Below are 144,179 nucleotides of genomic sequence, written 5' to 3'. Positions count from 1 at the left end.
AGAACGCTTCGTAAAGTTTGAGGTAATCGTTTTTGGTCACGTCGAGGTTGTAATTCTCGCGCGGGAACACTTCGTTCCTACCGTTCTTCAGATAAACGTTCTTGATCTTGCAGTCGTCGAACTTGCTGGAATCTTTTTCCTGATTCTTGTCCCTCCCGGTCTGAAAAAGCACTACGACGAAATCTGGCATGTCGAACTGTATGTTGTTGAACTGCGTCGTCACGTCGAATTCCATGTGACTTCCCGACGCCATTTTCTGCACGCACTGGTAACCGTGAAAGTGAATCGGCACCTGCGGACTTTTCAAGATCTCCGCTTTGTACTTGAGGGCGTATTTCGTTTCGTATTCCACCACCGGCATTCTCAATTCCATGCTTCGGATGACGCATTTCGCCGCTTCGGGTAAAGTGTTGGCTATCGGCGTGGTGCCGTCCGGACCCAAAGTAGCGTATCGCATCAGTGCGTCGTTGTCGTTGGCCGCTCTTCGAAACGTGATCCTCAGTCCTCCCTTCCACATGATCTCCTTGTAGTCCGAGAAGAAACCAGGCAGCAGACGCATGGGAAAGAGCACCGTGTGACTTCTCGTCGATATTTTGGTCCCGGCTTCGAATCCCCCGGCCTGGTAGTACGCTGCGTCCGTTTTGGATAATTTCAACGTTCCCACTGCCGTCGACGTGATGCCTGGATAATCTATTCTGTCGATGACGGTGTTGTGTTTCCTCACCTCCACCTGCGAGAACAGGTGAGGCACGAAGTTGTCCACGAGTATCAAGTTTGCTGCTGCGGGAAACGCGTCTCCGCTTTCCTTCTTCACCACGTCGAATTGAAGGTAGAGGTCCGCTCTGTGAGGATGAACGAACCCATCGCCTACGTCCACGTCGTATTCGATCTCCCTGTTCGCTTCGTTCAGATTGGCGAACGTGCGACGGTTGGGAGGGAAAGATTGCAATTCGTAACTTTCGATTTGCTCCATTTTACATGTATGGTTATTTATTATACGTTGATCTCCACGATGGCCGTCGTAGTGGCACCTGCGAAATCCACCACGTCTCCTTTCTCGTTCGTCACCACCAACTCTATGTCGTCTATGCGGTTGCGACATACTGGAAAATAGATCGGCGAAGAGGGCGTGTAGATGATCGGTTCCATGAACTCGGAACTTGGTTTGAAAGTGGCTATGATTCCCGTCTGCTTGTGACTTCCTAATAATTTGTCCGAAGATTTCGTGATCATGCCTTCCGCCACGTTGCAGTGTATGTTCAGAGTCTCTATGGCCAAGAATTTAGGAATGTTGGTTGCTACGTGCTTGATGCCAGCTTCGAGTTTGGTGTCATTCTCGAAACCTAAAAGTTCTCCCATGGTGCCCAGGTCCACGGTCTCCGTCGCGGATAGGATTTCCACTCTGTGCGTGACCGAATTTTGAGAAAGGTACGTGCCTTTGGGTAACTGAGCTTGCAAAGTGGAAAGATTGTATTGGCCTGGCGTGACGACGATGTGTTCGTTTCCGACGCTAATTTTGTTGTTGTGATGCGTAACATTAGGTATGAGGTACATGCTGTAGAATGCACGCAGAGCCACGGATTTAGGATAGACGATGTCGTCGTGCAGCGTGAGTTTCAAGATCGAAGATTCGCTCGTGAGATGAAACACGCCCATTGTCGTGATGCTGTTTCAGGTTCCACAATGCTTTCTGGAAATCTTCGACCGTAGGGTTATTTATTTTAGAGAGAAACGCGAGCACGGAGAGGCAGAGATGACCGCAGTTCACGTCTCCGAAATCTTGAATGCGTTCGTCGTTGTAGTATATAGAGGTTTTGTTCGTTTTCAGGTAATAGACTAAATTTGTAGGTGGAACACCTCCGAAAGAATCGAAAACGAATGCTTTGTTATTGTCATCGAGTAGGTGGAACCCAACGTTCTGGACACGTCCTTTGACCTACTTTTTATTTTACGACGTTTTACGCACTAAACTAACCTACAATGAGAGAAAAAAGGACAGAAAAAGCTCTGGCATCACTTTTTAAGCTATTTTTTTATCTTTTTAAAAAAAAGAGAGAGAGGAGAGAGAGAGAGAGAGGGAAGAGTTAAAGCCTTACGACATTTTACTATATGGCTGTCTCCCCTTACGATATTTTTCTGTAAGGCGTAGTAGGTGGAATGGGCGATTCTGGCGACGTCTTTTGACCTACTTTTCGCGCGCAGTGTTGCCAGCTCCTCACTCGAAAAAATCACCAAGGTTTTTGTTTTTGGGTCTAACCTAACCTAAAGCAAGGAGCTGGCAACCTTGCTTGAGGTATTTTCTCGCAGTGTTGCCAACTCCTCACTCGAAAAAATCACCAAGGTTTTTTTTTGGGTCTAACCTAACCTAAAGCAAGGAGCTGGCAACCTTGCTTGAGGCTTGCCTTACAGTGCATAAAGCAAGGTTGCCAACCCACTGGTACTTTTGCCATAGCCTTTTACAAGAAAAAAAAGAGAAAGGGAAGAGTTAAACAACCGACAGCTTACCCACAGCCTTTTTTGCTCTAACCTAACCTAAAGCAAGGAGCTGGCAACTTTGCTTGTGCAATCAACCCGGTTGACCGCCCTCAAGTGGAGATCAGCGTTGCCAACTCCTCACTCGAAAAAAAATCACCAAGATTTTTTTTGGTCTAACCTAACCTAAAGCAAGGAGCTGGCAATTTTGCTTGTGCAATCAACCCGGTTGACCGCCCTCAAGTGGAGATCAGCGTTGCCAACTCCTCACTCGAAAAAAAATCACCAAGGTTTTTTTTTTGGTCTAACCTAACCTAAAGCAAGGAGCTGGCAACTTTGCTTGAGGCTTGCCTTACAGCGCATAAAGCAATTTTTGCCAACCTGCACACACTGGGCAAGGAGAGCCGCCACTGCTGTAAAAGAGAGAGAGATGGGTGGATGGCAACGCAGTATGTGTGTGCGTGTGTGTGTATAATATGTAGCATTATTAACTAGAGTGTGTTGGCAATTTACTTACAACTAAAAAAAAATAGAGATGCCAACGTTGGTGTAAGATAAAGAGAGAGAGAGACCCGTGGCTGGCAACAGTGGTGAGCGAATGCGCCATATCGTAATTTTCCAACTCCGTATATCGTGATCTTTGTAAACCTCTCTCGGGGGAACGATGTGCCACACACACGCGCGCGCGCGCCTGTATTGTGACGCAAACAAACAAATAATAATTGTTGTTTTTTTAGGATACCTGGCCCCTATAACCTCGCGAGGGTGCGTGGTGCCTAACACAGTTCTAATGGCCACGGCTAACAAAGTCATGCCTCTGTAGAGTTTCACGTGTTTTTTTTTTTCTCAAACTTCTATGAAACTCTACAGAGGACCTCCGTAATGCATGCAACGTGTACTAACAACTCTAGTGTTATTTGATGTTGTGATATTTTTGGATATAGAGTTTTATTGTGAGATATAGATAAAAATAATTATGTTTATTATAATATTTTCTTGATGAAGATGGAGAATATGTGTGTGTTACAAATAAAGTTGCATGCTTTTTTTTTTCTAGTGTGTGTATGTGTTTTTGATGTTTCGACAGCATCTGAAACGATAAAAAAAGAAATTTTATTGTTAATTTTCACGTGTAAAAACAACAACAAATTTTTTTGTGCAAATTCTGATTGTCTCGTGCTATAGTGCAAAAAAAGATATTGTAACTGATAACTAATGAAATTGACATTTGTAACTGATCTGAACTAGTGAAATTTGTATTGTGCTATTGTAACTGATTGTGCTAGTCCAAAAAATTTCTTATTTGTGCAAGAAAAGATGTAAAAAACTTGTTAAAACTGCTCTGTGACCCTCTCGTTCTTCACGTCGTAGGCGAAGGACTTCTCTGAAATCAGGATGACACTGCATAGGGTATCCTCGGGCAAGGCATCGTGGAACTCGCAGACGACCTTGATGTTGGTTCGATCGTTGACCACAACCTTCTTCCTCTTAGATGTGTTGATGACGGTCATGGGTCTCCGTGCTTTGAACTCGCTGGGCGTGTAGTACATGTCCACGCTTCCCTCGGTCACGCGTTTGTAAGCCGAAAACGCTTCGTAAAGTTTGAGGTAATCGTTTTTGGTCACGTCGAGGTTGTAATTCTCGCGCGGGAACACTTCGTTCCTACCGTTCTTTAGATAAACGTTCTTGATCTTGCAGTCGTCGAACTTGCTGGAATCTTTTTCCTGATTCTTGTCCCTCCCGGTCTGAAAAAGCACCACGACGAAATCTGGCATGTCGAACTGTATGTTGTTGAACTGCGTCGTCACGTCGAATTCCATGTGACTTCCCGACGCCATCTTCTGCACGCACTGGTAACCGTGAAAGTGAATCGGCACCTGCGGACTTTTCAAGATCTCTGCTTTGTACTTGAGGGCGTAGTTCGTTTCGTATTCCACCACCGGCATTCTCAATTCCATGCTCCGGATGACGCACTTGGCTGCTTCGGGTAAAGTGTTGGCTATCGGCGTGGTGCCGTCCGGACCCAAAGTAGCGTATCGCATCAGTGCGTCGTTGTCGTTGGCCGCTCTTCGAAATGTGATCCTCAGTCCTCCCTTCCACATGATCTCCTTGTAGTCCGAGAAGAAACCAGGCAGCAGACGCATGGGAAAGAGCACCGTGTGACTTCTCGTCGATATTTTGGTCCCGGCTTCGAATCCCCCGGCCTGGTAGTACGCTGCGTCCGTTTTGGATAATTTCAACGTTCCCACCGCCGTCGACGTGATGCCTGGATAATCTATTCTGTCGATGACGGTGTTGTGTTTCCTCACCTCCACCTGCGAGAACAGGTGAGGCACGAAGTTGTCCACGAGTATCAAGTTTGCTGCTGCGGGAAACGCGTCTCCGCTTTCTTTCTTCACCACGTCGAATTGAAGGTAGAGGTCCGCTCTGTGAGGATGAACGAACCCGTCGCCTACGTCCACGTCGTATTCGATCTCCCTGTTTGCCTCGTTGAGATTGGCGAACGTGCGACGGTTGGGAGGGAAAGATTGCAATTCGTAACTTTCGATTTGCTCCATTTTACATGTATGGTTATTTATTATACGCTGATCTCCACGATGGCAGTGGTCGTTGCACCTGCGAAATCCACCACCTCTCCTTTCTCATTCGTCACCACCAACTCTATGTCGTCTATGCGGTTGCGACATACTGGAAAATAGATCGGCGAAGAGGGCGTGTAGATGATCGGTTCCATGAACTCGGAACTTGGTTTGAAAGTGGCTATGATTCCCGTCTGCTTGTGACTTCCCAGTAATCCGTCCGAGGATTTCGTGATCATGCCTTCCGCCACGTTGCAGTGTACGTTCAGAGTTTCGATGGCTAGAAATTTAGGAATATTGACTGCCGTGTGCTTGATGCCGGCTTCGAGTTTGGTGTCATTCTCGAAACCTAAAAGTTCTCCCATGGTGCCCAGGTCCACGGTCTCCGTCGCGGATAGGATTTCCACTCTGTGCGTGACCGAATTTTGAGAAAGGTATGTGCCTTTGGGTAATTGAGCTTGCAAAGTGGAAAGATTGTATTGGCCTGGCGTGACGACGATGTGTTCGCTTCCGACGCTAATTTTGTTGTTGTGCTGCGTAACGTTAGGTATGAGGTACATGCTGTAGAATGCACGCAGAGCCACGGATTTAGGATAGACGATGTCGTCGTGCAACGTGAGTTTCAAGATCAAAGATTCGCTCGTAAGATGGAACACGCCCATCCTAGTGATGCTGTTTGAGGTTCCACAATGCTTTCTGGAAATCCTCGATCGTAGGGTTATTTATTTTAGAGAGAAACGCGAGCATGGAGAGGCAGAGATGACCGCAGTTCACGTCTCCGAAATTTTGAATGCGTTCGTCGTTGTAGTATATAGAGGTTTTGTTCGTTTTCAGATAATGAATTAAATTTGTAGGTGGAACACCTCCGAAAGAATCGAAAACGAATGCTTTATCATCATTTTTGTGGTAACATATCCAATGCGTGCCTGGATTTTCTTGACCGTCCAAGTTGACTACTCCGCATTCTCTTCTTTTGACGCTTGAAGGTAACGAGTCGGACATGAAAACTCCTCTGAAGTGTTTGATTCGTAACGGTTCGATCAGAGATTCAATGTCTCGGTTGGTGAGTGCTGCTGTTTCTTTTTTTTAAACTTTTTCATCACGCCCTTCCCCCCTTTCTTCTCCATGGCCAGATTGTGACGTTTCTGTTCTTCCAATTCCGCCTTGTTCTTCTTCGAGTCGATGACGGATTTTGCGATGGCGGCGCTTCCACCGGCCAAACTTCCAACGGCCCCCAATGCTGCCAGGATGGCCGGGATGCTGAATATGAAACCTCCGATCTTTTGCTGTTTCCGCGAACGCTGCAAGCGTCTCAATTGAGGTGTGCTGAGAAGTAATTTCATTCCGTGTCCTTTCGTCAAGCAAGAACGTTTCTTCTCACGTTGTTTCTTGGTGAGTAACCCATCGAGGGCACCTAGATTTTTAAGATTGGAGTATGGTATCTGGTACACGACACCCTTGGGCTTCATGTTGATGCTCTATGTGTTATTTTCACGGTATGTTATTTATATATATATTCTGAGATTTTTTCTTGTGTAGTTTTTTTTACGGTATTTTTTTTATATATTTTCAAGGCCTCGCAGTCGTTACACAAATTCTATTACGTGCTTCGTTTTCTTGCCAAGAAGTTCCTTTGTCCCCTTGTACACGATTCGAGTTTTGTTCTCGATTAAAATAGATAGCTTCTCGTCGGATAACATGTTAGCGTATCGATCTGGTAAAAATAGACTGTATTGTGCGTTGAGCAACAGGCGTACCTTGGGGCCATACTGGGTAGAAACGATTGAACCGGAAGTTATCGTGTAAGGTTTGTCGACTTCCAATTCCTGAATTTTTACATACTCGACTGACAAATTTAGCATTTGTTTTAATGCTTGGAGATCACTCATTTTTTCAGTCGTCATATCAAAAAAAAATTTCAGAGTGTTAGAGAGAAATTTAATTGTTTTTTCACGATGTGTGTTATTTATATATACCGAAGATTATTTTTTTTCACGATGTGTGTTATTTATATATCAAGTTTTTTTTTGACACGTATATATATTATTATTTTTTTAACAGAGGAAGAAAGTCCGTGCTTCGGAAAACGCGATGATGTGCGTGATGAGATCTTCCGTCTCCTGCTTAGACTTGCGCCAATCTACTGTGTACCGTCTTCTTCCCTGCCTTGCCTCGTGCAATTCATCTAACCTCTCGTTTAATTTTTCCCCTGCAGCTGAAAGCAGAATTTTGAGATCACCATACCTCAGGCCGCTGATCTCCCGAAGATGGTCCTTGAGAACCATTTCACAAGGGATGCGAAATTCCGGCGTTGTTTTTGCCATGATTACAAGTTTCCCTACATCTCTGTTTACTACTTTTTTGAATATTTTAGATAGTAGCTCGGGTGGCAAATCAGTTATACGAGACATGTTGTTATTATTATTATTTTTTACTCTATGTTATTTATATACCCCACCCCAATTTTTGTTTCGTGTTCATGGCGATGGTGGTACCCAGTGCGGCGACCCGTTCACCCAGCGATGCGTCTCTGCTCACGAACCTTTTGAAAGCTGCGTGCTCTAACTTTCTGTCTGCTTCGTGACGTGCATCCAGATCCGTCTGCGTGGTGTTGTAAGCGATGTCGTGATCTTTGCATGCGGCGTCCAACGGATTCACACCCTTGTCTCCTCTCTCCAATCTTTTCTCGAGTTTGGTACCCGGTCCGCAGTACTGGTAGCCAGGTAGATGCATCTCGAAAGGTAACTTGTTGATGATGTCGTTCACGAGTCCCTTTCCTTCGGCCACGTTCCAAAATTTCGGAGGCAGCGTGTTGATGATTTTGATCAGGTAACCTATGCCCTTGTCGTCGTTCACGATGAAGTTGGAAAGTTTCGTGCTGATCATGTCCACGATGCCAACCTTCTCGTTGTAGAAATTACGGTTGCCTGCATTCTCTTCGCCGGCTATCACCAACAATCGGTCCACGAGCTTCCTAACGTCGTCCACCCAAACGAATTCTTTGGGTAACGTGTTGTAGCGTTTGACGCCGCTGCCTGTTTTGACCTGGTTCCAAATCGGTTTGATGAGATTCCTGTACTTCTCACCACTGCTCGATTTCACCCTATTCTGCGAGGCGTCGTTGTTCTGGTACAAGGCATCCGTCATGATCAGAATTTCCTTGTAACTTTGGTAATCTTCGTCGGTGTAATCTTTCGGCTGCTTTTTGGCGACGAGTTCCCACAGTCCCACCGTACCCGGATACCTGGTCCAACTATCCTTGTCGCCTAAATTGACTTTAATGGCGTTGCCTTCGAAGGTCACCTTCGATTTCCCAATCTTCCACACCACACCACCACCTTCGCTGGTTTCCATGCTGGGATACAATCCGAACACTTCATCCTTGCCGAATTTCCCCGTGCTCAGGTAGTCTCGTGCCAAAGGTCCCAACTCGATTTTATCCGAAGACGACGTGCTACCAATGGCTCGACGTCGTGCCGGTGCATCCTTCAGTTCGAACGGTGTCGAAGGAATGCTCGAAATGGGCGTGGGTACAGCATAACTTTTAGGTGCGAGCGGCACGAGTTCGTTGATCAAATTTTTATTTTGTTCCGTGACACTTTTAATTTCTTTACCTAGACCGCTGATGGCATCGATCACAGGTTGATCCTGACGTTTCTTCTCTTCGTAGAATCCGCGATTCTCGGATTTCCAACCTTTGAAGCGTTTCGCGAGGTAATCGCGAAGCTTGAGATTTTCGTCTTCGATTTTTCGTTTCGTCATAACGTTTATTTATATACGTCGTTTCTCACAACGTTGCAACGTTTAGAAAGTCGTTGATTTTGTTTCTGTATTTTCCGTCGTTGGGTTTCCTCGTCATGTCGATCGTCGCGAATCCGAAATCGTCACCGTTCCAGCAAGTAGAGCAGCAGCCTTCCGAAAATTGATTGTAGTTCATGTCTCCGCCTACGTAGTCATCGTACGCGTGCTTGAGGTTGGTGTGATCTTGACGAAACAAACATATAAAATTAGCGTTGTCGCGTACTAACTGTTTTGGAATTTTGGAAAACGTTTGAGCTAGGTAAAAGCAATCCATTCCTTTGTGACGACCTTGCGTGAAAAAGTTGCGAATTTCATTTTGATTTTCCAGGATGGCGTCGTCGAACACGACGACTGAATTTTCACGACAATCGTCGAGTGGTTTTATTTCCGAGGCGAACGTTGCAATGTCCAGACCATTGTACACTTTCATCAGTTGCTGGTATTTGGATTGCTCCAAACTTTTCGAGAACACGTACAGGTGCCTGTTCTTCCAATCTAACCAATTCGGTGCGAGGAGAAAATTGTCCACGAGCAGTGTCGTTTTCCCACACCCCGAAGGACCTACGATCAGACAGCGGATGCTGTCGGGAAGCAACTCGCCGTTCTTTTTCTTCGTTTGACTTTCCGGATCCGGTAGACGCTTCACCACGTTCCACGTACTCACAAGATCACTTCGTCCGCGTCGATCCAACTCTTTTCCGGAAGTCCCAGCCATTTGACAAACAGTTTGTCACCTTTCCTACGCAATACTTTCTCGATGAGGTACGTGTCGGGGTGTTTCGTTTTAGAGAGTTCCTCTTCGTAAAATCTTCCTTTCAAAATCTCGCCGCTACTATCTTTTATTATATACGTGTGTTGGTTTCCGGGTAAAACTCGAACCACCGTAAAGAGTTCCGTGCTCCAGTTTCGTGTGAAACCCCTGTCGAACGTTCGCTTCAATTTACTGACCCTCACCTGGTCTCCAATTTTGTATTTAGCTTTCTTTGTCGTGGGTGTGTACTTTGGACAGTAAACGGTAGAAATTAAACGCTGCTCGTCAGATTTCGTAACGTCGGCTGGCTTCATGCCTATCGTTCTGTGTACCGTATCATTATAGGTGTCGACGAGTTCCGGCAGGATGTCGACCCATTTGTAATTTCCCCGAAGCGTGAATCGCTTCCACATGTGTGTTTTCAAGGTTCGATTGAATCTTTCCACGATGCTGGCTTTGATGTGACTGAAGGTCGAATAATGTCGAATGCCATGTTTTTGAATAAACTTTTGGAATACGGAGTTCTAAAATTCTTTACCGTTGTCCGTTTGCAGAAACCGAGGTCGTCTGCCGCCGCTTTCGCGAAAAATTAATTTGAATGCTTCCGTGACGCACGTTCCCGTTTTCGCCTTCAAAGGTAGAGCCCATGCGAATTTCGAAAATGTGTCTATGACGGTGAGGAGGTACTTGTTGCCCTTGTTCAATTTATGTACGTTTTTCAAATTACCGCTGCTCATCTCCACGAGTTCACTTTGCCAGAGGTCGTCGATGCCCTTGGTTACCACAGCCAAACGTTCGTAGTTACGGCGTGCAGGTTTATGCAATTCTTCGACGATGGCTTGCCTAGACATTTTTTAGAGATTACGTTTCAAGAGAAGCACAAGCGTGATGGGATTCAAAGAGGGTGGCACCTCGCTCGTGTTTTGAATGATCAGCTTATCGCCGGCACTCACGTCGAAAACGGTGAGATCTTCGTCTTCGTGTATTTCATATATGTTGCGCGTTTCGTTCCAACGTGCCAGAGGAATGTTTCCTGCTTTCTGGACACCACGATTCGATATCAAAGTCATGGTGGGAACGCTAGCTTTTCTACCGTGAGACCAGTACGAAAATTCGTTTATCTGAATCGTGCCATCGAGGAGAAACTTGTAGTACGGATGATAAGGATGTAACATGTACAGTTTGTTACCTTCGACGAACGTGGAGATTCTCTGTTGATTGGGTACGCTGTTGATTTCGATGGCTTGCAAGGTGAACAATTTAGCGAATTTAGTGTCGACGCTAACGAGGTTGCTGTGAAGCTGTCCCAGTGTATTTTGTACGGGCAACAAATATTCGACTATGGTATCCGTTACTGTAGAAAATGACGGTTTGATTTTCACTTCCACGTTCAACTGCTTGTAGTTTTCGTTGAGTTCTTGCAGCTTGGCACCGAAAGAGGCCAGCGTCGATTCCTGCGTGGATTCCAGCACTCCAACTTGATTTTTGATGTTGACGACAATACTCTGAAGGTTCTCGACTTGATTCAATTTCGAACTTTTCTCGGTAAGATCGTTCACGATGCTTCGCATCTCGGTAAACTGCATGTGAAGATCGGCGACGCTCTGCGAAGTGGGCAGCGTCGACACCAGCGAAGCAAGTTCGTCTCGAATCTGTTCCACGTTCGCCGTTTCCGTTTCCAATCGTTTCAGCATACGTGATATGTTCCTTTTCAAAGCATGTAATTCTTTGGAGGTGGGGAGATTGGCCACCCTACTCTCGAGATCGCTCAACGAACTTTTGATGTCGCTCGATTCGGATAGTGCCGTCACGGCCGTTTTCAATTTTTCCAAATCTTCGCTCGAAGGTACGCTCGTCCGTAACGATTCCAAATCACCCTGTATGTTGTCGAGTACGTGATGAAAATGAGCAAGATTGGATTCAACGTTCAAATTTTCTAAATATTCGATCTTCTGCTGAACCGTGATTAACGTGTCCTGAATGCTCGTCAACGCGCTCGCTTCAGCGTGAATATTTTTAATTTCTTCGTTGATCAACTCCAGAGACGCCTGAAGCGTAGCGATGGTGGTTTGAATGTGTTCGAAATCTTGATAAGCCTCCAATTGAATTTTTATGTTCGCAACGCTCTTGCCGATGACCTGCAGTTCGTCTGACGATGGTAGGTTCGTCATGGTATCTTCCAAAGTCTGTAACTTGGATTTAATTTCTTCCAACGTGCTGGCGAATTCTTCTTGTAATTTGGAAACGACGACGTGCAAGCGTTCTACATCAATATCCTTCACGAGGGTTTGAAGTTCAGAGAAATTTTTTTCGATTGCGGAAGTTCGTTCTTCGATTTCGAGTTTCAATTTTTCCAAATCTTCATTTTTCGATTGAAATTGCTGTAATTTGGCCAAATCATTTTGAAGCGAATCCACGCTCAACTGTATATTTTGAACGCTGTCGTAAGAAGGTACGTCGACATAATTTTTTATGAGCGTTTTCAGTTCGGAATCGATTTTCAGAATGGGGTCGAGACATTGCGTTTGGAGCGTAGCGATTTCCGACTCTAAACTTTTGTTTAAGGTCTCCTGCAAAGCGATCAAATCGCTCCTCAACTTTTTAATTCGGACGTCCAACATGAGAATCTCTTCTGCGTGGTCTACACGCTTGGTGTTGCCGAAAATGTCGTTAGGCATTTTTGGTTAACGGTTATTTATAATAGGATAGACGATACGTAATTCTACGAAGAGAGGAATGAGTTTATCGTAATCTCCGAGGAGTTCCATGTAAAGGTAATCTCCTGCAGAAACATCGTATGCCATGTTAGAAAACATTTTGTCGTGCTTGATTCGAAAAATGTTCTTGCCGCTAGATATTTTGATTTCGCCTACGTTCTCCGGATTCACGGTGATTTGAAGTTTCCCACCGATCGGAATTTCGTAGAAATGTAAATTGTTATTAAAAACATAAAATATCTTGCCCACGTCCTCATCCAATTTCGTCCAAATGCTGTTGAGGTGAATGATCAACAGACCGTTGAGTTTAGTTAATACGGAAGGTAGAAATTCATGATCTGTCGTCGTGCGGTGTACAGTCTCCATTGTTTGCTTTCGGAAACCAAAGAGATTCATGTTGGTTATTTAAGAAAAAATTGAGAACGTATCTAATATAAATAACACCACAAAAAAATGTGTGCAATTTAGTAACTTCATCTTTTTTTTTCTTAGCAAAAGAATGGAGAAGAAGGAAGCGAAACGTGCATGCGACCAATGTGGGATATATATATCTATTTCTAACTTGAGTAGACATCGGAAGAATGTGCATGGCGAAGGATCAAGTAAGAGAGAGCTCGATGTCGACGATCAAGCGCCACGAAAAAAGCAGAAAAGTGCCGGCGAAAATATTAGAAATATTTTAACCAAGGAGATATTCCAATCTGAAGAAACATCTGATCTAAACAACTTTTTTCATTCGGTCAAAACCAAGTTAATTTCGTCTATCACCGAAGCTTTGTTGCAATGCTCGTTGAAAATCCACCTCATCGTTTCCGTCATTTACGAAAACGTAAAAAAAGAGCGAGAAACTTTCCATCATTACACTGGTGTAAAGAGTCTCCACGCCGCCGACGTCGATGAGGTGGATGCCATTTGCAACCAGATGTTTGACGCTTTGTTGAACAAGCACGAGACTTTCCAAGAACGCGGATCGGGTTGGACACTTTGCGGTTCGTCTCACACTTTAACTTTGAAGGTGGCACGATACAACCCGATGGGAGCATCCAGCTACATCAATTTGCCCCCGGAAATAGCCAGTAGGAAAGCCATCATCAACATTCAAAATGAAGATAACAGATGCTTTTTGTGGTGCATCATTGCCGATCATCACCCAGCCGATAATAAGAAACATCGTTTATACCACTACAACAAGCCAGAATATCTCTCAGAATTTGAAAAACCTATGGCTGGCATTAATTACCCTGTAAATCTACGAGACATTAGTAAATTTGAGGCACAGTACAAGACAGATAAAAACGAAAATATAGCAGTACACATCTTCGGATTAGACAAAAACAACACCATCTACGTTCTCAGACACAGCAACATTAAAAGTAATCGCGTCATCAGATTACTCCTGATCGAAGATGATGATAATTATCATTACTGTCTAATCCAGAATCTTCCAAAATTAACAAGAAGTCAAATTACCACAGATCACCATAAAATTGGAGTATGCGACAGATGCCTGAGTATATTCTACGGTCAAGGAAAAAAAAATGCTGATGAAGAACTCCGAGATCATCATGAAATGTGCAGTAAACATTCGGCTACGACTATCAAAATGCACTCTCGAGACATGACATTTTCCAACTACAAGGCGTTACTCTGGCATCCCGTGGTGATATGCGCCGACTTTGAAAGTTTCCAACTTCCACTCGCCACATGCGAACCGAATCCCAGCGTATCGAGCACCACCGAAATTCTACATCACGAAGCCTGCGCTTTTGGATTGATGGTCAACAACACAGGCAATGTTATTTTATATCACGGCAATGATGCTCCACAAAAATTTGTTCAAACCTTGAAACGGATGGCCATACAATTCGCTCCTCTACTAAGAGAAAACAAAGCAATGGAGCCTCTTACCCAGGAAGAGAAGGAAGCATACGACCTTGCCTCTCAGTGTGATGTGTGCGAAAGTAACTTCACCCTCGAAAATGTCAAAGTTCGCCACCACAATCATCACACGGGAAAATATGTGGCCCCCCTGTGTAACAACTGTAATCTTCAAGTCAAGAAAGCGAATTTTATTCCAGTATTCATTCACAATTTGGAGGGCTACGACGCCAAAATCTTCATAAAGGAGATGGGATGCGACGCTCAACCCATTAGCGTCATAGCTCGCACCAACGAGAAATTCATTTCATTCAGCAAGAAGGTGGACGTTGGAAATAGCAATCACATAGAAATTCGCTTCTTGGACTCCTACAATTTTCTGTATTCGAGTTTGGCGACACTGGCATCTCAACTCACCGACGATGATTTGGTCGCCACCAGGAAATGTTTTGGCGACCAACATTTAGCACTGTTGAGACGCAAGGGTGTTTACCCCTACGAATATATGACGGATGCTTCCAAATTCTCAGAAACATCGTTACCACCGAGAGAAGCATTCTACAGTCGTCTTAGCGACACCTGTTGCAGCGAAGAGGACTACCATCATGCTCAGCTCGTCTGGTCTACATTATCTTGTCAAACCATGGCCGACTATCACGATCTGTATCTGAAACTGGATGTTACGCTATTGAGCGACCGTTTTCATCTCCATCGCTCGAGAGGAATGGCAGCATATGGTTTGGACCCCGCTTTCAGCTACACCACACCGGGTTATTCTTGGCAGGCGATGTTAAAATCCACGAAGGTGAAGATAGAACTCATCAAAAACATCAATCAATTTTTGTTTGTCGAAGAGGCAAAATGCGGTGGAATCGTCCAGTGTCCCCTTCGATACGTCAAGGCCAACAATCTATATGTTGGCGATTTCGATGCAGGGAAACCGACAAACTTCTTGGCATACTGGGACATGAACAACCTGTATGGTTATGCCATGTCCGAGACTCTGCCCATCGGAGAATACGAATGGATGAGCGAGCAGGAACTTCAAGATTGTTTGGAATGGAGCGAAGATCATGAAAATGGATGTTTCCTGAAAGTAGATTTGGAATATCCTGCATCGCTTCATCGAGAACACCATGGATTTGCGATGGCACCTGTAATGGAAACGGCTCCGGAGAAAAAGCTGATGCTCACCTTCAAGAGCAAAAAGAATTACGTGGTGCATTATCGTCTCCCACAATTCTACCTCCAGCATGGATTGGTTTTGAAGCGCGTGCACTCGGGATTGAAGTTTAGACAGACCAGGTGGCTAGCACCCTATATCGACGGCAACACTCAACGTCGAGCATCAGCTTCTTCTTCCGCAGACAAAGACCTATACAAATTAATGAACAACAGCATCTACGGCAAGAGCATGGAAGATGCGAGGAAAAGAAGAAATATCAACTTGGTCTCCGACCCGAAGAAAATAAACAAGCTCGTCGCTCAGCCCACGTACAAGAACTTCACGATACTGAGCGACACGTTGGTATTGATCGAACGTGCTCTCCGCCACATAACATTCGACAAACCAATCGCCGTGGGAGTCGCGATCCTCGAGTTGTCGAAGCTGGCCATGTACAAGTTTCACTACGACATCATGAAACCACGCTATGGAGAGGCGATCGAGGTGGCGTACACCGACACGGACAGCTTCGTGTACAACATCCACACCGATGATCTATACGAAGATCTAAAAAGCATGAGCCACCATTTCGACTTCTCTAATTATCCAAAAGATCACGCTCTCTTCGACAACAGCCAGAAAATGACGATCGGGAAGATGAAGGATGAAGTCAACGGCCGCATCATCACAGAGTTTGCGGGTCTTCGAGCGAAAATGTATGCCGTGAAAATCCAGGACGAGACCGAAATAAAAAAAGCAAAAGGGGTGGGGCGTTCGAGCACAAACAAACTGACCGTAGAACATTACAAGTCGTGCTTGTTCGACAAAAAAATCAAACGCATGACCGAACATCGGATCACGAGCACCATCGACCAGTTGCGTACATCCACGATCAACAAAGTGGCGCTTGATCCCCACGACACCAAATTGAGGCTACTCGACTGCAACATCCACACCCGAGAATGGGGATGTCATGACGAGGAAGAAACCTGCTCGCACCATTAGACTTCTTCATCAAAAAAAGTATGTATTATTTCTTGCACCACTTTTTTTTAAAAAAAAAAACAATTATTCAGACTAATTTTTGCATTCACATTTTTTTATATTTTTCTATCATTTTTTTTAAAGAAAAACAATCATTCACACTTTTTTTATATTTTTCTATCGTTTTTTTTAAAAAAAACAATCATTCACACTAATTTTTGCATTCACATATTTTTTTTTATATTTTTCTATCATATTATGTACACTATTTTGAGGATATTTTTTTTCTTTCAGATGCAGCACCCTACGGAAACTTTTTTACTTCTTACACTTTCTATTCTTAACCAAAATTTTTTCTTCTCTTCATTCATAAAACACACACATTACACACGGAGGTCCTCTGTAGGGAGTTATGGGGGGGTTAAAAAAAAAACACGTGAAACTCTACAGAGGCATGACTTTGTTAGCCGTGGCCATTAGAACTGTGTTGGGCACCACGCACCCTCGCGAGGTTATAGGGGCCAGGTATCCTAAAAAAACAACAATTATTATTTGTTTGTTTGCGTCACAATACAGGCGCGCGCGCGCGTGTGTGTGGCACATCGTTCCCCCGAGAGAGGTTTACAAAGGTCACGATATACGGAGTTGGAAAATTACGATATGGCGCATTCGCTCACCACTGTTGCCAGCCACGGGTCTCCCTCTCTCTCTCTCTTCATCTTACACCAACGTTGGCATCTCTATTTTTTTTTAGTTGTAAGTGGGTTTCCAACACACTCTAGTTAATAATGCTACATATTATACACACACACGCACACACATACTGCGTTGCCATCCACCCATCTCTCTCTCTTTTACAGCAGTGGCGGCTCTCCTTGCCCAGTGTGTGCAGGTTGGCAAAAATTGCTTTATGCGCTGTAAGGCAAGCCTCAAGCAAAGTTGCCAGCTCCTTGCTTTAGGTTAGGTTAGACCAAAAAAAAAACCTTGGTGATTTTTTTTCGAGTGAGGAGTTGGCAACGCTGATCTCCACTTGAGGGCGGTCAACCGGGTTGATTGCACAAGCAAAATTGCCAGCTCCTTGCTTTAGGTTAGGTTAGACCAAAAAAAATCTTGGTGATTTTTTTTCGAGTGAGGAGTTGGCAACGCTGATCTCCACTTGAGGGCGGTCAACCGGGTTGATTGCACAAGCAAAGTTGCCAGCTCCTTGCTTTAGGTTAGGTTAGAGCAAAAAAGGCTGTGGGTAAGCTGTCGGTTGTTTAACTCTTCCCTTTCTCTTTTTTTTTTCTTGTAAAAGGCTATGGCAAAAGTACCAGTGGGTTGGCAACCTTGCTTTATGCACTGTAAGGCAAGCCTCAAGCAAGGTTGCCAGCTCCTTGCTTTAGGTTAGGTTAGACCCAAAAAAAAACCTTGGTGATTTTTCGAGTGAGGAGTTGGCAACACTGCGAGAAAATACCTCAAGCAAGGTTGCCAGCTCCTTGCTTTAGGTTAGGTTAGACCAAAAAACAAAAACCTTGGTGATTTTTTCGAGTGAGGAGCTGGCAACACTGCGCGCGAAAAGTAGGTCAAAAGACGTCGCCAGAATCGCCCCTTCCACCTACTACGCCTTACAGAAAAATATCGTAAGGGGAGACAGCCTTATAGTAAAATGTCGTAAGGCTTTAACTCTTCCCTCTCTCTCTCTCTCTCCTCTCTCTCTTTTTTTTAAAAAGATAAAAAAATAGCTTAAAAAGTGATGCCAGAGCTTTTTCTGTCCTTTTTTCTCTCATTGTAGGTTAGTTTAGTGCGTAAAACGTCGTAAAATAAAAAGTAGGTCAAAGGACGTGTCCAGAACGTTGGGTTCCACCTACTTCATCGTTTTTGTGGTAACATATCCAATGCGTGCCTGGATTTTTTTGATTGTCCAAGTTGACTACTCCACATTCTCTTCTTTTGACGGTTGAAGGTAACGAGTCGGACATGAAAACTCCTCTGAAGTGTTTGATTCGTAATGGTTCGATCAGAGATTCAATGTCTCGGTTGGTGAGTGCTGCTGTTTCTTTTTTTTAAACTTTCTCATCACGCCCTTTCCTCCTTTCTTCTCCATGGCCAGGTTGTGACGTTTCTGTTCTTCCAACTCGGCCTTGTTCTTCTTCGAGTCGATGACGGTTTTCGCGATGGCGGCACTTCCGCCGGCCAAACTTCCAACGGCCCCCAATGCTGCCAGGATGGCCGGGATGCTGAATATGAAACCTCCGATCTTTTGCTGTTTCCGCGAACGCTGCAAGCGTCTCAATTGAGGTGTGCTGAGCAGCAATTTCATTCCGTGTCCTTTCGACAAGCAAGAACGTTTCTTCTCACGTTGTTTCTTGGTAAGTAACCCATCGAGGGCACCTAGATTTTTTAGATTCGAATATGGTATCTGGTATACGACACCCTTGGGCTTCATGTTGATGCTCTATGTGTTATTTTTTCACGGTATGTTATTTATATATAAATGTTCTGAGATATTTTTTCAATAGATGTTATTTTATATATACTCCGCGTAGCCCCGTTACACAAATTCTATTACATGCTTTGTTTTCTTACCAAGAAGTTCCTTTGTCCTCTTGTACACGATTCGAGTTTTGTTCTCGATTAAGATAGCTAGCTTCTCGTCGGATAACATGATAGCGTATCGATCTGGTAAAAATAGACTGTATTGTCCGTTGAGCAACAGACACACCTTGGGACCATACTGGGTAGAAACGATTGAACCGGAAGTTATCGTGTAAGGTTTGTCGACTTCCAATTCCTGAATTTTTACATACTCGACTGACAAATTTAGCATTTGTTTTAATGCTTGGAGGTCACTCATTTTTTCAGTTGTCATATCGAAGAAGAGAAATTTTCAGTGTGCGTGTTAGAGAAATTTAATTTTTTTTTCACGATGTGTGTTATTTATATATACCGAAGATTATTTTTTTTTCACGATGTGTGTTATTTATATATATATTTTTTTTTCACGATTTGTATCGAAGATTTTTTTAACAGAGGAAGAAAGTTCGTGCTTCGGAGAACGCGATGATGTGCGTGATGATTTCTTCAGTTTCCTGTTTGGACTTACGCCAATCATCAGTATACCGTCTTCTCCCCCGCCTCGCCTCGTGCAGTTCGTCCAACCTCTCGTTCAATTTCTTCCCCGCGGCCGACAGAAGAGTGTCGAGATCACCGCACCTCATTCCACTGATCTCCCGAAGACGGTCCTTGAGAACTATTTCGCATCCCATGTGAAATGCCGGCGTCGTTTTAGCTATGATCACAAGTTTATTAACATCTCCGTTAACTACCTTTTTGAATATTTTAGATAGTAGTTCGTGCGGCAAATCAGTTATGCAAGCCATGTTGTTTTTTTTTACTGTATGTTATTTATATACCCCACCCCAATTTTTGTTTTGTGTTCATGGCGATGGTGGTACCCAGTGCGGCGACCCGTTCACCCAACGATGCGTCTCTGCTCACGAACCTTTCGAAAGCTGCGTGCTCTAACTTTCTGTCTGCTTCGTGACGTGCATCCAGATCCGTCTGCGTGGTGTTGTAGGCGATGTCGTGATCTTTGCATGCCGCGTCCAACGGATTCACACCCTTGTCTCCTCTCTCCAATCTTTTCTCGAGTTTGGTACCCGGTCCGCAGTACTGGTAGCCAGGTAAATGCATCTCGAAAGGTAACTTGTTGATGATGTCGTTCACGAGTCCCTTTCCTTCGGCCACGTTCCAGAATCTCGGAGGCAGCGTGTTGATGATTTTGATCAGGTAACCTATGCCCTTGTCGTCGTTCACGATGAAGTTGGAAAGTTTCGTGCTGATCATGTCCACGATGCCAACCTTCTCGTTGTAGAAATTACGATTGCCTGCATTCTCTTCGCCGGCTATCACCAACAATCGGTCCACGAGTTTCCTAACGTCGTCCACCCAAACGAATTCTTTGGGTAACGTGTTGTAGCGTTTGACGCCGCTGCCTGTTTTGACCTGGTTCCAAATCGGTTTGATGAGATTCCTGTACTTCTCGCCGCTGCTCGATTTCACCCTATTCTGCGAGGCGTCGTTGTTCTGGTACAAGGCATCCGTCATGATCAGAATTTCCTTGTAACTTTGGTAATCTTCGTCGGTGTAATCTTTCGGCTGCTTTTTGGCGACGAGTTCCCACAGTCCCACCGTACCCGGATACCTGTTCCAACTATCCTTGTCGCCTAAATTGACTTTAATGTCGTTGCCTTCGAAGGTCACCTTCGATTTCCCAATCTTCCACACCACACCGCCGCCTTCGCTGGTTTCCATGCTGGGATACAATCCGAACACTTCATCCCTGTCGAATTTCCCCGTGCTCAGGTAGTCTCGTGCCAAAGGTCCCAACTCGATTTTATCCGAAGACGACGACGTGCTACCTATAGCTCGACGTCGTGCCGGTGCATCCTTCAGTTCGAACGGTGTCGAAGGAATGCTCGAAATGGGCGTGGGTACGGCGTAACTTTTTGCTGCGAGCGGTACGAGTTCGTTGATCAAATTTTTATTTTGTTCCGTGACACTTTTAATTTCTTTACCTAGACCGCTGATGGCATCGATCACAGGTTGATCCTGACGTTTCTTCTCTTCGTAGAATCCGCGATTCTCGGATTTCCAACCTTTGAAGCGTTTCGCGAGGTAATCGCGAAGCTTGAGATATTCGTCTTCGATTTTTCGTTTCGTCATGACGTTATTTATACACGTCGTTTCTCACAACGTTGCAACGTTTAGAAAGTCGTTGATTTTGTTTCTGTATTTTCCGTCGTTGGGTTTCCTCGTCATGTCGATCGTCGCGAATCCGAAATCGTCACCGTTCCAGCAAGTAGAGCAGCAGCGTTCCGAAAATTGATTGTAGTTCATGTCTCCGCCTACGTAGTCATCGTACGCGTGCTTGAGGTTGGTGTGATCTTGACGAAACAAACATATGAAATTAGCGTTGTCGCGTACTAACTGTTTTGGAATTTTGGAAAACGTTTGAGCTAGGTAGAAGCAATCCATTCCTTTGTGACGACCTTGCGTGAAAAAGTTGCGAATTTCATTTTGATTTTCCAGGATGGCGTCGTCGAACACAACGACTGAATTTTCACGACAATCGTCGAGTGGTTTTATTTCCGAGGCGAACGTTGCAATGTCCAGACCATCGTACAGTTTCATCAGTTGCTGGTATTTGGATTGCTCCAAACTTTTCGAGAACACGTACAGGTGCCTGTTCTTCCAATCTAACCAATTCGGTGCGAGGAGAAAATTGTCCACGAGCAGTGTCGTTTTCCCACACCCCGAAGGACCTACGATCAGACAGCGGATGCTGTCGGGAAGCAACTCGCCGTTCTTTTTTATTCTCGTTTGACTTTCCGGATCCGGTAGACGCTTCACCACGTTCCACGTACTCACAAGATCACTTCGTTCGCGTCGATCCAACTCTTTTCCGGAAGTCCCAGCCATTTGACAAACAGTTTGTCACCTTTCCTACGCAATACTTTCTCGATGAGGTACGTGTCGGGGTGTTTCGTTTTAGAGAGTTCCTCTTCGTAAAATCTTCCTTTCAAAATCTCGCCGCTACTATCTTTTATTATATACGTGTGTCGGTTTCCAGGTAAAACTCGAACCACCGTAAAGAGTTCCGTGCTCCAATTTTTTGTGAATCCCTTCTCGAAGGTGCGTTTGAATTTGCTGATCCTCACCCGGTCTCCAATTTTGTATTTAGCTTTTTTTGTCGTGGGTGTGTACTTTGGACAGTAAACTGTAGAAATTAAACGCTGCTCGTCGGACTTGGTAACGTCGGCTGGCTTCATGCCTATCGTTCTGTGTACCGTATCATTATAGGTGTCGACGAGTTCCGGCAGGATGTCGACCCATTTGTAATTTCCCCGAAGCGTGAATCGTTTCCACATGTGTGTTTTCAAGGTTCGATTGAATCTTTCCACGATGCTGGCTTTGATGTGACTGAAGGTCGAATAATGTTGAATCTTGTGTTTTTGAATAAACTTTTGGAATACGGCGTTGTAAAATTCTTTACCGTTGTCCGTTTGCAGAAACCGTGGTTGTCTGCCACCGCTTTCGCGAAAAATTAATTTGAATGCTTCCGTGACGCATGTTCCCGTTTTCGCCTTCAAAGGTAGAGCCCATGCGAATTTCGAAAATGTGTCTATGACGGTGAGGAGGTACTTGTTGCCCTTGTTCAATTTTTGTACGTTTTTCAAATTGCCGCTACTCATCTCCACGAGTTCACTTTGCCAGAGGTCGTCGATGCCCTTGGTTACCACAGCCAAACGTTCGTAGTTACGGCGTGCAGGTTTATGCAATTCTTCGACGATGGCTTGCCTAGACATTTTTTTAGAGATTACGTTTCAAGAGAAGCACAAGCGTGATGGGATTCAAAGAGGGTGCCACCTCGCTCGTGTTTTGAATGATCAGCTTATCGCCGGCACTCACGTCGAAAACGGTAAGATCTTCGTCTTCGTGTATTTCATATATGTTGCGCGTTTCGTTCCAACGTGCCAGAGGAATGTTTCCTGCTTTCTGGACACCACGATTCGATATCAAAGTCATGGTGGGAACGCTAGCTTTTCTACCGTGAGACCAGTACGAAAATTCGTTTATCTGAATCGTGCCATCGAGGAGAAACTTGTAGTACGGATGATAAGGATGTAACATGTACAGTTTGTTACCTTCGACGAACATGGAGATTCTCTGTTGATTGGGTACGCTGTTGATTTCGATGGCTTGCAAGGTGAACAATTTGGCGAATTTAGTGTCGACGCCGAGCAGATTACTGTGAACGTGTCCGAGTTTATTTTCGATGGGCAGCAAATGCTCGATTATGGTATCCGTTACGGCAGAAAACGACGGTTTGATTTTCACTTCCACGTTCAACTGCTTGTAGTTTTCGTTGAGTTCTTGCAACTTGGCACCGAAAGAGGCCAGCGTCGATTCCTGCGTGGATTCCAGCACTCCAACTTGATCTCTGATGTTGACGACAATGTTCTGAAGGTTCTCGACTTGATTCAATTTCGAGCTCTTCTCGGTAAGATCGTTCACGATCCTTCGCATCTCTGTAAACTGCGTGTGAAGGTCGGCGACGCTCTGCGAAGTGGGCAGCGTCGACACCAGCGAACTAATTTCGTCTCGAATCTGTTCCACGTTCGCCGTTTCCGTTTCTAGTCGTTTCAGCATTCGAGATATGTTTCTTTTCAAAGCGTGCAATTCTTTGGAGGTGGGGAGATTGGCCGCCCTACTCTCGAGATCGCTCAAAGAACTTTTGATGTCGCTCGAATCGGATAGTGCCGTCACCGCCGTTTTCAATTTTTCCAAATCTTCGCTCGAAGGCACGCTCGTCCGTAACGATTCCAAGTCACCCTGTATGTTGTCGAGTACGTGATGAAAATGAGCGAGATTCGTTTCGACGTTCAAATTTTCTAAATATTCGATCTTTTGCTGAACCGTGCTTAACGTTTCTTGAATGCTCGTCAACGCTCTTGCTTCAGCGTGAATATTTTTAATTTCTTCGTTGATCAATTCCAAGGACGCCTGAAGCGTAGCGATGGTGGTTTGAATGTGTTCGAAATCTCGATACGCCTCCAATTGAATTTTTATGTTCGCGACGCTTTTACCGATGACCTGCAGTTCGTCCGACGATGGTAGGTTCGTCATTGTATCTTCCAAAGTCTGTAACTTGGATTTAATTTCTTCCAACGTGCCGGTGAATTCTTCTTGTAATTTGGAAACGACGACGTGCAAGCGTTCTACATCAATATCGTTCACCACGGTTTGAAGTTCGGAGAAATTCTTTTCTATTGCGGGAGTTCGTTCTTCGATTTCGAGTTTCAATTTTTCCAAATCTTCATTTTTCGATTGAAATTGCTGTAATTTGGCCAAATCATTTTGAAGCGAATCCACGCTCAACTGTATATTTTGAACGTTGAGGTAAGAAGGTACGTCGACATAATTTTTTATCAGCGTCTTCAGTTCGGAATCGATTTTCAGAATGGGGTCGAGACATTGCGTTTGGAGCGTAGCGATTTCCGACTCTAAACTTTTGTTTAAGGTCTCCTGCAAAGCAATCAAATCGGTCCTCAACTTCTTAACACGAACGTCCAACATGAGAATCTCTTCTGCGTGGTCTACACGCTTGGTGTTGCCGAAAATGTCGTTAGGCATTTTTGGTTAACGGTTATTTATAATAGGATAGACGATTCGTAATTCTACGAAGAGAGGAATGAGTTTGTCGTAATCTCCGAGGAGTTCCATGTAAAGGTAATCTCCTGCAGAAACATCGTACGTAATGTTAGAAAGCATTTTGTCGTGCTTGATTCGAAAAATGTTCTTGCCGGTAGATATTTTGATTTCGCCTACGTTCTCCGGATTCACGGTGATCCGAAGTTTCCCGTCGATCGGAATTTCGTAGAAATGTAAATTGTTGTTGAAGACGTAAAACATCTTGCCCACGTCCTCATCCAATTTCGTCCAAATGCTGTTGAGGTGAATGATCAACAGACCGTTGAGTTTAGGTAACACGTAAGGTAAGACTTCATGATCTGGTATGGACGGTGCAGTTTCCATGATGATCTGTTTTTTGAAACCGAACAAGTTCATAGGCATGCTGGTTATTTATTTTTTGTACGTGCAAGATTTTTTGTTATTTTCAAATTTTTTGGTTCGATGTTAGGTATACTTTTTTTTTTCAAATTTTTGGTTTGATGTTAGGTTCACTTTTTTTTGTTATTTTCAATTTTTTTTTAGTTTGATGTTAGGTTCACTTTTTTTTATGGACATTTGTAACATTTTTTTCCATCTCTCAAACGGTTGTGTCCCCATGGGAGTGTGTGGATTCCACATTGGAGAACGCACCTCTTGTCGTCGTTGGGATCCAGGGCAATCTTCCTCACCTCGTTGGTGGTCAACACATGGTCGACGCTCTGGATGCGCTGTTCTGCTCTTAGAACCGACGACCTGGTCTTGAGGCAATCGACGAAGTCCTCGAATGTGAGATGCTCCCGAACCACCTGTCTGCCGACACCCTTGGCCTTCTTGGTAACGCTGCCCTCGGCTTTGATGGCATAGGCCTTGGCGCGAAGACCTGCAAACTCGAGAATTACATCACCGTCCTTCTCGTCTTTGAGTTTGCCAGGCACCTTTTTGTTGCGGGCCAGGATACCATACTTGTTTTGCTGGGGATAGCCCGAGGTGTCGAAGAGGTTAACCAAAGATGGAACTGTGGCTATATCCCCGTACGCGTCGTCCGTGCGAACGTGGTACACCAAGCTGTCCGTGTCCGTGTAGAGTAGGCTAATATTGTTGTTATAGTGCTGGCGTAGTTTCCCATAATATATTTGAAACATGTGCAGCTTGCTCAGGTCTAATACTGAGGCGCCAACATAAATTGGCTTGTTGAGCTTCACCTCGCTCTTCCTCATATGCACCAGAGCAAGCTGTTTATTATAAATGGTCCTCGATTTGAATAACGGGTTTGCTACGAGCCTGCGACATTGTGCTTTGTTTGATATTAGCCTCACATCTACACGATTCCGTACATTCTCCATGGTTTTCCCGAACACCGCATTGTTCATAAGCTTGAAGAAATCCTTATCAAGCTCGGACGTGGCTGCGGTTCGGTGTTTGGTGTTGACTTCAATATATGGACGCAACCACGGAGAATGCTCGAACTTGAGGATGCGGTGAACTGCGTGGACCGCGACCCCTCGCTGCATCAACCACCGGAGATTCTGGTAGTGCAGGACGTAATTCTTCTTGTTTTCGAAATCCATGACGAGCTTCTTCTGGTTGGAATCGGGTGGACACTTGAACTCGGGTGCAGGGGGAAGATCGCTGAACAAATCCTGCAGCTTCTCGGAGAATTGCAGATCAACCTCGGCGAAGAACCCATGTTCTGAATCGTCGAAGTTGGAGGGGTCAGCCCACTCGAAGCCTCTAAAGGGGAGTGGCTGCATCATGGAGTATCCGTAGAGGTTATTGACGTCCGTGTACATGATGTAGCTGGACGGTTGTGAGGGGTCGTAGCCGGTGGCCATGTGGTGATTGTTGGCGTGCGAGTGTCGCTGCGACACCTGGACCATTCCACCCCGCACGGCGCGTTCCACAAACAGCACCATGTCCACGTCCGAAAGAAGCTCCAGCTCGATCTTCGTCACCAGAAACATGGCTGACCACGCCAGTCCGGGGAGACTATAGAAGTAGGCAGGGTCCAGCTGGTAGATCTTCATTGCGGTCGCACGGAACGTCTGGAACACGTCGGCGAGGAGCGTCACATCAAGTCTGAGGTAGGCGTCGTGGTAGTCCCCGAGAGTTCGACAGCCCAGCTCGCGCCACATGGACTGGGCATGGTGATATTCTTCGTCGGTGATGTTCGAGCCGCGTAGCTGACTGTAGAACTTCGCCTGGGGAGGTAGCGACGTCTCTGCGAACTTGGAAGGGTCTGTGATGTATTCGTAGGGATAGACCCCCTTACGCTTGAAGAGGCCGGCGTCCAAGTTCGGAAAGTTTCCGGAGGTAATGAGCATTTGCTCGTCGCTAAGCTTCCCTGCGAGAGCATCGAGGCTTGCTGGGAGGAACCTCAGGGAGTCGAGGAAGCGAAGCTCGACGGTAGAGTGTGATCCTGGGATTCGCACCCACTTGCTCAAGCTAATGTAACGCTCCTCGTTCTGCGCCAGGACGTTGATTCGCATGTCGTCGTACCCAAAGTGAGGCACCAGATGGTGGAAGTCGTATCCCGAGCCATTGTGAAAAAACACAGGGATAAATCGCGGGTCCCGGGCCATGAGGTTGCATCCGTTGCACCAAGGACCAACGTACCTACCGTTAAAGTGATCGTGGTGTTGGACTTTACGGTTGTTGGTGCTAAACTCACAGGTGCACACAGGACAGGTAGTAGCTTCCTCGTGTTTGATTTTGTCGTCAGAAGACAGCGATTCCATAGGCTTGGGGGCCAACAGTACCTTCCCTATCTCAATGGCCTCGACAACCATCCTCTCGAGGAAGTGTTTGGCTGCGTCGGGACCGCGGTACACGTAGGGCTTGGGGGCGATGTGCCGGTCACGTCGCACCACAACGTATGCGAAACTGGATGCCTCGTGGAGTTGGTAAGGGGTGGTAGAGGAAACTTCGGGATCGGGATCGCAAGTGGACAGGGGTTTGAGGAAGGCCTCGAAATCCGCGATGATGATAGCGGGATGCTCCACCATAGCACCGTGCATGCGGAAACGCTCCACGACGCCAGATTCGGGTAAGACTGCCACCCCAGGCTCGTTGGCATTGCAGTAGCGCTTGTGGTGAGCGAGCTTCTCTGCAGCGATGTTGGAGCCTCGAACATGTTGGTAATTGTGTTGATCCTGTCCGTCGAACATTGACAAGCACCTGCGACACACCTCGACGTGGTGACTATCACTGCTCCGTTGGCTCGAAACAAGCCGAGAGAGCGAGCGAATGAGGGTGTAATGGTGATGGGTCTCGTTCTTGATGAGCAGAAGGTGAATTTCCTGCGCACCATCGTCGTCTACGTCGCTCACCCGGATGGGGTACACCACATTTTTGTCAGTGAGGCCATAAACGTTGATGGCCAACCGAGGGTTGTGTGTACGGGCCTCAAACTTGCGAATATCCGGGACCTCCACCGGGTAGTCGATCCCAGCCATGGCATCTTCCAGTTCTGGCTCGTGGGTTAGGTAGTGGTTAACCCGGCGTGGTTGGTTTTTCCAGTCGACAGGGTGCAACGCTGCAAGCACCGACCAGAGAAAGCACTTGGCGTCACTGTTCTGAATGTTCAGGACAGCCTTCTTTGCCACAATGGTAGGTGGTAAGGGGACGTAGCTGGAGGCGGAGAGAGGCACGAACTTACAAAGTTTGACGCACAGTTCGTGAGGCTCGCCACACAGCGAACCCCCCGAGCCTTTAGCTTGATGTTCTTCTTGTTTTGCCACCAGCTCATCGGCAAACTGGTTGTAGATGACCTCGAGGTTGTCGACATCCGCCAGATGCAGCGTCTTCGCCTTGGTGTTGTGGCAGAAGCTGTAAATTTCATCAGACGGCTTCTTGTACTGGCAACGTAGCGATGCGTAGAATTTGGTGGAGTGCGTTGCAAGCGCATCACCGAGGATGGAAATAATTTTGGCTTGCATGTTCTCCAAAAAGCTACGCACGTCGCATGAGCCCTCCGAAGTGAGGACAAAGTCCTCTAACAAACGCTCGAAAGCAGACCGGTCTGTTTTCATCGCAGGCTTGACGCGTTTCGTGGGTGGTGCATTGATGGAGGCTGCTTCTGCCTTCCTCTTGGTGGAGGTCGAAGGCTGGGCCCCAGATGTATTTTTGCTTAGACAATTAAGCTTATGCTTCTTGGCATACGCAATTGTGATCTGTTTATTGCATCCGGAACATAGTTCAGTGGCAGCCAAATGCTTGCCTGGCACGCAGGTACGACAATGTCTTGCAAAATGTTTGCTTGATATGGTTCTCTTGCACACAGGACAACTTTTCATGGAGCGCATTTTTTTGGGGGGGGTATGTTTATTTATATGTGATCTGTTGGTGGTAGAGTGTTTACAAAAAAAATGCCTTATGAGAAAAAATTTTGTAGGCTAATTCTAATTAGTGTTAGTTTGAGGGGTTTATTTATATATGGGTGGCGTTGTTTTCCTCAAATATGTGCTTTAATAAACCCTGTAAAAAAATTTAAAAAATATATAAGAAAAATATGATTGTAGATAGAAAAAAGCACAATAAATATTGTATGCATGTGTAATTCTATTTAGCTTATTTTTGCTAGACACGAATCTTCTTCAGATTTTATTGCCCATTAGTATATTTTTCTACCAATCTAGTAGAGGTATGAAACTATGAAAATGTACTTGTTTATATATATTCTATTGTTTTGGCTGATATAATAGCAAATATATATATATATAGCTATTTTGAAATTCTAAAACTTTCAGGTATACTTATTTTTACATGCAAACATACATCATAAAAAATTACACAATCGTATTTTTTTTCCATACACACATTTTTTATTTTCAGAAAACAAAGTTATTTTCGATCTTTTTTTTAAATTAAACAATAAACATTATTTGTGTTTATAGTATTTGTCGGGCAATAGCAGATAAAACAAGAATGGGTTTTCTACGACCCATAGTTTACGAGTTACAAAACAACTTAGAAATTACATCTTGAAATTTAAATTTAAAATAACTCGAAAACAGTAAACACTAATCATTATGTTTCCAATAGGTTGTAGAGTACATTCAAATTTTTTATCAAATGTCATTAAAATTTTCGAAATAGGGTAAAAACTAAGCCAGCAAATCAAGTTTCTCAAAAAATAAAAAAATTGTCTATATTTTCGAAACTTGAGGGGGTGGAATCGATTTTATTTGCTAGTCGTATAGTTTTCGTCAAATCCTATCCAACAAACCTAAAATCATCATCCTAGGTCAATTAGGAACCAAGAAAATCAATGTCTTGGAAAACATCTTAAGACAAATATCTTAAGAAAATTTTCTTGACAGACCGGAAGTAACATCTTGACAGACCGGAAGTCGACTTTCTTAAAGATTAAGACAAATATCTTAAGATGTTTTTCCAAGACATTGATTTTCTTGGTTCCTATGGGGCCTAGAACCACGTAACTTTGGATTATGTATATACCGCTGTTTTTTCTACATATTCACTAGGGCTCGAAAGTGCGGTGGTTGTGTTGTTGCCTTGTAATCAAGAGGTCCTAGGTTCGAACCCGATAAAAGTACATAGTGGTTCGGATCCTACTTTAAAAAAACTGTAGGCCTAGTCCCGATTAGTCTTACTGTGCATATGTGAATATAGGAAAATACAATGCAAAGTCAGCAATGTGTGATGTGGTCAGCACCAAATATTTTAATTTTATATGTATATTTAAGTTTCATGCATAAACATGGCAGTTTTCCTATATGCTTTTATGGTATGGTGCTGTGCACAGAGGAGCACTTTATTTAAGCATATTTAACTTCTTTTTCCATCTCTCAATCTATTCATATTTGACACAGTCATTGCAAGTCGGCCATTTTGTTTACGTAGCAATTAGGCTTAAAAAAAACTTTGACACACTCATTGCAAGTCGGCCATTTTGTTTACGTAGCAATTACGTTAAAAAACTTTAAACCACATTATTGCTATTTTTTGTGAATGCTTGTTGTGATAAAAAAAACATAATTAGATATATTTTATTTAATTTTATGTTTAATATCTTTTCTGTGTATAAAACTATATAATAATAAAATTCGAAACACTATATACCTCCACTAAATATCAAACGCACAAGAAAAAAAAACAGGCTAACACACGCAAAATTATACTGGTCTGCCAGACGCCAGAGCCTCGTTACTCTACAGTCCAGGGTGTACTACGTGGAAGTGAGGTTAACTGTTGGGTGCCTTACCAGAAGATCGCCCTCTTACACCCCGCATATTGCTATTTTGCATATGCCTGATGTATATAGTAATATGTAATAAATATATATATATGAAAAAAAAGCAAGAAAAAAAGGAGAGAGATACATGCAACACACTCAAAACTTGTATACTTTCTCTCTCTCTTTTTGCGTGCTTTGCGAGTATATATTCCTTCCACAATATGCTTAAGGATTGTTTGGCTTTTGTAGAGAGTTTTACCTTTTATCTACAATTCCTTTACATTTGTTTGGCTATTACAGAATCAACTCACAGAAGCAACACTACCTATTTATATAACACAAAGCCAACTCATGCAAGCTAACAAACAAATTTACTCACGCTAGTTAATTTCAATCACAATCACAATGTTCTTCTTGCAGCTCACAATATTCTCCTTGCAGCTCACAGAGTAGAATGATGCTTTATTAGTCAGAATAGAGGAAGCTCGCTTGTGTGATCTTCCGTTACATGTCCGCCTCCCGCCCCACTTCCCCTAGTTGTCATAAAATGGCGACGGAAGCGTGTGCATGTCTCTCTTCTCCCCGTCTTTTTTTTTTTTTTGGTTTATGAATAGAAGCAGGAAACTTGGTTCTGGCGGCATCAGTGATGGGTAATGTGAAAGTCTGTGACGGTCTGATGTTGATGCCCTCGAGCTTCTAGTTTTATTAGTCGAGGAGTAATATGTAGGTTAACAACGTGGACTAGTAGAAATCCGCTCTGTCAGCATGAAATTCCATCATTATTGTTAGCTTTTGAAAAAAACAGGAAGTACATCCGCCACTGTGAATAGCCAGAAATGCTGCCCCCCAGTCATCCATCTCTCTTACAACAGCGTGTGTGTGCTGGCAACTCTCTCTAGTTGCAGGTTTTTTTAGTTAACTCGTAATCCTCGTCAAAAACTACAGTAACATCATAATGTCATATTGCACAGAAGAGGGAGGACATCGCTCACCACTGTTGCCAGCCATAAATCTCTCTCTCTCTCTCTCTCTCTCTCTTCATCTTACAGCAAAGTTGGCATCTCTATTTTTTTTTTTTTAGTTGTAAGTGGGTTGCCAACACACTCTAGTTAATAATGCTACATATTATACGCACACACGCACACACATACTATATTACCATCCACCCATCTCTCTCTCTTTTACGGCAGTGCGTGTTTGTTGCCGGCTCTCCTTGTTTAGTGTGTGTAGGTTGGCAACTTTGTTTTATGCACTGTAAGGCAAGCCTCAAGCAAGGTTGCCAGCTCCTTGCTTTAGGTTAGGTTAGACCAAGAAAAAAAAAAGCTGTAGGTAGGTATTGGTAGTTGTCGGTTGTTTAACTCTTCCCTCTCTCTCTCCTCTCTCTTTTTTGTAAAAGGCTATGGCAAAAGTACCAGTAGGTTGGCAACTTTGCTTTATGCACTGTAAGGCAAGCCTCAAGCAAGGTTGCCAGCTCCTTGCTTTAGGTTAGGTTAGACCAAGAAAAAAAAAGGCTGTAGGTGGGTGTTGGCAGCTGTCAGTTGTTTAACTCTTCCCCCTCTCTCTCTCTCCTCTCTCTTTTTTGTAAAAGGCTATGGCAAAAATACCAGTAGGTTGGCAACCTTGCTTTATGCACTGTAAGGCAAGCCTCAAGCAAGGTTGCCAGCTCCTTGCTTTATGCACTGTAAGGCAAGCCTCAAGCAAAGTTGCCAGCTCCTTGCTTGAGGCTAGGTTAGACCCAAAAAAAAACCTTGGTGATTTTTTCGAGTAAGGTGTTGGCAACACTGCAAGAAAATAGGGCTTATGCCTTACAAGAGCAAACCATTAAGACGAGCCTCAAGCAAGATTGCCAGCTCCTTGCTTTAGGCTAGGTTAGACCCAAAAAAAAACCTTGGTGATTTTTTCGAGTAAGAAGCTGGCAACACTGCCAGAAAATGGGGCTCATGCCTTACAAGAGCAAACCATTAAGGCGAGCCCCACCGAGCCCCATTTTCGGTTTGTGAACCGGGTTGATTGCACTACTGAAGGGGATGATATGAAATATCAAATCAGGCTAGAATTTCACGAGAAATGCAAGGAACAATTGACGATGGTAGGTCATACTAGGGACGTTCAATATATAAGTTTCCTTGTGCTATAAAATATTGTATAAAGCAATGCTATTATAAAGAAGCACATGGTTGACAAGCGCCAACCTTCGTCTACAAGGAATATCAATCAATTCGTTATCAGACGTGAAGGCGCATGCGCTCAAGAGCGAAAAGTAAAGGCTTGTTCGGAAAAAGCGGGCTCCCGTCATAAGGAGTTCAGAAGCATGGATGATGCTAAGGGCGTTCTGCTTATGGACTTTTTGGAGCGAGGAAGAACAATTAATGCTGACCGTTATTGTCAAACATTGGATAAACTGAAAAACGCAATTCGACATAAGCGACCAGGTCTCCTGTCAGCTGGTGTCATTCTTCTTGACGATAACGTTCGCCCCCACTCAGCACTGCAAACACAACACAAAATTGAAGAATTGGGTTGGGAACGGTTGCCCCACCCTCTATACAGCCTCGATTTAGCGCCGAGTGATTTCCATATTTTTCCGGTGTTGAAGTTTGAATTGCAAGGTTACCGTTTCGAAACAGGTGAAGAAGTGAAGCGGAATGTGAGAATAGTGCTCAATAGCCAGAGCCTTGATTTTCTTGCAAAGGGTATGGACAAATTGATGCAACGCTGGAACAAATGCCTGAATTTCTATGGGGATTATGTGGAGAAGTGAGGAAGGAACCTCCTACACATGTATGTATAGTTTTCTAATGTATCTTAAAAATACTTTTTTTTTACAGCATACGGAAACTTATATACGTACATATAGATGGCTGGCGGAATTTGATGCAAGACAACCATGGTTCCACAGATGTCCTCTTCCAAGACAGGTTATAGTTATTAATAGATTGCGAACTGGTCACGTACACATGCACATTTAGCGAAAATAGGTATTATACATCAACAAAATTGTACATGTGGTAAAGATAATCCAGATACCCAACATTTATTTTTCGAATGCGATCAATGGACATTTCCACTCATTTTTTTTTACAACAATTTTGAAAAGTACACCCTGGAAAAATGACCCCTGCAAGTTCTCGCGTTTCTCTGCGTTCAGTTTAAGGCAAAAACGAGACTTCCAAAGTTGCGAGGCTAGCGTTGCGCTGAAAACACGCCGCCGCCATGTTAATACGTCACTACTTAGAGAGAGATCGTTTGTCGTCTGCTTCGAGCATCCAGTTCCGGATGGGTAGCCCATGGTGAGCGAACACGTGCAGCAGTTTTACAAATCTGTACCGATTTAAATAATGGAAGAAGGAGCGATAGGAGAAAAGAAAGCTATGCTTTGTAATGATCATTCTTCTATGAAATATCCGTGCTGCTCACGTCCAAGATGAATGAAAGGGTTCAGCTTCGTGTGTGTTCTCAGGTCATGCGAAAAATATTGCTTATAAAATTGGTTGCTGACCAGACATTCAAAAATATTTTTTAAACTTATATTTATTGATATTTACCGTAACCTATGTAGTGAAAAATAAGAATTTTCACATTCTTCACTTTATTTATAAAGCCTATTTAACTTTATTTTCCATAATGCAATTTCAGTTTGTGTTCCATTTCTGTTGCGCAAATTATGATCAAATATTTTTGTGCAGATAAGAGAAAATACACTGAGAAAATTACATTAGTTGCACAGTACATATATATATTCTTAGTTTATGTATAATTATTACAAGGAAATAATGTGTATAACCATGGGCGTATTTAAGAGGGATTTAACGGGTCGAACCCCCTCTTTTTTTGGTTCAGTAAAATTACCAGTTTACCTGTTCTATCCGCTTGTTCATAAAAATTTCTTCGGACTTATTTCATTCTCTTAAGTATAGGACGGGATACGGATGGGAAGGAAATTTCGTAATTCCACACACCAGATGGGACTGCAGACCAATGTCTGCAATTTCCTGATAGTTTCGGAATTTCTGCGATAAGAAACTGCATTGAGACTGTCAAATCAGTAATTTTTTCCCCCTCGAGTCATATTAAAGAAATTTGGTTCTTAAAAACGTAGTGACACAAGACGAACAGATAAGTATCAATACTAAGTAGCGTGACTTCGTGACTACATACACACAACTTTGTCGGGTCCAGCACCCTCTGCTCCGCAACAAGCTTCCGGCCAGCAGTGTCCTGGATTTTCACTTACGAAATAACTAATCATACCAAAAGTTGAACCCCCCCCCCCCTACGTGAACTATATATGCGTCCATGTGTATAACATTATATCCCATACTGAAATGGTACAATATATTTTGAATTTTGTATTGCGAAAAAAACCGCCTCATCTCTTTACCCCGAACGCATTAATTGAATGGTTCACAACCTCACCAGTAAGGATCGTATCGAGACGAGACATGGCAGCCTTGGTCTTGTTCTCATTGAGAGTTCTAAATGTCTGTCTCGTGTTTATTTATAAATGTCTCATTGACAGTCTCGTCTCGATTTATAACATCCGTCTCGGTTTCGGAGGGCAATTCTTGTTCTCGTCTCAAGTCTCGAAAAATATAAAATTAACAACGTATGCAAAGGCTTATCGTACAAACTTTCACAGTGCATAGAGATTATAAATACAAAAAAAAAACACTTTTCTTAATGATTTTTTTTGTTTGTTTGTTTGACTCCTCGTTTCGACGCTACGAGCCCTCGAAAATTGGATATTATCCTGCTTATATATGCAAATCAAACCGGAGATTCAGAATTACCACGAATGAACTGACGTTGTAATTATTATACACAAAATTCATGATTTCTCTGAGGAAGTCGCATATTCCAGGTTTGACTCTCGACCTGGGAATGACTGTTTCCTTGTGAGTGACTGGAAATTGTTTCATTGAACTGGAAATTGTTAGATGAGGGGATGTTTGCTCGAGACTTTGGGGACAGCTAGGGGTTGCTTCTATTGTTAACGTTAGTGTTGCTCACGAGACGAGACATTTCCCGTCTCATCTCATAAAAGGAGACGGGACAAGCGAATGTTTTCGAAATGAGACGGGACAGACCAAAAGTTTCATCTCGTATCGTGGACAGGTTGGGTGATACTTAGATTGTGCTGGTTGTTGTTGGTGGTAGTGTGTGTGTGTGGGGGGGGGGGGGTGTCTCCTGAACACCTACTTCGAATACTGCTTGTAGTCATTCATCTTCATTGTCGCGATTAGCCAAAAGTGGGAATAAATATTTTATTAGAGAAGACACATACTAAATTAACCATGAGTTCTCAACGTTGCGGTTAAACAAGGTGACGGAAAAGCGACGTAAAAGTAGGATAAATACAAAATTTGCAATATATATATTAATAATTGAAGAAAACTGTCGTTTACTACAGGAAATATAAAAACTTCACGTATATTTTCATACCGTATCACCTCTTATATCACACTTATATTGCAGAAATTGGCGTGTTCTAAACATATTGTTATTTTAAAATTTGCGAAGAAAATATTATGACAAAAATAATTGTAATTCCAGAAAAGGGATTCCTATAACAATATGTTCTTGCTAGTCAGAACCAACCTATATATTCGCAATGAACAAGGCTGTTCACGTGTTCAGCCATTGACTGTTACAAGTTTTGCTTTGTCAGCCTAATAAGAAAACCCTGTACTGAGTTGGTGAATTATAGTAAATACTGCTATACTTTTAGGACATAATTAATCTCCAAGAACGGAGCACACATTTTTGCACTGGATGTTATAAGATACTTGTTTTACACAGTAACAACTGACTTTGCTTTCGCTTTCACGGCTCATGCTAAGTTGACGGGACGAGCAGAAGCCCTGCCTGCACGCATATCTAAATGATGACGTCAGAGAACCCCTAGTCTGCGCAGAGGACGTTTTCAAATCAGTGACGTAGGAGGTGAATTTCAGCGGTGTTTGAAGGCGTCTTTCTCGAGAACCGAAACAAATATCGCCGAGATATTTAGCACACCTCATGTTTGTGTCACTATCCGTAAAATGAATGGATTTAAAACGTTTTTCATGTCAAAGTGGAAATGTCCATTCTCACACCAACGAAATATATTATATAAAAATCTGATACGATTAAAAATTCCATTTCCTATATCTTTACTTTCTCTTTTATCTGATTTATCAATACCAATTATTTGGATTTTATATGGATACGGATGAAAATGTCAAATCGAAATATAAACAGAACATAGAATGTAAAAGTGTAAAAATGAAGATTTATTAGTGTCATCTGTCGTGTATCGTATTCGTATTACACGGGAACTGGAAAAGTTGTGTAACTGAAATCACATACTACAGATTACTACTGTCCCATACTACAAATACAGGAACGTTGGCCAAAGTCGACAGTGTTTTGTCTGACATGGTCAGAAAAAGAAGAAGAGAAGAAGCAGTATATTCCTTTCCCGGATTCTCTGCAGTAAGAGAACGCGAACGCGTTCTGGGCAGGCCTCCCCCTTGGCGCAGTGGTAGCGTCATTGCCTTGTAATCAAGGGGTCCCGGGTTCGATACCCAGTGGAGGCACAAGTGGTTCGGATCCCACTTTAAACTGTAGGTCCAGTCTCGATTAGCCTTACTGCGCATAAAGTGGACTTAAAACACCAAATCAAACCAAACCAAAGCGTTCTGGGCGCATGTTGAAGGGTGTGCGCCTCGTCCAATGAACGCGCAGAGGGGAGGGGCATCCACGGGAGGGGGCTCATTCGCGGTCCAGTAGTTCCATAGTAAACATGTCAGCTCGCAAGTCTAGGGGAACTCTGCATTCAGGAGAGCGCAGCATAGTGTTGAATGTGTTCGAGAACAACTTGTTTGAAAAGTTTAAAACACATGGCTTTGTTTTTTACAAATGTTTAAAACGTTTAAAACAAAGTGTTTCAAACATGTTTTTCAGACTTGTTTAAAACACATTTTGATACATGATGTTTCATAGTTTGTGGTTATTTGCATGTTTTTTGAAAATGTATGTTTAAATTTGTTTTATTTTTTCTTTTCTTCGTAGCATCAAAAGACAAATAAACGTGCAATATTATTTGTTATTTGTTTAAAACAATACACTGGCCATTGTTAAGAATAAAATAAAAACATGGCAGCAGAAAGTGTTTTGCTTTACGGCCGTTATACCGCGCAGCACTTCGTTGCTTTCATCCCGCACCCTTCCCCACCTAGTCTGGCCCCGCCCACAAGCTATCCCCTCTGCGCGTCGCTACTCCAGATAATCCGGAAAAGTAGTATAGTAGTACGTATACCGCGTTTGGTAGAACCTGTCCCGCTTCCCGCGCTAGGGAGCGCTCAACAGTTTCGGTGCCAATGAGAAACGAGGAAAAAATCGTCTGCTGGGCAGCGAGGAGCGAATGAAAGCCAGAAGAGAGGCGCTTACGTAGACGCTGTTGCGACGTTGCGTATTTTAATTGGCGGCCTGGCTTTGACTTTCCCCAGCACCGAGATAAGACAGGGAGCAACTAGCGCGGGAACCGGGACAGGTTGTAACAAACGCGGTATAAGTATTCCGTTGAATTCGTTATTCGTTTGAATAAAAAATATTTATAAGAAATTTCACATTTCAGTTTCATCACTTCCTGACCAGATGTCCCAGGTTTGAATCCTATCAGGAATCCATTTCATCGTTAATCCTCATCGTTACTATTTATCCAAAGATGCAGGCACGTATCCAGAGGGGGGGCTTAGGGGGCTCGAGCCCCCCCCGAAAGTTTTAGGTTTACACTAGATAAAATGAGGTTCGTTTGTTTCTTGTGGTGTGAAATAAAATAATGTGACAATAATTTAAGGAAAGAAATAATTATCGAGGCAAGACGGAGAATGTTCCGTAACCCTGTTATTGATAATAGCACGTATCCAAGGTGGGGCACAGGGGGCTCGACCCTCTCCCCAGGAAATGTTTCACTTTACGTTAGATAAAATTAGGTTTTTGGCTTCTTAAATAATGTGAAAATAATGTAAGGAGAGAGATAATTATCGAGGCAAGACGGAGCATGTTTTATACCCCTGTTATTATTAATAGCACATAGCCAAGGTGGGGATGAGGTGGCTCGAGCCCCCCCTCCTCAGGAAATTTTTAAATTTACACTAGATAAAATTAGATTTTTGGCATCTTGAATAATGTGAAAATAATAAATTTATAAATCTGAGAGAAATAATTATCGAGACAAGACGGATAGTGTTCTATAACCCTATTATTGTCAATAGCACGTATCCAAGGTGGGAATCAGGAGGCTTGAGCCCCCCTTCAGGATTTTTTTTCTGTTTACACTAGATAAAATTAGGATTTTGGCTTCTTGAATAATGTCATGATAATTTGGGAGAAATAATTATCGAGACAAGATGGAGAATGTTCTATAACCCTGTTATTGTTAATAGCACGTATCCAAGGTGGGGTTGATGTGGCTCGAGCCCCCCCCCCCCCAGGATTTGTTTTACTTTACACTAGATAAAATTAGGTTTTTGGCTTTTTGAATAATGTGACGATGATTTAAGGAGATAGACAAGTATCGAGGCAAGACAGAGAATGTTCTATAACCCTGTTGTTGGTAATATTGCACGTACACTTTTCTTGCACTTTCGGTGATGTCTCAGCGCACTTGAGGACTATGTAGAGACTTGTCAGCATTTGGAAGCTGCACAAGAAAGGTAGAGCCACACGCAGGGCGATTCGTTGTAATTTCTAATCTCTGGAAGGCGGGAGAGGGTACGTTCTTGAATGAGAGAAGGAGTCAATTACTGGCGATATTAACGAATCGTTTTATCTGCGGAACGTTCTACAATATAATAAGGATATAAATACGCCGATTCAATTTTTCGATTGATTTGTACAAAGAATCGGTTAATGAGATTTCAGAGGAAAGTGTGACAATTCATGCAGTCGATTGGTGATCATATCAGTCAGCGTCCTCTGGTTGCTTTATAAGATATAGTGATTCGAAAATGAAAACATTGACGACAACAGAACTTCCGGGGCCTCAGAGTAGTGCTAGCTCGGTTCGAGGACCGAAGAGATCAAGGCCTCTCTCTCTCTCTTTCTCTCTCTCTCTCTCTCTCTCTCTCTCTCTCTCTCTAAAGTGAATATTTCATCAGTACCGGATATTAAACTGCATAGATCAACTGAAAATCAAAGTTTTGAGTGATGATTTAGTTTTGCCAGAACTAAATTTCGTATATGCAGTCTGAGAATTTCATGATATAAAAAAAATACTTTTGTTTAAGCCTACTGGGTTAGAAACACATTCAAACACTTAACTACCATAAAGAGACAGTCGAAAATTTTATGAATGTCGAGAAGAGAAAGCAAGAAGATGTTGCATATGTAGACATTTTAGGCTCTACCAGGACCCAAATCAGGGCTCTACCAACTGAGCCGCCTAGTCATCCTTGACTTCAACCGATTTTTCGTTAAAATGTCTACATAGTACATGTCCTGTGTATATCAAATCGTAAGGTGTTGCCTGTACGAGTATAGTGAACAAGCACAGAAAATATGGGAGAGAGAAGAAAACTGAGGAGCATTATCACCGGTTGAGGATAATTTTTTTCTGTGGTCAACAAGAGCTACTACTTCAAGGTGACAATGACAGTGGCCTAATAGGGTAGATTTCACACCGTGTCGCCTGAAGATTAGGTTTGTGCGGCCTTTTGTGTCGCTACGGTGTGAAACGTTGCTGTTGATTGGCCCATTCCAATCGACATGTATCGCGTGTCCCTTCGGTCTGAAACCTTCCTAAGTCTTGAAAATCCAAGTCACAAGGATGGAAAATAAGGGCCTTGTTAAGGTTAGGTGTGAAGGCAGGCAGACGACAGCACCCTAAAGGATCATATTCAAACCTGCAGGAAGAACGCATCTTACTTCAATCTCCAATACGATGAAAAAAAAAAACTTCTGGTGAGTTCATTTTAAAAAATGTGTCCGAGATAAAGAGAGGCGTGCCCAGGATTTTCAGAAGGGAGAGGGGTTACGCATACTACTTTTGGTAGTCAGTCCTGATTTTTCCATTTTTTCCCTGTCTTTGACGTTCCTCTTTTTTCTTTTTTTCTTTTTAAAAAAAGGAATACTGGGTGAAATGGGGTTATTACCTCACCAACCCTCCCTTGGGCACGTCACTGGAGATAAATGAGTAAGCATTTCATCATACTGGGAGACGAAACATTAGATGTGTTGGGAACGGAAAGGGTTTTCATTATGCATTAATTGTTTCGTGATCCACCTGTATTCGAGAAGACTTCCTTTGTTTCATGCCGATATATAACAAGACAGCGGAAGCTGTGACAGGCATTTTTGAACACTTGTGAGTGCTAAGGCCTGAATCTGAACAATTTGGTGGGTTTCGGCTTTTATAAGAGCTGAAAAAATGGGAGGACAAGACACGTTAGTGGTGTTCAGGCTCGAATCAGAGAGAAATATTCGAGAGCTGTCTGCGTCCAGTTCGCAACCCACAATTTGAATCTCGCGTTGTCGAGTGGATTGTCCATCCCGTGCATGTGTAACAGCTTCGTAAAAACACTCAAAGATACCATAGATGTTTTTATACCTGATGAGAAGAAATGGACAAACACACATACTGAGATGGTTCCGGCACACATTATTAATGCATGGAAACAGAGGAGTCGAGTGGTAAAAAATGTTCCGATTTCACGTTCTGATTAAAATGATAGCCTTACAGTGGCAACGATTTAAGGGATAGTTGCTCCCCATTTTTTATTTTTCTGCTTCAAAATTATGGCCTCTTAATGTTAAACCTTGGCTACCAAGAGAAAGTAAACTTTCCTTGTAACGCCCTCCGTACCCCCCCTCCCCGTTTTGGAACCCAATTGCCACCACTGGTCTTAAACATACAATTGTGAGGTTCTTACTATACCCCTTAAAAAATGGTGTTGAGCCCCCCCCGAAAGGAATTCCTGGATACGTGCCTGCAAAGATGCATAAAAGCAACGTACAATAAACTTAAAGGAGCAGAAGCTAGTAGGAAGAGCAAAATAAGTAAATAACATATGGATATGAAATTCGAAATTAACATAAAATTTAATAATGTAGTCAGATGACCTTAAAATTTCCCTGCAATTGTGGTATTTTTCATCCAAATTCCCTTTTGGCTAAAATTTCGGTCCGAATTTCCCTACAAAAGGGAAATTTCTCTTCATGTGGCAACACTGCTGGGCTGGGTCTGGGTCTCCCTTATCGCACAACGCTAGAGCAACCTTGCGTTCTGACGTCACCGTAGAAAGTTTTCATTGTTACGCTATGTGCTTAAGTTGTTGCGTTAGGCTTGTTACATTTAGTTATCTTAGCATAAATAATATATTTGCTGGGTATTTATGCTAAGGGAACACAACCTAACAGACCTAACCTAACAACGTACGAATTCTTTGCATGATGTCCGAGCACGAAGTTGGTCTAGCGTAGTGCAATAAAGGAGACCCAATCCCGCGCGAGCAGTCAGCTTCACCAGATCCTATCGTAAATAGTCACCACTTCTGTCATCATGAGTTTACTTTTGTATTTTTCTTATTTTGAATGCGAGAATCGGTGAGATAATTTCCCATCGTGATGCCGAATTCGGAAAAATGATTTCCCGGCTTTTCGGGATCCTGACCAGTCGAGAAATTCACATATTTAGAAATTTGTAATTAAAAAAAAAACATCTCCGTCGTCCTGACTAAAATATATCTGCCCGCACACCCATATTATCTTTTATTTTGTGTTGCTTTTCTGCCACTTTTGGCTAATCGCGACACTGAGAACGAGAAGAGAATGAACAAATTATTAAATGGATTTCATGTCGGGACAAGCAGAAAAGACACTCAGACCGGAACTGGAAAAGAACGGAAGTTTGTAGTACCAGAGATTTGCCGTACTGACGTTACGTTGGTTTATTTTACTCCGCATTTCTGTAACTTTTGGCTAATCGCGAAGATTGATGAAGGGATATTCGGTTACGCTGACACGTCAATACGACAATACGAAGTGAAGTGTCAAAGTGTAGATTCATTTACAAGGAGACAGTGTGTCAGAGCTGTGTAGTCTACGGTACGGACGTAGGCCCGTAGTTAGAATTGATCCAGGGGGAGCTTTGAAAATCAAGTCCATTTTTCAAAAGTTTAACAGTGTTAAATGAACGTAAATTATGTGTGTGTGTGTGGAGCCGGGGGGGTTATTAAGTCACATACAGGGGGCTCCCCGATGGTGCAGTGGTAGTGTCCTCTCCTTGTAATCAAGGGGTCCCGGGTTCGATATCTGCTGGAGGCACATAGTGGTTCGGATCCCATTTTAAACTTAGGTCCAGTCCCGATTAGCCATTCTGTGCATAAAGTGGACTTAAAACAACAATCAATCAAGTTACATACAATTTAGAAATATACAAAAACTACATTCTTCTATATCTTTTAAAACATCGCTTGGAGTGTTAATTGACTGCTACTGAATCATCCCTTACTACACACTCCATACTACTTTTGATGATACAGATTTTTACATCACACAAGAAATTTCTCAATGTTTTTGCGATCTTAAAAGGGGGTTTCCGAAAAGATCCCCAAAACAATGAGAAAATACGGCGTAAAATGCGGGATGAAGGCCCCTAGAAATATTGAAAAGACTTTTACCGGGTACAAAAAGGGGGAACAAGGATAACCCGGAAGAACAAAAAGGGATGTACCGGATCGAATGTGAATGCGGGAATGAATATGTTAGGCAGACGGGAAGAAACATGCGCACTAGATGGGACGAACATGATAAAGATATTAAGGAAGGGGTACCCAAAACAGGCCTATCCGAACATATCATAATGAGCGGACATACTGAAAAAGGGAAGTAATCAGGGAAGAGGAGAATACATTAAACAGGAACGTTTATGAAGCTGCATTTATATGCACAGGAAAAAGGAACAAGCTTAACAGAGATGATGGTAATCTGGAGGAAGGGTGGATCGCTTTTCTTAAAAAGTGGGATAAAGCGGTAATTACGAGGGTCACTATTTATATTTTGAGCCTTGGCAACACTGATTGAAGTTAGGCGCGATTTGACGTTTGCACGGAATCGTCTGGCATTACTAACCATAACGTACTTCAAATGTTTTGTCAATAGCTTCATTTGTGTTGTTTATGTTGCCTTGGAGATTGCGCGACAACAATAAAATGGAATTAACTCGTGAACATTTTCGTGCGATGATTTTTTTTACGATTTTCGACGTGGATTATCAAGACAAGAGTGCATCGATCAACTTACTTCCACATTTGGCGATGAAGCCCCATCCTTTGCCACTGTGAAACGCTGGTATAACGAATTTAATCGTGGCCGCCATTCGCTCACCGACGAGATTCGCGAAGGTCGTCCAAAATCAGTTGTTGTTCAAGAAAACATTGATGCTGTGCAAAACCTAATACTGCAAGATCGTCATGTGACATACTGTGAGATTGAGGCAACCATAGGCATTAGTTCCACCAGCACATATAAAATATTACATGATCATTTAGCTGTGAGAAAGGTATGTTCTCGTTGGATCCCACACAATTTGACATAAACTCAAAAAGACGCTAACGTCAATTGGTGCAAACAAATGCTCAATAAATACAACCGTGGTGCTTCAAAAGACGTATATAAGATTGTAACAGGTGACGAATCATGGATATATGCATATGAGCAGGAACGTAAACAGCAGTCGACTGTATGGGTGTTTCAAGATGAACACTATCCAACAAAAGTTGTTCGCGCTCGAAGCACATCGAAACAAATGGTCGCCTGTTTTTTCGGGAAAACTGGTCATGTGGCAACTGTGCCTTTAGAGGAACGTAGAACGGTCAACTCTGAATGGTACACAACAATTTGTTTGCCAGAGGGCTTCGGTCAAATACGGAAAACAAACAAACGCCGTCGGATCATTCTTCATCACGACAATGCCAGCTGTCACACATCTCGTCTAACAAGCGACTTTATGAACAGTCAAAAAATCGAATTGATGGGTCATCCGCCGTACAGTCCTGATTTGGCACCCAATGACTTCTTCTTGTTCCCGAATGTCAAGAATAAATTGCGTGGACAACGATTTTCGTCGGCGGAAGACGCCGTTGATGCGTTCAAAAACCATATTATGGAGGTGTCTCAAGAAGATTGGAAAAACTGCTTTGACAAATGGTTCGAACGAATGGAAAAGTGTATTGACCATAATGGAGAATACTTCGAAAAACAATAAAGCAGTTTTCAATGCCAAATTCCTGTTTTTTTCATAGTTAGGCTCAAAATATAAATAGTGACCCTCGTACCGACACTAAAATGGATTTTCATGTCACTCCCGAGGTTGTGAAGGCCGTCCAAGAGAGGGAGTTCACCTTGGCATGGTGATGTATACGATCTTAGAGGGTAACGCCGGAGGGGAAATTTCACCTTCAACGCAGGATAGGAGCGCTCCCAGTCCACGTGTTCTACCCAACACTGACGGAAGTCACTAGGGGACTGTAATAGGTCTTCGATTTTTATTTGTTTTAGTTGTGGTTTTTGTTTTTAACATAGGGATTTTTAACCAGCGAAGATTTCCATCGGAGTATTTATGCCGTCACCGTAAGTTTTTTTTACCTTTTTTATCCTCAACTTACGATTTGACAACGCGGTACCATGTTTGGCACCTAAAGTTTTTTATTACCTGATGAAGGAAGTAGTACAGACTTCCGAAACGTCGTTCTGAAACATTCCTACTTACTCACTTAAGTTATTTATATATTTCTATTTGAATTGATAGCGAGTAAAACGCACCATTGTAAAATATATGGTTACACAGATCGTGGATTGTTTTCAGCAACTTCAACAGCGAAGGACAAAAAAGGAAGAGATACGTCGATGTGTCTCCAAATAGAGCTCTTCAAAGTACATATGTTAAAAAACTGAACAGTGCATTTTTGTAGTTACGTTCCTCTGGTTCTCATATGTCTTGAAATGTGCATGTTGCATCATCCATTTTGGATAACTATGTACAGGGTGGGCACAAAGTTGCCTTCCCCAAAACAAGTAAGGAAAGAAAAAAGCGACGTTATCAGTGGTATTTTTGTACTAGGACTGGCACTACTGTCTCTAGGACTGGTAACCATGTTTTCGTATGTGTTTTGTTTACTGTTTGTTGAAGAGAGTTGTTTACTGAGTCAAGTTGTTATCTTGCATTGCAGGTCTTGAGATGAATCGCAAATTAACAAAGGAACAACGTGTTTTCGTGCTACAAGGGTGGTGGAAACAACAAAAACACAAATGTGGTGACAGCAGAATTCAGAAGAAGATTTCAGGTGTGGAACCACCATCACGCCAAGCCATTAGAAACCTGAACCAACGATTCGAGGATACAGGTTCTGTGCATGATCTACAGCGAAGCAGACGACCCCGAAGTGTACGAAATGAAGAAAACACTGCACATGTTGCTCAGAGTTGTGTATCCAGACCGAAGAAGTTTACCAGAATGTGTGCAGGGGACCTGGGAATGTCACGTACCTCTGTAAGGAACATGTTAAAGGAATTGAAGATAAAACCTTACCAGCCAAAGCTTCTGCATCCGTTACACGAATGTGATCCGGACCGACGTGTTGAGTTATGTGAGTGGTGTCTCATTCGGAACGAAGCTGACGGCGACTTCTGGAAACAAATTTTGTGGACAGATGAGGCCTCATTCAAGATGAACGGTCACGTAAACAGACACAATTGTGTTTATTGGAGTGATACCAATCCACACGAAATTATGACGGAAGAGTAAAACGTCCCTGGTGTCACTGTTTTGGGTGGTATTTGGAGTGGTGGTGTCATAGAACCATTCTTTTTTGAAGGAACTGTTACCGGTAACACATACCTTCAGATGTTGCAGGACGCGATTCCAGAACTTGCCAATAACCCTTGTTAAGAAAACATTCCATTCACGTGGCAACACGATGGAGCACCGCCTCATTTTAGTGTTCTTGTGAGGAAGTTCTTGGATTAACATTTCGATGAATGGATTGGTCGTCGTGGTACGACAGATTGGTCACCACGTTCGTGTGACCTCACATCATGCGACTTCTCCATGTGGGGTATTGTCAAATACGAAGTGTTTTCCGAGAAATAGCAGGATTTGGTTCACTTGCAACAGCTAATCGAACAATCATTCAAGAGATTGGATGACAATCCTCAATTGTGTCATGATATTTGCAAATCAGTGCTGAAGAGATGTGCCTTGTGCACTGAACATGGTGGGGGACAGTTTGAACAGTATTTGAAGTACAAACGACACTTTGAAGTACAAAAAAGATTGTCAAGTCACCAAGCTTCTAGGTTCTTTTATTTGATTTCTTCATTTATTGGGGAAAGCGACTTTGTGCCCACCCTGTATGTTACAACAAATGCCATCAAGCAAGATATAAGTTTTTCATTATTAATTTGTTAGAGAGCCAGTTTTTAAATAACAAATAAGTAAATTATTAATAAACTGAAATGAACTGTTACAATGTACCTTATCTTGATTCCAAGTAACCTTATCTGTGCATGATTTCACTTCGTTAGGGCATCTGACTACCATGCGAGACACCCGGGTTCGATCCCTGGCGGGGGAGAATGGAGATCTTTTCCACCTGTTGAAGCGGTTCCGGCACCCACCCAGTGTCGTATAAAGTGGGTACTTGGAGGAAACTCTAGGGGGTAAGGGCAGCTGATCACATCATCTTCACCTTCGGCCATGATCAAGAAAGTGTGGGGCCCTGACCCCACACCCCCGATACACATTCATGGCATGATGCATAGCACAGGGGAGAACTTTACATTTCTTTTTACCTCAAATATAGAAGGGGTCCTGTAAGCACGATAGGACTGTCATGTAGAAGACCCAGCGTAGGTGATCTTATGTCCCCAGTGGTGGCAATTAGGGGGTGTGGGGGGACAGTTTCCCCCCACTACAGCCTCTTAATGCTAAGCCTTGTCTACTACGAGGAAGGAAACTGTCCTTGGCCCTCTCTTAGGGCACTCAATCGCCACCACTGCATGTCCCTACTTAAGGAGGTTCTGGGATTCACTCAGCATCTAATAAAATAGCTATATGGGTGCAACCTTGGCAGTTAAAGCTATGGTGCTGATCACATCACATCCACAAATAATATAGATTATGAGCCCCTATGTCTACACCCATATGTGCCTAATTTTTGTACATTAATTAGGGTCTTCTAACAACTTATAATTATCTGTATAAATTTGTTTTCTAAAAGTAATGTTAAAAATTCCTATACTGTTATTCATATGAATCTCATTCCCTTAATGGTATTTAATTGCAATATAAGTTAACAGATGACAAGAATTACTGTGAATGTAAAATTCTTAAGGGCTTTATAATGTATATTCTTATTGACACTAATATATGTACAATGAAACTAAAAATAAAGAGATTTGTGAACAGCAATACAAATTAATTACTTTAAATGCACTGATTCATACATAAGGAAGATCCATATATGGCAAAAGTCACCTACATTTAATACCAAAAATTAGGAGTTTCAGCATAGCCACTAGACATCTATTCATTCATTTGGCTTCCAACATTCACTTCACTATATCATGGTTTCAGTTTTTGGATGTAAATAAGAAAAACATCCTCTCATGGGTCGTGCCTGTCTGTATACAAATAGCCTAATCAGGGCTGACCCTAGAGTTTAAAGTGGGATCCGAAAAACTGTGCAATGTGTCTCCACTGGGTATCAAATCCAAGACCCCTTCATTACAAGGCAACAATGTTACCACTATGCCATCAGGGAACATAGCACTGATAGTGGTCTTACACTCTCAAGATTACCTGGCGGAAGCCACTCGCCAGTTGGCTGACTCCTCCACCTACAAACCCACCACAGTTGACCTATCCTCCGTCCACCTTAACAAAATCCAGGAATTGATCCACACCCGAGGATTCCCCTGAAAGCCTGACAGCTCCTACCACAGCCATGTTAATTTCTGACGACCTCCGCACCCCCACCTTCTATAAACCTGGCAACCCTGGTAGACCCATTGTGTCCAGCTATAACTCGCCTACTGAAAGAATCTCAGCCTTTGTTGACTTCCATCTCCAGCCTCTTGTGAAAGCTCTGCCCTCCTACCTTTGTGACACAAACTACTTCCTCCAGAAAATCAGCACCCTTCCACCATTGCCCCCAAACACCATCCTTGCCACCATCGACGTCACTTCCCTCTACACCAACATACACCACTGCCATGGCCTCCATTCCATAGAATTCTACCTCAATAGCAGACACAAACCTCGCAACCCCAGCACCAACATTTCCTACAGATCCACGGTACAGCCATGGGTACCAGAATGGCCCCATCCTACACAAACCTTTCCATGGGCAAACTTGAGCAAGAATTCCTGTAACCCAACCCCTCAAACCCCTCCTCTGGCTCTGCTTCATCGACGACATCTTCATACTCTGGACACAAGAACAACCATCCTTATCAGCTTTCCTTAACTAACTTAATCACTTCCCTTCCATAAGGTTCACCTGGACTCAATCCCCCAACCAGATCTCCTTCTTGGATGGGGACGTACACATTGAGGGAGGACATCTGAAAACCTCTATCCACATAAAACCCACCAAACACATGCAATACTTTCACTTCTCCAGCTCCCACCCGTTCCACACCAAAAAAGCCATTCCATTCTCTCTGGCCCTAAGGGGACAGCGCCTGAACACTTCACCCACCTCCTGCCAGAATTATAACCTCCGCCTACACCAAGCCCTGGTCAACTGTGGATATCCCTCCACCCTGATAAGATACCTGCCGCCACCAACCCACCTACTCTAATCACCCAATATAATCCCCACCTCAACAAAATCAGACCCACACTACACTCTCTTCTTCCCATTCTCCACAGTGATCCTGAAACCAAAAACATCTTTCCTGACAAACGCAGAGTGGTTTTCAAATGCCCACCCTAACCTCCAAAACATCCTGGTCCACAACACTAAAACCTGCCCCATTCTTATAACCTCTCACACCCTCCAGATGCACACGGCCACTGGCAAATTCACCCTCCACCTCAAAGGGACCTGCCACACCTCAATTTTGATCTACACCCTCACCTGCAACATCTATGGTGATTTTTACCTGGGGGAAACATCAACGCCCCTCCGCATCAATAACCACCCTGCATCCACCCACAACCTGGACTTCACTGTCGCCATCCATACCAACCACCACAATATCCCTTTCAACGACTGCTTCCAGGTAGCGATCATCCATCTCTTACCGCAACCAGCCAACACCTCAGTTTGCAAAAGATGGGAGTGCAACCACTCCCCCTGGCCTGAACAAGGCCACCCAGTAACTTCCCCACCCACCCCTCTGCAACCCATCCCTCCTATTCTACCCTGCCCACCCACTCACAGTTTCGATGAGCCTGGTGACGGAACAGTGTTTTTTCCGTTTTTTGCACTACTTCTACGATCGAGACCTGGCAACTCTGCCAGATCTCCAACTTCCGGTTCAGTCTTTTTTCTTACACCAAAGATGCACGGATAGTCTGCAAAAATTTTATTTTTTTCACTGTCTGGTGAGTGTTTCCTTTCGCCTTCTTTGCTTTATACAGGGTGTCATTTTAATGGCGCCCACGGACCACGGAAACGTGTAGAGGACATCAAAACAAACAACTTTTCTCAGTAACATTTTTCTCGTTGGTGGGTTGTTTCGGCGCTACAGTCATTCAAAAAAGCCCTGTTTTGCCACCTAAATGCTGGCAACCACACACAAACATTTGATTGCATTGGTGACGTCATATCCTGTCGTGAAGCGATGCATTCCAGGGTTGCCAGTAACACACATATTCTGTGAAAAATGACACAGCTACAATCAGCCACATTATGTACCGTAAAACAAAACGAGAAAACACGTTCTGTAACCTAACAGGAAGTAAACAAACAATACAAAAAATGGTAGAATGAAAATCGAATTCAAGTGGAAGTGGTCATATCGAATTTTGTCTCAGCTTACATGTCAAATATTTCCAAATTTAGTTACAAAGTTGGCATCTACAATTTAGTCTTATCCACTTTGTCCTTCTGATACTAGTTGTCTGTGACACACTGAATACATGACAAAATAGAAATGAAAGAACTCAAAATTCCAAAGGTAAGCAATACATAGGTTAATATAATGTATATTCAGGGCATTATGAGGCAAGTGGCAAAAATGGTTGAAAATATAGGGATATAAGTAGTAGTAATACAAGCTCTCCGACGGCTGTGTTTATCTATGCACCGGATACACATGTAATAGTTTGCAACTGTGAACAGGACAGTATATTTGCTACTGTGTCATAATTAGATTGTTACTGTGGCTGTACATGTTTTAGCCGTAACGTAACGTGAAACTCGGATACTTCCATTATACGCACAAAAATACCAAAAGGCATATGGACACAAACCTGTAGATATCAACCTTGCAACGTGATTTGCAAATATTTGACATGTAACTGGGAGTAAACAGGCACATGTAAGCTGTAAATCCAATAAAATTTATTGTTGTTGATATTTGATATGTAGGCAGAGACAAAATCCGATATTGACACTTCATTTTGAATACGTATTTTTACCATTCTCATATCGTTAGTTCAGATCCCTCTTCACTGGAGATGACTGCTGACCTTCTGGCTGGTAGGTTATGATGTTCGGTCTTGTGGATGCGTTTCTCGCTTTGTTTTACAGCTAATAATGTGGTTGGTAGTTTGTCATCCTTCACAAAATTTGCGTGTTACTTGCAACCCTGCCGTGTGCTGTTTCGCCGCAGAAAATGACGTCACAGATACGATCAAATGTTGTGTTGGGTTGCCAGCATCCAGGCGGCAAAATGGTCTTTTTTGAATGGCTGTAGCGTCGAATCGACACACCAACGAGAAAAATGTTACTGAGAAAAGTTGTTTGTTTTGATGTCCTCTATACGAATCTGTGGTCCGTGGGCGTCATTAAAATGACACCCTGTATATATACAGGGGATGGACAAAAATATGGAAACACCTGCAGATATGCACATTACCTTTATTAATATCGAGTATAACCACCTTTGGTATGCAGAACGGCCTGCAGTCGACGTGGAATGGACAAATACAGGTCACGCATGGTTGTCAAAGGGATGTTTTACCATTCTTCCTCCAAAGCAGCTGCAAGTTGTTGTAGAGATGATGGTGGTGGGTAGCGGGCTCGCACCTTGGTTTCCAAAACTGACCACAGGGGCTCAATAATATTGAGGTCTGGCGATTGTGGAGGCCATGGCAGATGTGACACTTCATCTTCGTGCTCATCAAACCAGTCCTGGACGATGTGAGCTGTATGAACAGGGGCTGTCATCTTGAAACACGGCATCACCATCTGGGAACAAAGTTTGCACCATGGGATGCAGCAGCTGGTCACTCAAAATGGTTACGTAGTCTCTGGCAGTGACATGTCTGTCGTATGTGTGATGCTTATTGCGTAAATAGTCTGTATGGTTTATAAAACCTTTGAAGTTGTCAAAATGTAGATAAAAACAGATTGTGTTTTGTCTTGTATAAATGGAGTTCATTATAGTTTGTTGAATGGAATTTTGTGATCAATTAAATATTGTTGAATTATGCGTGCATATCATTTACAATATATTCGACACCTTGTGTGAGATCTGCGTGTGTTCCAAATACACAACAGATGTATTAAATGGCGACGAGAAAAATATTTAACGGCGTAGTACAGATTTAGGTGAGTTTTGTCTATGATTAATTGGATTTAATCGTTGCTGTAGGCATCATGTCGTACGTGCCAGGATTTGACAAATATGATCCAGATGAAGGAACCATTAACTCTTATTTGGAAAGATATGATAATTATTGCCGAGTTTTCAACATATCTGAGGAAAGCAAAGTTCCTAGATTCATATCTGTAATTGGCCCCAAACCTTATGAAGTGTTACGCGAGTTGTTCTCTCTAATACTACCAGAGAAGAAATCGTTCAAAGAAATTTCTGATAGGCTCATTTCTTATTACAATCCAAGTAGTAATTTTATAGTGCAACGCCTAAAGTTAAGAAAATGTACACAATTGGATGTGGAGAAGGTTGAAGATTTTACAAGAAGGCTCCGAAAGATAGGTGAAGCATGTGGATATGGTGAGTTTTTACCTATTGCATTGTTTGACACGTTCGTGAGCGGTTTAAGGTCTGACGTTATTAGGAAGAAAATAATAGCAGAAAATATCATGGAATTCCAGAAAGCTTTTGAGTTAGCTAGACAAATGGAAAAACTCGAGTGTGATATGAAGGATTATTACCGTGAAGTGAACTTAAAAGGCACAATGAATAATATTAAGTGCAAGGGCAATGACAGAAGATTTCATGAAGCGAATAACGTTTCACGTAAAAATGAGATTAATTCCAAATTTAGCAATCAGCAAAGTAATCTTCATGGTCAAGGTAATAATTCAAAATCATATAAATCAAAGTCCAAAGTGCAAGGGCATTATGAAGGAAGTTTTTGTTCGTTTTGTGGGAAGCAAGGCCATAATTATGTGAAATGTTATAAAAGGATTAACATTGAACGTAGAAAATCCACAAATTATGAACTCAATAACAAATTTGTTGCTCATACAACTGAGTTAGAATCCGCACCTAACTCTGAAGCTAGTCCAACAAACACAGCTGCAAATCACGATTTATTTATTGCCACTATTTTTACGCATTCTAATGATGCACAAATCAACTTTAATTAATAGAAAAGTTGATAAAGAAGAAATCGTGGATCATGCATCCAAACTTCAATCATCACAACATGTGGTCAATGATTCGGAAAATGATATAAAAGTGTGTACAAGGGAACTAGATTCCAACATTAACCAGCGTACATATTTAATAGATATTAATGTACATGGTCATGAAGCCAAGTTTGAGATTGACACTGGATCCTATGCATCTGTAGCTAGTAAAGATTTTTATCAAAAGTTTCTGCATAATGTACAAATGTCTGAACCTAACTGTACATTGAAAGGTGCTGATAATAATGTGATACCTTTACTGGGAAAAGTTAATGTGAATGTTGCGTGGAGAAATCAGTTCTATCGTCTAGATTTGTACATAATTAATTGTCATTTAGAATATCCGCTTTTAGGAAGAAGTTGGATTCAAATTATGATACCCAAGTTACATTGTGAGTTGATTGAAATTTGTGCAAGGGGAACTTGTTCTCCGCAGTCTGATATTATTGCACACAATGTCACAGGAAATAATGCAATGAACTCTGATGTTCGTAATGTCAAGCATATATTAAATAAATGTGACAATTGTATAAAAACTAATAATGTACAAGGGATCATTGATATTATAAAGGAAGAATTTCATTCTACATTTGATGGCGATTTAAGCTTGCCTATAAAAGATTTTAGAGCTGATATTCCATTAAAACCTGACGCAACTCCAATTTTTAAGAGATTTTACAATGTACCTTATGGAATTAAAGATAAAGTAAAATCAGAATTGGAAAAATTGGTAGAAAATGGCATTTATGAAAAAGTCAATACTAGTGAATGGGCCAGTCCGATGGTTGTCATTAAAAAGAAAAATGGAGATTTACGCATTTGTTGCGATCTAAAAAGTACATTGAACAAATATGTAGAAAATGCTTCTTATCCCCTACCACTGTTAGAGGATATTTTCCAGAAAGTTAGAGGAAATGCCGTATTTGTTAGTTTGGATTTGCAAAAAGCTTATTGGCAAATAGCTTTGAGTGAAAAAGCAAAAAGGTTGCTTGTAATAAACACGCCATGGGGATTATTACAACACACAAGATTACCGTTTGGAGTTAAAATTTCGTCTCAAATATTTCAGAGAGTAATTGAACAGATATTGAAAGGTCTGCATTATGTAATTCCATATCAAGACGATATTCTAATTTGTGGATCTGGACTGAATGAAACGGTTAGCAGATGTATTGAGGTCATGCACAGGTTAGCACAATATAACGTGAAGGTTAATTTGGAAAAGTGCAAGTTCTTTAAATCATCCATTCAATACTTAGGATATGAACTCTCTGCGGAAGGAATTAAACCATGCCAGTGCAAGATTGAAGCATTGCTTAATTGTCCACGTCCGCATGACGTGAAGGAATTGAAGTCGTTTTTGGGAGGCATTAATTTATTTCGAAGGTGCATTCCAAATATGACTATACTGATTCCAGCCTTGTACAATTTATTAAAGAAGAATGTGCATTGGAATTGGAGTGATGACTGTGAAAGTCAGTTCAAAAAGGTTAAAGAAGCACTGCAGTCATCCGAAACTCCGTTTGATCCTAGCAAGGATACAGTAATCATATGCGACGCTTCGAGCTATGGTCTAGGAGCTCAGATATGCCATAGAATTAATGGTGAATTGAAAATAATAGAGTGTGCATCTACTACTCTTTCGCAACATGAAATGGCTTATCCTCATCATGAAAAGGAAGCTCTTTCAATTATATTTGCCGTGAAGAGATTTAGAAAATATATTTATGGAAAGCAATTTCAAATATGGACTGATTCACTACCCGCCAAACAACTACTTCAATATGGAAAGGCTATACCCATTATGGCTTCATCCAGGATTCAACGTTGGTGTTTGTTCTTGGCTAATTATGAATATGAAATTGTGTACAAGAAGAATGTTGAAGTAGCGGATCTGTTGTCGAGGTTGCCATTGCAAGGGGAAACAGTTGATATCGACGGGATTTAGTTTGTAAATGCAATCAAGCTCACGGATCGTCTGAAAGATGTCTTCCGAACTTTGCAAGAACAAGATGTGATGTTGAAACAGGTCAAAAGGTACGTTATGGAAGGTTGGCCAGAATCTAAGATTAAGGATCCAAATATAGATGCAAGTGAATTCGAAGCGCTGAGAAGAAGAAGAAATGAACTACAATGTGAAGAAGATATATTGCTGTGGAGTTCTAGAGTTATTGTACCTAATTCAATGAGGCAACAAGTTTTGGAGAAAGCTCATGAGAATCACGATGGTGTAGTTAAAATGAAGTTACTATTGCGTGAAAGATATTGGTGGCCTGGTATAGACAAATGCGTTGAAGATCACGTAAAATCGTGCAACGTTTGTAATGCTGTAAAACCTGACACCAAAAAGAAAGAATACAATGATTGGAAGGAGGTAACTAAGCCGTGGGAGAGAGCACACATGGATTTTTTCTATTTTCAAGGAAAAGTGTTGCTTCTCGTTGTTGATGCATTTACAAAATGGCCAGAATGTGAAGTTGTATCTTCTACATCATTCAGGGATGTAAAAGGATTTATGTCAAGACTAAGTTCAAGGTATAATCAGCCATACACCTTAGTTACGGATAATGGTCCTCCCTTCCAATCTGCAGAATTCAAGAAATATTGTGAAGATCAAGGGATTGCTTTGATGCATTCACCAGCTTATCATCCGGCTAGTAATGGACAAGCTGAGAGACACGTACAAATTATAAAAAGTGCTCCGAGATGTAAATTGTACGAAACTAGAAGAGATGACAAGCATTTTGATTTAAATAATGCTTTGCTGGATGTGCTACATTGTGTCCGAATGGCTCCAAACACCGTTAATTTGAAATCTCCTGCTGAAATGATGTATGCATTTGAACCGAGACCGAAAGATGATATAAGTCGGTTGCAGGATATTCCTGATAAAAGCAAACGCGAGGATAGCAGAGGAGGTGTCAAAGTTTGGGTGAAACTTGCCATCCGAGATTCCAGTGGTGCATCCTATGTTCAAGGTGAAGTTGTCCGGAGAGCAGGGACATATACTTGGTATATTAAAGTTGGTAAAGATGTTAAGTTAGTGCATGGGAACCAGATAAAATGGAGAAATGTGAGAGAAAATGATAGAGGATATCATCATGATAGTGATGAAACAGGCGATAAGAATAATGACGCATCTTCAGAAGTCCACGAAGAAAGATATTTAGATGCGAATGATACGTTTAAGGATTACGAGAGAGGAGACAATCATGAAGTGGTGGAAGAAGCTGCAAGAGGTAACATAGATTTAGATAGACGTGAAGCAGCAGAGTCAAGAGTGTTAAGGAGAAGTCAGAGGCAAAGAAAACCACCTGACAGATTGGATTTGAGTGATTATGGTTAAAAGAAGTAAAGACATAAAACCAAAATTTTGCTAATGCAAAATTTCATCGACGCGGGGGAATGTCGTATGTGTGATGCTTATTGCGTAAATAGTCTGTATGGTTTATAAAACCTTTGAAGTTGTCAAAATGTAGATAAAAACAGATTGTGTTTTGTCTTGTATAAATGGAGTTCATTATAGTTTGTTGAATGGAATTTTGTGATCAATTAAATATTGTTGAATTATGCGTGCATATCATTTACAATATATTCGACACCTTGTGTGAGATCTGCGTGTGTTCCAAATACACAACAATGTCCATGCAGGGTGATGATGGGTCCGGCAGAATACCAAGAGATGGATGCCCAAATCATCACTGAACCACCGCCATGCTTCATTCTCGGTAACAGACAGTCTGTATCATACGCTTGTCCTGGCGTTCTCCACACGTACACTCGGCCAGCAGTTGGAAACAATGTAAAGGATGACTCATCTGACCAGATTAGTCTTCCTCTTCTCCATTGTCCAGTTTTTATGGGCGTTGCACCACTGTCTCCGTCTAGCAGCATGGTCAACAGTCACGAGTGGTTTGGGAATTGCAGATCTGCCATGAATACTCTGCTTGTGGAGTTCTCTTCTGACTGTTTTGACGCTAACAGGGTTTGTAAGCACTGTATTCAGCTCAGCAGTTACTTTTGGAGCCGTGGTGATCTTCTGTTTGGTCACAATCCTACCCCCAATTTGCCCTCTTTGAAACTCTGTCAGCTCAGACATGATTCACGATAACCTGCACAGACCGGTCGCTGAACTGTAACTGGCCCATCTGACAGGTTGGCCAGGGTGTATACATAGCAGGAAGTGCCAGTGACCACAGCACAAGTGTCAAGCAATGGTCTGAGTATAGTTTATTTGTATAGACAGAACACAAAAACAATTTTATGCACAAATAATTCAAGTTTGCCTTAGTTTTAGTGCAAATTCAGATGTAGTACTTGAAATGAGCATGTATGAAGACAGTAACTTAAAGATCACTGTATTTTGAAAATAATCTAATTCCACACACATACATGCAAGTGCCTGCATATATAAATATTTGAATATACAAACATACAACGAATAGACAACTTGTATTCTATACATGAAACCTTTTGAAGAGAATAATACACATCAAAGTACTTCAAGGAACAAAAGTTTTATATATATAAAAAAATTGTTACAATGCAGACACATTATGCCGTCTTGCTAGAAAAGAATATATATGCTACAAACTAGAAGTTATTTGCAAACAGAGGAACTAGACAGATTTTGTATTAATTGATTATGCAACCAAAAAGTTATGTTAACAGTGGTTTAATCTTTATTTTTTGACATTTTGTGGCGGTTACCAAACTGAGCCTAAACCAGTTCACATTTTTACGTTAGTCAAGTCCAGAGGAGTATATGCATTAATTATCACATTACCGAAAAAGATCAGATGAAAATGAATGACCTTTTCATAGTGCAGAATGGAAATTTTACTTGACTGTGGGAATAATATTAGTGAAACCTCGATTTTACGTTTTTCAGTGGACCAAGCTGAAAAAAAAACGTAAAATGCGGGAAAATGTAAAATTAGGGTAAATTTTATAACATTTCGCTATGTTGGAACCATCAAACTTGAATGTATAATGTGGGAAAATGTAAAAGCCGGGAACTTAAAATCGGGGGTTCCACTGTATTGACATGTTTTTGATATACAAAGTGCACATACTGTCAAATATTATTGTTTCTATTATTTAATGCATATAGACTGTTCATATGTTGCTTTCCTGTATGTATTTTCTATTGAGGTGTGACAAAAACATAAATCACAGTTTTACCACCTACACATAACCTGATAAGCATTTCATAGATTTGAAATAGGAGTGAATTCAGGAATAAAACGTGACAGGTGCAATTAATTGACATTAAATGAACTAGCAAAATGTGAAATACACTAAAATACTACACAAAAATAATTAAGAGTATAAAAAAATGGGTATGGAAATCACATATGCGTGTGTTTATGTCAAGTATTAGCACTTATTTTCTTCTTTCAATAATATATACTGTAATTATTAGAATCATAAATTTAAAAACACTTAACTTGACCACTAGATGTATGTATAAAAAATATTAAAAGAATATCCAAATATTTTTCACACCGTCAGTGGATCTTCAGCAGGAAGCATTAAGTTTTCAGGCAAATCACACCCCAGGTAGCACTCATGTTCAACACAATATTTCAAAACAGTTCGCCAATACACATCTTGAACCAGGAGATGAGGGTTGCCTAATATAACAAGTAATGCTTTTGCACGTGTAAGGGAAACATTAAGTCGACGAGGGGAGGCTACAAATCCTAAAGTATGTTGAATATCAGTTTCCAACAACTGAGAACTACTTCTTACAGTTGACAGAATAATAACTGGACGTTCCTGACCTTGAAATTCTTCCACAGAGCCTATTTTTGGAACCTCTAGTTCCATCTTTACCATAAGTGCTCGTAGTTTCATAACCTAGAAAAGTGTAAAAATTAAATACACTGTCATTAGTAGAAGCATGGATATTTCGTTTTTGACAAAAACACGAAATGTGAGATAACACATTGTAATGTTAATTTTTCATGTTTCTGAAAGGTGCGAGATGCGTTTTCCTACCCTGTTTTGTCATGAAATGAACTGCAAAATATGAAATAGACTTAAACACGAAATTTAGAGTTTATATGCTGACCCAACACTTTCTGAAGTTTGAATTATCCTGCGAGTTATGCAATTCTTGGAAAATTGATTAATTCTGCTGTAAATATGTGAGTTTTTGTTGAGTTGGTGTTTTAAGTCTACTTTATACACAGTAAGGCTAATTGGGACTGGACCTACAGTTTAAAGTGGGATCCGAACCACAATGTGCGTCCACCAGGTATTGAACCCAGGACCCCTTGATTACAAGGCAACAATGCTATCACTGCACCATCAGGGAGGCCCCTGTAAATATTTTAGAAGCAAAAATGAACCCCTTTATACAGGAATAAACCTAATACTCTGGTAACTACATAAATGTGCTATTAGAAGGGATATGTTTATTTTGTGAAATAAGTGCAGTTTTTAAATCAAATTTAGGATTATATTCACAATTTTAAAACCAAACTGTCATTTTATATATAAACAGATCCCATGAGGAGGATATGCATGTTGTTCAATATAGTCTCTAATAATGCCCCTGACATTGATCTATTTAGACTTAAAAGCAAACATATTATGTGAACCCTGTATAATAGCATTGTAACAAAGTAGGTTGTATACTTTATGATATTCCACCCTTGTATTATATATTGTTATTATGTAACGATTATTCTGTTCCTTTTTATAGTTTCTTTTCTCATTGTCTTTGTATTATCTTTCCAATTCTTTATTACTTTTGTTTTGTCAACATGTATGTGAACTTAACCTCAAAGCACTGTAACTGGGCATTTGACTGTAGTGTTTAATAAATAAATAAATATACCACATTTGATTCAATTTTTCACCGCTATAACAGCGAAATTTTATTTTATTTACCGCTTTTGAACCCAAAATTGACTTTTTGCACCAAAATTTTCCTTCTTTATTTACCACAAATGTGTGCCTCTAGTCATTTGTAAGGAATTTGGGCCAATGTAAAATCAACTTTTTACATGCAATGTTCTAAACACATTTTCATCGTGAATTGATGAAGTGTTCTTACCTTGTATTAGGGCTGAGCCAATACCACTTTCAACCGATACCCGTACCAATAATCTTATTGACTCCTACCGATACCGATGCTTGAAAATTGCAATTAAAAGTTGTTCAAAATACCGATTAATATTAGTGTGTGAGTATTAAACTCCTATCATAAGCATCAATTCACAAGAATTACATCAGAATATAAAACTACGTGGTATGTAGTCACAAAATACAGCATGTTCTGTTCAAACCTCCCACATTTCAATTCATCATTGCTAAAAGGTTATGAAACATAATGGAATACGAGTGGTACTAGATGAAAGATAAACTCAACGAATTTTATTGCATGACCTCGAAGTTCACCGTTCTCTCACTATGCAGTGCTACAATTGCGACTCTGCAGCAGCGTGCACAATCTGTATTCTGGTATGCAGAGACAAAATCAGTCATTACAGAGAGAATATGGAGGTGAAGCACCTGATGAGAAAACCATTAAGGCATGGTGTGCGAAGTTTGAACTTTGAACTGCTTGGACACTTGGCAAAGTGATTTACGCAGGCTTCTCTAAAATCCCGCTCAAATTTCTTCCACCTTTTCCTCTGAAACACCCGCTCAAATTTCTTCCACCTTCTCCTCTGAAACACATAGGCGACAACCTCCGGATTGTTTATTAACACTTAAAGTCGCCAAAAACTTCACACCATGCCTTAATGGTTTTCCCATCAGGTACTTCTCCTCCATATTCTCTCCGGTAATTTCTTTGCACTGTAATGATTGTTTTGGTCTCTTCATACCAGAATACAGATTGTGCACGCTGCTGCGGAGTTGCCATTGTGCTTTATGCGATTGTGGCGATGCACAGTGAACTTCAAGGTCATGCAAAAAACAATTTTTGAGTTTCTCTTTCATCTAGTACCTCTCACATTTCATTACGTTTCATAACCTTCTAGCAATGATGAATTGAAATGTGGGAGGTTTGAACGGAACACGCTGTACAGTTTTTTACACAATATTGGTGAGTAATTAATGCAAACTTCAAATTTTGCATACTTTCCAGGGCAATTAAGACTCCGTGAAAATGCTAATTTTTCCTGATTATGCAAAAAGACCAACATGTCGAGAAAGAATCGACTGGTACTGGTACATAAAACCAAACCAATACTTTCTGATACTGATACCACTAATATCGATATTTCAGCATCGGGTTCAGCTCAGCTCTAATTTATATCTATTCAATTAAATAAGTGTAATGCAACTGTTATCTTGTGGCTCCGGGACTCCTTGGCCTATTTGTATTGAGCACTAATGAGTTATGTAGACAATGTGGTTGTTTCGGAGCCAGAGGGAGCTTGTTTCAATATGTCATCAGACTTGAAATTCAGACAGTACACGGTATGAAGGATTGCCTACTATGAACTCAGCATAAAATAATATGGATAACAATTTTTGTAGATTAGAAGTTCCACTACAAGCCAATCGACCTGATCTAGCCTTAAATAGTGAGACTAAAATAAGATAATTACTTACAATTCTGTATAGGAGTTATGATTAGACCTCTGATTTTAGGTATTTAAACAATTTTTTCCTTTACAGGTATGTTAAGAAATAATAAGTTATGTCAGCATTTCGTTAAAAAAGGCAACAACTGATGAAGTTTTATAGTGCCTAAAAAAACCTATTTTAAAATTACGTGCCTAAATCAAGCCTTTTTTAAGGTTTTTATATATTTTTAAAGGTTTTAGAGGATTTTTATGTCACACAGAGACATTTGCTTTGTTTGATCACGAAAAAATTCAATAACGAAAGTGTTTGAAACGTGCTCTCCGTCGATTTCCCTTCCTCGAAGTCCATGGTAAGTTTTCAAAGCTCTAAACAAAGCAAAATGTCTGGTGCCACTGTTACCTGTACAACCCAAAGTGGTCTGATCTGTGTTGTCTTGCTCACTTTCGCATCACTTGCACACAAGTCTTACAAACTAACATTTCAGCACTGAAGTTTGCACCACTAACTATGTTTTTGTTGAAACATTATTATTTTTAGCATATGATGATCCCCACAGACAAAATTGCGGAGTTTGACTGTGGATAATATGAAAAAAGATTCTTGCCTAACTATACAGCAAAGACTGGATTTTAATAGCAAATTTCCAACGGTATTGCCATATGGTTAGGCAACACACATAACGTTATGCAATATAGTGCGTATTTCAGGATATAGGTGGCCCATTTTCATTGCTGGTGACTATACTTTTCAGGAATTTTGAACTACTTCAGGATTTTTGAAGCCTAATTTATGATTTTTAGGACCTATTTTAGAATTTTTAGAACCTATTTTAGGGTTTTTTGAACCTATTTTAGGATTTTTAGAGCCTATTTTAGGAACCTACAAGCACACTTTTTATAACCTAAAAATCCAAGGTCTAGTTATCATATATCATATCAATGTGTAGCATAGATCATTCATGTTATGTGAGAGCAGACAGGAAGCCTGCAAAGCTGACTACTACAAGTCCAGCTGTAGTGGTGACACTAGTTGTTTTAATAACACATTATCGGTAATAACTATATTGAAATCTCAACAATTATTGTAGAAAGCCCTTTATATATATTGCATCAACATCGTTGTGTGTTGCCGAGCATTGTTATTTTAAGAATTTCATGAGTAGCTTTTCCAACATTGGTATGTACTCTGTTGAGATTTTTCTTTCTAAATAGCAGAAAAGGATATTTGCTTATTTAAAATTCACATAGAATGTCCATCTTGGTGTTGAAATATGTTTCTGAGGTCTGCTGCAAAGATAACAAGATTTTGATGCAGACACACTTTATTTTTTTTATATAGTATGGTGATATTTTGTAAGAATGTTTTAAATTCATGAAGAATGCTCATCTTGGTTTTCAAAAATATATGTATTTGAGGCCGATAAATTGAAATATGTTATTGTCTGTTGTAGAAGTCATGAATTTACCAACGATGCCATTATTTTAAGATTGTGTATTATAGCTTTCGACTGTTTTGAGAGCAATGAAAAACAAAATAAATTACTAATTTATTACTTGTGGAAAATGTTTTTCATTGATATTAGATTTCTTATAACAGAAACTTGAACCTTTAGCAGATGAAGCCTCGCACACCTGAAAAGCCTCTGCGGACAAGACCTTTTAGAGCATGTAATTTTCAAATTTGAAAAAAAAAAAAAAAACAGCGGCAGCTGCTCGAAAACAAATTGTCGTAGAGAGGTGGGGTCAGTTTTGTTTTTCTTAAAACCAGGGATTTTAGTGGATATCAAGTTGATCCAAGATATGGGTAAAACTGCAAAAAGTCATAATGTAAATAAATAAAATAAAAATGGCATACAACATGCCCCTATAACTCCCACAATAGACTGAAGTGAATGAAAAATGTAGTACAAGGTAATCCAGAAAATAAAGACAGTTTGGTTATACAAAATGAAAAACAAAAAAACAATTCTGTTACATACCTGAAGCTTCCTTCACTTGTCTACATAATCACCTCCTACATTTAAACATTTGTCGTATCTGGGCACGAGCTTCAGAATTCCCATGTTATACTCTTCTGCCGCCAGTTCATTAAGCCAGGTGGTCACTGCATTCAAACAAAAGACCGCTCACACATTTCCGCCACGCAGCTCACTCATCTTTCTCTTTTCAGGGTTAACTGGCTTCCGTAACAGCTGTGCTCATAACGCTGTGAGTGGAGGTTGTAAGAAGTCGTCCTTGTGCAGTTGGGGTGGTCAAATTGAACTGCGTGATGGAAAATCCCGCCGACTGTGAGGTAAGGAGTGTTATTATATTTTTGATCATCCACTCTATAGTCCAGACCTTGCTCCTAGCTTTCCCCATTTCCCTAAGCTGAAAGAGTTTCTGTGCGGTAAACGTTTTGGAAGTGATGAAGAGTTGGAGAATGCAGTGACCACCTGGCTTAATGAACTGGCGGCAGAAGAGTATAACACGGGAATTCTGAAGCTCGTGCCCAGATATGACAAATGTTTAAATGTAGGAGGTAATTATGTAGACAAGTGAAGGAAGGTTCAGGTATGTAACAGAATTGTTTTTTTCCAATAAATATTGTGTTTTTCATTTTGTATAACCAAACAGTCTTTATTTTCTGGATGACCCTCATATGTAGCAATAGTACATCCATTCTATATGGAGATACCTGCAATATCAATATATCTATCAACCATCCCTCCTCTAAAGGCTTAAGGTCATTGTAACCCAAATCTAGAGAGTTGCCATTCTATAAAGTGTTATGTAAATTTAAGTGCATTCAGGTACCTCCTGCAGTATGCAGATGCAGCCAAGCGAGAGCTTACGAGCTACCGCTAACCCCCAATAGAATAATATCTTTAATCTAAAAGGCTCCAGGTCTGATCCCCGAACCTTTCGAGGTTCACACACTCAGTAAAAGTGTGTCACAAGACGTGGTAGAGGTGCGATTTGGGCCTCTCATCCATTTCCTTTCCGGAAATGCGATGAGAATAGACCGTTAATTTTCCACGTATTGGTGGTATCAGCCTTCATTTATATCATCTTGCACTAAATGCAACTGGCATTTCTTTGCCAACCCAAGAGAGTGATGATATTGTGGAAAACTAGTCGCACACTTTAACAGCAACCCATTTTACTAACTGGAACTTAATTTTTTCTCACATCTCACTTCTTAGTGCTTTGCACTCTTAACGCCACTTAATGTTCTCACAAATTGCATTCATTGTTCTAAATTTATATTGGTGACCACGGCAAATTATTTCATTTTTGACAGCGACGTCGTGATAGTTAATGATGTGGAATGTTCAGTTTAGATTATTGTGACGAATTAGATGCCACACTAGATAGAATCCAAGCTTTGGCAGAGAATGTGGTTGGCGGAGAATCCAGTTTTGTAAATACTCAACCATCTGCGTCCTCCACTCCAATAAGGCGTAGCCCTGTATTTACCCGTAGCCGGGCTAGACTTTTGCCTGTTAGCACCCCAGTTCGAGTCCCGCCCAGAACTATGGCATGCACAGGTTTTATTAACCCGTTCTTGTTGGACGGCTTACAGTTCCAAGGCACGGCCGGAGAAGATGCAAATAAATTTTTTGATAGAGTGGAGAGTTTAGCTCTACTTAATGATTGGGATACCCCGAAAAAACTACAAGTTTTGCCGGCTCTTTTACATGGGCCAGCCTTAAGATGGCACCAAGCATGGGTACAAACTATGGGAAATCAGGCCATTACGTATGATCTCTTTAAATCTAAAATGATTGAAGAGTTTACCGGATCCATAGACAAGCTGCAATTAGAAGAGCGCATTAAGCATAGGCTACATCGAGACGACGAATCAGTGTCGGACTACATAAGAGATAAGCAGCTTCTCTTATGTAAAATGGATCCGAACATGCCCATCAGTAAACAAATAAAACATTTGTGTTTGGGTCTTCAACCTGAATACATTCGCGAAACTTATAAGAAGGAATATGCTTCGGTCCCTGAGCTCTTGCGAGATTTAAAGCAATTCGAAAAAATTCAGTTTTTGATCAAACAGAGAAAAATCCAGGAGTTGATGTCAGAAGCTCACAAAGGTTCATTGTTCTATCCTGTGAATGAATTGAAACTGCCATGTGCGCAACAGCTCCCCTTTCACAACACGCCGGCGAGACCTTGTGAAACACCACGTTCTCAGGCCCATCCCGACCTCGAGAAGCGTGTCACCGCCATGCAGGCTGAACTGGATTCTTTGAGAGTACACAACGTTGTACCTTCGAACCCAGGACCTTCGACCCCGGGACCTTCGTCTCAGGAGACAGGTCTCGAAGCTCAATTAAAGAGTTTATCTCTTAAGATGGATGAAATGGTGAACGCCCAGAATAAGCAGGACAGGCATACACAAGACACCCGACATAACTTCACACGTTATAATAATTATGAAGGTCAATCCTATAAAGGTAACAATAGAAATAACAGAGGTTATTTTGGCCGTGGTAATGATAATTTCCAACAAAATTGTTATCGTCGGAACAGACATTATCAGACCCCCAATCGCGGCCAGTGGCGCAATGGAAATTCGCGCTTTCATTCTTCGCGTAATTTTTCGCGGGGCCGGGGCACGACCGGTGATCGGGGCGACCGGGGTTCGACCGGTGACCGCCGTGAGGGGCAGAGATGTGATATTTGCAATTATCCCAATCATGATTCGTCTGTCTGTTTTCAGAATAGAGACAATTTAAACGACTAGGGACTGTGCATAAAGGAAACATATGCCCAGCAAATGTTGTAGGTCGTACGTTGACAGTTTCCACTTTTCAAAATGCTGACTTAATTTATGTAAATGGTAAAGTCTGTGGTACGCAGCACAAGTTCCTTTTGGATAGCGGATCTCAAATTAGCGTTATAGGAGATATACCAGCGCCCGCCCATACCCCAAGATTTAAAATTAATACAATAGTTCAAGGCGTCACTAATGGGCAACTCCAAATCAATGAAATTGTAATTTTGACCTTTTCTTTTAATGGACATTCTTTCAGACACCCATTCAGATACATTCCAAAATTTTTGCATGGCATTATATTGGGGAATGATTTCTTAAAGAGTCACAAGGCAAATCTTGATTTTCAGTCCAACAAACTTGTTTTAACACGTTTTGGTACTCCTCCCAGAAACCGTATCCAGAGGGAAAGTGGTAAACCTTTCGCTGTGTCCGTGAAAGTTTCAAATATGCTACAACACCTTTTACGACCAGAATTTGTGGCACCTAAAAAGATTAGAGTAAAACCTAGATCTCACTTATGCATTCCCGTGAAATTAGTTAATACTCACGATAAGGCTAGGAATCTTTTAGAACCAGATCAACAATTTCAGACTAAATCCGGCTTGCTAATCCCCCGGGCTCTTCTCAACTCGGATTCACCCCTGATTTGGGTAACCAATCCACTTATGCATAACATTATTATTAAAAAGGGGACAAGACTAGGACAGGCCGAACTTTGGCATCCTCTTTGCACTCGTGACAGCTCTAGCCAGTGCACGGACGCAAGTAGGGAAAGTTTAAGTGAAATCTATGTTCAGAAAGAAAGTTTTGGAGAAAGTACTAAAAATGCACAGGTTAATATCACAGCAGAATCACAACAACCCAGTGGCGTGCAGCCCGACGTCACTACACTTGACATTAATCCCGAACTGCAACCCGAAGAGAAAGAACATTTGCTACAATTACTGCACAAATATAAACAGGTTTTTTCGTGGTCCGAAGACGATATGGGAAAAGCGACAAATTATGTGCACAAGATCAGGCTAAAGGATGATTCAGATTTTCATTTGCCACCTTATCAAGTACCGATTCATCTTCGTGCGCAGCTTTATGATCAAGTTGATACTTTGTTACGGCAAGGCGTAATTCGTCCGAGCACCTCACCCTTCAATTCTCCTGTATTTTTAGTTCGTAAAAAAGATGGTGATTACAGATTACTCCAAGATATGAGATTTCTCAATTCACGTACTGTCTTTGACGCGCTTTCGATAAATAATCTCCAGGAAACGCTCTACAACATGGGTGGCAAGCGGTACTATACTTCGTGTGATCTCCGCAGCGGATTTTTTCAAATACCATTATCGGAGAATTCAAAACAGTACACAGCATTCACAATTCCTGGGAAAGGTCACTATGAAATGCAGTATGCTGTACAAGGCCATATTACATCTCCAGCAGCGTTAACCCGCTGCCTTCAATTGGCTTGCTCTGGCTTAAATAACGATCATTTTTCATCCTACATGGATGATCTCTTCTGCTATTCCGACAAATTTTCAGATATGTTAACAACACTTGAACGGCTATTTCAATGTCTGATTGCTGCAGGATTACGCCTGGCCCCACACAAATGTCATTTTGCATATTTTCAAATTATGGCACTTGGGCACAAGATTGGAAAGCATGGCTTTTCCGTGTGTGACAAAATAATTGACTCCATCACCAACTATAAAGTTCCAACTACTACAAAGCAGGTCCGACGTTTTTTAGGACTTTGTTCTTATGTCCGAAAATTCATCAAATCCTTTTCAGAAATAGCTGAACCACTACAAAGATTGATCGGTAAAAACAAGAAATTCGTATGGACTGACGAGCAACAAGCAGCCTTCGAGAAGTTAAAACATGCACTAATTACAGCCCCGGTTCTGTTACCATACAGCCCTGGCAAGGAAACGCGTCTTTATACCGATGCAAGCACAAAGGCGATTTCTGGCGTTTTAATGCAGCCTAACACCCAGAATGAATTCCAACCTATCGCATACTGTAGTCGCACGTTAAAAGAACATGAAAAGAAGCTAGGAATAATTGAATTGGAACTTACTGCAATTCTATATGCTTTTAAAAGCTTTAGATTCTACTTACTTGGCAGGGAGTTCGATTTATTTACAGACAACCGAGCTATTACCTATATTCGCACATCACGTCATCTTTCTGCTAAACTTTTAAGGTGGTCTTCCATTCTCGAAGAGTACAATTATACTGTATCACACTGTAGATCTACTCAAAATATAGCAGATTCACTTAGCAGAGAGTGTGGCAATTTGCCTGCCGACAACGAGCCAGAGTTGCCAGAACCACGCATGTTTTTATTGCAGGATACCACTGTGGACGTCGCCTCACACCAGCGTGCAGATTCATTTTTTGGTGATATTATTAAAGTTTTGGAAAGCCCAGAAGACGGAAATGTGGACATTTCGCCAGCCCTTCAAAGACAAGCGTGCTCCTACACACTGGAAAATAATTTGCTATATAGGCAACATAAAATGGCAGGTGGATCTCGTAAACTACTATGTATACCCCGGTCCTTGCAAAAATCGGTTGTCGAATCGATTCATTGTTCTCCTATAGGTGGAGCTCACTTCGGCTTTACCAAGACGTATCATAATGCTCTTTCTAGATTTTATTTCCCTTTCATGAAGAATCTCATACAGAAAATTGTCAGGGAATGTATTGTTTGTCAGCAGCATAAGAGGCCTGTCGGATTCCCAAATGGCGAGCTTTTAACCTTCCCCCCACAAAAACCTTTTGAGAGAATTGCGGTCGATTTTAGCGGCCCCTATCCTGCGAGTGGCATGTTACGCCACAAGTATATTTTAGCGTGCTCGGATTTTGCGACCCGTTTTCTCATTGGCAAGGCAGTATCCGAAGTTTCAGCTGCGACCGCTGCTGATTTTATTTACGAGGAAGTAATACTTAAATTTGGCTGTCCGATAGACATCACTACGGACAGGGGAACAGGATTCACATCCAAAGTATTCCAGGAATTAAACTCTGGAATGGGGATGCAGCTTAAGTTTGCGCCCGCTCAATTCCACAATAGAATCGGGATTATTGAAAAATCACATGGCACTTTGCAACAGATTCTCAAGAGATTTGTCTCGAGCTCACACTGTAACTGGAGCGATTACTTGCAACCTGCTATTTTTTCCTGTAATATTAGCAGGAATGAGAATTTGAAGAGTTCACCATTTTTCCTACTTCACGGCTTTGAACCCCGGACTCCGGCGGAAGCGGCTCTCCACGCAACACCGTGTGACCACCCGTCCAACGAGACGAAGATACGCATCCTGGAAAAAGCACGTTTATCAGCCGCCGAATGCCTACAGAAACGATTCAAGGAGACGAAGAAATACTACGACAAACGGCATAAGTCTGTGAACTTCAATCAAGGGGACCAGGTCTTGATATTTGATCCTACAAACCGCATTGGCGGGGCGCGATGTTTCAGTAATATTTTCCGCGGTCCTGCTACAATTTTAGAAAAAATAAATCCCAACACATACAAGGTGGAATTCACGAACAAGCGGGGTAAAACCGTCATCGATGAAATTGCTGTCCAACGCTTGAAGATTTATCACCCACCTTCAGATGGAGATGGCGACGAAGATCTGCCCATAACGGAAGAAGGGGAGCAAATCGAGGATTAAAAACAATGCATGTACGCGCGTTATCTCGTCATACAGGTTTTACAACATCCTTTTCACTTAAAGATAAAATACGAGTAACATTTCTATACCTTTTCATTTGTTAATAAATTTTATGTGTGAATAATCAATTGTTACTAACCAAACGGTTGTCACTAAGTGAAATATTCAGTCATGCACACTAAATTACATCGTCAGATGAAAGCAACATTGACTTTCAACAACACCGATATATATATTTTCTGTAATGCGCATGGACACCAGGAGTTTATTTAGTAACTACACAATACTATAATAGTAGTGATACGTACGAAATATATTTTAATGCGCCTTTTGATTATCCTTTCTCCAGTTACCCAAGGATCCCAATTAACTGGTGAAAGTACCTTTCGTTATCGACGAAATGGCATAAGATGTAGGTCTCCAGAAGACTTTAGTTATATTTTTCAAATAAATGTGCTAAGCACATATAAATAATGAAATGTGAACATAAGATGTTCCACTGTAATTTTAGTGTTAGAGAATTTTCATGGCTGAACAACACATTCACATATTTATTAGCGTCGAATTTTTTATTTCCAGATCATCGGATTTACATCTTCCAAACTTTTTTTCCTTTTACCCGCCTCTAATAATAAATTTTATAGTGCAAAAACAGAATAGGATTACTTATATTTAAGAACCGAATAGGAAACGCACAGCTACGGTATCTTTTGAAAATATATATATAGAGCTCATAGCACGCCTAATTAACGATAATTTAGTGTACTAAGTGGTCAAGAATGGATTGCAACCATCCTACTATGAATAGTTTGGGAGTACTTATAGTATTATATATTAATTTCCCATCAGTTCAGGCGTTATCATTTACAGAGATATTTTCAGAAGCGTTCCAATTCCCGTATGTAATCTGTACCAGTTTGGTCATTGCGACCTTTGTTATATGTTTTATTTTAGTAATTATTTTACTCTGTTCTCGTTTTTATCGCTCTAAGCCTGCAACAAAGAAGCTTCAAGTACAAGACATTGTGGTACTACATGACATAGCTAGCGAAGTTAACTCAGAAATGAATCATGTTTATGATAATGTTTGCATGGAACTAGAAACAAACACCCAGGGGATAGTACCACTAAACCCTTCTCCAATACCATTTGTTCAGATTGAGTGTAGACAGCACCCTGCTCCTCCCACCTGTGCTCCTGACAGACAGTTACCTGACGTAATGGATGAAGGTGTTACTGAGCTTTATTTAATACCAATTTCTGTTACTATCCTAGCTCAGGATCAACCCATTGCTTTTGTCCATCACGATATGTATGATGATTTATAATTGATTTACGTGCCAATATAAATTGTTTCTAATTTTTTTCATTGTGATAAATTTATAGTTTCCATTATGTCTACACCCCACATTTGCACTATAGTTCTTGGTGCACGGTCAAGTACACATTTCTGCAAGCGTCGTCACGTTTCTCTTTTCCTTACAATTTTTTTTTCTCTCTCAAACCTTACCCCCCCCCCCCCCCTCCTAGTACCCAGCGGAGAACCGCAAGAACGCAATACCTCACATTTTCTTGCAAGTTAATTTCCTCCATTCCGTTTTACCAGCGTTAGTTAATTCCAGCAAACTCTGACGGCTGCGATTCAGCGTTCCCATACACCCAGTAACCTTGGACAGTTCCGGCCGAAGGTGAAAATTGATACAATGACAGGATTGCAATATGACAATGCACAATAGCTAACCCCGCTCCTTTTCCAAGGAACTGACTCTGAGCAGAACAATGCATCTCTTGTTACCTTTTCCTGACTTCGCATAATCTGTTGCCTAGCGGCGACTGTATTGCTCTCGCAGCCGGACAAGATCGAACCATGTTCCAGCATGCTTAGCTTTTAGAATTTCCCCACCCCAGAATTTTTACGAGAATTATCCTGACGCCACAATTTCTTACACTTCAAGTCATCACTCGCATTGAAGCTGCGGTCGAAATTTTATTTACTAGTTGGCGATTATAATTCATCATTATTTCCAACGAACTGTTTCAGTACTCATAATGATGGCTGGCCTGTTCCAATGCCTTCGTGCGTAAATGAAAGTGACTTGCCAGAGATATTTAAATATCTTATTTTTACATTCGTAGAATTATACTCAAAAGTCCACAGGCAGATTTAGGCTCATATTTACATTTACAAATTCAAATGTCATTTTTAAGAGTCGACATAACTGTAAATTTAATCAATTTCTTAAACCGTTGTGTGTTTTATTACCTTTGGCTAATTGCAACGCACATCACGACGCATATTGCGACGGTACGCGAATTTCATACCGGGGCTTGACCGTGACGGTCGCTACCCGTGTCCCAGCCAGGCGCGTACCGTCCGGACCGTTGTGGATTCCCCACAACAGCCCGTTTTGGCTTAATTAGCCTTGATTGAAATTTTTGATTGATTTTTTTGTTTGTTTCATTTTTTTTCCACGCCTACATCTCTTGGTCATATGAAATGCAATTTACACCTAGCAACCGCATCAATTTTGCAAATTTACTGATGAGTCTCATTCTCCTTTGTTTCAGACACGAAGCGAGGATGCCTTACTTCGGTTGGATTATATTCCTTCTATCCCTCACCATTCCCCCAACCTTGCCCTTAACGACGTCAGATGAGCGCGATTCGATGTTTATTCAATCACTTGGCTTGCACTATGAAAAACAAAGTCTACTGATCCATACTCACCGCAACATATATACCACGCTCAATGTGCATCTAGATGTGAACATTGACATCAAAGACCCCGCCGACTGCCCTCATGGGTCTCAAATTGCCGCTCAAGCCCACGCAAAAATTGACACTTATTTACTTGAAATTTCCAATTATTTTCCTTGCCGTTTTGTAGTCGGCGACACGAGACCCCATTGTAGTTTAACTCCAAACATTTCATCTGACGCTCAGCCTAGGAATAAACGTTCCTTAATCCTAAATTTACTGAACCTATTTAGCGCGGGTATGTCAATTTATAATACTTTCTCTATCCATCACCTTCAGTCCTCGGTACAAACACTCGCCGAAAATCAACATGAGATCTCTGCAGAACTCACACGTATGAAACAAGATGAACTGCGTACCTTTGGTATAGTTAACAACATTTTATTGATCCTTAAACGTTCAATTTTGGATTTGCAGAAAAATTTAATGGCCAGGTTCTGCGATTTGTACACAGCGGAGCGTCATATTTTGTCCCTTCTCCAAACAGCTGGAATTTTTGAGCGTGTAGATTTTCTCATAGCCGAAATAGCAACCAATAAACTATCATATCATATGATATCTCCCCATTGGCTGCGCACTTTTATAAATTTACATCCTGATTTCAAAAACACTCTGTATACGACAGACGTTGGTTTGTTCTACACTTTGTCCAACGTATATCTTATTAATTACGATATGACTTCACGTTCCTTCCATTTATTAATGGAAACTCCTTATCTATCATTAAATTCAATTTCTCCAGTGTTCAGAGCAATCAATCTTGGCACCCTTCGACAGGACAAATGGTCACGAGTTAAAGTACCCGAACTGACTTATACAATCCAGCATAACGGCTCTCCTCGTGTAGTGGAAATTGTGGACAGTAGTTGCCAGTTCATTTCATTTTTATATATATGTAGACACGCCGAATTGTCAATCCAGGAAAACGTTATTTGTCTTCAGAATTTGGTTTACCATAACTCTACAACTTCCTGTGCAATGGAAATAAAATCTCATACTGGCCCCGAGCTACAACGAATTCGAACACGGAATGGTGTTCTGATCTCTGGTAAAGGACAATTTAAACTGTCTCAAATTCTTCATGGCAATGTCAATAGTCAAACCACGGTGTCTGTATTGGAAGGAAATTCTGTGTTTTTGCATTACAATGACTTCGATCAACTTATTTTTGCTGATGAAATAATTCACACTCGCCAATCGCTGGACACGACAGTCAAACTGTCAGATGTTAATCTACCTTTTAATTTGTCTCTCAATTTTTCTGACATCATCCTTCCGGATTGGACTGATATGAACTTAGCTTTACTGAAATTAAATCAATCTTTGGCCACAGAAATCCCGTTACATGAGATCGTTTTCTCAAAATACTCAATCGCCATATTCCTTCTGGTCGTCTGGAATTTTGCACTTACCGGCTATGCCTTATATCATTATTACATGAAGTGTCGTTCTTCCGTACCATACCCCGTTCGGTTTAGAAATATTGACCCTGGCAGGCCTTGTCAGCTCCTGCTCAGAATGTGTAGAATAAGCTTTCTACAGGAAATGGTAAGAACACTGGCCTTTGGCAAGAGGTGACGAGAGGCCAAGCGAGGGTTTATATACGTGCGCATGAGAGCGACACGAGGTCTTTTAATCTGGAATCATCGGAGAAGCAGGAGCTACTGGGCTTATTTCTAAACCGAACAGGGTAAGCTAGTCTACACCCATTCTGCCATTTGCATTGCTCACTTCAGTCTAGAAACGAATCATGAGTCTATTTTAATGTATAGTTAGATATTTGTACCTGCCCGTTCAGGGCTGTCTCTACCATCAACTAGTTCTAATAGTACATCCCTATTTAAGATCCCCGAGTTAAAGGAACGCTACGTGGTGGATTGATGCGGTCATTTTCATTTTCTTTTGGAAATGAAAAGCGTCATGCCTTGTTTTCATAAACGAAAATTGAAAGGATAAGCAGAGGAACGCTACGTAGTGAAGTTGCGGAATTTTTTCATTTATTTCACTCTGAAATAAATGAAAATTGAAATTTGTTAAATAGTGACATGTCAGAATTGTTTTTTTTCTTCGCGAATCTTTATTTTTGGGGAAAGCTGCGTAGCACGCAGTTTTAATGTTAATCATGGTTAATGTCGATAATCAGCTATAATTCAGTCCTTACCCACCACACCCACCCAATAGGCTAATCACCCGCTGCATTAAAGCACATTACAATGCGGAGGAAACGAAAATAGAATGTTTCCTTTGGTAGCCACGGGCAATGAGGCAACAGCTCTGCGCCCTTGCTTCGTCGCGGTTTTCCGCGTCGATGCGATGTTGCATAAGGTACGTCCGTCATTCCGCGCGCCGGAAGGTTCGATGTCGGACATCCGAGTGTCATATTCCGCCCAGAATTTGGCCAGCCCGGGCACGTCTACCGACGAGCCCTTGTCATTCCGCTCCTAGTAACGCCGTGGTTCGCTCGAACCCGGTACCTTCGGTCAGGCCCTGATGGCTATGACAAAACTACCACCTGGGAAATTTTCATCAATTCCCAGGATTTTATCTAAATTTTGAAAGTGGCACTTGATTTTGATGACCCTTGTTTTTGCAGTAGTCTCTTGAATAATTTGGTATTTTTTTTTTAACGTAAATTTGGTGCGTGACTTATGATATTTCGGCTATAAACGATACGACTCAATCACACCATGGTGTGTGTACTTAGTAGGTCACAGCAGAGAGTATTGCTGAAGTCAAATGTGTTTTTAATTACTTAAAGTCCTTTAAAGTTTCAATTTCATATATATATTTAAAACAGACCGTAACTTGTTAATGATCCGAAAAGTAACGCCGTTTGTGTTTATGTGTTTTAAGTTTAAACTGTTAAAGATTATCGCAAGGAGGATATTTAATATTATCAGGTATAGTTTTGAACTGCACAAGGATCAGTGGTCGACTCACTCGTAATTTAAAATGACTGAAATCTCCTCGCCCCGAAGATGGGAGCCTTGGTACTAATAATTGTAGTGCAAATTGATAAGGAGATAGTCGAGAGAATACACGAGTCAGTCGCAGAGCATTTTTATTTTTCCCTTATTTAAGGAATGTTTTTACTAAAGTAAATTTAATATGTGAAAAAACGAAACGCTAATTATATTTCTAGGAATAGAGGAGCAATTATATGTCCGCTACTATACGCTGGCGTAAGTAGTAAGAGTGACGCTACCATTCGTTTAGAGTATAACCCGCTCGTTGATTCAATGTTCTAGCTAAGGATTAATAATAGGTGTTTTTAGTTGTACGCGCAGAAATACCGGTAGTGAAATATAAAAGAGTGCGCAAGTGTTTATATATATGTTTTAAGGAATAGAGGAGCAATGATGTCAGCTACTAAAGGTAGTAAGTGTGACGCTCCCTTCCATTAGTTTTAAGGTTATGTCTTCCCCTACGAATTAATTGTGTAGACAGAGGTACCCGTAGCAAGAGGAATGACACTGTCATTGTAGCGCAGTGACATAAGAATGACTTAGTCTGCATGACTTTTAGTTTGTTAAAACACCATAGTTAGGCGTAAGCCAACTTGTAATGAAAAGTAGAACGAGACGTAAGCGGTATTCAAGGCGTGGAGTATTTCACATATTAACGAGATTTTTTTGTTATTATCCATATATTTATTGTCTCCTTCAGCTATTTATTAAAGGATAGCTTAATATTCCTCCTTTTGCGTTTTTCTAGCTTTGAATTTTAAATACCTTAAATTTCATGTGTATTTATATTATGATATTTATATTTCAAGTTACGGCATTCCTTAATGTTTAAATAAACACTCTTCAGCATTATTCAACAGATTTCGTGTGGTTATTTAATCGCATCGCAAATCACTAAATCACTAAATAGCCATAAAAGTTAAAAAGGTTTTTTAAATTAAGGCAAAACTGGTTGTCATTTTTTTCATTAAATAACGATGAAGTATTGCGAATAGTATAATCAATCAAGCCCTCCCCTTAGGTATAATCACGTTTCATTCCGTCAGCTTACGATAGGTTTAAACACGCAAGTTTAATCTCTGCACCGAAAGCACGATTCATTCGTTGTTTTCCTTTCGTTCCTTCGAACTCAGGATATGTGCAGTCGCAAGACTCAAGTCCAGGATTTTCCTCCCACGTAAGTCGCCAGATTTTCGTGCGGAAATTTTCACATTCGAGTTAGCGGAAGAAACATATCTTATTTCAGTCTCGAAGAGAGAGAATTTGATGACACCTTTCTTTGTTGTAGATGAACTTTACACTCAGCTGGCTTCGGCAATGAAATTCCTAGTCTCCAAACGAGGTGTGAATAATAGCCTCTTCAAGGGCGCTTATTTATGCGATTTTTTTTTCTCGTCCCTTCAGAATTTTCAAAAGTTTCCCAAATGAACTTTAATTACCTCTTACAGATTAATTTCATGTTAATCTTCGTAAAGTAGGTAATAGCGAGTAATTGTGCTTATATTTTAATCTCCCACACGTCATAGACTTTAGTTGAAGTAATATCATACGAAATCCTATAATTTTCTCCCGGCCCGGCGTCATGATGTTCATTTACGGTTCCGTTTCAATTTTTTTTCCTAAGGCGACCATAAAAAGTAGTTTTGTTTACCTTATTAGGCTAAAAACTCAAAAGAGTGGATTTAGACGGCTACAGCTGTCATGGGTCAAGTGTAATCTCTTACGCGGCGAGCATTTATGCTAAGTGACAAAGAAAATACACGGCGGGCTATAGCATGACGTAGAGAAGTTTTTCCTCTTTTCTGTTTAACGCAATGCCTTATATTTTTTTTCCATTTATTCTCAGAACCGTAAATTTACTTCACAGATAGCCAAGAAATGTTTTCTAAATCAATAACCCAGATTAGTTTTACCTTTGAATTTACATTTTACCTAAGAGAGACAAATGCGCCCCCCCCCCCCCCCCCCTATTTTGCTGACGGTTTCAGACCGGTCAAGGCAACCTCTTAAGGTCACACCCGGGATGTTTATGGTTTGCTTTGAGCAATTTTAATTTGATTTTTTTTGGTTGGTTAGTATTCTAAACCGTTTTTTTTTTTTCATTTTTCTCCGTTTATTTAGATCAATTTATTTCATGAAATATTTTTGTCCCATTTTCCCGTTACTATTATCCTATTACTAATTTGGAACTTCATTTTAACTGTTTATTTATGCTATACGTCAGGCGTATGCAAGCGCAAACCAACCTTGACTAGTGACCGTTAACAATGCGTCACTATGTCGCCTTGATTTAGTCATCCATTTTATTATGTACCTTTCGTAATTAATGATCTTAACGTCATTGGAGCCATGTCATTTACTCTTTTATTATATCTTCGTGATCCCGAATTTCCTTGTGGCTAGGTCCGTTTTAACAGCTGTGACGTTACCAAATTTTGGGTTAATTATTTTTTTTTTTCGTCAGTTCCTCATTTTTACAATGCTTTGACACTTCTGACATGATATTAATGGATTTCGTCGGGTTAACTTTCTGATACCAGGGGATATATTTGATACCATCTACATATTACTTTTATATATTTATCAATATTTAATCCTAGATATTTTCGTTCATTTTGTGCCATGTCATAACTTTAGTTTTATATTGCACATTATTTTATATTTTGGGAGAAGCCAGGGGCTATATATATATATAATTTAGTCAATATATACATATATTACTTCTGATGAAGTCATATTTTCATTTTAATGGTGTTTCAGTGTTAAGGCGTCAAATGACATTTTCCGCCTTTTATTTATTTAGCCTTCATTCAAACTTTGTTTTATAATTTATATCACTTATTGGGCAGTTTATTTTATTTTAGTTTACTTATCTTTACTCATGATTTTCACTTGCCTATAGAAGACGATTCCTTTACACATTTTTTATATATTTTCAATATTGAATGACTGTGAGCAATGTAGTTTATTCCTATGTCCAACCTGTTTCCTCCCCTGTTCGGGAATTCCAAGAGTTCAAGGAATTTCGAAAAGTCCAGTGATTTTTTGAGGCCGGAAGAAGAACGCATTACTGAAGGCTTTGGAGCTCACCAGCCTCCTTTGGTTTTCAGCGGTGTATGTCACGTAGCAGCACCCGAAAATCCTATTCCAAGTGACATCCCAGGATCGGATCAGCGTCAGAAACATCAGAAGAAATGTCATCTTACAGAGCAAACCCCCCCCCCCCCCACGACTCTAACCCCTTTAAGAAGAAGCATGAACATCTTTCATGTACATCGTCCCCTTTTGCTCTGTAAGGCCAGGCAATGTCCTTCACCACATATTGGAACTTTCCGGGTACAGTCAACGACCCAAATGTGTTGAGACCCAGCCCTGTGGATCAGCAACCTGCCAGGACACCTGTGACGTTTCATCCTACCAGTGGCCATAATTACTGTATGCAATGGCGTCTGCTGTGAACCTTCGGGGGCCTATCCTAACATCCCCCCAGTGTTCGCCATTGGACAAGGCATATTTTTGGGGCTTGGAACCGCTACTTGGAGTGGCTTCCAATGGACTACCCTGTGTTCGCCCGCCCCACGGCCACGTCTTTTCATCTGACCTTTGCTGCCCAGTATTCCGGAACTTTCCACACCGGGATTCGACTCCGGTCCCCCAGTGAAAATGATCGGTCAAGGACCGTGTAAGTCACAGAACAGTGCTTCGTACCCCAGGACTCCGGGGTTGGAATGTATTTGGATTGCCCTGCCGTCTCATTTCTCAGGTCATGGTGTGCACACATAGCGTGCTAAGAACGTCAGTGGCATAGTGCAAACATAACCTTCATCTATTTTTTAATCTTCGTGTGGTTGTGCGCAGTCCAGTGGAGTTTGGTGTTTACCACGGTCTTTTGCTCTCGCCTCGAACTGTCATCCTGATGAGGCGGAAGATTGCGATCATGCGGCATTAAAGTTTCTCACAGATTACGTTCTGTGCTTATTTAGCACTTGTTCAGAAGCAAGTCGCATGTATCGCGTTACGATGCAGTGTGTTGAACTTTCCGCTGACCTGCGAACAACACTTTATATCGCTTGTTGACAAACCGTCAGCATTTTTGATTACGAAAGACTCTTCCAGCGTGTGGCTAATGAAAACAAAAGACTTTCTTTCAGCTTTCAAGCTTGAGCTTAATTCTGTTAATTTTCGGTGAAGGGTCTCCGACATTTTTTTTTTTTATTATTTTCTTTTATGTAACCTTTTTTTTTTTTTTTTCATGTAATAAACAAAAACCTTTTAAATTTTGGTGAATGGCAGAAGGTTCAATTTAAACCTTTCATTATTACAATTTCAATTTTGGAAATTGTTTCGCAAGAGGGGGTGTCGTACCATACCCCGTTCGGTTTAGAAATATTGACCCTGGCAGGCCTTGTCAGCTCCTGCTCAGAATGTGTAGAATAAGCTTTCTACAGGAAATGGTAAGAACACTGGCCTTTGGCAAGAGGTGACGAGAGGCCAAGCGAGGGTTTATATACGTGCGCATGAGAGCGACACGAGGTCTTTTAATCTGGAATCATCGGAGAAGCAGGAGCTACTGGGCTTATTTCTAAACCGAACAGGGTAAGCTAGTCTACACCCATTCTGCCATTTGCATTGCTCACTTCAGTCTAGAAACGAATCATGAGTCTATTTTAATGTATAGTTAGATATTTGTACCTGCCCGTTCAGGGCTGTCTCTACCATCAACTAGTTCTAATAGTACATCCCTATTTAAGATCCCCGAGTTAAAGGAACGCTACGCTTCAACTAGTACATAAGAATTTAACTTTCACTTATTACGTCACTGCAATTACCCTTCCGACAACCACATTTCTAACAATCACGGCTATATTCCAAATTTTGTTCCTATTCGCATATCTATTTTGCTTTCCCAAACCTCTGTAGATTTACGGACAATTATTGCAATTTTGTTAGCCTTCAATCAATATTTTCACCACGTTTACACTCCCGTAATGGTAAAATAATGTCTCACATCGTGAACCTTCACATCTTTAGCATAACAGTTATTTAAAATTGATTTACATTCTTTATTGCTTTTTATTATTAGTTATTATATTTTATTTGACATTAGGCCCCATTTTTAGTGATTTTGTACCTTTATTTGAATGGCATACTCTGGGTTATTGTGATTTTAAAGACTGTATTTTGAAACCTTTCCCTGTTCCTTTTTTTTCATTGGCCACCTCATTCCTATCCTCACCTAATAATGTCTCGTATCTCCATGACGTCTACATCGCATAGCAGAGATTTCCTGAGACGCCTTCAACATTGGAATTCTACGCGCCGGCGACCTTCAGAGAGCAGCTCCATTTACCATCGCCTCTCAGTTCGTGGAGTCAACAATTTCAGTTTTCACCCGGCATACATAAACCCGCCGAGTACTTCGCATTACCTCCTCGAACTCAGGACTGCACTGCGACCGTCGGCCGATGGGATTTGTGCTAGCCACCAGAGCACACCTTCAGTTTTCTCCCATTTCTACGCTCTGGCCCTCAAGATGCAGCGGATACACGCCCCTTTTTCGCAAAAGTACTGTCTATATTTCCGCTGGAACTCCAGTCAGAACTACATTCCAGCTCAAAGTGATGCAACGGATGAAAACTTTTCCCGTCATGGGTCCCAGCCTATAAGTTTCAAGTGGCCAGAAGAAAACACGACACCTTACCCCATCTTCAGTATCCTTCGATTTGGTTACCATTCAGACGCCCGTACGCAGCAAGACCAGCTTTACTTTCATGTACGGTCCCCACCACAAGTGTGTTACCATCTTCGAGTGCAGGCATATGCAACCCGCCAAGCACACATACTTTAGCTGTTACTTCTACAGCAAGGCAGTCTTTACGAGACTAGGTTCCCTAGTCCGGTGAACAGCATTCTCCCCTGGATGATTAATTTTACAGTACAGTTAGCAGCACAAATTAATCCAACTGTTTCTTCCTTCTGTCCACCCGCCGATCTTCAAGATTTACCCCCCACCCCTCATCAAACGTCCCTCACCCAGAATTTTACATCCAGTGGTACAATCATGAACACTTCTCGTTCCTTAAGCTACAAAAGGACCGATATTCTCACGTGATGATTGGGATGTAAATTTTGACACCCTCTTTCCGGTTTTCGCAGTTGCAAACACTTTTGCACGGACTCCATGGAATGCAGTGGATAATACACGCAAGTGCTTTCGCGTATCTTCAGAACATTCCGGACTTTACATCGGAACTTTTACGCCATACAGCAAGGACTGTAGGATTACCTTTTTTAATAACCAATATATATACACATATAATGGACATTTGATTTTAATATTCCACTCATTATGTATTTGTAGTGGACTAAGTTGTTTTTTTTCTTTACTTATCACGTGTGTATTCAAATATCTACTCATATTTAATGGACGGTGTTGGACAATTTTGGTATTTTAATACGTAATGCACTATAGCATTATTCACTATAATATGATATCTTTTCAACAATCTTTTTTTTCTCTCATTTTTATTGGAAGATGGTACTTATATCTTCTATACATATATTATTCTCTCACAGAGATTCAATGGACGGAGAAACTTGCGTGTGCTTCGATACAATATATATTCACCAGGATCCTCTTATATTAGTGCAAATTGTCTTGCAATTTATTGTGGCGTGAGCAGTTGCTCCCATATTCCTAGTGCTTTGGTGTTAGCCCCCCCACATGCTTAGTGGGTGGAACCACAACTTATGGCTTTGGCCATTCTGACGTCAGTTCAGCAGACTAGTGATAAGCAACTCCTCTCGTGGGAGGATTGGTCGAGTTCAGTGGTGTGTGTGTCTGACGTATCAAACATAGTTCTCTGACCCGAGCTGACATTACCGCTTAGCTCGTGTTGATAAACATTTCTTGGAAGCCAATGTATGCGTGCTCAGCATAAATATTGTAGTACGCACGCGTTCATTTCATTCATGCAAGAGATGAACGAAATATGGCATTGGACTTCTCATTTTTGATTGCCATCTCGGCTTTTAATTTTAGTTTGCTCCCACAGAGCTTTTGTCTTGATATTCGATAGTCCAAATTATATTACGACTTGACACCTGTCAACCAAATCTAATTTTGACTGCATTTTTTTTTCTCCTTCCCTTTAGTTTTAGAGTTAGTCTGTGGTGTTCATTTTCACTGATGTGAAATGTATTTTTATTTTTCTTCATTAAATAAATAGACCTTCTAAGGGACTGCATTGGCATAACCGGCACTCTACCTGCAACTTGTCTCAACGTTTTAAAAATTCAAAGGAATTTTTTTCGCCCAGCTGGATACCGTCACGTATCCCTCATTTTCATTTTCGAGTTACGTGTAGCTAGGCAGCCTGACAGGAAGTATAGGAAAGTGTTAACTTCAGCACCAGCTCAGCGAAAAGCATTCGCCAATATTTGCAAAGGAAAATTGATGAGAGAGAAAAAGGGGAGGAGTTTTGATGAGGAGTGAGGCAGGTTGGATCTGGCTCGGGAGAGAGACGGGGAGTTGGTCTTGAGTTTTGGGAGAGAACAGGAGAGTGGTTCTGGAGTAAGAAGAAGGGGGTTTTGAGTTTTGGAGAGAGGAGTGCAGCGAAGCTGTGTGAGATTTTAAGAGGCGAACTGAACTTCAGCAAGCGAGTGACAGTTATTTTAGAAACTCTTCGGTCCACGCTTCCAAAGAGAGAGACAGGTAATATACTTTTAATGCCATCCTTTGCCAATGCAGGCTTAAGGTCATTGTAACCCAAATCTAGAGAGTTGCCATTCTATAAAGTGTTATGTAAATTTAAGTGCATTCAGGTACCTCCTGCAGTATGCAGATGCAGCCAAGCGAGAGCTTACGAGCTACCGCTAACCCCCAATAGAATAATATCTTTAATCTAAAAGGCTCCAGGTCTGATCCCCGAACCTTTCGAGGTTCACACACTCAGTAAAAGTGTGTCACAAGACGAAAGGTTAAATAAATAAATAATATAAATATATTGTAATATAATTAAGCCTTGTTTCCATATTTAAAACACTAAGTTGCTGACCAAGGCAGTTTATTAAGATAAAAACACTTAACACGTAACGTTTCAACTCTGTATCAGGGTTTATCTTAATAAACTGCCTTGGTCAGCAACTTAGTGTTTTTAAAAATATATAATAAATACCATTTGAAGATACTGAATTTATGTTCAAATACAAACCTGCATTTTATATGGAGTAATAATTCCAATACTTTCAGGTTCAATTCCTTTGTCATACAACAGAGTAACATAGGATACCACTTCAATCATTTCCTGGGGATTAAACCACGATGGGCTGCCTTCTTCTTGGCAATTAGTACCTCGTACTCCATGGAAAACAATGGAAGGCAGTCTTTTGGAAGAGCGTTGAGGTAGTTCTTCAGCTAACAGCTGTAACAACTCTGCTTCAGGTCCTTCAGTCTCCGATATACTAGGAATCAGATCTTCATCATAGAACATATTACTAGGAATCACAAGTAGTTCTGGTAACGACCTGTAGTTTATTGCTAGTCGAGTTACAAGTCTCGGATCATATCCTCCGGTTTCTGGAAAACTTCTTTGATCATGGCGGTACGGGATCCTTTGGAGCAGTCTCACGAGAAAAGAATCACCTAAACCAAATTCCAATGCGTATCGACTTTGAACGACAGGTCCTAACTGAAGTGGATCACCTGCGAGTATCACCTGGCCAGGCAACGTGTGAAGGTGAAGAAAACTCAGCGGCACCATAATTTCGGGCTCCGTTGCCTGTCCAGCTTCGTCTACCAGCACGTGAGTGAAATGGCCAGGAGGTAACGTCAAGTGGTGGAGCTGGCCTATCGCTATGCACGTACCCACCGTTATGCGATGTCTTCCAACAGCAGCTGACGATTCGTGATTTTTTGCACTACCATGACGTTCTTGTAAATTCAAACACATGCAGTAAGGCTGCAGGTTTGCAGGAAGGCTACCCTCTTCCATGCTGTGATAACTAACGAGCCGCACAAGGTCACCTGGTTTCAATATTCCTGAATCTAACAGTCTTTCACATATAAGATTTGCTGAACTATTGGAAGGTGTGGCCACCAACAGCCTGAAATTTCACAAAAATAGTAATTAATAAATATCAATACAAGGAATACATTAAGTTAAACTTAATTCATGTAACTCATAGAAACCTGAAAGTGAAAAGAATGTTGAAAATATTTCAAGCTGAAAAAATTTACACAAGCAAGACATTTGAATTCATTCTGAGAGTGAAATAACAGCTCTTGCTTCAATCCATTTTAAGGCAGCTGAATCAAAACATGGGGAAAAAAAGTACTATTTATGGTAGTATTCATACTCCCACAGTCCATTTGACTGTCGGTGTAACTCCTGTGTTAATAAGAAACTACTACGGCTGAAATTTAATGGAATGATAACTAACCAAATAATAGCTCAATGCAACCAACATAAATTAGCTTTTTACACACATATACAAAACTTGTCAAAAAATAAGTTTCTCTAGTCTCTCATGTAAGCTCCCTGGTAGTCAAGTACACTAAAACCTCATTAATCCGGACTAATGGGAGGATAACTTGACCGGTTTAACGAAAGTCCGGATTAACTGAAATAACCTAAAGGAACAGTAGAAAGTGCATTAAAAATCAGTTTATAGCAATAAAACACGTTTATTATGGTGTATTTAAAAACCATAGGCCCAAATACACTATACAGTACAGTACAAAGTCGGCAGGAAACAGAATTTCATCAGTGGTTGACTGCCTTTTCTTTGGGAAGTTCTCTTGTTCACTTCTAGCCACATTTAATGCATTGTTTTTTATTATTATTATTATACCATCCGGATTAACGAGGTTTTACTGTAATTAGCACTCTCGCCTCTGGTGCGAGCGGTCCCGGATTAGATTCCCAGCTAAAAAAAAATTCGGCACTGAACCAGCGTTGCAAGGACAATTGGGAAGCTACTTGAAAAGAAAAAGTAGTGGTCTCCGGTCACGAAAGCCAGAAAAACAGCAGCAATGGGATCCGATGTGGTAACCATACATCACCTAATGAAAAAGCCGTTCTGGCAGACCTTAGCCCAAGGAGTTTAGTTCAGTTTAGTCTCTTATGTGCAGGGATTTTATCCTACACATGAAACATGTACACAGAAACATGCATTCTTTAACTACTTTTCGACATACACCCCACTGACATTGATACCCTTCTCATACTGCTTCACAAGTTTGAAGAATCCCTATTCATAAAAATGTGTTCTGATTACCAACAAATTAGCGAATGGTTACTTCAACTGCTGAACTGGGTTGAATTTTTTCCCTCCCAATGTCTTCTTCAGAGCAGGGAAGTAGTGGAAGTGTGCCAGGCTGGGACTGTAGGGTAGATGGTCCAGGTGCTTCCAGCTGATGATAGCAAGATGGTTGACAGCTGCTGCCAGCATGTGGGGTTAAGAGTTGTTGTCAAGGATGACTCCTGATGTCAGAAGGCAGGTCTTTTTCCTTTGAATAGCAGCCTTCAGTTGTGTCACTGTCTGGCACTAGCATTCAATATTGATGGTTCCCTTCATTTATCTTTTTATTTTGTATTGTTTTTGTTGTAGTGGAAAACGTTGAGTGTAATTTTGGAATTTTTTCTAAGGTTCTAAAGGGAAAGAATTTATTATTTTCTTCAGTTTTAAGTAGCAAAGCTCTTCATTTATTTGGTCTAGGAATTAATTTGTGCGGTTGTTACGCACACATTGAAGCTGTAGTTCAAAAACAAAATACATAAATACCTTAAGAAAAATATTGTCCATCACGAGCCACCACTTTCGCCCATCTGTCAGGCAAGTTACGGATTCCGTGGCGAAAGAAGTCCTCATCCTTTGAAGCGATCCAGTCAGAGACCCATTTTTCGGTATCTTCTGAAGAAGTGAACCGCTGTCCAATCAAATCGTTATTCATGCAATCGAACAAGTAGTAGTCCGAAGGAGCAACGTCTGGTGAATACGGCGGGTGGGGTAAAACTTCCCATCCGACATTTTCTAAATAGGTTTTGACTGGTTTTGCGACATGTGGGCGAGCGTTATCATGTTGAAAAATAAGTTTATCATGTCTGTTCTCCCATTCTGGTCGTTTCCTGGCCAGAGCTTGCTTCAAACACATTAATTGTCGTCGATAATGTCCTCCATTAATAGTTTCACCCGGTTGCAGCAGCTCATAGTACACCACACCTTTCATATCCCACCATATGCACAGCATAACCTTTGCACAGTGAATATCTCGTTTCGGTTGTGATGAACCTGGTTCACCTGGCTTCACCCAGGCCTTTTTTCGTTTCGGGTTCTCGTAATGGATCCACTTCTCATCGCCAGTAACAATGCGATGCAAAAACCCCTTTCTTTTCTGTCTTTGAAGCAGTAATTCGCAAATGGTTTTTTGTCTTTCAACGTCTCTGTCTTTCAATTCATGTGGAACCCAATGTGACATCTTTTGAATCATTCCCATGGCTTTGAGGCGTTTGGAAACTCTTGTTTGATCAACGCCTAATGCTTCTGCAAGTTCTTCCTGCATATGACACGAATCCTGATCGAGCAATGCTCTCAATTCTTCGTCTTCAAATTTTTTTGGCTGTCCAGGTCGCTCTTCCAGGCCGAAATCACCACTTCTAAACCGTGCAAACCACTTCTGACACGTTCGCTCAGGTAGCGCATGGTCACCATACACTTCCACCAAAATACAATGACTTTCGGTAGCACTTTTCTGCATGTTAAAGTAATGAAGCAGAACACCCCACAAAAACACTTTATCTGGCACGAACTGCGCCATGTTCAGTTGACTACAAAATGCTGTTGTTGACGCGTCAATCAACTGCCCTACACTATGAACGATGCACGCTGACAGTTTTCAACGCATGTGTGACTACACAGAACTGTGGGACGATACACTCATTACGCCATCTCTTGTCCAGGCACACAAATTAATTCCTAGACCAAATATATCCTGTGGATTTTTTTTTTTCAATTAATAATGGGCACCCTGAATGTAATAGTCATGAATGTTCATTCAGGTGTTTATAAAATTCTGATATATATTTAAATCTATATTTCATTTGTGGATTTATTAATTTGGTTTATTTTAATTCAGATATTTTTGCCTAATCTCGAAGATGACAATGAGTGAAAATATTATGAAGGGATACTTACAAAGAACACCCATTTGAATTTGGAAACCCTGGCATCGTAACATGCTGTGCTAATCACTCTGTCACAGATGTCGGCTCTACATTTTCCTTTGTACAATTATACATTTACATCTATCTACAGGGTGTCTGACACCTAGGTATGAGTATCACAGAGAACAAAGTCAGTGTAATTTTAGTTGTGGTATTGTTAACACTGCTTTCACGGTCACAAACAGCATGCGTTCAAGGTTGCGTGGAGCATTTCAGTTGTGAAGCCATGGCTGATTGAGTGGTTGCAGTTACACAGTTGAGGAATGGTTAGTGGCATGTGTGTGAGTGCATGAACGAGCACACATAAGGCAAACAATGACACAGGTAATGACTGCGTTTAGAGATCGCTTTGGAAAGAACCCACCTCGTATAGCAACCCTGCTTGATTGGGAGAAATGTGCGTTTGCTTCAGGATGTGTCAAAGACAGGCTGCGTAGTGGACGTAAGAAGATGCGTGAGGAAACATGTGCTGCCGTCGCTAAGTCAATTGTGATGTCTCTAACTAAATTGATTCGCAAAAGAGCAGCTGAACTGAATATACCACGTTCAACAATGCATAACCACATTAAAAAAGATTTGCATATGAAAGCATTTACACCGATGTTTGTGAATGAATTATCTGACAAAGTTGGAACGAAACCCACCTCATGTTATGATATGGGCCGGGATGATATCACAATACTTGTTCGGACCATATTTTTTTGACCAATATGTGAATGGAAATTCTTATTTACACATGTTGCAAAAGTGGTTAATACCTCAGCTGCAAGTGAAGGGAATCATGGATCGTGTGTGGGTACAGCAGGACGGGGCTCCAGCGCATTTTGCTCTTCAGGTGCGTGATTTCTAGAGGCACATATTTTTGGTAAATAAAAAAGCAAAATTTCGGTACTAAAACAGAGTCGATTTCGGGTTCAAAAGCGGTAAATAAAATAAAATTTCGGTGTTATAGCGGTGAATAATCACATCAAAAGTGCTATATAAAATGACATTTTGGTTTTTTAATTGTGAATATAATCCTAAATTTGATTTAAAACTGCACTTCTTACACAGAATAAACTTATCCCTTCTAATAGCACATTTATGTAGTTACCAGAGTATTAAATTTATTCCTGTGTAAAGGGCTCCATTTTTGCTTCTCAAATATTTACAGCAGAACTAATAAATTTTCCGTGAATTGCATAAGTCACAGGATACTTCAGACTTCAGAAAGTGTCGCGTCGGTATATAAATGGTGAATTTCGTGTTTAAGAGTATATTTTGCATTTTGCAGTTCATTTCGCATTATTTCGTGACAAAACAAGGTAGAAAAGTGCACCTCACACCTTTCAAAAACATGAAAAATGAACATTACAGCATGTTATTCCATATTTCGTGTTTTCGTCAAAAACGAAATTTGCATGCCTCTAGTGATTTCCTTAATGAACAATTTCCAGGCTGGTGGATTGGGTGTGGTTATCCAACATCTCCATCCACACTGAAATGGCCCCCACGAAGCCCGGTCCTTACAACACCAGACAACTCATTGTGAGTAATAATGAAGTCACATGTCTCTCATCATCAGTACATGACAGATGAAGAATTGCGCAAAATGTGGAGGAAGCCTTTCGAAAGATAACTCCTCAGATGCTCTGCAACATGTCAAGGAGGACATGGAGATGCTTACATCTGCATGTACAGCACGATGGAGCACATACAGATCCACTGGATACATAGTTTGTATATGTAAGTACTGAACTATAGTATGTACTTAATAAACAAACTAAAATTACACTGACATTGCTCTGTGATACTCAAACCTAGGGGTACGGGGACTTCTCAGACACCCTGTACATAATATTTTTTTTCCACATTCCTCAAACAACTTACAGTTCTTCTGAAATAAGTGTTGCTACTTTTATTTTACATAGTGTAGCTAATTCCACTGGTTAGGCAAAAATGGCAAGATTGTTGAGAATCTAAATCTACCCTTTGCTGTAAAAAAACAACGTAGCATGTGAAGCCCGGGATGTAGGAGTTTTCATGAGACCGTCTACAAATATACAAGTTGTGTGACTTGAGTGAGCAGAGGCATTGTCATGGTGCAATAATATTGGATGAACTTCTTAAAAACCTGAGGAAGGCTAAATGTTATTTATCACAGAGCAATCACAATCTTAAAATGCTAGTTGTCATATGACTACTTCTAAAGAAATTTGGAGGCATACTTTTCCTTAAAATTTTGATTTAGTTCATTTTGACAGGATAAATATAATACGGGTGGGTCATATCTTCATCACAATTTTCTGCCTCCATCAACCTGTGGAAAGGATGTACTAGTATCATTTAATACTGGTCTTGCTCAAATATACATATCCCAAAAACTTTATTTAGTGATCTTTGTATTATATGCCAAGAGTTCTGTTTCTCCTCCTTTCCCTTAATATCCCAAATGTGCTCCTGATATTTCAATGGATGTTTTTTTTCAATTGGCCCATGTATAAAAGATCAGCAAGTACAAGAAATAATATATTGTATGCATAAATATAATGATGACATACTTTTCATACATACACTGTCGTACACAGAGGCGGAGCTGATGTAGATACAGCTGTTCCTGAAATTTTGAGAAAAATCACTTTTTGTTTTAATTTTATCTTTGAAGAACTTTTAAAATGAAGGTTAGAAAATGACAATTACAAAATATTTTCTTGTGTATCCTGCACCCCCTCCCACTTTAATATGTAATATAAATTCTAGCCACTTTGAAAAATAAAGTCCTGCATACGTCAGTGTACACATATACAGGGTGGCCCAAAAGTATGTACACAGTATATATTTACCACCCTGTATAATGAATAAAGAGAAATAAGGCATGCTGGAAAATTAATTCTACACCAAACTGTACGGGGCTAAATAGTGGCAGCGATTGGGTTCCAAAACAGATGGGGGGGGGGGGGTGCTGTGGGGGCAAAAGTGGCAAAAAGTCCCCCTAATTGCCGCCACTGGGGCTAAATAGAAAATTTGGGATACCCAATATTTTCTTGCACATTCTCGTCTTGAAGGACATGCCATGAACACCAATCTGACACCTTGGCATCTTTGGACAATTGCCACCATATTGGATTCAAGTGTGGTAACTGACAAACCACACCTTTCATTTTATATCTTGTGACAAAATCATTACTGTTCAATATAGAACCTTGAAATAAATAAACAGCAACCAAAAGAGGAAAGTATATTTCCTTAAAACTTGGAATGTATAAACAGAAATGTTAACTTAATTCTCTCTATTTTGCCACATTAACTGTTAACTATGTATTCAATCAAAAACAACATTACGGGGGGAAAAAAAGTGCAAATTCTTGCAAGTAGGCTGCATGTTATTTCAGGAGCTTAGCTTTATTATACGGTGTACGCTTTTAGAAGGAACATGCGTTCAGCCGATACGCAGCCAGTGCTATTGTGATGTTGCCAAACTAACTGATAGCCAAAGGGAAAGACAGAGAATTCGCTGTGTCTAATATTCAACTATTTTTCTTCTTGTAATGCATACACAGTGTATGTATGCGAGTATGGTGAAATAATATAGTGAATATTTCTACACAGAATTATAATATCATATCACTGCAGCATGTAAGAACTCAAACTGACTCAGACTCGAAATGTTCGAGAACGCCCATGACAATGAAGGGTCATTGTGAATTTAACACCCATTGTTTTCCCAAGACACAACTTAGCTGTCAACACGGTGGCAACGAAAAAATGGAAGGAAAATGAAAGGGTCAAAATGTGTATGTTGAGACGTGTTGTTTCCCAGTGTTTCTTCAAGAAACGATAAGTCCGGCTGAAGGCGACTGAAATTTAAGGGACTTAGTCAGGTTCAAAATGTCTTGCCCCATCTTATAACGAACCTTAAAGTGGCGAGTTTTATGGAAACTTCTTGCGTGCAAGAAAAATACTGGACATGGCATTTAACTTGAGCGACACAGTTTTCTAACTGTACAACGTTGCACTCCTGCCATTGGCTGGTCATGACGTTCAGGCTCTGCGTGGCTTTGCCCGATATCGCTTCTAAAACCATACACGGTACAGTTTGGAAGCTATGTAATAAAATATACTTAAATGTACTATTTTAACACAATAAAAAATAAATTTGAATATGTGCCTAAATGTAGATAACAATAATTATTATAATCTTATCTTTAGGTTAGATCGGGGATGATGCCAGAATGAAGGAGTGACCACTTTCTCTCCCCCCCCCCACTACCAGCCAAGGTGGATTGATCTAAAACGCTTTAAATAAATAATATATAGAATAATGTACATAAGGATTTTGTAGATATCCGAATCACTTTTGGTGAAAGTACAATAATCTCGTAATCATTTAACCCCTTCCCTGTGTTTGGCATAATATTATGCTTGCAAACATCTCTGACTGAAGTAATCTGTGTTGAACGGAATAATACGTTTTTTGATGGTGAAAAATTTGTTTTGCTATCGAAGAAACAACGACCTTTTATGTAGTCACGATTTTCAGTTCCGACGAAGAAGAAGAAGAAAAATAATAATCAGTAATAGTTAAGAGAAAAGTATACTGTTTTTGTGTTATGCTGACAACATGCAAACGTGAGTTCGTTTGTGTGCCACGTTTAGTCGGTTGCTTTATGTACATTTTTTTGGTGTTGCGTTATTTGAACTGTTGGTGATTTATTTTTGGTTTTGAGTTTGTGAGTTTCTAATAGTATCTAATAGTATTGTCAAACAGAATTGCGAAATATTTTTTCCTCATACCTATTGAAGATATTGCAATGAAACTTGGCGGATGCATTATGTACAGACCATAGTATTTCTCAAGGTACATTATAATCAGGTACCTACATCCACGGCCGGTCCAGAGGGCCCCCAAAGTTACCAAAAGGGATTTTTCGGAGGGAAATTTCCCGAATTATGCCCAATTTCCCTTTCCTCATACTTGATGTATACATGTGCATGGTACTATTTTAAAGAATGTTCTATTCTGAAGAGAAAGACGTATGAACCATGATACTTGGGTGAATTGCGCTGAAGCAGTAGCTACTTAAAAATATTATTACGCAAACTCAGAAAAAAAAAAATTACACAGAATGGGAAACCATTTTGTCAGAAAATTTCACAGGGAAGGGCTTAATGGTGTTTATTAATATTTAAGAAAGCAAAAGAAAGGAAACAAAATATATGTACTGATGGGGTGTATTCTCAACCAGCAACGCCTTTTATAGGTTGTATGACATGTACAGATGATCTTGAGCACTTTCTGAGGGGTGTCCGGTGACAAATGGCAACATAGTGTATTTTTTAAACACAACTTGCATGTTTTTTGTTTTTTTTTAGAGTGCTGCAGTACTAACAGTATTGTCTCTCAACCCAATAAAGAGCAGAATCATCAGGTACAGAAGATTAAATTTTGTAAGTCTGTACTTTGCAACTTGATAGTAAATCAGGGTGGCTACTCTAGGACCATGATAAAATTCAAGTATAATTCCCAGTTTTCAAGGCAAACTTTCCAAAAATTGAAGGGTACAATCAGATGCTTTCTCTATTTCAACCTTAAATAATTACTGCCTCTCACCACCTACACACAGATATACAGGGTGTCCAGAATGGGACTGACAGTTTTTAAAAGTTTGTGGTTTTAATATGAATAGAAGTAGCTAAAAAAAAAAGCAAGCATTTTAAAGATAAACTCACCAAGTGTTAGTGGCAGCAGTTGCAACTCAGCACAGCTCATTGTAGCTCCACATGAGCTCCTTTTGTGATACGGAGGATGTCCAACCTGAATTCAATTTCTCTCCACGTATTCTGTAGCATCAGAGGCATGACAGAAGCAATCGCATTCCTAATTCGGTCCTGCAGTTCTTGTAGGTTTCATACCTTTGGGCCAGAACACACACTGTCTTTCACATAACCCCAGAGGGAAAACATCAGGAGAGCGTGGTGGCCATGAAATTGGCCCATCACGGCTTATCCAACGATCAGAAAATTCCCTATCAAGATACTCCCTCACTTGTAGGCTCCAATGTGGCGGGGCACCATCTAGTTGGAATATCACTGAAGGTTGTAAATGAAGTAATTGGGAAACTGCAAGGTTTTTGAGCAAATCTAGCAACACATTTCCTGTTATTGTTTGCTCCACAGAAAAGAATGGTCCTATGACTTCATTATGCATTAAACCACACCAAACATTCAATTTGGGACTGTCTCGGACATTTTTCCCATATGCATGAGGATTCTCAGAACCCCATATTCTAACATTGTGTCTGTTAACACAACCAGACAAGTGAAAAGTTCCTTCGTCTGAGAAAACAATGGTCAATAGAAAAGTTGGGTCATTATCAACCATGAGCAGAATGTCAGTTGCAAAATTCTGTCTTTGTGGCTTGTCATTTGGCTTAAGTTCTTGCAACAACTGCAACTTATATGCACGCAAACGTAATCTTTCTTGTACCACATCGTGCACATTTGACCTGGGAATTACCAACTGCCTGCTCGCTGTCCGTATTGACTTACATGGACTACGTGTGAAACAATCTCTTAGCGACTCCACATGTTCGTCTGATTCTTGCGGTTTACCACCACTGTGAGGTTTCATCACACTCCCTGTAGATAAAGATTGTTCCTTCCATGCCTTGATGGTGTTACGTGATGGAGGATCCTTCTGGTAAACACGGCAAAAGTTCTGTTGCACTTGCACAACACTGTTTGTCTCTGTATACCACCACATGCATTGCACTCTTTCGCGTACCAACACCATTTTGGTTTCAAAGATACCAGCGCCGACACTGCTAGTCGTACAAGTATGAACAATTGCGAAACGAAACTCTCAAATGTATACTTCCTTTGCAGTACATTGTTAAAAACAAGCTCGGTTTGCAAAAAAAAGTTAGAACTGTTTAAAAACTGTCAGTCCCATCCCTGTATTAACTGTGTAAAGGAGTCTGTGCGATTCGAATGTACCCATAAATTCTAAATCAATTCAATTGAACAGTATACATATTTAATTTTAGGTGTGGAGTTTATATTTGCCATTTCACATACTCAGACTAGAAATACATCCACAATCACAAGTCACAAATGTTTCAGGATATAATAATTTACGAAAAATTGTTACTTGTACAAGAATTTCAATATACAAGGGGTGATCAACTGAAACCCGTTCGTTCCATGTATTATTGGTATAGTGTGTAGGAGGATATTGTTTGTCCAATAGTGTGTAATGGCTAATGTCCCTGTGTGTTGGGTGCAGGAATGTTGTTTATACGTGTTTCCGTTTTGCAAGTATAACGAGTGAAAGATGGCGTTCAACATCCCCAATCCATCCAAACAGGACCAGCGTGCTGTCATCCAGTTTCTGAGTGCCGAAGCCATTCTGAAGGATTTTCAGCTCCTGAAAACACTCCTGTCACAGACATCTGCTAAATGTTAATTATTTGATACATGGTGGTACTGAAAATCATAATTTTGGAACAGGCTTTTTCATAAATAATAGAATTATCTCGGCTCTTAAAACGGTAGAATTTATTAATGATAGGATATCATATGCAGTTTTACAGGGTAGGTGGTGTAAAATTATTTTAATAAACGTACATGCACCAACGGAAGATAAAGATGATAATAATAAAGATGATTTTTATACAGAGTTAGAACAGGTCTTTGATAAATTTTCTCAGTATGATATGAAAATTCTGTTAGGTGACTGTAATGCACAGATTGGCAAAGAAGAGACATTTAAACCCACGATTGGTAAAGAAAGTCTTCATGAATTAAGTAATGATAATGGTATAAGATTGATTACTTTTGCAACCTCAAAGAATTTAATTGTGAAAAGTACCACTTTTAAACATAAAGATATCCATAAATATACCTGGTCTTCTCCAGATGGTAAAACTCATAATCAGATAGATCATATTCTCATTGATAAGAGAAGGCATACTAGTATAATTGACGTTCGTACACATAGAGGTGCTGACTGTGCCAGTGACCATTATTTAGTAATTGCTAAATTAAGAGAAAGACTCTCAGTGATAAATCATAAGCAACAAAATCTAAAAGTTATAAAATTTGATACAGGAAAGTTTGTTGATGAAAGAATTAAGAAAGATTACCAAATTAAACTGTCAAATAGATTTGATGTTTTGCAGGATTTAAATGATGATGAAGATATAAATGAAACAGACGTAAATAAGAATTGGGAGCACATACGTAATGCAATAGAATCAGCAGCTAAAGAAAGTATAGGATACCATAAACCAAGAAAAAGTAAGCCGTGGTTTGATAATGAATGTCATAATCTAATAGAAATAAGAAATCAGGCTAGACTTAGATGGTTAAATAACTCGGATGATACAAATCTAAGCAATTATAATAGAATAAAGCGAGAAGTTAACCGCACGTTTAGAAGTAAAAAAAGAGATTACTTGAAAAGCAAAATTGATGAAATTGAAACAAACAGCAAAAATAAAAATATCAGAGATTTATATAAAGGTGTAAATGAATTTAGAAAGGGGTGGCAACCAAAAGTAAACTTGATAAAAGATAAAGACGGTGATTTTCTAGCTGACCCATGCGATATTCTAAATAGATGGAAGAACTACTTTAATGACCTTTTAAATGTCCATGTAGGAGATAAATCAGAAGTAAATGAAGTCCACACAGCAGAACCTTTAGTGCCAGAACCTAACTTGACGGAAGTTAAAGATGCTATTAAAAGGCTAAAGAATAACAAAGCACCTGGCATTGATTTAATACCAGCTGAGTTAATTAAATATGGTGGAAATTCATTAATATGTCAAATTCATAAATTAATTTGTTTAATATGGAATAAAGAAGAAATCCCTCAACAGTGGAAAGAATCCATAATTGTTCCTGTGTTTAAAAAAGGTGATAAAATGAACTGCAATAATTACCGTGGAATTTCTCTACTCTCAACAACATACAAAATCTTGTCTAACATTATTTTAACAAGACTAACCCCATATGCTAATGAAATTATAGGTGATTATCAATGTGGATTTAAACGTAACAGATCAACTACAGATCAAATTTTTCACATCAGACAGACACTTGAAAAAAAGTGGGAATATAATCAAAATGTCCATCAGCTATTCATTGATTTCAAAAACGCATATGATTCGGTCAAAAGAGATAAATTATATAATATATTAGTAGAGTTTGGAATACCTAAGAAGCTTGTTAGTATGATAAAAATATGCACCAGTGAAACAGAAAGTAAAATTCGTGTGGGTAATAATATGTCTGACAAATTTACAATTCATGATGGGTTAAAACAAGGAGATGCATTATCTCCATTGCTCTTTAATTTTGCCTTAGAATATGCTGTAAGGAAAGTAAAAGAAACTAAAGAAGGACTAAAATTAAATGGTGTGACTCAGTTGTTAGCATATGCAGATGATGTAGATTTACTGGGGGATGATGTGAATACAATTAAGAATAATGCTAAAATATTTTTCAAAACTGCTAAAGAGATAGGTTTGGAAGTTAACAAAGAGAAAACTAAATCTATGCTTACAGGCCGAAACCAAGTGTTAGGTAATAATCAAAATCTAATTATTGATAACAACTCGTTTGAACCAGTTTCCAAATTCAAATACTTAGGAGTAATATTAACGAATGAAAATTATATTAAAGAGGAAATAAAAATTAGGCTTAATTCAGGAAATGCATGTTACTTCTCTCTTCATAAACTTTTGTCTTCTCGTTTAATATCTAAGAAACTAAAAGTTAAAATATACAAAACAGTAATTTTGCCTGTAGTATTATATGGGTGTGAAACTTGGTCCCTTACATTGAAAGAGGAACATAAATTGAGAGTATTTGAAAATAAAATCCTTAGGAAAATCTTTGGACCTAAAAGGGATGAGGAGACAGGTGAGTGGAGAAGGTTACATAATTTAGAACTACATAATTTGTACTCATGTCCAGATATTATTAGAATAATTAAATCAAGAAGACTTAGGTGGGCAGGACATGTGGCACGAATGGGAGAGGAAAGAGGAGTTTACAGGATTCTTGTTGGGAAACCAGATGGTAAGAGACCTGTAGGAAGGCCAAGACGAAGATGGAGGGACAACGTTGAGATGGACGTAAAGGAAATCGGTAGGGATGGAAAAGAGTATATAGAACTTGCTCAAAATAGGAACAGATGGAAGGCCTGTGTTGCTGCAGCCATGAACCTTCGGGTTTAAGAAGGCTAGAGAGTTAGTTAGTTTAGTTTTACATACACGTTTCAACGTAAACAGCAAATATATGAGCCATTCCATGAAAAAATGGACAAACAAGGTTAATTTAATTTTTACTCAAAGTAGAACTTATTATGTACGAAATTAAAGGGAAAACTATGCAGAATTTGGAATTAATAGAAACATTAGTTTCATGGCTTTTAAATAACAAATTGTCTCAAATCTATTACTTTTTTCAGTAGAAGTGGGTTATTGTGTGTGGTGTCTCCACTTAATTTGGTTGCATTACCATAAGAAAGCTAAATTAATTCTAATTTCATTCAATTTTCTTACTGATAGTTTCTATATCTTAATGTCTGAAGTGTCCTATTTCATTCCTGAAACAAGCTTTAATTTGAAGAATCTATTTATGATAATTTTCATAGCCTTTGCATTGTTCCATACTCCTACAAAGTAAATAATGTGCATGGTGTCACACCCTCACAGGCAAAAAAATAATGATAAAAAAGTATGTAGTAATATTTTTTTAGAAACTAAAAGCTTCTAAATGTTGATTAAATTGATTGATTGATTGAGTTTATTTTACTTCACGTTTTGTGCCTCTTGGCTAATTTGCGAAGATGGGGATGAGTGATGAAAGGATGAATGGACATTCACAAACAACTTAGCCCGAGCTGGATTCGAACCCGGGACCCTTGGCAACAGGGTCTGGCTAAATGTTGATTAAAGTTTGCTTTGTTAAAATAAAATAAAATAAAATGAAATAGTTTCAGCAAACCCATATATTTCACAGAGGTTTCTGAAAGACTGAAGAAGGTCTTAAAGCCATGTCTCAGAAGTGTCACACCCGTCATAATTACAAAAAATGTATTTTCTGTAGCTGAAAATTATGGGGGAGGAATATTCTAAAATTAAATTACTTTCATCAAGGAAAACGAAATTTGTCTGAATGTCACACCCATCACATTGGAAATGCCCATATACAGTTCCTAGAAAAAAAGTGAGCTTACCTGCTCGAAGATATGTTGTGAAGAATTTGCAAGGCAACCTCCACCAATGTTATTGTCTTTCCTGTACCAGGTGGCCCAAATATGACATACGGCAATGGACGAGCCTCTCCCCTGAGAATGTTCTCAACTGCAAACTTCTGCTTATCATTCAAAGACTCGTTAAACCATTTCAGTGTTTTATGTTCTTGTGAATTATTGCTTTGCCGTGATAAAACATTCACATTCGATCCTGTATTTTTCGCATCACATGAAGAAATATCTGCTTCATTTTTTATTTCAATCTGTGGCGGCTGCTGCTGTATTCTTGAGGGAAAAAGTACACGAGGCCCAAGTTGTTTAATAGCAAGCTTTATACCTACATGGCAGAGTCTGAGTCCTGATCTACCAAAATGAAATGATATGTTGTAATCTTCACCACCATAAGAAGAATGAAAATTTGCATTAAATTTTAGCCAAACTTGTTTCTGGAACACTTTGTGAATGTATCCCTCAAACATAGTGCCTGTAAAAAAAAGTTATAATCAATAATAACCTCCTCATTTAATTATGGCAATTAAACAAAATGTTACAAATAAATTTATCATATAGAGTGGAACCCCGATTTTACATTGTCTCACACACTATACATTCAATATTGATGGTCCAATATAGCAAAATATTACAAAATTTTGCTCGATTTTACATATTCCTGCATGTACACAGTGCGGCAATTTGAAATAGAGACTGATTTTTTTTTCTCGGTAGGTGGTGCCACTGTGCAAGCGTTCTGTGGTGTGAACAAGTAACGGGTATCTCACGAACAATCGACGCAGAGCTCGTTGACCTAGAGCGACATTGGTGCATGTGGCATTGTTGAATGTGGGCACATGTCGTGAAAGTGCATCGTGATTTCAACATGGAACAAAGAGAAAACATCAAGTTTTGTGCGCTCTTGGGTAAAACTGCTGTGGAAACGTTTCAAATGTAGCAAGTCTATAGGGAAAATTATTTATCCTGTCCACGTGTATTTGAATGGCTCAGGCGTTTCAGTGAAGGATGGGAGCCAATTGAACACGACGAGCATCCAGGTGTAGCAGGGACGGAGCAGGGACGGTGAGAACACCAAAATAGGTTGAGAAAGTGAGAACAATCATTACTGAAGACTGAAATTTCAGACAGACTGTTACTGCTGCATTGTATCTTGAGGTACTGAAACATTTGATGCAAAGAATAACATGTGTGAGACCCGAGTATCAGGATGAAGGCAGCTGGTGTCTGCTTCATGAAAGTGTCCCAAGTCACAAGACAGTGATTGCAAAGAACGTTTTGGCCCTAAATCTACTCTGCATGTTGTCCCACCCTGCCTACTCACTGGATCTGGCTTCGTGTGATTATTGTTTATTTCCTAAACAAAAATCTGCACTTTTATGATGTGCCACCAATCAAGAAGGCTACAACACGGATTTTAAAAAGCGTTACACAAAACAAATTCCAGCAATCCTTCCATGTACTGTTAGGCATTGCGCTACGATGTGTGGATGCAGGAAGGTCCTACTTTGAATGATCCAAGAAGGTAAGTAACTTTCTATGACGACATGTTTATTTTTTACAGCCCCAGTCTCGATTTCAAATTGTCGAACTGTGTAATTTCTTTCAGCCTGGTTCCCTGAAAAATGTAACATCGAGGTTCCACTCTAAATTATAATAGTCCTGAATTTGTAAAATTAGTGACATAGAACTTCAGACCTAACAGAGAGTAACCAATTTGAGACAGGTGCTGCTAATAAATGAAAAAAAAATAACCTGTTGTGAAAGATTTACATTAACTTCCATATTCCATGAAGTCAGAAACTATTAACAGTGATATAATTCACAATCAACTGGAAACTGTAACAGAATTAAGAACATTGAAGGGTATTTATGATCATTCATCCTCAAATTGAAAAGAGGGAAATTCATGTGAGGTGTGAAACAATAAACCAGTTTCCCTCCATGTGGAGAGAAATGCTGTTACATTCGAACACAAAGATGCAAATTTATTGCACATTGCTGGACATTTATGCTGAACATGACCACATAGTTGTTCTCACAACCACCAATGTGCTTTAGAGTTGCTCAATGGTAATACCACGGAGTAGTTGGTACGACACAAAATTATGTTTTTTTTTTCAGCAAGGATGAAAGATTACAGGTTTAAATCCTACTCTTAGGTCAGTGAATAAGGGGGTCCAATAAGGAAAAAAATAGGGAAAGCTGGAACAAATTTTATTATCTTCAAAAAAGGGTTCTTAACAACATACTTATTTTGCACCCCTCTACCACTCTGGATTTGGCCGCCATCTTGGAAAAATGGCGCCCAAAATCAGTTTTCTTGCAAAAATCTCGCTTGAAAAGTATTTTATAGCAAAAGAGGTTATGACAAAAAATAATCTACAAAAAATGTTCTGTGCATTTTTCTTCTAGGATGCGCCATTTGGGTGCTAGCTGAGCGAGAAATGTTATGTTTTTTTTCCCCGCTCAGTTTTGAAAGTGCGGAACTCACGAAAACGTCTTTTCCATGATGTTTTGTAGTATTTATCTTCTATAAAACTGTACTTATTATATATTTTTTCCTTACAGAATGTCATTTATGAGTTCAATTGCTTTTATCATTGCATGCAGTTATTTATGTCAGCTGTGTGCAGGAGATAATATGTTTGGTCTGAAAGAGAAGATAACTCCAAAGGAGCATGTTGGACTTTGTCTAAAAAGGTTGTTTCACAATAAAACGCCATTGAAATCAACGGGTCCCAAGTTCGATACCCATTGGAGACACATTGCACAGTGGTTCGGATCCCACTTTAAACAGTCCCGATTAACCTTACTGTGCATAAAGTGAACTTAAAACAACAATTCAAACCATAATAAAATGATCAGAAAAGTTCTGGTCAGATATATCAACTGAGCCATAATGCGCTCCATTAAGAGTTGTTGTTGTTGTTGAGTGTGTGTTCTGAGTACACTTTATGCACAGTAAGGTAATCGGGACTGGACCTACAGTTTAAGTTGTTATTGATTTGGTGTTTTAAGTCCACTTTATGCACAGTAAGGCTAATCGGGACTGGACCTACAGTTTATAGTGGGATCCGAATCACTATGTGCCTCCACCGGGTATCGAACCTGGGACACCTTGGTTACAAGGCGACAACGATACCACTGCGCCATCGAGGAGGACAACCTACAGTTTAAAGTGGGATCCGAACCACTATGGGCCTCCACCGGGTATCGAACCCAGCGCTCCATTAAGAGTTGTGGGGAATGGCAAAGGAGTGACCAGAGTCAATGCTACATGGATTTTTTGGCATGCTCATTAGTTTCCAGATAAAATAGATGAGCAGCATGTCGATGCACGAAAGTCTCGTATATCAAGGGATAAGCAGGACTTTCAGTTCTTTTGTCAGTGAGGCCTCCCCGATGGAGCAGTGATAACGTCTCCTTGTAATCAAGGGGTCCCAGGTTCGATACCCAGTGGAGGCACATATTGGTTTGGATCCCACTTTAAACTGTAGGTTCAGTCCTGATTAGCCTTACTGTGCGTAAAGTGAACTTAAAACTCAAACTCAATCAATCTTTTGTCAGTGATTCTCATCTTACCCACCCTGAATTTGATGACATAAAAGTCAATGATTACGGAAGTAACAGGGATTAAGAAAACCAATCCTTCTGATACTTATGATGTTGGAATGTCTTCAATGTTGAGTATCGTTGGTAAATATTTGGCAAATGTCATGTTTGAACAAAATAAGAGTGTTAATCACTGGAGCGGTCACTTCTGAAGTGAAAATTAGATGTGTTGTATCCAGTTGATACAGAGTTTTTGTTTAATAAATTATTTTACTAAAGAATAACAAGACCAATTCAGAGAAAACTTTAAGTACAAACTTGCCTCATACCAGTTATAGCTGATGAGGTAGGGATGTGGACAACCAATAAGCCTTCTCTTAATGATTCTCTTTGTACCACTCGCTGAGAGACAAAGATGCTGCACAGTCATATTATTCGCATGCCTTAAAGATTGCGCAAGGGGACTTGTAGGTGTAAAAAAAATTGGGCTAAAGTGTTCAATAACGTGTTCAAAATCTGACACTGTTGAATTTACTTCTTAAGATTGGACAGAGTATAGAAGACGAACGGAGCTTTCAGATGGAAGCAGCAAATGTCTTTTGGAAACCAATCTTAAGAAATAAATGCAACTTTTCGAACTGATGCGACACGGAAAGCTGCACATGTCATTCCAACTGCGTCTTGTTCTCGATACCGTGCTTTGTAGCACCTCCTCAGTTGTGCGCCCATACACGGTGAATGTTTTAGACTAAAGGGGGCCATGTCATCACTTAGCTTTGAAATCCCTGTGTAGATTGTGGCCTGTCGCTTTTGCTTCGATCTGCAAGCTAACGTCGATTCTGATGATCTATTCCACATTCACTTACAAGAATTCTTGCTGGTAGAAGACAAGCGATGTTTTGGTTTCTAACAGTAGCAGAAATACAGACATTATGTTAATTTGTTTTATGTTAAATATTACAAAATTTTGTTTTAATTAATATACATATATTACCACTTAATACATTTTCAAGAAGAGTCCTTAGAACATTTATAATCGGCATTTTAATAAGAAATAAGGCTTCAAGCTGCCATGCAAAAGCATTTTCTTGAGTTTCGCTCTTTCACAATGGAGTGGGGAAAAAGGTGAAAATACTCGGTTCTCTAGCGCCATAATGGTGCTTCCTAGAAGAAAAATGCACAGAACATTTTTTGTAGAGAATTTCATGTAGATTAATTTTTGTCATAATATATTTTGCTGTAAAATGCTTTCCAAGCGAGATATTTTAAAAAAATTGATTTTGGGCGCCATTTTTCTAAGATGGCGGCCAAATCCGAGGTGGTAGAGAGGTGCAAAATTAGTATGTTGTCAAGAACCCTTTTATGAAGATAAAATTTGTTGGACCCCAAAATCATCCCTTGCTGACTGGCTCTGTGTTTATCTACATGAACAAAGAACTTCGATAATTAACGAGTATAAAGTGTTCTAATAATATAATATAATATTTCATTGGATCACAGTGAATATTTATGTGATGCATACTTCAAGGAATGCTCATTCCTCTGTCTTTCAGCCTCTTTTTCGTTTCTCCTTTTGATTGTCCTTGCCTCCCCTCCCATTTTTTTCTCATTCTCGAACCCCCAATTTTTCTTTCCGCCCCATCGGGGAGGCTCAAGTTGCCCCCAAAACTTGAAGAACACCCCCACCAAACACTTTCCACCCCTCACCACCTTTATCCCCCTAATTGCGGCCTCATGATTCTGCTGTGCCCCCTTGCCCTCCCCCTGGAGAAAGAAGAAGGAACCACGCAGGGGAGAAGAAGAAGAGAAAGGAAAAGAAAGATGAAGGAAAGAAAGAGAGGGAAAGGAGAAACAAGATTTAATGTCTTCTCTTTTCTTACGAGCCCAGCCTGAAGAAAAAGAAAAAGAGGAAGAGGAAGAAAAAGAGAGGACTTTCTTTCGTTCTTTCCATCCTTCTTTCTTTCCAAGAGAAAGAGTAGAAAAGGAAAGCAACCGGAAGGGAGAGAAAGAAAGATAGAAAGAAAGAAGAATCCTCTTCTCTCCTTTCTTTTCATTTTGATTCATTGGTACAATATTATACAAAAAACCTATTTTTTTTATATTCAGCTATTAACACACATTATTAGTAATTTGTATGTCACAAATATTTTATTGTAGGTAATACTCATTAATAGGGTTCTGATAGTTAAGCATATTGCATATGCAAATGAATATATAAATCATACATTTAAAATTCTTGCACATCATACAGCCAAAATCCAAAACAACATTGTATTTTACATCTGTGCATTAGGCATATTGTCTTCTTAATAAAATAACTTTTCTTTTACAAAACAAGGAGATAAAAATTCTTCTGTCATCCTCATGGGAACAATGAACAACTATTTTTTTTTAGAGAGAAACGACAACAATGCGGTACATAGATGATCTTGAACTTGACATGTCAGATACTTTTGCTTTAAAATATTGTAGAATTGTACGAGGGCTATTTTTTTTTTTTTTTTTTTTTTTTTTACCTTCAATGGCGCTGGCAGGTAGCGCGTGAAGCGCTAGAAAGCGGGGCATCATGCAGCGTGATTGGTGTCTCCCCTGCCACTACCACCACCACTGACAAGCCCAACGCTTCAGTTGAAGCTGAACGACGGGTGCGTAGAGATTTCTGCTACAATCGACTCTCCCGCCAAGTGCGAGGTGTGTTACTGGTTGAATTTATGGAGCCGGCGACTACAATCAATGTGGCTGCATACTGTGAGACATTGTGCAGACTACGCAGAGCCATCCAGAACAAACGGAAAGGCATGCTGTCTTCAGGCATGTCTTGGTTCATGACAATGCCCAACAACATGTTGCTGCGTCAACCCAAGACCTTCTTCAACGATTCCACTGGGAATTGTTTGTTCACCTTCCCTACTTTCAGACCTGGTGCCAAGTGACTTCCACCTTTTCCCGGCGATGAAGAAGTGGTTGGAAGGAAGGCGCTTCCACACTAATGAGGAGCTTCGGGACACCGTGCAGACCTGGTTCAACAGACAGGTGGCACCTTTTTTTGCAGAGGGTACTGGAAAGCTGGTGCATCGGTACGATAAATGTCTGAATCTTCCTGGTGATTACTTGAAAAGTAGATGATACGTGTATGTAACAATTGTCAATAAACCCATTTTGCTATTCACTGTCGTTTTGATTTCATGCCCTATCAGAGGTTGAAAAAAAAATAGCCCTCGTATATTGTCAGGTAGAGCGAGTATTTTTCTGAGCATAAAAATATTCTTGCTGAAAGTAAGAGTTTCAAGGTTTGAAAATGTGAGATATCATGTTGTAATCAAGTACAATCATGATATGCAAGGAATGTAATTTATTTTCTTTCATTTATAAAACAGCAGTGAAAACAAGAGTGTGTGTGTAAGAATTCAGAGATGCAACATTTACATATTACATGTTAAATCACATGCCCTGAAAAAAGAACAAATATCTGTTTACATGTAGGGTTTTTAAAGCAACTGAAGGAAAACATTTTACAGTTTACTGCCTATCATTTTGCCCATCCCACTGCTTGCAATGATAATTATTAAAAAAGGTAAGGTGTTTTTCCAAAGTGCATATTTATTGCACATTTTGCACCTTTTTAGTGCATATTTTAGGTATTTTCAGTGCATAACTATACATGCTTGCTGTTTATGCTATTTATGAAACTAGTGTAAACATTTTTAGTTGCTGTGCCTAATATGACACTTTATATTGTAACATGCACTACTAACCTAATGGACATAGCTCTAATTTATCAAATTTGTAGGAGAGAGGGGAAAATGTATTCTTAGGAATATACCTGACTAACCGCAAAATGAGAAGAAATGGAGATATGTTGATTTGACTCCAAGTAAAGCTCTTCAGAGAAGATAATGTCAAACAAAACAAAATATTGCAGTTTTTGGAGTTTTGTCCTTCTGGTTCTCACATGGCATATTACACTTAAAACTACACACACAAACATCCAAATGCAAAATCATATACACTACCTAGATGCATTCGTACCTGGATTATCTCGGTCTTCCCACGGATGAGTAGCTATCACTCTATCACCACCAATTAAAGATGGTCTCTTCTCTGCAAGGCCGGGGACTTCCAGACTCAAAAACTCTCCACCGATTGGTTGAAAATTGGCACGGGTCATTTGATAATTCCTGATGTTGAAGTTCATTTGCACCTCTTCCAAGTACAGGAGAGCGTGAAACTTGTCACAGTAATTTTGAATAGTTAAGTCTTTGTACAGGCACGACAAAACCGACTGTAAAGCAGCTAGCACTTCTTTGTGTGAATTGTTTGAAAACACGTTCCACACCTTTTCTGGAATTTCATACTGCGGCATGCGAAATGTGGGAAATGGATTTGATTTCACAGGTCTAATACCAGGTACCAGAACACCATTGGGCCTTCTGGTATTGAAAACCGGAGGCTGCATATTCCTTTTCCCGTTTAGAGTGCCAGTCCCAATGGAATTCATCAGACTTGTGGATTCCACATTTATATTAAAATATCGGCCAATCTTGAAGCCCTTAAAAGTGAAAACATATAATTCAGATGTCTTGCCAATAAATCTAGCTTTGCACGAGAACTTAAATGTAAGAGTTTCTTTTGGATATATCACGATAGGCTTCTGAAGTATAGGAGATATCACGCTCAACTGAGAGTTTGAAAGGCGACCATGAAATTTGCTATAAAGTAATACCTGGTGTTGATCTCCTTCATTCTTCACATCAACAGTTATATCCTTGATCTCTCCTTTCTGAAGAACTCCAAAATCAATATTTTCCGTTATAGAAATGCCGTTCTTATTTTCCAGAAGAATATCGTCACCTGCATTGAAGGATTCTGTACGAGGATGAACACAATTTTCTTTAATGACAGGTACTAATGAAAGTGCTCTCCACGTCAACGAGTGTTGCTCACTTTCCAGAGCCTGAACATACACTTTATCATTAAGCTGTGGTACATATCCCTTTTCGCAAGCATCTTTCACATGAAAGTAGACTTCCCTATTCACAACTCCATCAGATCCACCAGGATTCAACTGAGTTATGGTACCATGCAACACTTTAGACCTAAGAGGACAAATTTCTTCCACTTTTAAAATGTTTACTTCTGTATCTTCCAATTCATCACTAACTTCCACTATTACCTCAAGGGCAACCCAGTCTCCTGAAAACACAAGGAATAGAATCAGTTTAAGAATTGAGTTAACAATTTTTGGGTGCTTCGGCACATATGGCCATTTTGCACCCTTTGAAGTACGAGGCCGTGCTGAAAGGTAATGCCTCCGATTTTTTTGTGATGGTGTAAAGACATTTTGGATTTTGAGCTATCATGCATTGCACTCTTCAGACTTCCCCCCTTCTCCATTCCAAGTTTCAAACTTCTATCACCAGGGGTTGCTGGACTAGAGCGAGGAAAATGGCAGCATGTAACCATACTATGTAGGTGCACCTAAAACTGCATGTGGTGATTGAGTTTCTAACTGCCGAAAATGTGTCCCCCAATTGACATTCCATCAGATAATGAAGGCTTTTTATGGCAATGAATGTGTAATGTCAGTACTGTATGATGTTGGGCTGTTCATGCTCACAATGAAAACCCCTGCCGAGGAACTCTCAATGTGTGTGACAAAGAACTTCTTGAGAGTTGAGTTCTTCGGCAGGAGTTTTCATTGTGAGCATGAACAGCCCAACATCATACAGTACTGACGTTACACATTCATTGCCATTGATTGATTGATTTGGTGTTTTAAGTCCCCTTTATGGACAGTAAGGTTAATCGGGACTGGACCTACAGTTTAAAGTGGAATCCGAACCACCATGTGCCTCTACCAAGTATCGAAACCGAGACCCCTTCATTAGAAGGCGACGACGCTACCACTGCGCCATCTGGGAGGCGCACATTCATTGCCATAAAAATCCTTCATTCTATGATGATAGTCAATTGAGGGGGGACATTTTCTGCAGTTAGAAACTCAATCACCACATGCAGTTTAAGGTGCACCGACATAGTATGATTACATGCTGCCATTTTCCTCGCTCTAGTTCAGCAACTCCTGGTGATGGAAGTTTGAAACTTGGAATGGAGAAAGGGGAAAGTCTGAAGAGTACAATGCATGGTTGCTCAAAATCCAAAATGTCTTTACACGGTCACAAAAAAATAGGAGGCATTACTTTACAGCATGCCCTCGTACACAAGGAAATATCCCCTTATCTAAAACCCTTAACTTAAAGTTTAAAAAGGGGTGTAAAGAGTCCCTTAAGGAAGGTTAAAAGTGCAAGTTGTAAAGGGACCTGCAGAGGACATGCACAACACATAAAAAAAAAGGTAACAATAGTCTAAAACCTTCCTCAGAAACATTGTAAAAGGCCGACTCTTCTCAAATACCTAAAAACACTTGCTAAAACACTTGTCATTGTCATTTGGGAATGCTAAAACTCTGTCTGGGCAAATTAAAATCAGAATGTGCCAAACTGTTAAAACTAGGGCTGTGCGATATTTCAATATTGATATTATTGACGTATGCTGGTGTTGCATTCCTTGCGCACAAGTTAAGTCAAGCATAAGGATGTTAAGATAACAAGTAATGCGTTCACCACGTGGGGACAGAACTTGGGAGCTGAATGATAAGAGATTGCCTCTGATTAACATGGAAAGCAAATAAGTGCAACAACCAATAAAAAGAAACAAGGTTCCTACTTTATAGAACTTGCTGGTTACCCACGTGTGCCCGAGTATAGGGATGGTACTGATACGATACGAGACACTATTTGGCAAGGACTCGGTCTCAAGATGTAAATCATTGTCTCGTTCTAGGTCTCACCTCGATATGCAGCATATACACAGAACAAAATATTTTGTAATAACATTTTTCTGTTTGATGCATGGTTCAGACGCTATGAGCAGGGACAATTCCAGAAGAGGACAAGGACGAAATATCACATTGAAAGATATAGATTTATCGGGATTGTCGCAATCGTCGATATCGATATTCTTGGTAGCATTGATATTGGTATTTTCGATAATGATATTACCGGTATCATCGATATTGGTATGATCAACATTGATATTCTCAATATATCGATTTGATATTGAACTTCGATATCGCACAGCACTACTTAAAACGTTTAATGAGGTTGTTTTATGGCCACTTTATGCACATAGGCTAATTGGTACTGGACCTACAGTTTAAAGAACCATTTAAAGTGGTTTAAATTGCAATTTTGGGCAGATATCCTAACATCATAAAACCTTAACTGTGTAACCTAAGGAAACCTAGTACCGTATTACACCTCACAATCGCCGCACCCTGTTTTTTTCTCTAAAAATTGGTTTGTAATCTTTCTTCTCGTAATAGTTGCATCAGCATGTCAGATAACAAAACCAATGATAGCTACACAGAATCTTTGGACACTGATGATTAAATTTGATAAGTCCATACTTCGAACACTGTAGCAATATTTTTCAAGTGTAATATATCTACTATAATGCACATATTAATAACAACTAATCTAACTTTTTCTCAGACCAGAAAAATGTTTGCTAAACTGTCACAAAGTAATGTGTGTCAATTTGGAATATATTCAATTCTGACATATATTCATTAGTATTAAGTGCAACTTAATCTTGCACTAAAGATCGTTTAGTAATAATTGATTTTTAAGTATCAATATTACCAGCATATTTTTTAAATAAAAAAAAAGCTTCACCATATTTTCTTTGCAGAAAAATTTGCCATAAAATCTGCGACGATTATGCAGTGAAATATGGAAGATCTAACCTAAGATTAATTTCTTAATGGTAAAACAGAGCATCCTAAACAAATATTTATGTATCTGTGAAACTAAGTTTTTCTGGTACAAGGTTGCATGGCAAAAAGTGTCAACCAACAAATGCATTTTTGTGTTCTAACCTCCAAGTTAAGAATTTTTCCTGCAACTTATACAGTGCAATCGAAAAGTCCCCGAACCCAAACTTCAAATTTTTTTTCGCCAGTCGTTATAATGATAATGTAATAATTTCTGTGGAAGCTGGTTTGCGAGGGTCTTGGCTGTACACGATACAAGAGATGGCGCTGGGGAGTGGCGCTAGAAGTCATGGTGAGGAAATGAACTACGAGCACGCCAGTTGCAAGGATGAGTTTGTCGGTGGAGAAGCGTGTGTTTTTGTTAGAGGAATATTTGAAAACGACATCATACAGTGCTGCAAACGACAAATTTGAGAGGCGTTTCGGGCGTTCTGTGAGTAAATCAACTCTTCATGCATTAACCAAGAAATTTTGTGTACATGGTAGTGTGCACGATAAGCCACGTAGTGGGTGCCCTTTAGTTGTGACGAATGATGTTTTGGAAGATGTCGCCGCACGATTACAACAATCACCGCAGAAAGGACTGCGGCGGTTATCACAACAGGTAGGCATATCATATGGCTCAGTACACAAGGCAACAAAACAGTTAAAATTACGGCCATACTATGTGAAAGTGGTTCAGGAACTGCGACCAGGTGACAATGGTGATCGAATTAAGTACTGTCGGTGGTTTCAACAATTCACTCGCAACAATATTACTGTCCTTGATAAGGTATACTTCACGGACGAGGCCTGGTTCCATTTTTCAGGTCATGTTAATGCACAGAACACTCGCTACTGGTCCACAGAAAATCCACAAATCTTACACAAGGTCACCCTCCACTCGCAGAAAATTGGTGTCTGGTGTGTCGTATCCACATCACGAATTATTGGACCGATTTTTTTCGAAAACCGAGTGAACTCTATTGTGTACCAGGACATTATACAGCAGTTTATCGTGCTTTTGGATGCCGATGAACGAGATGTGTGGTTACAACAAGATGGGGCAACATGCCATACGTCCAATGCCACCATGGCATTTCTGCGTGAATTTTTTGATGATCGCCTGATTTCATCAGGACTTTGGCCGTCAAGATCACCTGATTTAACTTCACCCAATTTTTTCTTGTGGGGTTATTTGAAGGGGAAAGTGTACGAAAATAATCCCCACGATTTAGATACCCTGAAAACCAACATTGTCCAGTGCATTACTGCAATTAATGTTCCTATTCTGCATCACGTAGCACGAAACATGTGCCGTCGCATACGTTTATGCATGCTGCAGCATGTGGGACACTTTCAGCATCTCTTGTGATGTGCCTACATCCACCCAGATATCCAATGAGAAAGATCTACACGATCACGCAGGTAAGGTCCACTTGTTCCTTGCTTTCACAGTTTAGGTTAACTGTTGGTTTGGTTTACCTGATTATTTTGTTACCAGCATTGCTCGTAGTTCATTTCCTCGCCACGACTGCTAGCGCCATCTCTTGTGTCGTGTACAGCCAAGACCCTCGCAAACCAGCTTTCACAGACATTTTGACATTATCATAATAACAACTGGCGAAATTTTTTTTTGAAGTTTGAGTTCAGGGACTTTTCGATCACCCATTATTTCTGACAAATTTGATAGCTTCATAATAGGCAAATCTCTCAGTGAACATCTATTACACTTCCGATGCTGTACAACTCAATCTACAATTACAAATGAAACCGGGACTGGCTGCACATGTGGCAGAAACATTGAAGTATGAAATCAGTCAGTGGCGTCAAGAAAACTTGAAAAGTTGTAAGATACTTGTACAGATGACAGTGTTATCTAATGTGAACACACAATAAAACATTATCAAATCCAATTTACTTCCTCATCAAAAGAACACATTTCAAAAACCCTACAAGCACAAGCTTCGACAGGTTGTAAAAAATAACGAGAAATGCAATAATATATATATTTTTAAAATTATTGTTCTGCCATATCTGAACCTGTAAGAGCAAAATGTGGCATTTCAAAGCCATTCATGAAAAAAACAACTAACATTTCTTAAGCTCAAAAGGGCTTGGTTTCAAAGATTCCATTAATTTGGTCTATTTCACTTCAGTTTTCTCCCACTGGCTAATCACGAAGATGAGGATGAATGATGATATGATAAACTAGATGAAGGGACACTCACAAAAAACACCCATGTCCAGGTCAAGATTCGAACCTGGGATCCCTAGCTTCATAGCACCCTGCACTAACCACTGTCACGGAAATCAGCTCTTTGTTTCAAAGGTATTGCAAAGTTTGAATAAGTTTATTTTAAGTCCAAACTGTACTTGGATACATTATTTGTGACTGGTAACATTTTCAAGTAAAATCTAAACCACTGTGCATTCATGTGGAATTGAAAATAAAGACGATCTCTAAAGTACAAATTGGAAAAGAAACTAGAAACAGTTTCAGAAAATTTGTAATGTTCAACTGTATTTGTAACAGTAGTATAAAATTTAAAGATTTCTATTTATAAGTATTTATTACAAAAGAGACAAGTGTCAGGCAGGCATAAAATATGAAAAAACAAATACATGTCTGCCACCTCTTTTTCAGAAACCCCCAGATATATTGAAAGCACATGCATCACCTTCAATGCTGTTCTACTAAAAAATGCTACTGTATTAATGATTTTACTATGTCATAATAATTATAAAGGGTGTCCTCTATATAATTATAGTAGAGAATGCCATTCATAATTACTTACCGCTGAAGAGTTGGATAGGTTTCTGACTGATAATGATGTCCAGTAGGTGACGACCTTTTCTAAAGAAACCTGCAGTCATTGAGGGACATCCTGCATAGCTTGGTGTTTGATTGATATGCTTTATTTTACTTTGCTTTTTGTGCCACTTTTGGCTAATTTGCGAAGATGGGGATGAGTGATGATATAAAGAAATTGATGAATGGACAGAGTAAGATTTTAAAAAGGGGGGAACCCCTGAAGTAAACCCGCCTCCTCGAGGGTATGCGCTAAATCCTGGTGCTTTTAAATAAACCAGGACGTCAGTTGTTTGAATTTGAATTTTATTTTCATTTTTTTTATTATAATATAAAAATACATTAATATACAAACATAACATATATAATACATTATATAAAGATGATACAAGTAGTACAAAGTGTGGACCCATTCTGGTGTCCAGAACAGGCCTTGTGCGTTAATTTATTAGTCTTAATATATTGGGATAATAATAAAGATGAGTATTTATAGTGTTGTTGTATTTACGCGTCTATTTGAATTTAATCATATTTTAATGTTGAGTTATCCATTTTTGATAAAAATTCTGGGGTCCAGAACAGTTATTTAGACCTAATGACGTATGGGGTCTGGCGAATGTATGTTGGAAGGGTATGAAGTACTGTTGTGGAAGGTTGGAATGCAATGTGGCATGCCCGGTTGCTCTAGGTTCCAGAACTTGGACTAGACAAAGTATTTTTATTTCTGGTTTGAAGTTCTTTTTGTTTTCTTTTATGCATTTTTACAAGGCGATCAGAAGCCGCACAGCTAACACATGCAGTGTTGTGTGTCAAGGACACGTGGCTGTTTAGAACAGCTGCAGCCACGTAGGTATTCTTCCGTGGGAGCAAAGATGACTGCAGTCCAAGGTGCAAAATCCACACATGCCAACGCAACTGCAAGATTGTAGTGGAAAAGCTATGAAATGACTTGGGGATGGTGGAAAAGGTTTACTGGTGTATTTTTGCTGTGAAGGAGACACAAACATCCATGCCCAGAGACTGGGATTCGAATCCCTGGCGTCGTAGCGTCATGTGATAACCACTCCACCATGGGGGCCGGCACATACCTTGGTGTAACATGTCCACAGAAATCTGGGCGATTTCCTCATGGAGCCTTTGATTTGACCTGCTACAACTGAAGAAACACTCATATGCCTGTAGACATGTTACGTCGAGCTATGCAGGATGTCCCTCGATGACTGCAGGAATGGTTGCTTAGAAAAGATCATCATCTTCAAGTCATAAACCTACCCATCTCTTCAGCAGTATGTAATTATGTACGAGGGGAGGCTGATAAGTATTGAGCCTTACCCAGAAAAAAAATGAGCTAGGAAGCTGTAACTGCCACACTATTCTACATAGTCCCCCAGGAAGTCAATCCACTTGCGCATCTATCCTGCAGCTTCTGAAGTCCCTGCAAATAAAATTCTTCCAACTGCTGGTGTAACCACTCATTCGCAGCATTAGTTGCCTCCTGAACACTCTAAAATCGTTGTCCCTTTAGGTGTTTTTCAGATGGGGGGAACAGATGATAGTCAGATGGAGCCAGGTCAGGCAAATAGGGTGGATGGGGCAACACTTGAAAGCCTAAGGAGGTCAGTGTTGCCATTGTTTCACCTGCAGTGTCTGGTGAGGCATTGTCATGCAACAGGATTACACCTTTGGAGAGCTTTCTCCAACTTTTCTGGAGGTGTTATCATTTTCACTTTGGACTTGAAAAACGAAGGGAAGTTAAAATCATAGAAAGTCGATTTATGCACCATTGCATACAGAAGAATTAACCAGTACACCCTGAAAATTTCAACCTCCTAGCTCATTTCTTTCTGGGTAAGGCTCAATACATATCAGACTCCCCTTGTAATGGCATCCTCTGCACTATTCATTTCCATGATGAAATCTCTTGCACCTATTTATTCTCTTCTCTACACTTCCGATTCAAAAAGTCCCATGTTTTGAAACACCCTTTACTTTCTAAAATACATAGTAATGCAATGTAAACTACACATTAGAACAGTGATAGATAAGGACAAACATGCACTTCAATTTTCTTTCATAATGCAATGCAGTTTCAGAGAGTGAAATTTATGTAGATGAGTATGTGTAGATAATACAAAACTAACTTGTTTAGCTTTCCTTAAAATTCAACAAATCCAGTCCATCGCTGAGTTAGAAACAATGCCCAGTGCATTCTGAAAACTGGAATACATATGAGAGAGAAAAAACTGAAGAATCATAATACCATACTAAATGCATACCTTAGGAAAAAAGACATACATACCTTCTACAGGCAAAAATTCAGTGGCTACATCATCCAAACTACATTCTATGTTTCCTGGAGAAAATAACAGATGACGACCTTTTCTGTTAATTACTTGGCACACAATAGTCTTCCTTGTGCCACATTCTTCCTTTTCTTGATCTTCATAGTATACTACTTCCCTATATTCTTCTCTATTTACGTTTTCTTCCCAACTTTCATCTTGAATAGAATGAATTTTATTAACCCTCCACTCTTCATTATCATTAGTGCGATATAACTCAAATGCCACAATTATTCCCACTTGCAAAGCTTTCACTGAAGGGTCAGTTGTTGAAAAGTAATATTTATCATCAATCAAACCATAATCAAATTGTAAATGAGTAATAGTACCAGTTTTGAAACATGTTTTTCTTTCGTTCAATGACATCACAAGGTCATCCTCATCTCTCTGTTCCAAAATAGTTAATGCAGACTTGACATTTTCTGATGAGATATCCTCTCCATCACTCCAAAATATGGAGAGTTTCTTCAAGAAACGCCACATTTTTCCTCTCTATAGTTAAACTACTTATTGTCCAATATACTTCTCAATAGGCTGATATTTCCATGCAGTTGTCTGTAGGTAATCTAATTCCTTGCGAAGAATCTTTAGTCTTTTTTGGTGCTCGTCTCTTTGTATAAGTGCATGGTTCTGGTCTACCGTGTGTTCAAAGAGCAAGCGATTCATAACAACACTGGAACCGACTTCCGGCCCCTGCTCTACTTGTCCTGGAGAGGAAAATACGGTTTTAGCCACTCCAGACGAAGACATTGTTCTTTCTAGTAAACATTCAAATTTAATGATTCCGTGTACTCCTTAAAATAAATATCATAACAGTTCCGTTAATTGTCCTCACTTTGGTCAGGTAACACGCCTGGTATGCTACGATTCTTTATTTGCTCATCTCTGTATGTGATGTGATGTAATGCAGTATACAAACGAGATCTCATTGGCCACTTCTGTAAGAAAATATAAAATAATAAAATATTATATATTCATGCATGTCAAACTTTAAACAATAGCATACAAAAACTGTTTACAAGGCTCTACAAGAAAAAATAATGTACATTTGCTAGAATACAATTGTATGGGTGCCAAAAATTAAACCTTGGTTGGGAGCATGCTTTCACTTATATTATTTTCATTGATTGAAATTAAAATTGTGGGTGCATCAGCACTTGGGTTACGTGCACCCATCACATTAGATGGTATCAGTCTATTTATTAATCAACATCTGTCTCAGAGGACTAAAACATCTGGTAACGGTTCTGAATGTTTAATGACTTTCTTCAAATTTTCGTAGAATTTGTTTGGTTGAGTTGGTGTTTTAAGTCCACTTTATGCACAGTAAGGCTAATCGGGACTGGACCTACAGTTTAAAGTGGGATCCGAACCCCTATGTGCCTCCACCGGGGTATCAAACACAGGATACCTTGATTACAAGGCGACGATGCTACCACTGCGCCATCGGGAAGGCCCCAAAAGTTTCGTAGAAGAAAGATGAAGTATTGCAGAATTGTGGATATGATTGCTACAGTAAATTTGAACCTTGGCGAAAGTAATTACCACCGTTTGAAGTTCCAAAAAGTGCAATTGATCGGTGAAAAAAATATGTAAAAACTACCTTATGCAAGCATCTGTACTTTCCATTGACAATACATTTTGGTTCATAGAAGGAATCGAAAGGATCACAGAATGGCGCAAATGATTGTGAAAGAAAATTTGAAGCTATCTGAAAGTAATTAGCACTGTTTGCAGTTTCCAAAAGTGCTTTTTAGAAACCCACTTGCAGTCCGTAACCAAGACGACAGTAATGAATGGTAGGTTGGAAAAGAAGAAATAAGAGTATACAGACATGAAAAAAGAACATTCTTAAGCAAACATGCAGCAAGTAATCACTAAAACTCCTAAGCATGTGTTAGCAGACATAAATAGAAATCAAACCATGAGAAAAAATGCCTGTGCACTATGATGAAATCGGAAATAAACAATCAGAACTTGAGTCAAATCTTATTTATGTTAAAAGCTGAGGTTGTAATGGGGCACTCAACACACATATGGATAAAACACAGGGTAACACACAACCCTACAAAAGATTATACTGGTCATAGGTTCACACCGAATGTAGTTACCGGGGTGTGGAAATGGAGTCAAGTTTTGGGTGCCTTCTCAAAAAGTCACCCCTTTCTTAATTTTTATACCTAGTTTCATATTGTTCTCTACCTCTTGAACATAACAGGTAGTGTCACATGTACTAGCATTTTCATTAACTGGGCCTGTTAAGTAAAGTTATTGTTAACGAATGTTAACCCTAGGACGCATACCCAAAAATATTTACTACTTTACATAGGTGGGGTCTGGTAGACCCCATCAGAATATATCAGTAAAAGTAATTACAAAAACATATTTTGTCTACTACAAGATAAGGAAATCACATACTAATGTCATTTTGAGATATCCACACGTATTTTATCACATCCTTTACAAACTAACTAACTCTCTGGCATCACAAAACCTGAAGGTTTATCGCCGAAGCAACATAAAACCTCCACCTCTCTCTGTCTTGCGCACTCCCAAACCAATTATTACTATCCACACCAAGTTCTAACAGATCTATTCAAACATTTACCTCCCATCCTTTTACAAACAAACAACAAGATTTGTGCAATATAATATTTCATCACATATTTCTTCCGTAATGAAATACTCCCATGGGTCCTTTGACGTGGTAGTTATAGTTCCTGGTGCAGGTCCAGGGGCATTGTGAAGCACATTGGGTTGACGAGTTTGTGCAATAGGTTTAGGAAGGGTAGACCACATTGTACCACCTCTTTTGGTCAAAATAGTTGAAGCAGCCGCTTCCGAATCCGAAGAAAATGTTTCAATCTCACTACTGTCTAATTCACTTTCAGCTGAACTCGATGTTTCGGAGCACATGTCCTGGGTGTTTTCGAAGCATCCTTCTGCATCACTGCCCTGAATACTTTCTTCAGAGGATAAAACTCCATCTTCAGCAAGCCACTCGGAGACAAATTCACTAAAATTACCATCTTCTGGATTCACAGAACGCTCATTCTTCCTTTTCTTAGAACTCATTCTCACTGGTTGAAACAAATACCTTGAAAAAAGCTCCAAATCTCTAAATCACACTCATAGGATGCAACACTAACACAAACCTGCCATGATTCAAGTATCCTATGCATCATTGATATTACATACATAACTTATTTTTCAGCAAGAAAGGTGACAAGTTGTAAATAATATTGGTGATGCACAGCAAAAGTACTACCGGAAGAAACATGACAAATAGTATGTATTTCTTCTTCTGACAGTAATGCGGCCAAATAGGAGTATATCGCTTTATAGACGAATATTATGAACTAGATTTGAAGCTAATTCATTAGCGCATCTATGAAGCACCTGTAAAACTACGATGCTAGAGTTGAACGAGAGCAAAATGCATTGCTATGACAGAACTAGTGCCTAACATTACAAAAAATGTATTATTTCTTGTTGGGGTCGTACAAAATAACAAAATTCACAAAAATTGTTATTGGTACGGGGCTATAATTTTGTACGTTATAAGAACACATTCAGATGTAAGATGTCACAAACACTGAAGAACTGATGCGCATTTATTGTATCAGAAGGTGCTTTAATATACTACGTGGGGTCTGAGAGACCCCACATATGCGTTCTAGGGTTAAGTAACTTTGACCAGAACTAGTATTTTAACCCTCCCGACACAGTGAGGTGGCAACTTTGATCAATGTTGCAGCATGGGGGTTCAAGTGTGGACCTAAAGATGCATGATGAGGTAAGAGAGAGAGGAATGTTGCAACCTCACTTACAAATATCCAGAACCGGTTATCTTCCATTACACCTACACATTTTCAAGAAATAATGGGTTAATAACGTGGTACAGGACTGGTGTAATCTGAGCTGTTCTCAAGACATTTACAGTCACTGGAATTACTGCTGTTGCTCTATAGATTAATCTTCAGACTTTCTTAAATGTTTACATTCATATTCATTGCTATTTTAAAGTAAAATGACTCTCATAAGTACCACAGGAAAATAAGAAGGTTTTGGGAATGCTGGAAATGAGTTCGGAACAAATCTTAAGTTCAAAGGAAGTAATGTCAACATTTTAAGGATGTACAAAGCATTAATTTACTATTAATTACTCATGAAAAGCAGTTTGTGCATGTAAAGAGTGTTCGTATATCATGCTGTCCGAAGCATCATTTCACATGGAAAATTATGTTTACACATAACATGAAGGAACGCATGTAAATTCTATGGAAATCAAACCTAACAATCATAACCTACTTAAAAAGTATAAATACTAACACCATAAAAAAGTAGTCAGAAAACCTGTTCAGTATGAGTATAAACATGAATAGAATTTGGTTTATGTAGAAAACAAGTGTAGGCATTATATCAAAATTATACAATTAATACCTGAGCCAACATCAAAGAAAAGAGTATTCAAATGTTGAATCAAAGAGTTGCATATTTTGTGGTACTTGCACCTTTCAAATAGTAATGCAGTAACTACAAGTTATTCTGTTCTGTAAGACTAGAGCTATCAGATTACACTGTTCTGCACACATCTTGTTACAGAAATGAAAGCACACATTCTTTACTAATCTGAGGATGCTGAACACGGAAATGACATTAAAAAAAGTTTGATTGGCTGTCGTTTTGGCGTAACGGAGGGGTATGAGGGGAACATTCAAGTGACCCAGCTCAACTTGAGTATATATGGCAACACTGCTGATGGTCTGGCATGTCACATTCCAGTACACCACACCATCCTTTGCTGTTTCAGATCCCCTCAACATTGGCCAGTTTGCATTCAGCTGTGCAACGTTTCCATAGTATTGTTAGATTTCGTATCTATTCACTTATATACAGCAGTGTGGCAACACTGGTGGCCATTTGGCAACGTAGCATCCCAACAACAGCACTACATTCTGACATGTCATGTAGTCAGGGAAGTATTTCACCACCTTTGGCTACTAGCGAATCCCACACGATAACTAACTACTCCCTCTGTCCCATAATTATTGTCCGGTACACTTTTATTTGGTGTCCGATAATAATTGTCCGATATGCAAACTGTGACATTGGTGTATACAGAAGAAGAAAATGAAACACGGGAATGAGTCATACAACGTTATTACTCAAGGATCAGTACAAATTGGCCGATCAAGTATCCAAAAGAACATAAATAAAAAGTTACCATTTTGGCATACCGGACTATAATGATGGGACACAGGGAGTAATTAACTCTGTAGCCTTCTTAAACCCGAAAGTTTATGGCTGCAGCAACACAAGCCTTCCATCTGTTCATGTCCTGGGCAAGATCAATCCAATCTTTTCCATCCATACCGATTTCCATTAGGTCCATCTCAACATTATCCCTCCATATTTGAATTGGCCTTTCTACAGGTTTCTTACCAACAGGTTTCCCAACAAGAATCCTGTAAACCACAAGATAACACAGGCCAAATTAAATAACCTAATCAGGGACTTAGAACTCCCCAAAAATAAAGCTGAATTGTTGGCCTTAACCCTCCATCATCTGCATCCTCATAGTAGCACGAATGTCCCGAACGTGGCACTCAGTGCCACCCTATCAAGACCAACGTTATCTACAGGAATTATTGATGCAAATTGATGTTCAATTACACTAGCACTTACTGGAAATCGGGTGAAATATTCATGAGCGCAAACATGTCCATTTCAGACATTTTTATTAGCTATTAAAAGAAACAAAGTAAAAAAAATGAAAGTGTCTCATAGAATTACAAGCTTTGGCTCTTGAAGCAAATGAACCAAAATAAACTGCTCGCCATTAAAAATGCAACAAGAAGGAGTAATCGGAATTGGACGAAATGTGCAGTGTGTAGAGGAGAGGTGCAGAAGGAAAGGATTAGGTTTTCAAGGACATCATGCGTCATGTGCGCCTGCCACGCCATCTGGTAAGTGGTACCTGTAGCAGGTCAGAGAGGTGCAGAAAAGCAGTGAAAGTGCATGGTTGTGAGTGTAGTGTGTTAAAATCGGTCAGCAATGCCACGTCGTCGAATACGGCAGCGATTCCAGCAGGTTTCCCAGTTCGATCGCTGCCGAATTGTTGCGTACCGTGAATGCGGGTTATCCTACCATGAGATCGGTGCCCATGTAGGATGGAATGCATCCACAGTGATCCGTGTATGGAACCAGTGGGTCCAGGAAGGCACTGTAGAGCGACATAGAGGTTCACAACGTCCACGTCAGACAACGGAACGAGAGGACAGACATCCGATACGCATGGCCCTTACAGACAGAACAGCCACGTTAACGAGGATTGCGCATGAAGTACGGGATGTTTTACAACGTCCAGTGTCCCCACGAACCGTGCTTCATCGTTTGGCGAACCGGGGAATTTTTTCCCGGCGCCCACTGTTGCAGATTCCTCTGACGCTAGAGCATAGGCGTTTGCGTCTGAGATGGTGCCAAGACCGTCGTGCATAAATGGCAGAGTGGAATGCTGTAGTGTTTTCTGATGAATCCCGCTTCTGTATACAACATCATGATGGACGTACACGCATGTGGCGGCACCGTGGCACTAGGCTTCATGACGCCTGCATCATGCATCATCACACAGGGCCTTCATTGGGTATCATGGTATGGGGTGCCATCGCCATAGGTGTTCGTTCGCGTCTCGTACGCATTCAAGGGACATTGAACAGCCAACGGTACATCACACAGGTTCTCACCCCTGTTGCTGTCCCATTAATCCATGCACTGCATAATGCCACTTTTCAACAGGATAACGCGTGCCCCCATGTTGCAAGGAATGTCCTCGCATTTATGGAAGCTAACCACGTGCCCCTGCTTCCTTGGCCAGCACGTTCGCCTGATATGTCGCCAATTGAACATGTCTGGTCCATGGTGGGTCGCTGGCTGGCCCAACTCAGGTTTCCGGCATGTAATGTTCAAGACCTCTGGCACCGTGTGGAAGCCGCTTGGGACGCCATACCGCAAGCAGACATCGATAGACTCATTCTGTCCATGCCTCGCCGTGTTGCAGCAGTTATTGCCGCCCGTGGAGGCTGTACACGCTACTAGCTCCTTGGGGTTATGCAACCATGTTCTACGTGTCACATGTCACACCACCGAGCTCTAACTGTAATCATTTTCTTATCTTATTATGAACTACATATTTGCCAAGTTTCGTGTTTCTATCTCATTTCCTTCTGGTTGTTGCAATTTTAATGGCGAGCAGTGTATTATTCTAAAAATAATTGGAACTCTGCCATATAATGAAGGAACTAAAATATGACCCCACTTTCACAATTTTCAATGTATTTTTCAAAAGGAACTGAAATCGTACAACTTATATGGGGTTAGAAACAGGGTTGGCCCAGGGGGGCCCAGCCCAGTTTTCCCCACGTGGGTTTTTTCAGAAAAACCCACCTTGAAACACCCACCAAAAAACCCACTCAAAATGTGTTTTTTTTTGGGTTTTTTTCAGAAAATGTTGTAAATTATTGCTTTGAGGTTCTAGAAGTGTCAACAGTTTGAGAAAACTTTTAAAATAAAGGCTTAGCCAAGCTTATAATACGCAAAATAATTAATGTGGTACAAGTCACAGTGGGTTTTTTCAGGATATTTTTTTCAAATCATGCTAGAAATAGCCTTTTAACAAGAATATATCCAAGAAACGAAAAATCAAAAGGATCTGAAATATTTAGATAAAACATTGAACAAACAAAGCATATAATTTGAAATGTGGTAGCACTTTAGATATCAGTCACTTCCGTATGTGGGCAAGCCACATAGTTTCACCAGTGACGATCAACTTTTACAATAAATTTTTCCATATATAAGACATTACAAAGGAGAGTTGAGTACATTTTATTGAAATGTTGTGAAAGTATTTGGTCTAGGAATTAATTTGTGCGGTTGTTACGCACACATTGAAGCTGTAGTTCAAACACAAAATACATAAATACCTTAAGAAAAATATTGTCCATCGCGAGCCACCACTTTCGCCCATCTGTCAGGCAAGTTACGGATTCCGTGGCGAAAGAAGTCCTCATCCTTTGAAGCGATCCAGTCAGAGACCCATTTTTCGATATCTTCTGAAGAAGTGAACCGCTGTCCAATCAAATCGTTATTCATGCAATCGAACAAGTAGTAGTCCGAAGGAGCAAAGTCTGGTGAATACAGCGGTTCTAAATAGGTTTTGACCGGTTTTGCGACATGTGGGCAAGCGTTATCATGTTGAAAAATAAGTTTATCATGTCTGTTCTCCCATTCTGGTCGTTTCCTGGCCAGAGCTTGCTTCAAACGCATTAATTGTCGTCGATAACGTTCTCCATTAATAGTTTCACCCGGTTGCAGCAGCTCATAGTACACCACACCTTTCATATCCCACCATATGCACAGCATAACCCTTGCACAGTGAATATCTCGTTTCGGTTGTGATGGACCTGGTTCACCTGGCTTCACCCAGGCCTTTTTTCGTTTCGGGTTCTCGTAATGGATCCACTTTTCATCGCCAGTAACAATGTGATGCAAAAACCCCTTTCTTTTCTGTCTTTGAAGCAGCAATTTGCAAATGGTTTTTCGTCTTTCAACGTCTCTGTCTTTCAATTCATGTGGAACCCAATGTGACATCTTTTGAATCATTCCCATGGCTTTGAGGCAGTTGGAAACTGTTGTTTGATCAACGCCTAATGCTTCTGCAAGTTCTTCCTGCGTTTGACACGAATCCTGATCGAGCAATGCTCTCAATTCTTCGTCTTCAAATTTGTTTGGCTGTCCAGGTCGCTCTTGGTCTTCCAGGCCGAAATCACCACTTCTAAACCGTGCAAACCACTTCTGACACGTTCGCTCAGCTAGCGCATGGTCACCATACACTTCCACCAAAATACGATGACTTTCGGTAGCACTTTTCTGCATGTTAAAGTAATGAAGCAGAACACCCCGCAAAAACACTTTATCTGGCACGAACTGCGCCATGTTCAGTTGACTACAAAATGCTGTTGTTGACGCGTCATTCAACTGCCCTATACTACGAACGATGCGTGCTGACAGGAGTTTTCAACGCATGTGTGGCTACACGGAAATGTGAGACGATACGCTTGTTACGCCATCTCTTGTCCAGGTGCACAAATTAATTCCTAGACCAAATAGAATAAAGTTAACTGTGGTATAATTAAATCAAACTCTTTTCAAATGATTCATTTCATTTCTCAAAATTTAGTGTGTGTGCAAGTGTTTTGAATTCTTTCCAATGCCTCGCACCGAGACAGTGACCCCTCCCTCCCTCCAGTTCAGTGCATTGATTGAACGTAATGGGTTGCTTGCCCTGTGGTTAGGAGCTCTATACCCAAGAAGTCAAGCACTCTCATAATCTACCACAATTTATTTTCTTTTTTTTTCTTAAAAATAGGGGTTGTGGGGTACTCAAATAAATACAATGCAATATACTTTCATATTTTGACCATTTTTGACATTTTCAAACCTTTTTAGAGACTACAATTTCAAGCTTTGTTCATAAAACTTTCAGGAGCATTGTGACGATACTTGCACTGTAAATTCACAATAAAATTATTGAAACATAATGCACCATTTAGGAGGAGCATGGGTGGGGTGGATGGGCAAAGAAAGACAAGTCATCTATTTAGTGACCATGATAACATGTTTCTGCAGCTAGAAAACTTGACAGACTGGAATGCTATTGCATGTGAGTGAAATTGAACAATGTGTTCAATTTGTCACCATGTTTAAAGATGGTGGACGAGAGACTGATTTATATGCCTTGTGAGAGCTTTAAGTTATGCTAATATTTGAGGTTAGATTTTCGTAGATTAAGAAAACCAAGTACGCTAGGACATTACTTGAGCTTGAAGTTTTTAATAAAAACTCTGTAATATAGTGTGTGGTTTAGGAAGGGAGGGGGAAAGTCACCAATTTTGAGACGACGATATCTGTATCAAATTTAGAGTTTTTAAGCTGAAATTCATGTAGCAAATAGGTACACATTTTTCATATTCTGAGGTAGCTCCAAATTCTGATGTCACTTTCAAATATCTGCGTAAACTACATTTTTGGACATTAAGAAAAGAGACTTAAATATTTTAGGGCATTTCTTAAACTATGGTGTGACACAAATATTTTTTAACATATAGTCCATATGTATGTTGGGATCCAAATGAGGGTCACTAATGTTTTGTCCATGGGAACTGTTAGTTTCATAGCAACGAGATATTTTGGAGGATGGATACGGTATTCCATTTGGATGAAATCAGTCAAGACAAATATGTCAGCCTTATAATTTTGGCACGGTTAATACACGGAGGAGATATTTAAACTTGAAACATCCACAAAAATAATGGGAAAACAAAGTTGTGAACAAACTGCATTGAAGAAGATTTTAAAATGTGTGTGCAGCTACGATATGTTGCAGTAGTTGAGGTAAAGGTAAAGTTCCCCATGCATATAGCACCGTGCCATGAAGGCACATTCAGGGGATATAGTGGTAGGGCCCGACATACTCTTGATCTCGGCCATTTTGGAGGTGATGTGATCACAACCAAACTCCAGCTCCCTTCACCACCCCGGGTCCATTAATTTGAGGCTGGGTGAGTTCCAGAACTGCTTTATGCAGGGACAAGACCGGAAAAATTCCGACCTTAGATCACCTACACCAATATTCGAACCCGGGTCTTCTGCATGGTAGTCAGCCAGCCTGTCGACTTATTTTACATTTGTAATAAAAGTAATAACCATAAACAGTAGTATCCCCCTTTTTCTCTCCATTTTCTGTCTTTTCTCTATTCTCATTGGGATAAACACAAACATCCACGTCCGAACCAGGATTCAAACCTTGGACCCATGGCATTGCAACAAGCTGTGCTAACCACTCTGCCACGGAGGTTGACTAAACCACCACAGCTATCAAGTATTAATATAGTATTGATTGCAAATGCGCAACACTGGGAACTGATCATAGATCTATTAACTGTTACGCCATCCAGCAAGAGTAGAATCAAACTATTGGTCAAATTTTTCAGAACATAATATTTTGGATAATTTAATCATTTGTCCCACACTTTGGCTGTGCGGTCATACTTTGAACTCTGGGGCGTGGGACGTGTGCAGGTTTGAGTCTCCTGAGATTTAGGCCTGTGTATGAGACTCGTGAACACTCACCATCATGATTAAATTGGGGAGCTACGAATGAGTAGCGTAGCTCCATCATGAAAACCTACGACGACGACTGGGGATTCGTCCTGCTGACCATACGTCATCCCGTAACTGGTTGAATGATGTCCCACCTCAGAGTACGATCAGGTGGGAGCGCGGCCAACAGTCAGTAGGTAGGAATGGGCCCTCAATGGGCTGTTGCGGCACAGGTTATGTATGATTTTGGTTTACTCATTTCAAGGTGTGAGACCTTGATCGTCAATTCTTAACTATGTTAACAGAAAATATTAAATAGTTTTTGACTCAGTGAACTAAAACAATACAAATTGAATGTTCCAATATATTACTATCAGGAAGAAATGTATTTCATTTTAAAAATATATATATTTATAAACATAACCTAAAAAAATGGGTTTTATTGGGTTTTATCTGAAAAACTCACCCGTGTTGGGTTTTTTTTTTAAAAAAATGGGCAACATGCCAACCCTGGTTAGGAAGGAACTAGTTCTTCCAAAATTCTCAGTTCTCTCTTACTGACTTGCAGAGAAAGCAATCAAATGTAGAAAACACAACTAAAAGAAACTTAAAAAATATTTTTAAAATGTTCAAATCTCAATATGTTTCTCTTACTCTTACGAGATATACATAAGAAAAGACATACTGACCGAAATAAACTGAACCGAATGTCGTAACTTTTCAATATCGTTATTTTGACAACTCTGACATTTTGTATGGGTACTGCAATGGTCTCTGCATACAAATAATTTGCATTCCGAACACATGCCGATGTTTTATTATTCTTATTTCCACAAAATTCATGGCTGGCATGCTATGATTCAAGGTAAAAAGTGCTCTCGCGCGCAGTACTGAGTGCGGTCACTTCACAAGCGTGTAAGCAACTGAAAGAACGCTAGAAAAAAGGTGCGAACGTCTCGATGTTTTTGTGGGAGTAGTGTAGATAAGTTACCTAGTGCTGTCCTGACCATTATTGCGCTGGTAAGGAAAAGATTTCCAAATTTTAAAAAAGGGGTTATGGAGGATTAAAGCTGCAACAATGGAATCACCTGGTGGATGATGTGAAGGTACTACTCCCTACAGACAAAGAATTTCTTCCAGTTTTCGAAACAAAAGGGGACCTAACTGTACACCATGACAAAGGCTTCTTTGCATCGATGAACATATCACATAAGACCGACGACTGGAGACTTATTGATTTCTCCAAGTTCTCTCTTAAAGCAGTTTTGCTGCACAACAGTAATGTTCTAAAGTTTTGCTGCACAACAGTAATGTTCTAACTTCAATTCCTGTTGTCCATGCAGTTGACATTAAGGAAACTTATGAAAAAAAAATATTTCGTGATGGTGAGTGAACTGCATTTCGACAAGTGTGTCATAGTTTTCTGGGGAATAGGAGAGCAAAGAAATATGAACAACTCGTGGAGAATCTTCTGACGTCTTACGAGAAGACTAGGTTGGAATTCAACATTCATAATATTACTTAATTACTTTTTTCTTAGTGCTTTGCTGTTAGTGGTTTTTACTGTTCAGGGGATCTATTTCAGTAAAGAAAGGGTATTTTATCCTACACAACAGAAAAACATTCTTTTCGTGAATTCACCATTTATTTCAAGGTCTTGGTGGAGATGAAGGGGGTATCCGCTGTGTTTAAAGTGGAGGAAACAGAGTTACGCTTTCCCCCAGGTAAAATAATTATTGTCATAAAGCATCATCAGAACTAAGTTAATTTGCATACACACTTAATCTGTCTTTCAAGGCACCTCTTATCTATGTTTTCACGATATTATTTCAAAATTTGAATTGTATTAATTCTTCCCAGATATATTGGCAGCAGGGGGGGGGGGGACATGTGTGCCTCCCCCTCCGGGCCTCCTTATGCGGGCGATCTTAATATATTTATCTAGTTATGCCCACATTGGTTATGATTAATTGTTATGTAACATAAATTATGCTTATCTTTTTAAACAAGAGCCAATGTATTGCTTATGGGTAACATGAATTATGCCGTAACTTCAAATTGAAAGCCAATCTTAGAAAATGAAGTGCATATTCGTGTTCAGGAGGTCAATTTCAGTAAGAAACAGCTAATGTCCTTTCTGCAACAGATAAAAAGTTTAAACTTTGTAGAACAGTGTTATCAGTCTGAATCATGAGAACATCAATGAACATCATGCTGTGACACTACGGTGGCCTTATCACGACTCTAGCAGTAGTGTTTAAAACCTCATTTGCAGTTCTTGCATTCCATAATTTTGCAGTTGATGTTGTTATTTATATTCTTTATTACACGATTCCAATGTATAACAATAATATGTTTATTTTTACAGTGCTGTCAAAAATGCCAAAGTTAAAGCATTTGTCTACATAAAAACACTCGTGCAAGAAATATTTCTACATGTACATAACAGTTCTGAATGTTGAATAATTTTCACAAGTTTTATTGTAGTATTAGGAAATGCTTTACCGAAAACAATTATGGAAGCAAGTTTCAAGTTTGGAGGAACAGGGATCCCACATGAATTGCCATTCTTAACTTTTCCAGAATCATCATTTTCTTTTCAGGGCATTTGATGCATAGTTCAATTACTATTTTAAATTCATTATAAAATGGCCTGCTCCATTTGTCCTCATATCTATACCATCCTAGTCTTCTTTATTATTATTAAAGGGACAGTTTAATTGGAACCCTATCAGTATCAGCCAATGTAAGCATGTATTGGCGTATTGATTTATCAATAAAATTATTTTATTATAAAACATACGGTGAGTCACATAATTATTCGGACAGATAAGGTTTCTGAATATTTACTGACGTAGTCGTGATATAATACGATGATAAATGTTTAATATTTATTTAACAAATAAAATTCAATATGAGCACACTGTTAATTATCTTCAATTATGTTTAATATAATATATTAGTAAAATATTTTCATTAAACAAAACAAACATTTTTTGTGGGTTAAACAAAATTATTCGGATACATGGAAGGAGAAACAGGAAAACACGCTTGAAAAGCAACGAACAGAAATGTCAGTGTCTGGTAGGCATCCCTTTCATTTTTAACACCTCGGATAAACGATTTGGCATACTTTCTACCAATTTTCTGGTGTACACTGGCGATATGTTGGCCCATTCATATTGAAGTCTCTCCTTGAGGTCTGCCTTCGAGGTTATAGGTATTTTCCTCACTTCTTTTTCAAACTTACACCAGAGGTGCTCAATGACGTTCAAGTCTGGAGACTGCGGTGGAGGATGGAGCACTTTTGGGCAGTTGTACAATAACCATTCTTGTACTACGCGGGAAGTGTTCTTCGGGTCATTATCTTGATAAAACATAAAGTTACAGAGAATGCCAATCATTTCAGCACTAGTCTTTAGATTTGACTTCAGAATGTCAAGGTAACGGTACCTGTCCATTGTCTTTCGATGAAAGCCAATTTACCAACGCCTTGGGTCGACATGCAACCCCAAACCATTACGTGACCACCCCCGTGCTTCACTGTTGCTTGCAAATTTTTCCCTCGGAGCTCCTCATTTGGTTTACGCCACACTGTTACCCTCCCATCTGACTCACAAATATTGAATTTACTCTCGTCAGTGAAAATTACCCGATTCCACCATGTCTGATCCTTTCCTAAGTGTTCCTTTGCGAACACCAGTCTTTTTGTCCTGTTTGACTTACTTACAAATGGCTTTCTCCTGGCTACACGGCCATGATAGTTTGCCCTTCTGAGCACTCTTCGTATAGTTTCAGGATGACTATGCTTTCCACACTCCTCAGCTACCTCAGCACACACCATTGGAGCACTCATCTTTGTTTTTTTTTTAATTTTCCTCACGATTACAGTCTCTTCTCTGGGGGAAAAAATTCTTGGTCTCCCTGTATGACCGTGGGACTCGATCCTGTCTTCATCTTTAAATCGCTTAATAATATCTGCAACTGTACTTTTTTTCATTTTCAACATTGAGGCTATTGCACGGTAAGTTTTACCCCTAGCGTGGTGCCATATCACTAACTGACGTTGTTCAAATGAACTTTCCTTTCATCTTCGCCCCATTTCTACATAGAAAATGTTCTTATATCACAACTTTGTTAAACAAAACGCGATCGTAATTGCTACAGAAACCTACAGGAAACCAGAGTTAATATATATGAACAGAGTATGAATCAATTCGTAAATCGAAATTGTCACTGTATCGCAAACTTACGTTAACATTTACTATGTGTCCGAATAATTTCGTGGCACTATTTTTGCAACGGTAGGGATTCATCCTTCGTTATATTGTTGCTGATGTTCGTTTTTTAACTTTTTATCGTCCAATGTTGTGCTAAACATGACATTTTTTAAACGAAAATCAACTTCAACGCTGTACACAGATTTCACTCCCTTCCCGCTCTTAAACGTTAGAAATTTACTGTGTGTCCGAATAATTATGTGACTCACTGTAAACTAAACGTTGTACTTGGTACAGAGTCTGATGAAGACCTTGCTAGAAGGTTGAAACGTTACGTTTAGTTTATGTTCTATAATAAAATAAATTTCTGCCTTGGTCAGCATATTGAGTTTTTCATATCATGGAAACAAGGCTTAATGGTGTTATATAAAATTATTGGTAGATTTATCAATCAGATATAGCTATTTATAAATAGCTAGTGATCTTGAGAGACATTTTGTTATTATTTATATGAAATAAAACATAATTCATGTCACACTTTTGTAAAGAAAATGTCTGAGTACACTATACATTTCATTTCCAAAGTGAAAGCCATTACAGTAACAAGGTTACATACATTAATTAAGGAAGTGAAAAAATTATTCATGGTCTTCAAGGAGCATTTGCAATTTTATACTAAGCCTGTAAAATATCTGTTACCAGTAAATTTTATATCAGTAGTTTATACATATCAGCAAACACTTCATATCACATCATCCCTAATTATTATTACTTTCTGATACCACTAACAAAAATATTCCAGAATAAAATTAAAAAGATTATATGTTTTTCTGGGAATTAAACATCACTTCAAATTGCATTATAGTTCATAAAATAAATGTTGAAACAAGTCACATGCAGAATCTAAATATCTTTGCACTTATGCACACAATATAAATTAAGGCTACAACTACAGGGAGGTTATTGCAGCATGCCACCGCAATAGCGTCGGCCGCTTGCCGGCCCAGTCATGCAACAGGTGCCGGCAAATTGCGTAACAGATAGCCCGTTACACAAACAGCTTGTTTTGTAATGTTTCCACTTTTCACAATTATAGTTACAATTACAACTTAAATAAGCACGTACCTTGTCGTAAGGATGCTGGAAAAGGTGTCCTCTAAAATACAAATATTTCTGGCACTTTATTTTTGACATGTAATCTTTCTTAGACACCGCGAGAGCGTCGGCTGCTTACCGGCCTTGTCATGCATCAGGTGCCGCCAAATTGCGTAACAGATAGTCCGTAACAGAAACTGCTTGTTTTGTAATGTTTCCACTTTTCACAATTACAGTTACAATTACAACCTTATTTCAGACATCTAATCTTTCTTAGACATCTCTACTTTATCCTCGGTTGACAGAAAGGGAAGACAGCATCGCGGCGCATAAAGCAAACCGAAAGTGTAAAATTATATTTAAAACTAATAATAATGATGATCACTAACCTAAGGAAAATTCAGGTGATGCAAAATTCTTGTATACGATTTGCATTGAACATAAGGAAATATGAACATATCCTGCCTCATTTGAACACAAAGAAAATATTAACAATGGACAGAAGAAGGCATCTGCACTATATCACCTTCATAAACAAAATTTTGAAAGTAAGTAAACCAGATTATCTATTTAGAAAAGTTAAAGTAGGCACTCAAATACACTCACACTTCACGCGAGGGCATAACAAACTTTTTACATATCATCACAGTACCGCCTCCTTCAAATCATCATTCTCGGTAAATGCAGTTTCAACCTGGAATAAATTGCCCATAACAATAACTAACCAATCAACACTGCATGCTCTTAAATCCACAGCAAAGGACTATCTACTATGTAAACAGTTTGAATCTAGAAGCACACACGAATAAAAATACATCCCACAATGTATTAATGTCAATGTAAGAATTTGATATTACTTCATGTCAAATATTTCTATTCTTGCACCATCAAACATTACCAAATATGCATTTATGTGTACATGTGTGTGTGCCTATATATATATATATACTTAAAATTGTATTTAGAATTTAGTTTTATGTATTTTTTTCTTTTTGTGTATACATATACTCATTAATTGTATCTTTACAGTTCTTATTTGATTTGCACTATTATTTGTATTATTATTATTATTATTATTATTGTTTTTCTTTCTTTTTTTCTTATTGGATATATATACCGTTTGTAACTGTAGACTGTATTCTGACAAGGGTTAGGTGGGAGAACAGCGTACGCTGAACCTCGCCCGCTCAATAAAGATATATTATTATTATTATTATAACCTTCTGTGTTATAAATGATGTTGAAAATGACCTCCTTCAACACCAATACATTTCCGGCATCTGCGTATGAAATTCCTCTGAACATCCATAAGCTCCTCAGGTGTGATTCTGGCAATTTCTCTTCTTATATTTTCTTTTAAATCCTCTATTGTACGCGGGTTATTCTGATACACTTTGTTTTTTAATGTTCCCCATAAATAATAATCACAAGGAGTAAGATCGGGGCTACGAGAGGGCCACAACTCAGTACTGATAATTCTGTCCTCAAAAATATCGGCAATAAAATTAAGTGATTCATAAGCAGTGTGAGCAGTAGCAGAGTCCTGCTGAAAAAATGACTGCTGGCATTCAATGTCCGTTAATTGTTCGAAAAAAGGTTGTAGTATGTCTCTTCGATACCTTTCACCATTGATAGTACCTTCATAAAAAATAGGCCCTATTATTCTGTGCGCATTCAAACCACACCACACACCAATTTTTGCAGGATGGAGCGGAACTTCATGCACAAGGTCAGGTTTTTCTGCGCTCCAATAGCGATTGTTTTGTGAAATAACTCGGCCATTCAATTCGAACCAAGCTTCGTCTGAAAATATGATTAATTCTGGATTTACTCTGCCAGCAACAATATTATCCAGCATCCAGTTACAGAATCGAACTCTAGTCGCGTGATCGCGCGGTTGCAATTCATGAACCACTGTAATTTTGTAGGGTTTTAATCTAAGTAATTTAGTGGCATTTCGTGCTGAGGATTTTGAAATGCCTGTTTCCTGAGCAAGCCGACGGAGGGATTTTTTTGGAGTATGTTCAAGTCGTTCACCAATTTCGTCTAGCTTTTCTTCCGTAAGAACACGTCGTCTGGAAACACGTTTCTTAGGTTCAAGAGATCCTGTCTCTCGTAATCTTTTAACGAGGTTGTAAACAGTATGTCTGTCCGGAACAGGATTGCCAGGAAATTTTCTTGCGAATCGCCTGACTACTTTTCTGCAAGAGTTCGTTTTCACGTAAGTATCGTACATAAAAACTCTTTGTTCAAGGCTATATTTGTTTGGCGGCATAACTAATGAATGAATAACAATTAACACACGATAAAGCACTAGCACTTAATAGCACACCAATAACACAGTATAAACAACACGAGTACTGATAAACGCAAACCGAAGTGAACACGTCTAAACAACTGGTAGCCGACAGCTGTCGCATTCGCGTAGTATCGAGAGGCTTCTCGCGGCTTACCACTACTCCGATAAGCCGCTGACGCTCTTGCGACATCTGAGGAATTTCGCTTCTAGCGTCGGCTCTATAGACACTGGATGGACCAAATTTTGAGGGAAGCACAACAAAAGACTACTCTATGAGGATATGTAATGCTCCTGCCGCAACTTTGAAAAAAAAAAAATATGGAAATTACGACGTTCAGAAATTTTGCGTAATTACGGGGAAAATAGAACTTTGGGATTTGGCCCCCGTTTCCCCCTGGACTCACAATTGTCGGAATTTACATAAAATGTTGCTTTTTGTTCATTCTTACATTTAGAATTTAAATTTCTTAAAAGGATGCAGTTGTTGAGCAGTTATAGCCTTTTATATTCAGTTTATCCCATAGTAGCAAAAGGGGAAAAGTGCTTATTTCAAATGGCGCTCTCAGAAAGAAAAACGCACACAGTGTATGATCGCTACTTTACTTCAAAAATATTCACACGTTAAAATTAAGTGACACTGTTAAATAATTCGTTTATCTGCGCTTTCGTTTTGCATAATAATGTATACGTAACCTCCCCCCTCGAAAATCTTGGGCACGCCACTGACTCTAGTGTTCAAAAGGATTAATCTTGTGTTATCTGCAAAATAAGAGTCACGGTTTTGTTTATTCGAAGGCAAGACAAGAATGAAAAATTGAATCCTTTATGTTGGATGAGTCATTGCTGTCAGAAGCGATATGGGAGGAAATAAAGTGCCAGAAATATTTGTATTTTAGAGGACACCTTTTCCAGCATCCTTGCGGCAAGGTACGTGCTTATTTAAGTTGTAATTGTAACTATAATTGTGAAAAGTGGAAACATTACAAAACAAGCGGTTTGTGTAACGGGCTATCTGTTACGCAATTTGCCGGCACCTGTTGCATGACTGGGCCGGCAAGCGGCCGACGCTATTGCGGTGGCATGCTGCAATAACCTCCCTGTATATTCACCAGGTGGTTAAAATAGCATGTAGAGCTATTTTCACCCGGTGCTGAGAATAGAATATGTGGCTATTTTCACCAGCCAAATAATTACCTGAATCATACCATAACATTGTATTTTATCTTATATTATTATATTTATTGGCAGTGTTGCTGAACTTACTGCTGAGAAGTTATTTCAAATTAAAAATTGGCGTGACTACTTCTCTCACCAGGTACTGAGATTGGCAGAAAGTGCTGAAGACCATAAATTACATGATCAGGTGTTAGGAAGTATTTATTGAAGCAATGTTAATGCTAATAGCCCTAAACCTGACCTGCCTAACCTAACAAGGAAAGAATGTAGGAATATATTACCACTTCACACTTGTCATACGACATATTAGAAGCACCAGTCCATATAGAACACCTTGCGGCAGGGCTTGAAAAATCTTCTTTAGAGCTAGGCGCCAAGAAACCACCTAGCAATTGTGCATACTATAATAAGCTCAGCCGGCCCCTTGACAGACTGGTTAGCACATTGTGTCACGATGTCAGGGGTCCCGGGTTTGAATCCTGGCCTGGGCATGGATGTTTGTCAGTGTTCATTCATCAATTTCATATCATCACTCATCACCATCTTCGCAAATTAGCCAAAAGTGGCACAAAAAGTGAACTAAAATAAAGCACATTAATCAATCTATATGAAGCTGAGCATCACCGTATTCAAAACATCGCTAAATCTTGTGAGAAAGCAGGGGGGTTGGGGGACAAAGAGTAAGAAATTGTTACTGATTCTATGGAATGTTCACAACGTTAACCAGAAAAATCGGCACAAGTTCCTTTTGTTTCATTGTGATTTCATCATGCTAAGAATGCAATTTTAACATGGTTCGATTTTGATTTACTTATGTTAACACATACTGCGGAGTTTTAGCGATTACTCAAGCTCTTGTTCAATATATGTCTTCGTGGTTAGGTTAGGCAGGCTATGTTTGGTTTTCTTAGCATTAAAATTAAGTCCCTAAATGAATTCCACTAAGGTTCCGATTTACATCTACATTAATTCCCACTAGTCTACGATGATTACAGTCGCTTGACAATGGAAAATACATTGTCCATGGGAAGTGTGCATGCTTGAGTACGGTAATTTTTTCCATTTTCCATTGCACCAATCTGAAAGGCATTCCACCCCACGTGCATCATGAAACCCAGGCTTTACTCTAGGATAGTAGCTAGCCTCAAAGCAAGTGCCTAAACGTCATATAGATGGAAGCACGTGATTGGTTACCTGTTTCGACAAGGTGTGTTTCAACTTGTGGCACCTCGTGGTGTGGCTGCATGACAGGAAAAAAGAGGGTAAAACTTCGATAGCGTCCCAACGGATTTCTTCATTTTTACACAAGAAACTACTTACCGAAATTAGTTTCTGTAGCATTTAGAAGTTCGTGTAGGTATTTTCTTTCATCGAGAAAAACCGATGTTGTCCGTATATGCTAAATTGAACGTAATTAGTGCTAATGGAACCTAACCTAACAGGCCTAACCTAACCTCGTAAGCATACCTCGTCCCCGTGATGGTTCATGGGGCTATCGTGATTTTTTGGGGTAATGTAAATGGTTTTTGGGGCTACCCATGGATGGTTTTTGGGGCTAACGTCCAAGGTTTGTGGGGCTAACTTCAATGGTATAATAATTACTCTTTATGTCAAAAATTGAACTTCTTTTCATGAAAAAAAGCAAAATACCACCTTGAAGAATCTTTTGCAATGCAGAATAGGTAAGTACGAATGTTCAAAATAACGAAATAAACGAGTGAGAGGTGTTGGGAGGCTATCAAAGTTTTACCAAAAAGAGAAAGGGTGGCGGTAACAGATTTTGGTATCTCCATAAACAGTGACAAGTGACTGCCACAATAAAAATTCAAGCAAGTGATAAAGATGGGGGGAAATATTTACGTGAATAAATGTTGATCACAGAAGTATATTTTATTGTAGCTTGTGATCATAGCAAGTAGTTTTACAGTGATGTTTACAGTAGATTTCAATGTATACATGTACCTTCACGTAGTATTCATGATCGTTTGTGGCTAGGAGGACTATTCCACTTTTTCCGGCTGTATTGCACGTTCAAATTTACAAACTCTGTACTGCAGAATGTGCACAGTAAACGTCTGCCAAAGTATAGGATTTCTCGCATTTTACATACGCAGTTTGAGTCTATTACTTCCCACTTTACATTTATTTAGTTTTGAAATTCTGAAGTGATACAATACCGGTTGCGGATGGCAGCCATTACTCTGCTGCGTGTGGGTTTAGTCCACTTTTACTCGCCAGTCTCTGAGGGTAAAGTGGCCCAAGTTCCATTTGTTTTATTGCGATTTCATCATGCTACGAATGCAATTTTTACATGGTTCGATTTCGATGTATGTCTGTTAACACATACTGCGGAGTTTTAGCGATTACTTAAGATGTTGTTCCATATATGCTTTTGTGGTTAGGTTAGGCAGGTTAGGTGTGGTTCCCTTAGCATTAACATAAAGTCCCTAAATGCATTATACTAAGGTTCCGATTTACTTCTACATTCATTCCCATGCTTCTACGATATTTACTGTCGCTTCTCGACTGAGAATATCTTGTCCATGAGAAGTGCGTAAGGTAAATTTTCAAGTTGTTTTTTCAACATAAATAACTTTTTCAAGTCCAAACATTGCTCATTACTTTAAGGAAGGTTCAAATTTCGTGTGACAATGATTTCCAAAATTCCACAATAATTAGTCTTTCTGCTAGGAGAAATCGTAAAACAATCTGAACCGTTACCGGTTAAATTGACCCTGCTTTTACTCCCAGCTTACCCGGCGTTTCTATTGGTGCAACAGATAAACAGCCGATTCGTGGATTAACTCCGAGTTTACTCTTACTCGCAAGTAAATCGACGTTGGTGCAAACAGGCATGAGTCACTAACGTGTGGGTTAGGAGATACAAACAGAAATCAAACCAAGTAGAAAATGTGTGTGCACCATGATCATTTTGGAATTAAACGATTTGAATTTGAGTCTTGTTAACCTTTGACACACGGCAATATGGTTCAAATAGATGATGCATGTAGTTGTAATCTGTAATGTCTAAGGCTGATATCATCCAATGAAATGATATATACCATTCTGTGCTACTCTTGTCATAAGTCTATGCATGCAAAATATATTACAATATTACAAGGACGGTTCAATTATTCCACGAGGGTATTTCTAAAGTTGGTTAATTAGCAAATTGACACTTTGGTGTAACGCTGGAAATAATTCAAATTAAATACGCTCCAACATCAAAATTGGTGGAAAATTTTTTGCACATTTTCGCAGTTGAAGAAAACTCATGCCTTAATCCAGAACATTTCAGTTTTCAAATAATTTGTGAATATGTGTACGTGAACCAAGCAGTCCGTTGATTGGTTTCATATCTATGCATATACGTAGATATCAAACACTGAACTAGTAAGCTTCCATGTGAGGTTTTAATTGCACGGTAACAGTTTCATAGATCAGACACATAAAAATCGCATATTTTGTGTTTCGCATGGTTCGTACTTACCAATTGTGTATTGCGGAACATAGTTCAAGGTGCCATTATGCTTTTTACACGAAAACAAACACAATTTTTCACATTCTGAGTGCTTTTGTTTATTCCTTTCTTGGCTTCCAGAACACACAATATGGTGGGCAAATCTTGAATCATGTTGTGGGTATGCAGTGTTTCAATCTTCTGCACCAAAAAATACCTACTATCGTGTTTGTCACAGGTAGAAATTGTACATTATGCATGGGTAGCTGATGTATAGCCTGGGTGGCTGACGGATAGCCCCACGAACCATACACTGATAGCCCCACAAACCATTCACGGATAGCCCAACGAACCATTCACAGATAGCCCCACGAACCATTATGCACGGCAGCCGACCGATAGCCCCACAAACCATTCACGGATAGCCCCACGAACCATTTCCATAAGGTTAGGTTAGGTTTGGTTACGTTAGGCAATAGTAGTAAAAAAAAGGGGGGGTTGAAACACTGACAGGGGCTTACGTCATCAAACGTACGCAGCATCCGGTTGTCGTAAGACAAGCAAGTGAAAGCAATGGCAATTTTGCGTCGGTGAGATATCTCTCTTAAAAATACATCATTTCCCGGTCTCGACGAACGTTGTAAACCTTGGAGAAACTCATTTCCGTAAGTAGTTTCTTGTGTAAAATTGAAGAAATGTGTCTCCGATGTATGAAACTGTTACCAACTGGATTTGCGGTAAAATAGAATTAACAGTTTTCATGTGTGTAGAACTAAAACAATAATTGGTATGACTTAAGATGACCGGACCCCTTTTCGATTTGTTTCATATTTGGCATACTTACTAATTGAGGCCTGCTAATGACGAATCTGAAGTTAAAATTTGTTTCAAACGTCTAGAAATTGCAAAATAATTGCGAACCATTGACGCTAGCCCCACGAACAATTGACGTGTGGTTAGGTTTAGTTTCGGTTAGGTTAAGCAAACATAGTTAAAATTTGGTGTCGTGGTAGTATCAGGAATATATATATTGGCTTGTGAAACAAAAAATTTCGCGAAAATCGACGATTTCCATTCCGAAAACTAGTGCCTGATTATCGTTTATTTTGCAATTTCTAGACGTTTCCGACAACTTTTAACTTCAGATTCGTGATTAGGAGGCCTCAATTAGTAAGTATGCCAAATATGAAGAAAATCGGAGAGGGGTCCGGTCATCTTAAGTCGTTCCCAATACTTTAACAACTTACCTAAAAATATATTTTTTTAAATTTTACTTTGTGTGTGATTTTAAGTGTGCTGGTGACGACAGATTATGACGGAGTATGTGATAACGCTTTCTTCCCACTTGCTTACTCTGCTCGACTGATTGGCATTCACCACTCCCTTACAATTTTTTGGCCAGTACTTTGACCAAAACCAGTTCATGGCGATTTGCTCGATTCGCGTCTTCTCTGGCGTCACAGGCACGAAGCAAGAGGGAGGGCTAAGGGGATTGAAGCCCCCCAGAAATCTTTAGTGTATATTAGAGCAACCAGCTTGTATTTTTATATTCTACAAATTAATCTAAAGAATACAATGGGTGCGTTCCGAAAGTCTTAACGAAACGAACGCATTCAACGAAAATAACTGGGCTCGTGAATCTGGTGAAACCAGTTATTTTACAGACTTATGGGACACGCTAGGCGAAAGCGCAGGCGCAGCGTTTTGTTTAGAGAAAGTTTTCGCATGGCGTCAGCGGAAGGGATGTCCTTATGGCAAAAATAAACTCTTATTATGGCCACTGTTACTCATTTTAATCACATTCTAAGAACGGTCAAGGCATACTTATCTTGTGCATGTTGCTTCATATCGCTATCTGTTAAAATTATAATACATTTTCCGAACTAGTGCAGTTTGAATCCATCAGCACGCGCTTTGTCTGCATGGAGCAGACGATTTTCACGGAACAAACCAGCATCCTGGCCCGTGCGTTTGGTGAATCTCGTTCTTGCACGAAACGCACGGAATGCGACTTTTGGGACAGCATAATGAAACTCACGAAACGCACGGAAGCACTTATGGAACGGCCAGTTACCATAACTCGTTTAACGCGTTAAACTCGTGCGACTTTCGGAACGGGCCCATTGATACACAGCTTCCAAAATTTATAGTTTTCTTTATGAGAGGTCACCCAATATAAACTTTATGAGTAAAATTTGTCCCTAACATTTATAGTCTTTTTTTGAACGGAATGTGTAAAAGTTAATAACTGTGAATTTCAGTGCACTAACTATACAAAATGTAAGGAAAATAATGCCACTCATACGGTGTATAGAATAGCAAAGAATAACAATAAATTTGGATTAAAAATTGGTTTATTTTTAATTTATTTTGAAAATGATAATTATAAGGATGGTAATAAATTTTTATTGTCATTATTATTTCAACTAATCAAGTTTTATCAATGGCCTGCCCCTCTACAAATATTTCTGCTGATAAGGGATGAGCTCCCCCGAAATAAAATCCTGTCTTCGGGCCTGCTGGTGAAAAATTTTGTCACTGTTTGTTCACATTTTTCTCGGTTCTAGTAAAATTGGATAGCACTATGATTTTGTATAAAATAATAATACTAACAAACAAATAGAGAGAGAGATCAAATGATTCGACAAAATCCGAGTTGGACGTTCTTTTCTATCTTCTAGAGGGACCAAGGCGTCATATTAATTTTTATGCGTGTTTGCGAGCTGTATTTTTAAGCTTTAATTTATTTCAAGCACTCCGTTTCATAACAGGTGTGTACTCGTTTTTCAGTGTGTTCTCATTGGTCAACTGAGCATTCGAGTCCTCGACAAGTGAAAAAAAGCAACGGGTGGGGGTGGGATGGGGGTGGGGGTGGGGAGATACTCAACGAGTGGCTGCCTCTTTGGAAAACTAGTAGCATTTAGGATATTAGGATACATTTTCCCCCTCCCGAAGATGAAAACAGCCTGATGTTCGTCGTATTATTGCAAATGATAATTCTTTGATGATGTCGACCAACTCCTGACAGTCTTGTGTACAGTTGGGTGCATAAATATTACCAAACAAATTGCCCATGACTATGTTTATTGTCATTGTTTTATGCAACGAGTGCATCGGAATCGAAACAAAACGGTCAATAAACGGCTGACAGCCTCTGCACCAGCATACGTTAAGATCCAATCCTTAAAAACGTGTAGGCTGCAAGATAGCAATATTTGCACATCCCACTGTACATTGTGATGCTCTGTTTTATCCAAGCTCTGTTAAATCGTAAATCGACATTATATTGTGAGCTTAAACATCAATGCTGCATGAAGGCTCCATCAGAATACATAACATTAAAAATTATAGATACTCGAGTTTGGACTCCAATTAAAAATTAACCAGTAGACCTACACAAATACGAGTTACATGAAAATTTAGCTTATTTAATTCTGCGATAATCTATGCTAACCAATTTTTTTGGAGTGTACCATATATTTTTTATCGTCGTGAAATCAAAAAAGGCTTTGCAAACGATCGCTCTTTTTGAAATTCTATAAATCAAAAAGGGTTGTCCGATCGTGATGAAATTTTAGTGTGGTGCAGGCACAAAGGTTTTAAACACAAATTTTAATTTTCAAATTTTTATAATTCGTTAAAAAACCGTTATCATCAATTTTGTGAAACAACTTTTTCTTCTTTGTGGTCGGCTAAGAGATTTACATCGAAAATTTGCCCTGATATACATAGCTCATATAACAGCATTACATATGTGTGTTCAGTTCAAAATATTCATTTGCAACTGTGAAAATAAAATAAAATATCAATATGATACGAAATTTAGACACGTGGACTATTATACAAAGCAATCATAATTAAGAGAATCTTCAGTCAACAAAAGCACATTCTCTTCAATCACGCTCGTGCCTTAAAAAGCTACCTAAAATAAACAGTAGACTATCTAGTGTGCTTCTTCTCTTTCCTGCCTTCAGTTGATAGTGCGCTCCTCAATTCTGATTGCCAGGCGAATGTAGTTGTGGGTGTTTTTTAAGGATGGTTTCTTTTTCTTATTTGCGGGCGACCCCTCCAATCTTTCCCCAGGCCGGTGACCTACCTCATTTTGTCAAGTAATGCTTGTTAGGAGCATAGTAGCAAGGGCTCTACTCACCTTCACTGGATGAAGAACTCTCCATTCTGAACTTCTGGAATCAACAGTTCTGTTGCTCTGGTCTTCCATATTCAAATTCGTCTCATTATCCAGAATTCTGGTTAAATACTGAATATATGCTGTAGCTAAGAGCAGAATATCCAATTTGGATAGTTTAGTGCCTACAGGAACGGCTGGTAAAGATCGTTGAAGGTCTAGAAAAGCACATTGCAAACTTTTCACTCGATTTCTTTCCCTAGCTGCGTTATGACACGATTTATCTGAAACAAGAAACATAGAAAGTATAATTATGCATATCAAATAATAGAAGTTCAAATA

At 40.0% G+C, this 144,179-nt stretch overlaps 1 protein-coding gene and 1 long non-coding RNA gene across 3 annotated transcripts; both read right to left on the bottom strand.

Moving 5' to 3' along the window:
• Window positions 1–57,795: 57,795 nt before the first annotated feature.
• armi (probable RNA helicase armitage) lies at window positions 57,796–116,929 on the bottom strand. The gene is made up of 5 exons (XM_083144038.1): window positions 116,256–116,929; window positions 107,361–108,524; window positions 99,750–100,251; window positions 84,512–85,403; window positions 57,796–59,433 (listed from the first exon to the last, which is right to left on the bottom strand). Exons 1-5 carry the CDS (start codon window positions 116,779–116,781, stop codon window positions 59,074–59,076), a joined length of 3,444 nt encoding a protein of 1,147 aa, XP_083000164.1. The 5' UTR covers window positions 116,782–116,929; the 3' UTR covers window positions 57,796–59,073.
• Window positions 116,930–117,054: 125 nt separating this feature from the next.
• LOC146004963 (uncharacterized) lies at window positions 117,055–143,973 on the bottom strand. 2 transcript variants are annotated; one of them, XR_014443975.1, is made up of 2 exons: window positions 143,862–143,973; window positions 117,055–117,236 (listed from the first exon to the last, which is right to left on the bottom strand). It is a non-coding gene; the product is annotated as an uncharacterized LOC146004963 (long non-coding RNA). The 2 variants fall into 2 exon arrangements; XR_014443976.1 differs by lacking the exon at window positions 143,862–143,973 and adding an exon at window positions 140,959–141,101.
• Window positions 143,974–144,179: the final 206 nt, after the last annotated feature.

This window comes from Lepisma saccharinum, chromosome 22 (genome assembly GCF_977018435.1).
Source record: "Lepisma saccharinum chromosome 22, izLepSacc3.1, whole genome shotgun sequence".
NCBI lineage: Eukaryota > Metazoa > Arthropoda > Insecta > Zygentoma > Lepismatidae > Lepisma > Lepisma saccharinum.
This window is presented reverse-complemented; position numbering and strand designations above follow the sequence as displayed.

What these genes read in the sequence shown, in the direction of transcription:
- armi (XM_083144038.1), bottom strand. Translation starts at nt 116,781, where the DNA reads ATGTGGCGTTTCTTGAAGAAACTCTCCATATTTTGGAGTGATGGAGAG. An exon ending in GGAAGACCGAGATAATCCAG is followed by an intron (nt 100,252 to 107,360) that starts GTACGAATGCAT and finishes TTTTTTTTACAG; the next exon opens with GCACTATGTTTGAGGGATAC. An exon ending in CACAACATATCTTCGAGCAG is followed by an intron (nt 85,404 to 99,749) that starts GTAAGCTCACTT and finishes GTGAAATTTCAG; the next exon opens with GCTGTTGGTGGCCACACCTT.